General features: G+C 40.7%; 11 protein-coding genes across 12 annotated transcripts; 6 read left to right on the top strand and 5 right to left on the bottom strand.

Moving 5' to 3' along the window:
• Positions 1-6,495: 6,495 nt before the first annotated feature.
• mpx (myeloid-specific peroxidase) lies at positions 6,496-12,625 on the top strand. Its single transcript, XM_073477596.1, has 16 exons — positions 6,496-6,553; positions 6,733-6,798; positions 6,940-7,027; positions 7,186-7,361; positions 7,591-7,723; positions 8,181-8,307; positions 8,405-8,611; positions 8,701-9,064; positions 9,237-9,397; positions 9,500-9,758; positions 9,842-10,012; positions 10,099-10,336; positions 10,601-10,812; positions 10,960-10,991; positions 11,229-11,285; positions 11,716-12,625. Exons 2-16 carry the CDS (start codon positions 6,735-6,737, stop codon positions 11,722-11,724), a joined length of 2,298 nt encoding a protein of 765 aa, XP_073333697.1. The 5' UTR covers positions 6,496-6,553; positions 6,733-6,734; the 3' UTR covers positions 11,725-12,625.
• A 7,358-nt stretch (positions 12,626-19,983) lies between these two features.
• loxa (lysyl oxidase a) lies at positions 19,984-27,516 on the top strand. Its single transcript, XM_073477864.1, has 7 exons — positions 19,984-20,844; positions 22,863-22,971; positions 23,452-23,589; positions 24,699-24,855; positions 26,500-26,595; positions 26,759-26,874; positions 26,971-27,516. Exons 1-7 carry the CDS (start codon positions 20,202-20,204, stop codon positions 26,975-26,977), a joined length of 1,266 nt encoding a protein of 421 aa, XP_073333965.1. The 5' UTR covers positions 19,984-20,201; the 3' UTR covers positions 26,978-27,516.
• A 1,515-nt stretch (positions 27,517-29,031) lies between these two features.
• Positions 29,032-36,487, top strand: snx24 (sorting nexin 24). Its single transcript, XM_073478040.1, has 7 exons — positions 29,032-29,215; positions 31,029-31,112; positions 32,139-32,243; positions 32,514-32,608; positions 32,750-32,779; positions 33,000-33,064; positions 33,710-36,487. The coding sequence occupies exons 1-7, from the start codon at positions 29,147-29,149 to the stop codon at positions 33,778-33,780; spliced, it is 519 nt and encodes a 172-aa protein (XP_073334141.1). The 5' UTR covers positions 29,032-29,146; the 3' UTR covers positions 33,781-36,487.
• A 29-nt stretch (positions 36,488-36,516) lies between these two features.
• Positions 36,517-44,433, bottom strand: ggcx (gamma-glutamyl carboxylase). The gene is made up of 15 exons (XM_073478039.1): positions 44,257-44,433; positions 43,778-43,978; positions 43,529-43,687; positions 41,973-42,138; positions 41,794-41,872; positions 41,600-41,706; positions 41,348-41,511; positions 40,952-41,253; positions 39,012-39,143; positions 38,637-38,788; positions 38,335-38,504; positions 38,108-38,238; positions 37,873-38,020; positions 37,457-37,652; positions 36,517-37,369 (listed from the first exon to the last, which is right to left on the bottom strand). The coding sequence occupies exons 1-15, from the start codon at positions 44,279-44,281 to the stop codon at positions 37,210-37,212; spliced, it is 2,292 nt and encodes a 763-aa protein (XP_073334140.1). The 5' UTR covers positions 44,282-44,433; the 3' UTR covers positions 36,517-37,209.
• Positions 44,434-47,035: 2,602 nt separating this feature from the next.
• Positions 47,036-54,397, top strand: gmcl1 (germ cell-less, spermatogenesis associated). 2 transcript variants are annotated; one of them, XM_073478444.1, is made up of 15 exons: positions 47,036-47,365; positions 48,639-48,816; positions 48,944-49,067; positions 49,197-49,293; positions 49,384-49,481; positions 49,603-49,715; positions 49,832-49,897; positions 50,095-50,179; positions 50,279-50,369; positions 50,467-50,607; positions 51,021-51,090; positions 51,172-51,247; positions 51,347-51,492; positions 52,607-52,694; positions 52,810-54,397. In XM_073478444.1, exons 2-15 carry the CDS (start codon positions 48,641-48,643, stop codon positions 52,948-52,950), a joined length of 1,512 nt encoding a protein of 503 aa, XP_073334545.1. In that variant the 5' UTR covers positions 47,036-47,365; positions 48,639-48,640; the 3' UTR covers positions 52,951-54,397. The 2 variants fall into 2 exon arrangements, with proteins under 2 accessions (XP_073334545.1, XP_073334544.1); XM_073478443.1 differs by having other exon boundaries at positions 47,278-47,365; positions 48,634-48,816; positions 52,810-53,043.
• Positions 54,398-56,385: 1,988 nt separating this feature from the next.
• On the bottom strand, positions 56,386-59,118 carry fam136a (family with sequence similarity 136 member A). Its single transcript, XM_073478066.1, has 3 exons — positions 58,828-59,118; positions 58,591-58,731; positions 56,386-56,666 (listed from the first exon to the last, which is right to left on the bottom strand). The coding sequence occupies exons 1-3, from the start codon at positions 58,912-58,914 to the stop codon at positions 56,478-56,480; spliced, it is 417 nt and encodes a 138-aa protein (XP_073334167.1). The 5' UTR covers positions 58,915-59,118; the 3' UTR covers positions 56,386-56,477.
• Positions 59,119-60,351: 1,233 nt separating this feature from the next.
• Positions 60,352-66,282, top strand: pcyox1 (prenylcysteine oxidase 1). The gene is made up of 7 exons (XM_073477972.1): positions 60,352-60,592; positions 60,828-60,976; positions 62,026-62,232; positions 62,319-62,493; positions 62,632-62,843; positions 62,957-63,109; positions 63,272-66,282. Exons 2-7 carry the CDS (start codon positions 60,856-60,858, stop codon positions 63,940-63,942), a joined length of 1,539 nt encoding a protein of 512 aa, XP_073334073.1. The 5' UTR covers positions 60,352-60,592; positions 60,828-60,855; the 3' UTR covers positions 63,943-66,282.
• A 5,154-nt stretch (positions 66,283-71,436) lies between these two features.
• Positions 71,437-83,866, bottom strand: slc20a1b (solute carrier family 20 member 1b). Its single transcript, XM_073478485.1, has 11 exons — positions 83,583-83,866; positions 81,740-82,448; positions 81,140-81,280; positions 80,237-80,322; positions 79,835-79,931; positions 76,184-76,303; positions 74,750-75,025; positions 73,983-74,613; positions 73,564-73,749; positions 73,335-73,419; positions 71,437-73,133 (listed from the first exon to the last, which is right to left on the bottom strand). Exons 2-11 carry the CDS (start codon positions 82,089-82,091, stop codon positions 72,978-72,980), a joined length of 2,130 nt encoding a protein of 709 aa, XP_073334586.1. The 5' UTR covers positions 82,092-82,448; positions 83,583-83,866; the 3' UTR covers positions 71,437-72,977.
• A 5,319-nt stretch (positions 83,867-89,185) lies between these two features.
• Positions 89,186-94,417, top strand: stard7 (StAR related lipid transfer domain containing 7). Its single transcript, XM_073477854.1, has 8 exons — positions 89,186-90,095; positions 90,338-90,501; positions 90,677-90,726; positions 90,952-91,062; positions 91,283-91,365; positions 91,461-91,560; positions 91,649-91,733; positions 92,048-94,417. Exons 1-8 carry the CDS (start codon positions 89,641-89,643, stop codon positions 92,224-92,226), a joined length of 1,227 nt encoding a protein of 408 aa, XP_073333955.1. The 5' UTR covers positions 89,186-89,640; the 3' UTR covers positions 92,227-94,417.
• A 5,848-nt stretch (positions 94,418-100,265) lies between these two features.
• On the bottom strand, positions 100,266-106,494 carry drg1 (developmentally regulated GTP binding protein 1). Its single transcript, XM_073478647.1, has 9 exons — positions 106,316-106,494; positions 104,245-104,368; positions 103,923-104,098; positions 103,768-103,837; positions 103,446-103,615; positions 102,476-102,606; positions 101,803-101,970; positions 101,537-101,659; positions 100,266-100,624 (listed from the first exon to the last, which is right to left on the bottom strand). The coding sequence occupies exons 1-9, from the start codon at positions 106,352-106,354 to the stop codon at positions 100,525-100,527; spliced, it is 1,101 nt and encodes a 366-aa protein (XP_073334748.1). The 5' UTR covers positions 106,355-106,494; the 3' UTR covers positions 100,266-100,524.
• Positions 106,495-109,841: 3,347 nt separating this feature from the next.
• kcnn2 (potassium calcium-activated channel subfamily N member 2) lies at positions 109,842-135,796 on the bottom strand. Its single transcript, XM_073478294.1, has 8 exons — positions 135,440-135,796; positions 134,991-135,086; positions 121,340-121,758; positions 120,913-121,054; positions 120,624-120,734; positions 120,059-120,186; positions 114,398-114,467; positions 109,842-110,117 (listed from the first exon to the last, which is right to left on the bottom strand). Exons 1-8 carry the CDS (start codon positions 135,794-135,796, stop codon positions 109,842-109,844), a joined length of 1,599 nt encoding a protein of 532 aa, XP_073334395.1.
• Positions 135,797-141,491: the final 5,695 nt, after the last annotated feature.

Raw genomic sequence — 141,491 nt, 5'->3', positions numbered from 1 at the left:
GCACAGCTGATGCAAAGACAGCTGGATCGTTCCCGTTTTCCTCAACAATACAGGACAAAACTCAAGTTTATTCATTAACTAAATGGATCGCCAGATAACCTTCCATTTCCCTTTTCTCCCGGTGACCTCGAGCCTAGTGACAGATAAAATGTGTAGTGATAGCGAGGTGTATCGGGAACCAAGTAAACGCTGATGGTTTCACTATTATAGATCCATTACTTCATGCAATCAGCATCTACTTCATAATGAAACCTTGAAGCAGAAAACTTTTTTTTTCCATTGCCAGTTTAAGATTTTAAATATTGTGCTTGACTGTAGCCCTTGGCTGTGTTACGTGTACACGTACCTAAGATGTCATTCAGATAGATTCCTGTGGTTTCAACTTCCTTTTCAGGCCTGGTGCCTCTGGTAGCTGCGTCTGCCTGGATAAAGTCCAAACCATGACACAAAAATTCTGGCACGACAGTTTGGCGCTCTAGACTTTGTACCTGACTTAAAATCAGTTTTCTTTTATGTGTTTTATGAAACACTTCATTCTTTGTGCCTGAAAAACAACATTTTACAGCCTTTCCTGCTCGTGATGTTTTCTTGTAGCTTCCTTTACTCAAGATCCATAACTTTGCTCCATGTAGTTATTAGTCATTAGCAGAGCTCCACAAACCTGTTTTATGTAACTCTCCTGTAGAAACTGGTCTGTCTGTGTCATAGACCTGTGATGGCCTCAATAGAGAGGAACACAATAATTTCTAAACTTGTGTAATTTGATAACTTCTCCTTTTGTGTTGGGTTTTTATTTTCTATCAGACCAGGCCTTTTAACAGTTTTCTCCAATTATGGTGGAACTAGCCTTTATTTGAAGACACCATTGACGACACATATTGTGGGAATTGTGAAAGCTTTAATGCCTCACACCGGTCTCAGGAAAGACTTGAGGGAATTTCTTCAAATTTGGCACAAACTTGGTCCACTTGGACTCAAGGATCAACCGATTAGACTTTGGTGGTCAAAGATCGCCTAGCAAAACAACTTTTTTGCCATAACTCAAAAATGTAAATGCTAATTACAAATAGATTTCACACAAATGTCTAATAGGCATTTCATATCCAAAAGGTCAAAGGTCAACTTCACTGTGACATCATAATGTTCTGTAAAACAATTTTCAGACCATAGTCATCGCTTAACTCAGGAACAGAAAGGGGGCTTGTGACCATATTTCACTTTTTGTCAGATACTGCCCACCTTGAAAATGTGACACTTTGTATAGACTTTGTATTCTGTGCTGCCCGGTTGAAGCATGTGTGTGAAGCATCTCCTTTTTGAATTTGTAGCTTCTTCTCAGCAACATCCATCTTGAAGCGTTGTCTACTGTCATGGCTACAACTTCGTGCTCTATCTGAATCAGCTTTATTGGCCCAGGATGTGAACACATACAAGGAATATGTACACTGCAAGGTCATTGGTTTGCTGATATTGGGCTTCGGGTGTTTGTCGTTGCACCATGTGCCGGAGCTCTCTATCAGTCCTCTGTGCTCCTCTGTTAAAATAGTCTCTAAATGAATGCACGTAACAAGCATATTACTCACTGGAAATTATTCCCTGGAATCATACAAATACGAATTATTAAATAACTTAAAAGTCTTCACTACATATATTACACGTGTGGAAAGACATGAAGGTAAACTGAAACTTCACTTGTTGGTTTAGGCATACCTACAGCCTTAAGGTGGTAATTCTGGTTGTAACCTGTTACTATGAATGGTGGAAACAGGAAATAGAAAATAGTCTTCCTGCCTAGAAAGGAACTTAAGGACTCATAAGGCACAGAGTGAGGTCTGGTTCTGTGCTTATTAACATAGGGCTGGATAATATATCGATAATATGTATTTATCGTGATATGAGACTATATATATATATATATATATATATATATATATATATATATATATATATATATATATATATATGTATATATATATATATATATATATATATATATATATATATATATATATATATATATATATATATATATAACATGAGACAATATCCAAATGCACTGACTGCAAAACCCTGGGCAGAGTTTTCAGGCTCTGATTGACTGAAGACATGCTACTCGGTCCTCCTGACCAACCACTAAGAATGTGTTCAACTCACGTATTCAAACTATTAGTTGTTGAATAGAACAGTTGCAGTAGAAAATGCCAGTGCCCCAGTGCCCTAGATTAACTGAGTGCATGTTTGTCTGATTGGTGCCTTTTATTACCATTTGTCTTGATTCATAAGACTTCCCAAACATTCCTCTTGGCTTATCTTTATGGCCAGTAGTTTATAGTACTACAAGTGTGTCATTCCAGGAATCGCAAACCGTGCAGCAGGTCTCAGATCAGTAGGCATTTGTAAACTATACAGTAATATAAACCAGCTTGAGGTGAAAAACAAAATAGATTTTTCATTTGCTACTTTGTCCTGTTAAGCGTATAGTGAGGTAAGCGACATATAACACACATTAAGGGGAAGTACAAACAGACACATGAGGTGCTGAGAGACACTAACAATAGGATGTTTTAGCATTGTGTCTGTGCTGCTGATGGATCCAACTTGGCGTCACAATAGTTGTCTTGGAACAACTGTGGGCGGGATTCCATGACAGCATTTTTGTTTTTTGTTTGTTCCTTCCTACTGACTTTCCGTGTTACTGTTCTTTGTATTAGCTAATCTTGTGAAATCCTTTTGGTATTCTGCACATCGCTGCTTCCTCCTGACTCGCTCCAGGTGAATTATGGGCTGTTACTTGCTAAAGTGATTCATCTACAGCAAGGAGATGCTGAGGCCTTTTTGTCTGTAAGGTTTTAGACTGAGATGACGACAGCAATTACTATAAATGTGCAAACAAACTGGAGCTGGAAAGAAATTATGCTTTTGTATCTATCTAATCTAACTCTGCATATGTCTAGACACATAATTAACACAGATTTCCTATATTAAACCAAACTTGTTGGAAATGGAAATAAAATGGATGTTGGAAACGGGTCTGAAAAGGGCCAGAGGTGAAAAGGTAACCTTCAGCCATTAGCAAACACAGTTCAGTTTCAGTTTTTACACATGATGAATAAGATTACTGTAGCAGCTCTTCTGTTACTGAGAGCAATATACTGTTGTGTGAGGGCCATGAAAAATAAAGGAGATATAAATGAAAAAAAACAAGGTGTGATTTCTTCTTCTTTCCTTATTATTGGCTTGAAGTTTAGCAAGACACCACAGTTGTTGACCTCACACTCAGGTCAAATATAATATGAATGGCATGTGGTTTGTTTAGTGGAATTAAAAGGCCTTAATGTTTCTTAATGCTGCGGTAAACATGTCGGGTGTTAAAGCCGCTGAATTTGTCAAGAGCTGTCAAGAACAAATGCGTATAATCTTACAATGAAACTGAAAGACACTTCTCGACTGTTCGTGCCAACCTCGATCATTTTTGCTTCCATTGTAGCGAGACGAAGTCAAACAACTCATCCATTAGTTGAGAAAGTTGCATTGTTCTCTGAGCTTTTTGTTGTCAAGCCTAGAGCACAACCGATAATGGATTTTTGGTGTACCGATATTGGGGAGTAAAAAGAATCCAGTAACAGTAATCTTCACTGGGAATTTAAGTTATTGATATTCTTAGAAAATGTAAGTAAGTTTAAGTAAATTTAATTTATGACATCATTTCTAAATCGCAACAAGCATCTCTTTCTGCATTATGATCTATAAAAAATAAAGTTTCCTCCAGTATCAGTCCTTATCGGACAACATTTGCACCAATACCAATATATACTGATATATCGCTGATAGGCCTATGATATGAATGTTTTGCTTTGTGCAAATTGCATCTACAGTATTGAAGCTCTCACTTAAGTACATGGATGAACTAGTTTCTGCACTTGCTTACTGTTTTTTTTATATGCATTCATAAAATAGGGTTTAATCATAGTGACGGATAAAAGTCTCAACAGTAATGGGAAAAGAAAAGATTTCCTGCATGTTGGAAACATCTTTTAGCGTAATAAGTCTGACGCCTTGACTTTATTGTCTCCAGTACCAGGCACACCTCTTCCTTATTGTGTATGTAGCAAAGGTTAAGTCTGTATTGTACAGCATTGTAAACTATGTTATTGTTATTAGAAATGGCGTAAATGACTCATGCAGAGTCCAAAACAGCTCTGCTTCCTGGACATTGGGGAATTTCACTAATCACAGAGGGAACTGTGAGGCATTGTTGAAGCCGGCAAAACCCTTCAATTTAGGTCTGTTATTACATATGAAGTTCTCGTTCTTATGACTTTGCAGAATCATTGCTTGATTGTTAAAGCAGTTTCCCAACAGCACACTCCTGTCAAATACAACTGACAGTTCACTTACAAACCCAATGGAGAAATATGACTTCTTGCTAAACCCTGAGGTTGAGAAACAATGTTTCAGCCGTTCCTTCAAAGAGGAAACTGGACTAGTGCAACTTTCCTGTTTATGGTGCAAACAGTGATTTTCTGACAGACAGGTATACCCACACTTTAACAAGCAGACCTGTCATTAAAATTGATGACAGAAAAGTGATTCAAAATATAATTTCTTCTGCATGAAGACCATTTGTTCATTTCAGATTTTCGTGACACACAATGTCACTAATGTCCAAGAACTTTGTCAAAAAAATGTTTTTACCTTGATTAAACTAAATTATGTATCCTTTAAAACAAGTACATAATTGTATCTTAATACTGATGCAAGTGTATGATGTGCAACCTATTTCTCATCTTTTCAACAATGTCTACTGTAGTGAATGAAGCCATACTAGTTAACATTTTTCTTTAAAAAAAACTCGGAAAGGGAGTGTATGTGTGCACGTCCTGCCACATTTGGGTCCAGGTACAGGGCATCAACACTAGACGTCTAAAGAGGTTGAAATTTGCATGTTTGCCTGTAGAAGACTTTATAGGTCAAAACGTTCCGACAAAACCAGGAAGCTAGCAAAATAACTTTCTGTCTTTGGATTTAAATAATATTCTGTAAACAATTTTCACACTTCCCTTGGTTGAAAAGATAGAGAATTGATTTTTGTTGTTGATTTAGTCAGTGGGATGGGTGATCAGGGATCTCTCACCTCCTGATTCACAAGAGAAGTAGGAGTCATCATTATTAAATCTAGTGCTATACACTACGCTTTTACACCAAAATTTGCGTGTATATGCAGGTTATATGCAGGCTTTCCTGTGTTTTATCATCATCATGAATGAGACACACAAAAAAAAGAAAAACAGGGAACAGGATAAAGCAGCAGATTCGACTACATCCAGAAGACAGTAAAAGGTGTTTTAAAAAGCAATACATTCATTCCTACAATAATGAAGGAATGAGACATCTTGCATCTTACTCGTCTCTGTTGAGAACTGCACATGTGCAATACTAATCAGATTCTTCAACATATCATTATTTTTTATCAATAACAATCAGTCAGGCCTTTCACAGGCTGATGGCATTTTCTCAAACCTTTGTTTCCTTGTTTTGTTAACGGTGACAATTTTGCGTGACAACTATGACGGCCATTGTGTATGCAGCAGCCACAGGGCTCCCCGCCCAAACACACACGTACACTCTCAAGGTAAACTTATGGTTGACCGTATGTCCGTCTTTCCTTTTCCTCATTGCACAACCATGTCTCACACATACAACCTATTACTTATTTACCTACATTGCGACCAACACCTTTAGTTAATACAACACTGATTTGAACTCGTAACCTCAATCTACCATATTTTTGTGATGTGTAGATCACTTCCTCTTTTCACAGACTTACTTAAGTTAATCAGTTTCTGTGTGGCAACATTGAAGACCATAAGCCGCAACATTGGTAAATAAGTGAAAAAAGGAGATCAAGAACACTGACTCAAATCATTTCATCGCTCTGCTGTCAGTTATCGTTATAAGGATAAAATGCCCAAAACATTCTAACAAAAATTGTAGGTAAAAACAATTTTTCCAGCGAGAAAAGACTGGATTTACTTATGTCAGATACAGTAATGTCAAGAAAAAAGGACATTGTGTATATTTTGACACAGTAATCTTGCTTTCAAGAAGTATGTCAAAAGGTAGACAAAATCATTTTTTTTAAAACATCTACATTAAAATTATGACAATGAATAAGGAAATTGTTTATTCAAATAGCTTGATAATAAAATACTAAAAGAGCCAACTACGAATGCTGATAATGCTACCGTTCATACCATCATCATTACGGTGGCCAGTAGCACTTGTTATGCTACATATTATTAGCCTATGGTTTTGCAAATATGAACATAAATTCACTTGACCAGAAACCATAACTGATAAGAATGAAGGATTTCCTTGAGCACCGATAGAAGGAAGAAGGAACTGTTCTTTTACTGTAGCCTCATCTGGACAACCCCGGGGGCGAGGCCTCAGAAGACTGAATATAAGGAGGGACCCGATGTCTGACACAACATCACTAACTCAAGATCTCCAAGAGCATCTGAAATCTTCACAACTATCTTCACTGACACAGGTAACAGCATTGTTTTTTTTTTTCCTTTTTATCTTAAATGCTTAGATATTTTTTGTTACAGAGTGCTTGAAAATATTTTTTCTGCATGCCTTTTGACAACAATATATATGTATATTAATATATATAACAACAATACAATGAATTTTGTTTTAAAACTGATTTGTGTCTATTTATTTTAGAGATGATTTTCTCTGTCCTTCTTGTGCTGGGTATCAGCTTGGTGCCCGCTCACTCCACACCAGCAGGTAAGCTACAGCCTTCACACTGCGGGCACTATTTTTTTTTTCTAATTCCCTTTTACACCTGAATTTCCCTGTGTTACATCACTGATGAAGTTTAAAATCATTTTGATGAACAATTTGAATGAGTTTGTTGTTTCTTTGCAGGAGAACACTTGGGCAGTCCTCTCCTTCAAACCTGTTTTGAAGAGGCAAAGAAACTTGTGGATGATGCATACAAATACTCCAGAGAAGAGTGAGTTCATCTTTTGAGTTATTTTATAATATGATAATTTATATTTCAAATTCACTGAGCATAATGTTCACGAAAGCCATTCATTATAGTAACCACAGAACCTCCACAAAAAGACGACAATTTGGACTTAATTATTTAACTGTCTTTTTCTCCTCCAGGAGTCTGAGACGAGTCCGCAAGGATGTGGTGAGTCCTCATGATGCTCTCCGTCTATTGAAGCAGCCTCGGGCTGACACACGCTCAGCTGTAAGATCTGCAGACTACATGGCACAAACCCTCCGTCTGCTGCATGAAAGGGTGCATCGCGTGCACAAACGCTCACTCAACGCAACAGGTCAGACATGCAGCACCTAAACAAAGACAACAGATACACACACACAAAGCTCACATTGTTTTTTGTGACAACTCTTCCTGGTCTTGGATGAGGGTCTAAGGTTTACTGTTGCGTAATGTGGGCATAGTGGAGCGCTTCAAAGCTGTAATTAACAACTAGACATATAAAGTTAACAGACATGCACATACATTGTGACTCAGATGTGTCGTGTGTCTTTTACATTTTTCAGATTTGCTCTCTGTAGAGGACCTGAGAAGGCTTTCAAGCATAAGTGGATGTTCAGCTCGAGTCAGTCTCCCACAGTGCCGCACCATACCGAACCTTAACAAATACCGCACCATCACCAGCATCTGCAACAACTTGTAAGAGAAACATTTAAGCTTCATATAAAACTGTTTTAATGTTTTTCCATTTAAGTAGTTTTTATCTGTATTTCACATTTTCTGTCTGTGTAACACCATCTTGGACATAAAAAGATACACTTTTACATTTAATATATTCAAATTGCCTCAAATTATAATGCCTTTCTAAAAGAAAAAACACCTAATTAGCAGGTGCACTTTTTAACAGTTTAAGTGTCTACGTTATCATTATTTGGTTTCCATTTAGACTTCTTGCTTCCAACATGTGAGAGAAAAAGCAATCGTATGGTTTCTTTCCAAAAAAACAATCTGTGTTCATTTAAGGGAAACTGGGTGTGAGAGATTGAGCGGTGCTTATGCTTGTGAAATATACCTAAACACGGCAGAAGATGTGTACACTTCCCTCGTATTTCTCAAGCAGCATTTCCAAACGAGCACGTCTCTTATGTGCTTTTAGAAATAACCCTCGCCTTGGAGCTGCCAACACCCCCTTTGCCCGCTGGCTACCTGCCGAATACGACGACGGCATCTCTGAACCAAAAGGCTTCAGAAACCAGACATTCAACAACTTCTTGCTCCCACTGGTACCTTGGATCTTTAAATCTCAGACACTCATTTCAATTAATCTCCATAAATGCTGATTTAAAATGAGACAATTTCAAAATTCTTTTCCATTTTCAGGTGCGACAGGTATCCAACAACATTCTAAGCACAAGGGACGCAGATGTGGTTAGCGACAGAGAATTCACTCACATGGTAACCTTGTTCGGGCAGTGGAACGACCACGATCTCACTTTCACGCCCTTCTCTCCCAGCATCCGCTCCTTCAGCAACGGGGTGGACTGTGATGAGAGCTGTGAGAACATTGAGCCATGCATCCCCATCCCGGTCAGTGTCAACGCTCAAAACCAAACAAGATAATGTTTCCACTAAAATATTCTCTCCATAACCTCTGGACTCTCTTTTCCTACAAACAGATTCCTCCTGGCGACCCCCGCTTGCCCACAGGCCCAGAAAGCTGCATCCCTGCTTTCAGATCCGCCCCTGTTTGCGGAACAGGATTCTCGGCCTACAATTTCGGCGGAGAAGCCAACAAGAGAGAGCAGATCAATGCCCTGACAGCCTACCTGGATCTCAGCCAGGTGTACGGCTCTGAGGATAAGCTTGCCAAGAATCTTCGCGACCTCACAAATGATGGCGGTCTATTGCGCGTCAATACAGAGTTCAGAGACAACGGACGTGAACTGCTGCCCTTCAGCCCGATGGAGGAGAATATGTGCGCCACCCGCAGAAGAGTCACCAACGACACCAATGCCAGGGAGGTTCCCTGTTTCATTGCAGGTTAGTCATCTTGCAAGTTCATTGTAACTAATGACAAATGATCTTCTTATTAGTCTTACTGCTAATCTATAAAGCATTTCACAAATAATTCATAAACACATTTTTATAACTCATAAACTCCTAACTGAAAGAGAACATCAGCTCTTTTAATGTGTACATTTCTCTCCATTAGGTGATGTCCGCGTGGACGAGAACATGGCTCTGACGTCACTTCACACAATGTTTATGCGTGAGCATAACCGCCTGGCACGTCAACTGAAGAGAATTAACCCACAGTGGGACAGTGAGACCCTTTACCAAGAGGCCCGCAAGATCATGGGTGCATACACACAGGTAACTACACCTGAGAGCCAGTCAGTGTTCATCATTTTATAGTTGCATTTGTCATGCAGTCCACTGTCTTTTACACAAAATAAATCTCTCTGTCTCTCTCAGGTGTTTGTGTTCAGGGACTATCTGCCACACATTGTGGGTGACGATGCGACACGCAGATATCTCCGCCGTTACCCCGGCTACAATCCCAACGTGGACGCCAGCATCTCCAATGTCTTCGCTACAGCAGCTTACCGCTTTGCCCACTTGGCCATCCAGCCAAAATTGGCCCGTCTGGATGCAAACTACAGGGAGCACCCTCAGTTCCCTAGCGTCCCCTTGTTCAAGGCCTTCTTCACTCCCTGGAGAATCATCTTCGAGGGTGAGCAGAACAGAGAGAAGTGTCACAACTTATCAGCCACTCTGTCGTAAACTATCAGCCTAATTTGTATCTTACCTCTCCAGGTGGCATTGACCCTCTGCTGCGCGGTTTGGTTGGACGTCCTGCTAAACTGAACACTCAGGATCACATGATGGTGGATGCTCTGAGGGAAAGGTTGTTCCAATTTGTGGAGCATCTGGCTTTGGACCTGGGCTCCCTTAACATGCAGAGAGGACGTGATCACGGCTTGCCTGGTACTTTTGACTTCTCCCTCTAATGTTTAATCTATTCATTGATGGTCTTCGTCCCCTCTTTGTTCACTTGTTGTTTACTTCTCTAGGCTACAATGCTTGGCGCAAGTTCTGTGGCCTGTCTCAGCCCAGGAACCAGGCAGAGCTCGGTCGGGTCCTGAACAATAACGACCTGGCCCGCAGGCTGCTGGAGCTCTATGGCACACCCGACAACATTGACATCTGGCTGGGAGGCGTGGCAGAGCCGTTGGTCCGGGGCGGTCGTGTGGGGCCTCTGTTTGCCTGCCTCATTGCAACACAGTTCCAGAAGATCCGCCAGGGTGACAGGTCAGTATGTAGTTGGATGTATTTAAAATGTAGCCGTAGGATTCTGGAGACATATGGGTTTTTTTTCTTTTTTTTTTTCTTTTTAAGAGGTGAAGTCTGTGTTGTAGTAGCCAGAAGTTTTGGTAGTATTTTTCTAGCATCAGTTTACACCTTGGGAATGAGATGATTGTGACTGCATTATTTAAAATAATAATTTACCTCAAATGTCAAATAGTCTCTGTTGACTCTAATCTGCTTCCCTTCTTCTCTCTTTGAAATGATCAGGCTGTGGTACCAGAGGCCGGGCGTCTTCACCTCGAGGCAGAGAGTGGCTCTGTCCTCCGCCACCCTGTCCGGGATCATCTGTGACAACACCGGCGTCACGTCAATCCCCACTGACGCTTTCAACGTCATCTCAAACAAGAACCGACTCGTCCGCTGCTCCAGAATCAGAAGCCTGAACCTGTCAGCCTGGAGGGAGAGCCTCTCCTGCTCAGGTGAAACTCTACTAGACCAGACTTTTTGACCTCTGGAGGGGTTGGGGTTGGGGCATTTTTCATTCTGTGTTTAACCTGGTGTGTTTATTTTCTTCTCTAATAACTTGTTTAGAAATGGTACTTCATATGTGGTGTTTGATCTTGCAGGGCCAGACTGTAATCCTGTCAATGGACAAGAGGTCGGTTTTAAGCACTAACAAGTGACAATAACATTTTAATGGCACAAAGAAGCTAAACTTTCTTTAAAAAAAAGTGCATTTTCAAATCATTCAACACCTGTTGGTCTTAACTTTTTGGTGAAGGGAGTCTCCACTCTAAAAGAAACCATTCATGGTCTACTAATTCAAACACATTCAAAATATTCCTAAAACTATCAGGCTAAATTAGTTTAACTTTGACATCTTCTTCACATACAGGATTTGGATGCGAATTTGCTGGACCCCGAGGACCAAGGGGGCCTCGAGGACAACGAGGTACTGTATTGAGATATGATATACACAGTCTGTTCAGCCTTTGTATATTGTTTATAGTGCTAAATTGGGATGGAACATTAAAAAATGTTTGTGCGGATCGGGATAAAAACCACAGTTGATTGTGGTGAATCGAGATAATCGGGAATATATTCACATGAATGATTTGAAAAAGCTGTCGGTCTCACTGACATACAGTACTATATTGGTTTCCTGATTTACTGTTTTTTGGATTGCCTAAGTTTGTCACCAATACTGAGGTGATGGCTACACATTGTATCCCCCACAAAAAAAACAATCGGATGTGTGTTAATATTACAGATTCCAAACTAAGAAACAACTTTATTTGTGCAGGATGACCTGATGATTTATGATGATTTTTAAATTTTTTTTACAGCATTTTGTAGCAATCTATACTTTTGTTTGTCTACAGGTCGAGTAGGACCCCCTGGCCCGAGAGGTCCACCTGGACTGCACGCACTCAGCACCAACTCCTCACATTCACAATCTGCCTTTTCCGTCCGCTTGGGCCCGCAAAACCCATCCTCAGAGAAAATCCTCCGTTTCCATCAGGTCATCTACAACGCACAGAACCATTACAGCACTAAGACAGGCGTGTTTACATGCACCATCCCTGGTGTCTATCAGTTCAGCTACCTGTGCTCGTCCGTCGTCAGTGGAGGAAGTGTGGACCTGTGGCTTAACGGCAAGGCAATGCTACAAAGTTTCAAGATTTATCAGGGAGGTCGCCACATGTCATCAGGAGACATGGTGCTCAGGCTGAAGACGGGGGACAGAGTGTGGCTGCAGGCCTCCAATGGGACCAATGGCATGAGCACCAAGAGCTTCTTCTCAGGACACATGCTGTACGATGTGTGACACAAACACTGCACCGCCACCTCTTATACACCAGCGGTCTATCTGCTTTAGGATCTCTCTGCACTTATCTTCACTTTTTATTAATCAAGTCATATCAAATATCTATTATTGATAATTATTTTTTCTTTTGGGCCTATGGACTAGACTGGGGCACAACATACAACTGTACGTACATTATACATAACCATTTGCATTTATCTGAAATATTTTCAATAGTTTAAACAAGCAGCCTTATGAACATGAAATTGCACCACGTTTATGAACCTCTGTTACAGCATGCACTCTATTGGGGAAATGAATGTAGTAGTTAGTTTTTACGAGTATTATTATGTTTTATGCACTGATGAAATTGAAGCATACCTTGAAAATGCTGCGTGTTGTGCTTGTGTCTGCGAGGCTTGTTTTAACTGTAACTTTCTTGTTTTCTGTTGTATTTTGCATTCAATAAACTGAGCCACAGCAAACATTGTGTTCATGTGTTCTTATTTATCTGAATCACAAAAAGAGAAGAATCCCCAAAATGTGTTTTATTTCAGTTAAATTGGTCTTATTTAGTGTCTGAAGGCAACATGAAAAGCACAGGTGAAAGGTATAGTGAGGAACACCTGCTGATGGGAGTCGCCCCTGAGTTTGGCAATAATCATGCAGGTCAGACACTGTTTAAATTTATCATTTTACCAAATAGAGCAAGCTTGGACACTTAGTCACAGAATACCTTTGTATTTTAATGTACTGAGTGCATCCTGAAGATGGAGCCATTGTTCTTTTTTGTATTAACAAATGATTCATGCAGTGACTGAACCAGCTTAATCTGAAAACAATAATATTCCCATCAAAGTCACAGTTGTCCTCTTTTATCTCTTTTGATTAAAGCTTCCTTTTTCTAAACAAAACAAAGCTAAGAATTTCAAACTACAACCAGAGACAAAGACTTAAAATATAATATAAAATACATGAAGCTACTATAAAGAACTTTACATTTTTGTTGATTCTGGCGGCCCCCTTTGGACAAAAGTTGACAATGGTGAAACAAAGTAAACTTTGTTTTAGAGTTGTACCAACAGACTACAGAGCAGCTGCTTTCCTCAGGCTGTGAAACTCAACTCATCCTCAGCACTCAGTTTTAATCTTATGACTAATTCTACCTTGATAATTCAGAATCTGACCTGCTGACGGGCATTAAGAATAACAATAATAACTATACAGAAATAGCCAATCTTCTTGCTAATGTTCTTGCTTGTGTATGTAGATCATATAGCCAACAGTATTAAATTGAGACTGTTTCATAACCAGTTAAATGTTCCTAAAAAGTATAAAGTTCCTCAAAAGTATATCTTATTCATAAGATATAGGGCAATGGGTTTACTTTCTAACAAATTGTTGCCTTTACCATTTTAACCATATTATAGTTATTAAGTGTGTCTGGAGGCTGGAACAAACCCATCATGAACTGAGTATGGGGGAAGAATGGACAAACTAACACACTAACATTTGCATCTGTGGTTAGCTTAATGTATATTCTCCAGCCCACCTGGGCTGCATGTGTTCATGCTGCGACAGGCATGCAGACGAAACGGTGGTGAAATATACATTTCAGATTCAGGGCAACCTTTTTTGCTGAGAGGTTACAGTATTAACTAGGGACCAATTTGCAATGTGATCATACCAGCCACGACACCAGTCAACATGTTTGTGTTCTTCATGGCCATCTTCGAACTCGCCCTTGATTTTGATCCCAACTACACACCTGTGAAGTTTCATGACTGTATCTTGCACAGAAATATAAATACCATGCAAAGTACTTAGGACTGCCTCTGTGTTAGTTGTGTGCTGTGTTAGGACCATATTTTGTCCTGATGACACACAAACTGAAACATTTCCAGCCAACGCTGCTGATAAGCAGTGAGCTTGTGATTTAAAGGTCGAGCGTGTAGGATTTAGAGGGATATATATTGTCAGAAAGAGAATATAATATTCATAATTATGTTCTCATGTGTATAATCACCTGAAAGTAAGAAGAGTGCTGAGTAAGTAGACATAATGTGTTATTAAGTGAGCATTAGAGGTGCTGGTAGGTGGATTTTTTACTTTCTGACAGAGCCAGGCTAGTTGTTTCCTTAAGGTGGGAGGCTTTGTCCTCTGCTGACTGTGGATACATGTTTAATGGACACATGTGAAGGTGGTTTTTGAGACAATAAGCATATTTCCCAAAATGTGAAACTATTCCTTTAAATGGTGATAATTTCCCAGTGTGTTCACAGCTTGAAATCAGTTACAGCAGGTTTAAATTGGACTGAAAATCACATGGGAGAGTATAATTTTAAGGCTTCCACCAAACAAAACTGACCCTTAGTGTGATTTATGTTATCCCCCCCAGCTTATTCTGTTATTGTCTTGGCAAATAAAGAGACATAAAAATCACTGCTGAAAGAAATTATTACAACATCAAAGATAAATAAATCTCTTTATCACTGAATTAACTGTGATGTCTCCTTGTATCTCTGCGGTTGTGGGATGAGTAGACATCCTGGGAGTGAAAAGGAGAACATCTGCACGACTCATCTCCCAATGTAAAGTTTGCTGGGTTGTGTCTTGATAAAGTGCTCCTCCTCCTGGTTGACTCTATAGTGCATGTGCAGAGTGCCACGTAGTCCACCAGACTGCGTGTGTGTGGTGACTGTGTGTGTGTGTGTGTGTGTCCGTATGTGTGTGCGGTGCAAGCTCTAACTCGGCGCTCCAAGAGTAATGGAAACCCAGTATTTATGAAAGAGGAGAAAATATTTGAATTGTCTGTTTCTGTCGTCGAGCGTTGAGCTGAGCTGAACCTGACCTTATTTGAAGAGGCTGCTGTTTGCAACTGGGTGGAGGGGAAAGCTACGACTAGAAGATTAACAGAAGCAGGGATGTGTTATGGGATAGAAGTTGTGGGGTTTAAGTATAGAGGCATGTGATATAAGAGTTTTGGGAGTAGATTAGAGGAAGTAGGCCTCGCCGTGATTGTTTTGAGAGATGTGTGTGGTCCTGTGATGATGAGATCATAATGAGGATATGAGAGTGAATAATTAAATGCAAATGGGCAAAAAATGAAACCTTTCTAATCTTGTCAACCTATAACTCCCGAAGTTGGATTTTTGGCAGGTTTTTAAGGATTTTTTTGAGAAAACAGAGCCACTAAAGTTGCAGCAACATTCTCATGAAGGCATATTCAATGAAATATCTATCTGCCCTGGCTGCTGTAAACGCTTAAATGTAGGTCTCACGTCTCCAGCAAATTGCCAAGTGTCCATCAGATGTTGATTCAGTGATGGCACTCAATAATTGGTGTTGGTTTTACGGTAAATTTAGCATCATGAAAGGATGGAGACCTTTTTTTTTTCCTCTTTACTCAGTGACGAGTCTCGTGCAGGAATTGTTTTTTGCTCCTTATTCTGCAACTCAGATGCTGATTTATTCAAATTCTTCTAGCTCAATTGAGTGCCCAAAAAAAAATCAGGAACGGGGGTGAATTCCAGCAACGTGGACAAAAGAACTCGGCTAATTCCTTGCAGATGTGTCTGCGATCTGTGTGAGGGGAACACTGTGCTGCCCTCGCTGGAGAGAAAAAGTACTCTGCACCCGGGAGAAAGTTCAATGAATTACGAGCAAAAAAACATCAGTGACCCAGTACAGCTGGTTCTGACTGCCTGTCTGGTTTTCCAGAGAAGAGAGAAGAGGCAATACAGGAACACATAGTTTTCACTCTCTAGAGGAACTGTTGGTATGCAGAATCACAAGAGTGTGTGTTAGTCATCCCCGAAACACAAACGCAATCATCAAGAAGTGCATCAGCTGTTTTATACTGGAAACAAAATCCATTGTGCTACAGGGCATCTCTGAAGACAAAACAGGAAACAAAAGAACAGCCTGATTCAGTGCTGATGCTGTGATTCAGTTTGGAAAAAATTTTGTCTGAGTTGAAAAATCTTTTATTCACTTCTTTTCACTTTATAGTCCTCAAAAACTGATTATTCCCGAAAAATACATCACACATTAGTGAACATCTGGCATCTTCACCCCGTGTCTGTGTCGAGCATTTCCCACTTATCTTTACCTCATGAACAACTCATACAAGTCTGCAGGGAGGCTTCGTTTCCAGGAGCTCATATAACTCCACTTGGCTCTGATTCGCCCTCACGGCTTACACAAGCTGAAATGTAACCTCACGTGACTGCAAGATGATGTGTGCCCTCTCCCATCCAAAAACAATACAACTGGTTTAACTGCAATTTACAGCATGACTTAATCAGTGTGCTCTACCATTAAATACAACCCATTCTCAGACTTTAAAGTATTTTTAGTCTGCTCAGGGTTCTTGATCTCTTTTCTCAGCTACTGTTAGGACCGAAGGGATTTTCACTTGGATCATAAATGTTGGTGTTCATTTATAAATCACCATCACACTGTGGTTTTACCACACTGCAGTCGTTTGTTGGACAGGCTGTCCTCATCAGAATAACAACTATATAGGTCGACTGTGAAAGCAGCTGATTACGATCCATATAGAGAGATGAAGTCCCTCCCCTTTCGGTTTGCCCCATGGGACCTTACTTTGGAAAATAAGTGGAGTCAGTGGAGGGAGACAAATGCGTTCTTAATCTCGCTTGAATTGTGCCATGAATTGCACATACATTAGCTAGCTAATGTAAGGGACCAGCTCTACAAGGTCAACTATGGGTTTTGTTGAGTGACGTCACTTACATCTAACTGTATCAAGTGGTCCACTGGAAGGGGCGTGACTTTGCCGCTCTATTTACATTTGCTGTAGGCAGCGACATTTAGTGGCCACAATAATTATTACAGAAACAAAGGACAAAGTCAGGCGACGTAGTATAAAGAGTGGCAAGTCAGCACAGGGTCAAACAAGCACAGGACCGTTGTCTGGGTCCAGTGTGAAAGTAAAAGTCAGTGGTGAATTTGTTTAACCTATTAATGTAGTTAAGTTACGTTACGTAAGTGAAAAGACGTATGTAACGTTCATAACTGAGGTTACAGAAGTACTGTAGTTACTGAAACCCAAACCAGGATGTTTTCCTGAACGTAAACAAACTACGACTGCACAATATGTAAAGGTTGATTGCAGTGCGTTTCACTTCTAAGCTTGAATAAGTCATATTTCAGTATTGTTTTACACTTTTTCTATCGTATTGTGTAAGACTATCAAACAGCTTTGTTAGCTAGAAAGTGATCGAATGCTACCGTTAGCTGTTGTTTAACGGGTTATCAAATATGTTGTCTTACCTTGAGATATAGCCCAATGTACCTCTGGATTTTCACTAACTGCTGTCTGTTCAGTTAATGATCAATTGGGAAGCGGTGAAATGGTAACGATTTGTCAGATTCCCCATATTTATACGATTTGCAATGTGGGACAAAGCAGTACGACATTAAGCTTCCCACCCTGGGTGTGATGTCAGAGGAAAATGGCCGCTATGTGATATAGTCCATTGATTTACATGAGAGAGGCAGGCTTGTGACCAGACGGTCGCCTGTTGAGTCGTAGACAATGTTGCCAGATCTGGTGAGAGAAACAAGCAACCAGGTCTATGAAAACAAGAAGTGACCTGGCTTTAAAACAAACAAACAAACAAACAAACAAACAAACAAACAGTTGGTTTAACCTAATGTGAGAAAGAGAGAGGCCACTTGATCAGTTTTTAAGAATTAATTTTAAAAAAATACTGGAAATTTTTTTTCTCTTTAACTCTAAGGAACTTGAAGAAAATCAACAGGCCAACAAAAAAATTAATAATAAATTGCACATAATAAACGGACCGCGTGAAGATTGTTAGGGTAACAGTGATATATCACTTTTAACAGTAACAAAGTAATACAACCCAATACTAGGGATTTTAATATTATCATTACACTTCCCTTATCAAGTTGGCTAAAAAACTGGATTGTTGAAGAAGATCTGCACGATGTGTAGTGTCTTTCTCCAAGTCTTTGTTGTATTTATTTCCGTACTTCACCCACTTCGTCCCTGGCATTGTAAGCCAACTAGCTAAAAAACTCCAATAATGGTGTTATTTTTCTTTGAAATGTCACTCGTGTCTGTGTTGTGTATGGGGCAGTGGAGGGATGGTGGGAACGGGGTTGTAGATGCATCAGGACAGGCATTTTCGCTTTATTAGACAGGACGGACAGAAGACATGGGCACGACCCCAAAGAACCACAACCCACAACTGCCAATATTTGTATGCGACTTTACTGAAAAACAAGCCCAAGGTTGCTTATAATAAGCAGACTTGGCAACCCTAGTCGTAGAACTGACAGAGCTGTTAGATTTAATCAGCAAAAAGTAAAAAAACTGAGCTCATTAAAACCATCGGGGTGCCCTTAGCAAGGCCCATTAACCCCATGGCTGGTCAGAATATTGTTATACAGGTGTAGATGTGTGAGTGTAAACAAGACTGACCTGGAAGAGAAACTACTGGTCTGGATAAATAATGGACTGCTTAAAAAAGCACAACACAAATTACTCGTATTACATTCTTTTTTTCATGTTTCTAGTCGATGACACAGCCGCTTGAGGTTCCACCTGCAATTCTAGTGATTGTAGACGCTTGCTCATTCACATGCTGTGCAAAACATCACAATCTGAAGTTTTAAGATAACAACTTAGAGTTTGTAAGGCAAGACCGCCATCCTCCTCTTCCTAAACAACTCCCTCGGGCACTGGTAAGAAAATGGCATGCAGCATTGTCATATAAATTGCAGCCACCTGCCACGTACCATTTAAAGCACATTATTTGTTGCTTGTGGACAACCTTGATACACAAGAGCTCATAATTGCTTGTCCAAATGTGTTGCTTTCAAGCCAATAGCTTTCCTAAAACTTTGTGATTTAGAAACTGTTCTGACCTCTTGCTGTGGTTTCGCAGCAGCTGTCCTGCGGTCAGTTGGGTAGATGCGAGATAGAATTTCCTGCTTTTGCTCCACAGAAAAAAAAATGAAGACCTTACATTACGTTTCCCAAGCTATGCATTATACCTCTGGTGTTAACAGCAGGGCAGTGATTTGACTGAGCTGCAGCAAATGACTTATCAGCAGAGGAGCGTGGGGGTCACCAGTCTGCCACCAGACACGGTAACGCATCTATCAAGTGTCACCACAGCCTCATCGTGTTTATTGCTCAGAATAGACTAATTATGACCTTATAGAAGATTACTGTGCGATGCATGTGATGAAGCATTCACGTTGTCAGCAAAGCTCCAGCACAGACATGCAGGACTGAGGCGCGGCCGGGGCGGATGGGTGTTTGTGGGTTTCCAAGAAAGAGCTGAAAATGTTGCAGGGCCATCAACGAGTCATGTTTAGGTTTCTGAGATCCTCCTATGAGAAAGTGGAGCGCGCAGACATTTGGCAGAGAGTGTTGCAATTTGGTTGGGAGTTCATCCCACAGTCAGGGAAAAAGCTATTTATCATGACAAGTTGTTGATCTGGCAGAGAAGGGAAAAATGGAGATAATATACAGTAGGTTCTGGGAAATGGGTCATATCATTTATATGCTATCATAACTAAGTGGGATGGATTTCACAAGACATTTTACATCTGTTTCTGTGTTTGTGTTATGACTCAAAATACGCATCTGTTTCCCCTCTTAGTGATGAAGAAAGTAACTTTCACTGTTGGTTACTAACACACATGAACTTTCTCCAGAGGGCTAGACAGAGCAGTTATCAAACACACTTGGTTGGACATGATCAGACATCACGTATCCATCCAGTGGTTATATGAGCAGCAGCACCACACTTGTGTAACAGATTCAGAAACTCCAAATGCTGAACTCCTCCTCCTCCTCCTCACCATCATCTCACTGCAGGCTGCAGGAGCAGAGCGATATGAGTTTACACGGATACATTCAAACTTAGCTTTTCTCCTCTGCTCACTGAGTATCCTTCAAACAGAGATGAGGGATTTCTAAATTTAAGACAAGTGGCAACCCCGGCTCATTTGGTATATTCGATTTGTCACATTTAAGCTCCTTTAATTGAGCTCATAATGGCGTTACGCATGTTTGGCACGCCACTTTACGCATATGCGTGCGTCTATTTTTTTGTTTTCATCCTGCAAGTTGCCCAATCTCAAAGGAGCCCGGGAACACAACAGGGAGATAACCAGAGAGCGGCTCTCCGGCAGACGCTACAGTGGTCGCACAACGGCAAGATTTTTAGCATTTTAAGCCAAGGCTCGGAGTATCAGCCGCCGAGGCGCAGGGGCGCACCTCAGGAACAAGTGCAGGCGCGACCTGTCACCATCATCCGTGATGCCAACGCGAGACCTCAGGACACCTCGAGTCAGCAGCAGCAGCCTCCCCGGCCGACGTCCAGGGCGCACAGCCCCGGTGGCCTCCCTCCTCCACTCCAGAGGCTCGTGAGAGGGCGCGAGCACCGCCAGCATCCCCGTGAGCGCCCCGGTGAGCGCACGGAGCCGCAGAGGAGCAGCCGAGCCAATGACACCCAGGAAAAAGTTACTGTCAGTCCGCCTCTGCCCAGGAGACAAGACATGATGGTCGGTGATGATCCCTACAACGACCCGTACAAGTCCAGTGATGGCGATAATCCATATTACAATTATTATGACGTTTACGAGAGACCGAGGCCGAGACCGAGACCCGGGTACGGCACGAGGGATCATCAGTACGGTAAGGCTGTGGAGAGTGCTCTCAAAACAGCATCTGAAGTCATTTATGAGGTAGATATGAACGCTTAGGATGTTAAAATGCTTCCGGTCTATCAAGGAAGAAACCAGTCAATCAATCGGTTATCCAATTACCTCGCAGGACTGGGAGATGTGGCCTTGATGTGGCGATACCGATATATATCTCGATATTTTCAAACCTTCTGGAAAGCACTTCATAAATGCTGAAACGGTGCAGAAAGAAAAAAAACAACACATTTCACAATATTTTTTTTCAGAAATATTGTAATATCCATATTGTAGGGATGACTATTGGTATTACAACATATTAACACAATGACATTTTTGATAAATTATCATCAGTAATGTGGATTTAATGACCAAATGGGTAAAGGCAAGTATTAAAGGTTAAAAGAGTTAAAGGTTATTTTATTCGTCATATGTCAAAGCTGAGTTTAAGTGCCTTCATGCTACATAAGAGAGAAAAAAAAAAGAAGTGGAGTGTGGAGGATGAACTGAGGAGTATCGCAACCCGGTGCTGACTAATGTAGAGGAGGTGTGAGTGCCAATCTGAAATGTCTGGGGTGTACTTGTGAGGAAGTGTTAAGTTTTCCAATCAGCTTCATGGAGGAGATCATATTAATAAATTCTGATGTAGATGTTCTTATTGTCCTGGTGTGTGAAGACTGAGTGGAGGGCAGTAGATATGGCATCCTCTGTGGATCTGTTGGTTCTGAATGGATACTAGTGAGGGTCCAAGTTGGCAGGGTTGTTGTCTCTGAGGCGCTGAACCAGTTTCTCCAAGCGCTTCTGTAGGAGCCACAGAGTTGTCGTCATTTAGACTCGACACAGCAGACTTTGTAGGTGCAGGGATGATGATGGCTGTCTTGAGGCACTCCTGTGAGAGTGAGATGTTAAAGCTAGCTGACTGGCGCTTGTGTCAGTACATGGCCAGGTATATTATCTGGACCAGCAGCCTTATTCAGACTCACTCTCAGCAGGATTCTTCTCACATTCACTGTGGTTACTGACAGTTGTGAGCCCTCTGGAGGTGGAAAAGACTTTACAGCTGTATCTTGGGGCCCCCAAAGAAATTTGGGAAAAGGGGACCCCGATGGCCACTCATATTGACACATTTTGCGATGACAACCATAAACCTCCTATAAAGACGCAAAACCAAAACTCAAAATCAATGTTTTATGTGATGATGACAACATTAAAGTTGTTTAGTTATTAATTTAGTTTACAGTTCTTCTGGTTTTTAATGTTATTTATATTTGGAAATTCTAATAATGTGAACATTGGAAATAAAAACACTGGTTGGAGGGCCCACCCCTATGAATTTTTGCGTTTGGCCACAACAGACTCTCGAATCACCACTGCCAGTCTCTGCTGATGTCTCCTGTTTAATACCAGCTGGCGCTGCTGTTCCATGTTTCCTTGTCACCACATTGAAACGCAGCAAGAACAGAAAGCAGAGTCAGAAGTGGTAAGTTTAGAAAATTACATCACTGTCACTTTAGGTGCAGTGATGTAATTAGATTGTAATTGTGATGTCATTAAATAAAGTGATGTAAAAAGCCTCAGACATGTTCTCCATTAGAAGCAGCTACTGTATATTAGCAAGAGTGGTGTCAAATGCTGCTTAATCAGAACAACAGCTTGTATATCTGCAGAGGTATTTCCTCTCACGCAGGCGCAGAATGTACGAGCTTGTTCAACGTTGGCTGTAGTCTTTGTGGTGTGTTCAAGTGCAGCCTTTTGGTCGAGACACAGGAGGCCTGAGGCGATGCAACAGGTATAAGTGGGATAATGCACTTTGAGAAATGAATGGATGACAACGTATAGTCAGGCTTTATCCTTTACATACTGTCCAGCCCTAACTTACTATCTTGTCTCCATTTGACTATTAATTCCTGCATACGTACATCTATTTGTCATCCGCAAAAGTGTTTATTTATTAACTTACTTACTGTCATTTTTAGCTATTATCAGTCCTGTAATGTTGTTTTGTTGTTTTAGGTCTGCCTGATCTCGTGCCTGACCCATACTACATTCAAGCCGCTGCATATGCCCAGAGAGTCCCAATGTACAACCTGAGATGTGCAGCTGAGGAGAACTGTTTGTCAAGGTAGACCGCTGTCAGAACTTATCCACATGGAGAAAAAAAAAAAAAAAAAAGCAGGGTTTGCAGCCAAGTCTCAGTGTGATTCAGAGAGCTTTGAGCCATAACAACCAGCTAAAAGTGTTTGTGGGTGAGGGCTGCCCAGTGGAACCATGAGGTAAAATTAACCGAATCCTGCCACTGATGGTGGAGAGGGGTGGAGCGGAGGACTTCTGTAAAGTTTAATCACAGTCTGTCCGAGGGGAGAAAGCACGAATGGTAAACACATTATCGAAAACTAACCCAAACAACCACGTGCCTTCAAACTATTTTTCCACCCACCATTTACACACAGGCAGCCTTCACTCAGACACTGAAAGTCTGCTCCGCTCAGAGGAGGGGATGTAGCGGGAAAAACAATCTTAATGACGTAGTTATGTCCATAAATTCCTTGTGTTTTTTTGTTTGTTTTTCTGCAAACTTACTCTCTTCTTTTTGTGCTTGCAGCACAGCCTATAGATCCAATATTAGAGACTATGACACCCGTATGCTGCTGAGGTTCCCTCAAAGAGTCAAGAACCAGGGGACGGCAGACTTCCTCCCCAGCAGGCCACGTTACTCCTGGGAGTGGCACAGCTGTCACCAGTGAGTATAATGTCATGTCAGTGCTGTCCACCTCACCATCTCGGGAGTCTCTGTGACTTGTGGCTGTTCCTGTGACTCATCTGTTCTCACCGGCTGACATACTGGCATCAATTAAAGTCATTTTTGTAACGTTTTCATGCATGAACACGTAAACCAGATGTGGACTATCCTGCTCTGATTATGGAGAACATTTTCTTCACATTTTGTAACTCAGATATGTGTTGTTGTTTTGTTGATCAGTTACAAATATAAGCAACCAATTGTTTCTTTCTATTGTCTTTTCCAGTGTGTAGTTGTGGTATGGCACCCCCTGTTGAACCACAGTTGTGTTACTTTTGGCTGCTTGATCGTTTTTCTTGGCTGTTTTATCACTTTTGTTATGAGGACTGACATCTGAACACAAGTTTTATTTGTATGTTCAGGCTTTCCAAGATTTTTTTACTATTTTTACAGTCCCAGCGTAAAAACTTAAAACCCGCTCTGGGATTACAAAAGATGTGATGTGACTGAACTTCACATGACCTTTAAATTCAGTTAATTTACGACTGCAAAGCCAGACACTGTAAAATAAAGTTGTGTGGGTTAAGGATAATAAGCCAAAAAGGAAAACCGCAGCTATTTTTGTGCCTTTACTGAATTTTGGGAAACAGCCTAGTTTTCCTTGATTGTACAGAAACCACCTCAGTCCATAGTTATGTTGTGAGACAACCAGTCCACTGTGCTAATCCCAAATATGGAGCACATTTGGCTGAGATCCAATCAACTGTTGCTGTAGACTGTATGGATGTTTTTAAAGTTACCTAAATCTATCTCTGGCTTATTAAACAAACGGTCTTTAAGATAACGGAATGAATGCAGATTCAGATTCACTGCAGGTCTACATGTTCATACTGAATAAAATAAACACCTGTGATATTTTCAGCCACAGTGACCTGCTGCCGTCTGAACATTGGGAAATGTCCAACAACATGTACTTAAATGTGAATCAGTGCTCAGGAGCAAAAACAGTCCCTGGCCGGTCTCATCATGACAGACGGCGCCTGGTTGATGTGGAACTCACTCGGTTCAGATTAAAAATGTTGTTGAACACTGTTGCTTCTGATCCACAGGCACTTCCACAGCATGGATGAGTTCAGCCACTACGAGCTGCTGGATGCCAACACCCACCACTCGGTGGCTGAGGGGCACAAGGCCAGCTTCTGCCTGGAGGACACTTCCTGTGACTATGGCTACTACAGGAGATTTGCCTGCACCGCACATACCCAGGTCTCAAAGTTAACTGTTGAAATGTTGTTGTTATTCTCTTTAAAGCTGCTTTCAGGAAAAAAAAAAAAAAAAAAAAAAAGTATATTAACGATAGATCACGTGACTACCTGTATGTGAAAGGGGTCGCTCATGGTGAGCTCCTGATTCTGCAGCTCTCATCAGCTTTGCATTTAGCTTCTTTCAGCTCTTTGTTTTGGTTCAGTCTCACTGCTCTCATCTTCCTCACATAGCAGGCAGCTATTTTCAGCAACAAAACACTCTGAAAAACCCTCTGTATGCTACCTGCTCAGCACCAAACAGCAGACAAATACAGTTAGCAGCTAGTTCCTGAACACAGAGCAGCTTTGTTTGACTTCATAAGGTTATGCTATGTCAGCGTTCTGTTTACAGCTTATTTAGTCTCTACCCAGGGGGCCAAAAAATCAGTTAATGCAGCTTTAAAGGTCCAGTGTGTAGTGTTTAGCAGAAATGGAATATAATGTTCATTATAATGTTTTCAGTAGTGTACAAGAGATCGTTCCTTCCACCATGTTGCACAGCCATGTTCCTACAGTAGCCCCGAACCAACAAACACAACACTGGTTCTACAGAGGGGCTTTTTAGTGGCCACCATAGGGGAGCATGAGACGAGGGGTGTCCAGTTGGTTGTATTCCGCAACCCCACCACTATATGCCTCTAAATCCTACAGTAGACCTGTAAAGCAAATGTTCGACATTTTTGGGAAATAGGCTTATTTGCTTTCTGGCGGAGAGTAGATGAGATGATATCTACCACTCTCATGTCTGTCACTTTAGCTGAGCTCAGCACTAAGACTGGAAACAGTTAGCCTGGCATTCTCCAGTGGTAACACAACATGCCAACCAGCACCTCTCAGGCTCACTACTGAACAAAAACCTCACCAGCAGATTGTTTTTACAGGGTGTTACGTGCTGGATCATTTCAAGCAAGCAGGCTCAGCAGCTGCTACCACATTTAGCCAGTTAGCTCATGTTAGCTTGAGCAGCAACAATGTAAAACTCCCGGTAGTTCTGAATCAAACCATTATGAATGCTTTTCTGTCCCTTCTGTGAACTGTCAAAATGTCATCTGTGAAATATTGTTGTTGCTGAACAAAGGCCAGTTCACCTTGACAGATATAAGTGCACACGCTGCACTGCAATGATTTTGCTTCACAAGTGTTCAGACCAAGATGGACGATACTGACTTTTCTGAACTGCTTTCCACTGAATGTCCTAGTTGAAGGATTTTGGTTCATACACCCCTTAAAAGCAGAAAAACAAGTGCTCTTTTACTGAAGGAGCAGTCCTTCGGAGAACAGCTTCAGTATTTCCTTTTTGCATGAGCCAGTGGTGATGGGGATTAACGATTTTTTCCACTGCTCCTGCGAGATGAACCCACCTGCCCGAAAGTCCGTGATCAGTTGTTTACGACATTAATTCTTTTTCCATACTGTTCTTTTTTTTCTCTCACTACCTCTTTTTGTTATAGTTTCACCACTCAGATACAAACATAAATACGCTAAATCAGTGTTTCTTTTATGATAATACTTTTATTCTTAACATAAGATATTATATTGTTGTAAAAACAAGTCTTGAAGAAGTCTGTTTGTAAAAGGTTTTATATGGATTTTGTCCAATGTGCAGGGCCTGAGCCCAGGATGTTATGATACCTACAACGCAGACATCGACTGCCAGTGGATTGACATAACAGATGTGAAACCTGGATCCTATATCCTCAAGGTTTGTACCAGATGAGACGTTTAAGAGAGTAACATGGAAGTAATCATCGAGTCTTTACTGTTTATTTTCGTGCTGTGTTATTGATTCCTTTTTCTTATATGTATATTTTGTTGTATGTATATTATATTTTTGTATGTATACTATATTTTGTTGCTCTCCACAGGTCAGTGTAAATCCACAATATCAGGTCCCAGAAAGTGACTACAGCAACAACATTGTGCGCTGTGATATCCGCTACGATGGCAACTACGCCCACGTGTCAGGTTGTCACATGTCAACGTAAGTATCATGTTTCATGTAACAAACATTTATTTGATATTCCTTATGTGTCCCATTAATCCTTATCGTGTTTGTGTTTTTTTTCTCTATATTCAGGTATTAAGAGATGACAGTCATTCACAGCCCGTTCTGTTAATGACAGTGAAGAGGACTGCATATTAAAAACATTTAAAACATCATGAAATAAACTTTAAAATGTTAGTGAGGTTTATGTAAAATAATCCCAATTTTTAAAAAAACTAAAAAGAAAGTAGCAATGGTGTCCTGTGCTTGTGTGGGAAAGCAGTTTTTTCTCCTTACTCATAAGTATATCTTTGATTTTTTTTCTTATCTTGTGGGATATTTTTAATTCCCTACTTCTATAACATTGTTCTGTATGCTTGTATTTCATACCACTTGTAAGATGGCAAGACTAAAATCCATAAAACTTAGAAGCTTAGAAAATCTAAATACAAACGTAAACCAGCTTGCTCTCCTTGTTAAGTCAATATCATTTATATCACAAAATTTTAAATGAACCAGTTGTGTAAAGGAAAATGTTTTATTTATAAGCAACGGGAGAAACTCTCTTTACTCCAGAACTTTTGGTGAATCTTAGTTGAATAAAACATTGTGATATTGAATCACATTTTTAGATCAATAGTTTTAAGTGACTTCCCTTCTGTCTTGTCGTTGTTTCTTCTTTTTTCTGTCTTATTGTCGTTGCCACACACACTGAATCACAAACACACGACATGTAAAAAAAAATGACAACTACAAACTAATGGTTATTTTCTTTGCAGATTATGATTATTTTTTTCTGAAAAATGCATCTTTGTTTAGTCAATAAAATGTCCGAAAATACGGTGCTCACGTTCCCAGAGCCCCCCGAGGAAAGGTCTTTATATAAGCCTAAATAAAACATAAAAAGAAGAAAATTCAAAGAGAAAGACGGTCTATCCTTTTCTCTTCACAGGGTTTTGTGTGTTTCTCTGAGGAACAAATTCAGATGCTGCAGAGAAAACTGGTGAAGCCCAATTTACTGCCAGCCAACAGCACAGCCTAGCTAGTTTATTTGGCTAGGTCACTTTCAGCCAGGTAGCTTAAATGGTAAGTCCACCAACTTTAAAGTGTGTGTACAACTGCATATGTGAACAAAAGTAGTATTAAGTGTTTTTCTGCTGCATTGTAGGCAACTGGACGTGTTTCAGTTTCTTGAAGACGTTTCGCCTCTCATCCAAGAGGCTTCTTCAGTTGTAACTAACTGGAGGGGATCGTAGGCTTTTAAACTCTGTGTGGGAGAGTCCTTACAGAGTCGTTAAGGACACGCGTGAGCTCTGAGTTTTGGTGTTGTTAGGGCCACTTGTGGGTCGTTGACCCAACCGGCTGTGCAGTCCTGGCTGCACTGAACAGCATAAAGTACATCACTCTGTTTATGCCTTGGTGTTTTGTCCTTAGGATGGACAAGTTTCTGCCAACGTCTTCAAGAAACTGAAACAAGTTGCCTACGATACAGCACGTAGAATTACCATGACCTGGATGCCTGAGAACCTTCATCGACATATAAAGTGTTTTATGGCTCCAGAGAAAGCTGCATGTAATCTGATAAATTCCCTCCAGTGATGTTTGCAGTTGCATCATAGGTAATGTAGGCGCAAGAGGAATGCATGAAATAAAGAAACTGCCGTCTGTGCTTCTGCTTTGTCAAGTTGCATCATTTGTGTGTAAACTGTCCATGATGAGTTGAGTCCAACTTGGTACCTACATTACCCACAATGCAACAACAACAACAGTGACATCACTGAAGGTAATTTACCAGATTGCAGCTTCTATACTTTTTAAACAAAAACACTAATGAAATAATAAGAAACTCCAACAAAACAATTTAATGATTAAATAAATTATGAATCATATTTTATTCTCATAAATAACGAGTGGAGTTTGAAGATTGTTTTGAATTATTTCAGAAAATATTGGGTTATGTATATATTTCTGAGCAAGTTATTAACATAACCTCATAATTGGTTATTAATTGAGTTATTTAATACTTCTGGGCTCAATAACATGGAGAAGTAAAATCACAGCCGGGTCATGTGCAGTACCCTCCGCTCCACCAGGGGGCAGCACTGAGACCGTGTTGATGTTGTTTGACTCCAGTGATTTTTTTATCAGGCTGCCAGAGGAACAGGAGTAAACCACCAGCAGTGTGTGTGTGAGAGTGTGTGTGTGTGTGTGTGTGTGTACGCCATAGGATTAAATATTACCAGTAAACTGCTCGTTTTTCCGAGTCAAAATGCATCCAGTCCAAGTGTGGATCCCGTCGTTTCGCTCGGAAAACAACTCGATCGAGAAAGGATACACGGTAAGCTGCCCAGTAATCACCTCTGTGTGTCTGTCGTCTGTCTGCTGCTGTCATCAGTTTCTCATTTTTAGCTCAAGAGGTATTTATGTGTCCTCTAAATAAGCAGCAAACTACCTTACGGTTAACATCAAGCAGATCGTTTGGTTTAGCTGTCTGCCTGTTTGTTTTAACTGCGGTTCAGATGCCTCAGATCAGCCTTGAACTCACCTTGTTTTCTTACCCTGCGAACATTTCACTGTTCAAATACATTCAAAAATTCAGATTCAATGAGCGAAAACTTGTGACATGACAGGGACAACTTTGGATTTTGAACTGTGGATTTTAATTTAGCGTCTCGTTTGTGTCTGATTTAAAGCCAGTGGTCGTGTGCACCAACCCACCCAGTCCACTGGGTCAGAGGATCCCCAGCTGTCTCACTAATAAACACTGATTTGTTGATTTGAACGTCATTCATTTGATATGGGACCTCATAGTAAGTGTTAATGAGCCTGTTAAACTATATTCCCCCCATACATTTCAATCCCAAGGGGTACATCAGCTAATTGGTGTTACAATGAGACACAGACTTTTAGTTTTTCAGCCAACCTCCAAAAACATGAGCCTACATTTCCCATAATGCATTCAGTAGCCCCTTGATTAGACCATAATTTTAACTACTTTTATAGCTTTATTTGTTTAGCTTGAGCTATTCGATTAGATGGAATAAACAATAGGAATAGTGCATACCTCGACCAAGTCTGGACAATCCCCTTTAATTCAATCAAGCCTGAACCAGTATGAAATAAAACATTTAAATCCACCAAATCCGAATTTTTATCAGGATTCGTATCAAATTGCACTCACTGATAAATACAAGCCACTTAAATAAGGCAGATTTTTTTTTTTCATAAAGATCCATACATAATAAACAATTAATGTCGGAAAAATACGCTATCTAATGTTAAAGTATGTGAGTCCATCCCTTTATCCACACCAAACGTTAATGGGGTCTATTCTGGGTCGAGACACATCCTCCATCCAAGTTTAGTGGAAATCTGTTCAGTAGTTTTTGTGTAATCCTAGAATAGGAATAGAAATTACTCTATTGATCCCAGACTGGGAAATTATTTTTGTCACAGCAGCAATGGGAAAGAAAAAGAAAAACACTCTGTACATAACATAAATAGAAAGCAAGATATATACAATGTATATACACAGCGCAAACTATACTATAAACAATAACAATCTATACAACTATACAAGGAATAAAAATAAATAAATAAATAAAAAAATGGAAACACTGAATTTATACGATGATATTTACAAAAAATAAGAAATAATACGACTATTTAATGTAGTTTGGTGATGTCAAGGGAGATTAAAACTCCCTGAACTGCTCCAGAATTTGTTAATAATTGGCTTACGTGCTGGCTCTCCGTCATGGGGAGATGTAGTATGTGTTTATGTCGCCTGTCCAGAATTGCATTAACAACACTGTCATCATTAATGAGTGGATTTCCTCTTTTATGAAATGCTGCCAAGGGTGTCAATGTTTATGCAGCATCTGCAACTTTAACGGAAGAACGCAGCCGAGAGAGGGAAGTCTGTTTAGGGATGTTAACTTTAACGTATGAAAAGCTTTCACTTATAGAAGAGCCAGATGTTTCCTGTTGGTAACTGGCTGACATAAAGACTTTAACTGACCGCTCCACTCACTGGGAGGGGACGTGTGTGGCTGATGAGCTGTGCTGATAAATCATGATTCTGTCAACTGACTCTCGACACCAGAATCCACTCTGTTGTTGAGTCATGCTAACTTTGTCCTTTCTTTCAGGTGTTCAAAATTGACGTGTTGATGAACGGCAGACAGCACACGGTTGAGAAACGCTACAGTGAATTTCACACTTTGCATAAAATGGTAAGATTCAGTGCAAGTCCTCAGTTTACAGTCATTTATTTCCTCCTTTCTGACGAGTTCAGAACTAGTGTTCAAAGTCTGTAATCTTTGGTAAATGGAAACAATAATTTACAGACAAATCTCTGTAAATTAATTGACAGCCAGTTAAATAAATCAATGTGAGCTTTCCCTCGGATCGTTATTAACTGGATCCATTTGGGCTTTTAGAGACTAAACAATTGCGTAATCAATCAATCAATCAATCGCACATTTCATACAAAAAGATACCAGCTTGCATCACATGAAAAGGAAACAAATAAATAGTGAATGTGCTCTGTGCTGGTGGGTGGTTGACCACATTCACCGTACTAGTTCCTCTTCCCGTCCTGCTTCAAATTCGTGTATTTGATGTGAACTCCACTTTTTGTACATGTCAAAGCAGGTGTAAATAATAAAATTAATGATGACTGAATTCCATTTATGTGCCTCAGTTTCAGGGTCCTGGTGTCCATCTTCCTGTTTGCTCACTGTCGGGACTTCCTGGGACACTTAATGTCATTATTAACACCTGTACTTTTCCTGCTATGACAGGTCCATTATGAAAAATATCAGTTATGTTTCACACATGCTGGGTTATTATTGCTTTTAGCCATGCTAGCAGCATAGCTCTATGTCAATAAAAGTGGCCAACTGTATTGATAATAGATTAATAATTTCAGGTATTTCCAAGCAAAATTGTCAAACATTTTCTGGTTCCAGCTTCATTTATGACAACACTTGAAGGTTGTTTGGGTTTTGGACTGTTGGTTGGACAAAAGAAGCCATCTGAAGACATCACTTTGTGCTCTGGGAATTTGTGATGAGCATTTATCTCAATCTTTTGACATTTATAGACTAAACGATCAATCAATTTATTGTGAAAATGAACCTTCGCATGCTACCACGCCACAGTAGGATGTGTTAGCATTGAGCTCAAAGCACCAGTGTGCCTAAGTCTTACCTGATCTGCCATGTTTATTATATAATGGTGTATTTTAATCCCTGCAGCTAAAGAAGAGCATAAAGCCACCTGAGATCCCTTCCAAACATGTCCGAAACTGGGTTCCCAAAGTCCTGGAGCAGAGGAGGCACGGTCTGGAGCTCTACCTGCAGGTACTCTGACACACCTTCACTCTTCACTCTCTTCGCTTCAGATAAAGAACTTCAGTATTTATCCATGTATATAAAGTCAGTGTCCTGTCTGCTTTTACCAAATACAAATTGCATCTAACCCAAAGTAAACATACAAACTGCAGTACAGATGTAGGGAGGCTAAACAAATTCAAACCACTCACCAGGGAAAGGTCATGCAGGTCACTTCAGTTGTGTACGACTGCTTCGTGTGCACATTGTAATTTGCTTTTGTTTTGTCTGTTTTGTCAGTCTATAATTATGGAAAATGGAGTCCTTCCAAAGATATTCCTGGATTTCCTGAATATCCGCCATTTTCCTTCAGTGCCAAAAACGGAAAGCTGTGGGTGAGTTCAAACTGAAGGTTTTCTATGAAATAAAAGAGCAAATGTGGCATGTTTTTTTCTTTTTTTTTCAATCTGTGGGCGAGTTTGTTCCCAGGCTGCTGTAAGGCTATGTGGCTTAACTTTTGTTTTTTCTTCTCAAAGGTCGTTCGATACAGAATCAGAGGGATCGAGGTGAGTCATTTTGTTTTTCAAACTACTGGATGAAAGAGATTCTTTGTTGTGCACCATTTTGAACCAAGTTAAAACTGTGTCACTGTTTGCTCTGCACTTGAACTTCACCCCACATGTCAATGACACCACCTACCATCATCATTTCTCCATCCTGTTAATTTAAATGCAGCCTGTAGCCGCCCACAAACAGTCTCACTTCTCCCTTTTGGACTCTCTTCAGTAAACTTTCACACCAGCCGGTCCTGCTGTTTCTGAGAGACCCGTACCTGCTGCCTTCTGCGAGCGGTGAGTTCAGGATACTTCTGCGTAATGTCACAATATCAAAATTCAACCCAACTAAATTGTTCTTGTAGCATAGTTGAAAAGATTTGTCATTAATGTTAACTATAAAAAAAAATTTAATTAGTATTCTTTTCTGTTAAACTTCTGTGTTATGCTGGTCGTTTATGTTCACGGACTTCATTTCTAAACTAACGTTAGCTACCGTTGCTCTCTGTTAGCGGAGAACATCCAGAGTCACATCGTTTGGACTGTTGCGGGAAAAACGACCTTAGTCCTTCACAAAGAAATAGGTCTAAAACAGTCCAGCAGCAACTTAAACAAATTGTCCACAGGATTGTTTAGGCAACTGAGAGAGACTCAGAAGGTCTCATTTTTCACGTTCCGTTACAATCCGCTCACATATGGTCAATAAAAAAGTGATTAATACATGTGAATTGCTACAAATTTTTACATAGTCCCTTTAAGCCAGACACTGCAGGTGGAAAGGCTAAAACGAATACATTATTTTTACACACCTAAATGTGTATTTTGGATGTTTTCTTTCCGCTGGTCTAAAAGAAGACGTGCAAAATAGCCAAAATCTCAAAATTGGCCGGCGCATGAAAAAAAAATTCCCCTCAGAAACTTTCTTTTCTTCTTCACTTTCAGATACATTTTCAAATGTTGTGATCGAAGGGGTGATACATGGAGTTTTCTACCCAGACCTTCAACCGAGGTAGAGCTGCAGAGCTGACTACGAACGGATGCTCCATATTTTATTTTTTTGCACCATTTTAGGTGTGCATCGAGAAGAACATAACATTGTTACACTGAGCCTCATTTACATTTTCCAAAGCATAAAACAAACACAAAAAGGAGGAAAAAAAGGGATTCCTAATAAAGCAACCATTAGTATTACACCCAGTAACCTCTGCACCAGCTGTGCTTAAAATAAACAATACTGACCCACATTTCAGTGGATTTGAATCCAACTCGTGAGCAATAAAGTTTAACAACGTGTGATAGAGTTTGGCAGGCAACAACTGATGTTTCCAGGCATCGGATTCAAAATAATTAAGTAAAGAATGAGATGATTATTATCTTCAGAAATTAAATCATCGTAATAAATTAACTTATATTATCCTTCTTTCTTAAGGAAGTAACAAGTGAAGTAAACAAACAGGATCAACTGGAAATATAAATAAGAGACATATGAACGTAGGGGAGACCTGAAGTGAGAGTTTTTAGTTAGCAGAAGTTTGTGAATGGCACTATATAATGACAGGCCTGCATGTACAGAGCAGGCTGGAGTGTGGTGCTGGAACACGACCTGCCAACAGGGAGGTGCCACTCCCTTTGTAGCACCAGCACTGTGGTTTTTGATTGAGCCATGTGAGGGAGAGCCGCGTGGGGCACGTTCAAGGCTGCATTCTGGTGGAGTTGACAGATATGTGCCACATGTTGGGGTGGAAATTATTTGAACTGTTGGCATTAGGATGTGGCAGTGAGGTGGATTTTTTTTTTAAAATTGAGCATCAGATGTGTGTGAAGGGGTAGTGCGGTGTTTAAAGTGGTGCAAGTGGAGAGCTACTGGACGAGGTTTTGGGCACAAAGCTATTATGAAATGTTATCTGTCAGACAGAAATATGCGGCACAACCTGTGAAGGAAGGAAAGACACGTTAAGAGTTGTAGAAAACAGGTGTTGATCAATTGTTAAAGGTTAACTCAATCTGGACCCTATTTTCGCACGTGTTTTGGTCTAAGTGAATATTCTGGACGTACATGGTGTCCCCTCATCCCCCCCCCCCCCCCCCCCCCGCTGCTTCTCTGATCTCTTGCTCCTCTCCCAATATTTTCCCATCCGACACGGTGAGTTAAGGCTTTCCGATGGGTTCGAATGAAGTGGTTTTATGATGATAAAATTACTGTTTCTGCAAATGGAGTCTGGTGGATTTCACAAGAGGAATAGCCGCTTCTTCTGGTTAATGAGAGGTCTGTCTCTGCAGGAATCCTTTCCATAATGTTGTCAGACACTTAAAATAACAATCTGAGTCAGTGGCAAAAACAAGCACTTTAAGTGGATGCACTTTGATGGTGAGCAATTGCCCGAAGGGATTACATTGCAGCCCGTTTCACAGGTGCCGGCTGCCACGCTCTCACTCAACACTGGACCAATTTCAAAAATTGTTTTCCACGTTATTCACTTAGACGCAGCTGCTTCCTTAAACCTGCCGCCTACACTACCCACAATGCAATTTGGCCATCAACAGTTTGGTCATGCATTCAGCCTCATGCTGAGATGTGGAGCAGCCTACAGATAAGTGGTGACCTCACTTCTGTCGAACTCCTGATTTTTTTATTTTCAAAGTCGAAGTCTTCAGCCCCACCTGACGCTGACTCGAGTGCCATAACTTGAGGAAAGTTATCAGACCTCGCACAGCTCCCTCTGGAGCCACAAAGAGCTTTATACAACTTCTTTTTACATGTGCAGAAAAACCTGTAAACAGACTTTGAAGTGTGAAATTGGTGGAGTCCCCTTTCAAGAGGATTAGGGAGAACTTGAGAATGGGCCTTTTTGAGCAAATCACAAGGTTTAAACCCACACAACATCCTGAGAGGACAAAGAAAAAGTACCACATTTGAAAATAGCTCCAGTTATTATTAAAATAATGGTGACTCTAATTATTTTATCATCATTAAATCAAAGCAGAAATCCATCTCACTACATCATGTAATTAATCGTTTGATTTGCGTACACTAGCCAGAAAAAAAGGCTTCTGACAACACTTCTTAAAAGCCAGTATCTAACACTAATACCAGTCATGCTACATTTAATGTTGAATTTACACTTGATATAGAAGGTCAGTTTTTCACTTGTGGTGATTAGAGGCGTAGTCGCCCGTCATGTAAAGGGATGCAACGTGTGTTTTGTTTTGCAGAGCATTTGTAAAAACAGAGATTGTGACTTGAGAGATTTAGAAACCAGTAGAGCACTGTGCAATATGACGCAAAATACAAATTGTCTTTCTGTTGTTCCCTGTGACATACAAACCATCACTTGAAATGACTCATAGCTTTTGTGAAATGTTACTCGTCACTTCTTGGGCAGTAACTGATGACGCAACACTCCATATGTGACTGGACCTTCACTACAGCACAGTGACGACATATTTATACTGAATTAAATGAATCCTGAGCGATTAACCTCAACTTAAGTGATCATGATTTTGTTTTAACAAAGTAAATCATTTCATAGAGATCCATCTTGTAGATTTGTATGTATTTATATTGTGTAACATTGTACTGTTTGTTTGTGCCCTGTGTGAAAAGTCTCATTTATGTGCCATAATGTCAAACTACAGTGAACACTGGAATTCAACTGTAGCACTTTAAGATGGATGCTATTGTAAAATACTGACACCAATAAAATTCATTATTTCCACAAACCTTGAGTTGATTTTTAATTCATATCAGATTTGTTGAAACCATCAGCTCTTTATTAGAAAAGTGACGACAAAAGGCCGTCGACTGAACAAGCGAAAAATAATTTTGTACTTCCGTCGGTTCTTCTCACATTACAGGGTTAGCATAAAAGTTCAGAGAAGTGTATTCCTTAAAACGGGGTCATCTTCACATGTCCTACAGTATATTCGTAAATGTGCTTCATTCAAATTAGAGCAAATCCACCAACAGGAGGACGAGTTATCGACCATCCTTCTGATTCTGTTCATGTCAGCATGTTCAACGAAATCTGTCCCTTTAAAACCATTCAGTAACTTGCTGATTGGCTGCACATTTTTATATTTAGAATATGATCTTCCAGCAGTCTTTTTGGTCATGTCACTCAGCCATTACTGCAATTATAAAAATCTTAAGCACAATTGAAAATGTAATCTCGCACAGCAAAGCAGCGTGAATCTGTTAACATACAGTTTTCTGGTTTTGCTGCAGTTTTAACAGAAACATGAATTTGGATTCGTAAACAAAAGCTATCAAAAAGATAATGACTTTTGGAATAAATCCGAAATGCCCAGAAGCGTAAAAAATTAAAAAATTTGTGGGCAGGGATGTCCCAGTAACAGTCCAGTAGTAAAAACACGGCCGTCTGGAATGTTTGATCCAGCACCCGCAGGCAATTTAACAGAGTATTTTGGTCCTGACAGAAGCTTTATAGTTCTCCATGACCGACTTCATCTTTCAGCCGTTCTTCCTGGCTGCCATCTGCTGGAGGTGCTTTCATGTTGGCAAAGGCAACTTCTCTTGTCAGCTGTTCGAGAGGGGGGAGACCCACTGCCAGGTTTCTCAAAGCTATGGCTGTCATCAAGAATCTAAAAGAAGGAAAGTTAATGAGATGCAGGGCATTCACTTTCAAGATTTCAGTGCATGTGACTGTGCTGTCAGAGGTCAACACTCACCCCCTGCGTATCGTATAGTACTTTTTCACTGCAAAGCGCTCAAAGCGCTCCAGCACGCCGGCCTCCCTGCGTTTCTTCACCTCCTTCATGCGGCGCTGCCTCTTCAGGAACAGCTGCACGATCGGGTCGGTGGCGTTGACCTCTTCACCTTCGGCAGCGATAAGAGGCTGCAGCTCAGGAGGAAGCGGCTCGGTTTCTGTGGGATGAGAAGGTCCGGTCAGCATCTGATGAATTTTCAGCTTCTCACAGGTTTAGTTAGAGCTGCTTAACAATGTGATACTTAAGGTTATTTTGATGTAGTTTACACTCGAAAATGCTGATTTTACTCATCGTTTTTACTGAAATACAAGCCTTGGCATAAGCAGCCACTGTTACAATACATTTGTTCCTGTATTAGATGCCCTTCATGGTTTCACCTGTCCCATTGCGAGCACGCTCTTGGATCTCAAGCAGCTTGGTGAAGTTCTCCTGCAGCGCCGCCTCTGTGGTGTTGACGTAGACATACATGTAGCACGAAGGGTCCTCAGACACGGTGTACACCTTATGGTAAGCCCCAGCAGGCACCTAAACACATACACTTAAAGGTAAATGCCCGAGTGTGTCCAGGTTAACCAGTATACTGATAACGGTGGTGATGGTGTGCTGCTGTACCTTTATCTGCTCACCAGGCTGAACAGTGTAGTTCTTCTTCTCCTCCACTACCTCAACATTCAATTTGCCCTGCAGCACATGGATGCTGGTGTTGCCCAGATCTTCACTTACAAAGTTTTCTAAGTGGAGACCTAAAAGGTAACACACAGTCAGTCAACGGTAAACAAAACAAGCATCAAAGATAACTTTTCCATCTAAATGAGATAAGATAAGGAGATTTTTGTAACCTGGGAAATCAGCTATGAAGACGATCTCAGTCTGATTGTCCAAACTGCCCTCGATCTCCTGGAACTTGGTCCTCCAGGGTGAGAGGTCCACCAGCAGAGGCATCAACCATGTGTTTGGTTTGAAAGGCGACCAATCAGCTTTCACAATGTCCACGCGGGGATCAAAGATCCTTCAAGAAAAGTCAAGAGCAAATTTTAAAAAACTATTCTACTCTCACTATTAGTTTTTCATAATATTATCAATCTGGTACACCTTAATTAATAAAATTGCATTTTTTTTCTCAAGTAAGAGGCTCTCATACCTTTGCTGGAAGCGTTCATTGATGGACACCCAGATGTCAAAGTAGATTTCAGGTTCGGAGATATTATAGCGGGGCAGGAGCTGATTGAGGCACGTGGCGTACTGCTTCAGCATGTCTCCGTGGTCTTTCCAGCGACGGCTTTGTGTGAACACCTTCAATACACACAGTGTAATTAAGTTTATAAAAGTGGAGAGAGTATGACAATCTCAAAGGTCATTTCAGGAAGTGGCATGAGTAATAATCACAGTGATAAGTAAAGGGCTAAACTGCAATAGTCAGCAGTCATTTAAAAGAAAATGTGATGTGTGTACCATTACTAGAGTTGATGTAATGCTCACATACTGTGTGTCTGACAGTGTTTTCCTTGTAACTCACCCCTGGGTTCAGATATCCAATTTCTCCACTTTCTCCATCTTTGTAGGTGATCTTAACATGCTGATGGCTGCGGGAGTGAACCATCATGTCCCACGAGTAGCCGTACAAGCCATTGGTCCAGTTGTTGTAACCCTGCATAAAAACAGAATATTAGCATAATTCCATCCAAATAAAAATCACAATCACTTTTGGAGGAACTTGTTGTTTTTCCACCGCAGGGACCAGGGACTAAATTAAGTTCTGGGGACATCTGAGTCCCTGCTCCGGGTTTGTGTTTTCAGAAATAACAGAGACTTCGTGGGGGAGGTTGCAGCGCTCAACATTTCTGATTGGTCGAGTATGTGGAGAATTTTATTTCAGCCACCATTTCCAAAAATGTGCAGCCACAAACCAGTTTGACTTTTGCTCATTGTGCTTTCACACATCAACATGAAGTAGATATGACATGCAGAGGAAAGATTACAACAATTACAGATACCAACAGTTTATCCAGGCCATCATTGTTGAGTACTCATGAGCAAAAATTACATGTCACTTTTTTTTAATACTGTACGTTAGCGGACTTATTTGCCTAACCTTCGTGGGTCTTTACGCTGCAGTTGAATCGCAGACAACAGCAGACTTTTAGTTCCTTGAAAAATAGTTTCTGGGACTGAACGTTTTGTGTACTTTGATTAGAAATTCAGCTACTGTAAATGATGACTAACACTTTCCCCAGTTTCTATTTAACCAAGACTTCACAGAGAAAAGTTCATAAGGAAGAAGAGTAAAACACAAAGTGTCCCTATCAGAGACTGCATGATGAGTATCTACTTCTTTCAACACAAATCTGAGCTGTTGTTTGCTGTGGACCGACGACTGTTGACTCTGATTGAGCAACACTCAGTGTGCTGACTCAGAGAGGGTTTAAAAGGCTTAAAGGTGCGGTGTGTAGGATTTAGGGGGATTTAGGGGCAGAAATGGAATGTAATATTCATAATTATGTTTTCATCATACCACTTTAACACCGAAATAAGTGTATATGCAGGTTTTTTAAACATGGGTAAGCCCGCTAAAAATAGGTGTTTGAGATGAGTTTGCATTTCAGCTTTTTTTTTCTTTGTGTGTCACGTTCGTCATCACGAATACGCCGGAAAAGCAAAAAAAAAACAGTAGAGAGCAGCAGATCGTTAACCTCATCAGACTACACATCCAGAAAACGTTAAACTTGTTTTTAATAAGTCTTAAACAATAATATTGCGAATTAGACACATTGTTTTGTTGAGGAATGAGACATCTCGGTTGAGAGTTGCTCTTGCGCAGTACCGATCAGGCGGCTAACAGGGCTCAGTCACGGAAACCACTAACAACTATTTTAGTCTCTCTTTCAAAATGAGCGCAGACTGAACGATGTTCAAGTTGCTTGACAGAGACGGATGGAAAGATATGAACAAACTAGCAGCCTTGACTTCAACACACGTCATATCATCGCACCTGAAAAGGGGCTAAAAATATCGTGTCCACCCTGGTGTCATGTTTTCATCATCAGTCAATCAGTCAATTGGCGCTGGACTAAATGCCGATCATAAACATTCACATTGAAGACATAAGCCGGATGTTAGCTGGTATGAGTGTGTTTTTTGTCCAGTGTGAAAGGGGTAACTAGTGTATAATCACCTGAAACAAAGAACTGCCGTGTTTTGGTACCTTGAAATTAACTTTTTATATTTACAGAGGGAGCAGGCCTACTTATGCATGTCTCGCATTTCTTCTGTGAGGGGTATTCAGTTGGTTGCAATCTGAGATCCCAGCACTAGATGCCACCTTTACATACAATCTTAAAAAAACAGAATTTCTCTCTGTCGAATAATGTGACATTATGCAACAGTTTACAAAAATAGCTTCTTTTGAACGAGTCTTTTAGGATCTTTAAAGTTGAAACACATGATAGGCAGATGTACCTTTGTGATGAAGTGGGAGTATGGCATGAAGAACTGCTCAATTATGTAGAGAATAGTAAAAATGGCTGCCAGCTTGTGCTTAAATCTCAGTTTTGGAGCTTTGGGGGCAGGTGGGGTCTCCTGGCGTTCAGTACTGGTGCTGCTGATCTCAGGGTAAACACAGGACGCACTGGGCTGTTGGTCCGGTGAGGTGAGGGGCAGGACCGCCCTGAGGAATGCTGGGAAATGGGCGAAGAATCTTCTGGGCCAGTCAGTGTAGCAGAACAGAGCGCTGGTGGCCAGCATTGTGTAGGAAAACATCCCTGTGGAGGATAAATAACATTCTCTGTAAGATGAAGGTAAAATGATAAAGGCAGGATTAAAAAAGAAAGTGATCAAGCAAGACAAGAGACTCACCAATGCTGAAGAGCTGAGAGTTCATACAGTGGAAGTAGGTGACAAAGAAAATTCCATATGGTCGGGTGGCATCAAAAAACAGCAGGTAACCGGCGCTCAGATCCAGAATGAGCCCGCCTCCATGCACCACCAGCAGGTTTATTAACTCCACAGGAAGGATCACTCTGGAAAATAATGTGTGGTACAGCACGATCATCAGTCTGTGAATAAAGGCTGAAATATATTTAGACTGAGCTGCTAAACAACACCTACTTGAAAGGATCAAACAGCCAATGGTGCGCCAAGTAAGACATCGAGTAACCCTCAACCCAATCAGCATCCAGCTTTTTGACTCCAGCAATGAAGTACACGATAAATATCTTGAAGACACAAAAAACACTGACATCATTAGATCATGTTAAAAAAATAAACAGTATTAGCTACTAAAAAGTCAATGATACACACACCTGTGTCCTCAACAGAGTGTAATTCCACAGAGGCACATGAGCGCTTCTTATAGAAGGCCTCCGCAGTCCATCGATCGACCTACAAACATACACAGGCTTAAAGATCGTTCTCTGTTGAGCTCACACATACAGTATACACAGGGCAGAAATGCACAGACAGACCGATATCATCATCTCACCAGTATCTGTTGCCATCCATGAGTGTGAGCTGAAATCCAATGAGGCCGTAGAGGTACGAGTGATTGTTCCAGGCCGTTTTGTCCAGAAAGAAGATGTACCAGTACGTCGAGATGAACATGAGGCAGGAGAGACGGTAGAAACAGCCCAGCATGATGCCCACGGCACCTTCACGGAGAAACACAGGACTTCAGTTAATAACAACAAACAGCTGTTGTTACAATTAATAAGTCGGTTTTAATACATATTAACTATGGAGGACCACAAGTGTCATCTAAACAGTAATAAAGCATGTCATTAATAACAGCTTATTGTACAATATAGGCATCAATATTATTCAATCATATATCAATTTATTAATCTATGAATAAATAGTCTGAAATATAAAGTAATTAACTATTCTATATTTTAATGGACAATAAAAAGGAGAATTATAGAATTTGCTGAACACATATTAATCTGTCAATAAATAGTTAATTGATTATAATCAAAAAGGGATTAACATGGCACTTGTGGCTCTCTAACCAATCACAGATCTTGTTACAGCCCATGTCTAATTCACTAGCTCAAGGCCCAGTGTCACGGAAAATAAAAAATAATTGAGAGACTAAAAGAAGAAGCTGTTTACAATGCAAATCAAATATGTTAGAAGAGAGAGAAAAGCAGCAGGAAATTATAAATGTAAATTAATTCATTAATGTACTTATTGACTGTTTTATGTCTTTCCTAACCCCTCTTTTTATTGCCATTTAAAGTGATGAATTAATAAATTCATTTGTAAGCCAATGCATTAATTCCTATTTTATTGTACATTAGTTATTAATTTATGAAATACCTAATTCTGTCTACTTCTGTGACACTTGTGGTCCTCCATCATTAACTCGTCAATGAGAAAATAACCCTGATGATGTCACAGTGATGTCATCAGGGTCATCTGTTCTAGACAGTGACGGTCTAACAAAGGACGCTTCACTGTAGTGTTGCATTATGGGAAATACAGGAGTTTGACCCATACTAGGGACTAGTCAGGATATTGCCAACCGTTCTGTCTCTTGAAAAGTCCTTCAACTTTGGGAATATGAAGGCAAAATGACAACAAATTATTAATTATTATTAACTTAACTAATAATAAGTCACACAAGTTAAATCCTAAAACATCTACAAATTGAGTGCAGGACCTGTACCGGGACAGCATCAGTATCAGTATCAGTATTGATTTACTTGTCACTGTTTTCTGTTCTGTTTTCTGTTTGCATTCTTGCACAAGCTACACTGAGTGAATGTGACATTTGCAAACAAAATCTTGCACGAGTTTGTCGGCTTAAGGGGAAAGATAAACGTGGAAAATTGCACGTCTGGTGTATGTGTTCACATCTTCAGGGTTCCTAGACAGCACCCCACAGGGACAGTCGCCTATAAAGTGACTGCATCCGCTTCCAGAAGAAGGGAGGGGGGGATTTTCTTACCGAGCCTCAGTAAACACAGAGTGTGAGCTTTTTAAACCCGTCTCCCCTTTTGGAAGTGAGCTTCTAACATAACAAAAAGGAGTGTGACCCACCGAGGAACATCACCACATACACCAGATACATCCAGTCAAGTGGCAGCGGTTGCAAGAAGTTGAAGAGGGGGAAGCGGCACACAGGGGCCCCATCCAGGTACTTAAAGTCCAGGTGACTGAGGCCACGTTCTTGAGTGACGTCGATGGCCATCAGTAAACCTGTACAGAAGACACATGATGACGTTTCACACAGATTTGTAGCATAAGAGATCACCTAGAATTTATAAGCAAACATGGATCTCAACTTACCGAACAAGCAGCGGAAGATGCCCAGAGATGCAGGATCAGAGGGGCGGTTCAGGAGGGCCACCAGGCTGCTCCAGGAGGTCAGGTCCTCCTTCTTGAACCCAAAGATCCTCTCCATCTTACTCTTGGTGTCTGGTTTCTCTTTTGTAGCAGCTGCATCCTTCTTTGCAGTTTGTTCCTCTCCATCACTGCCCACAAGAGCGCCTAGAGGTTGAACAAACGAAATACAATGCATTGTAATTTATGAGAAAGAGCAAGATACTATGTACTAACACGATGTGAACTAACTTATTGTGTTTTATTGTGAAAACAGGAAAATCCCTGCATTGTTTACAAAGCATTCAGCTCTTATTCACACACCAAACACGGCTACTGGGTTAGATAACAGCTTAATCAGAGTTACATGCTGCCCTAAGTGCTCATTGTTTGGCCAAACAACAACACATCGACACCCTGACCGTCAGTGCTAACAACAAGCTCACCTGCAGTCACGTCTCTCGCCTCCATGCTGGGAAAACGTAGAGAATTAACCAGATTTTGGTGGGGGACAGGGGGTCAGAAAAGTCCTCTCTCTGCTCTCCCTGCCCCAGGTGGAGGTGTCCTGCCTGGTCACGTCAACGAAGCGGACAGAGTTACGTGTCACTGCCCCACACACACTTGCTAGTCCGGGCAGGGAGAGGGAGAGGAGGCGGGCCTGCTGGGAGGATTGGAATGTTGTGAAAGAGGTGCTCGTCGCTGATTGGCTCAATCCTCAAATGACTACGCCCACTAAGGGAAAACCTACTACGTCATATCCTGCCGGCGGTAGATTCCAACCATGTTTTGATGTGATTCCTATTCTGTCTCGTGCTTTTTATTTTTTAGGCATATATTATTATATATATAAATTATTTGTGCCACTTTGTTCCTTTCTTTCTTTTTTAATTAATCTTGTTTCCCATTAAAAAGAAAAGTAGAAAAAAAACACAAAAAAGAAAACATGCATATTGAAACTGTTGTCACTGTGACTGTTGTCAGTATTTGTGTGATTTACAAGATATTAAAGAAGTGGTGAGTAACTTTTTGCAAATGATAAAGTCATTTCAGAATATTGCTTACATTTGATTTATTTTTCTTTTCTTTAAAAAGTGCAATCTCATTAAAAATGCATGTATATATGTTCTTTTTAAAAAGAACCCCAAATATTAACATTGCCGTATGAATGTGATGCATTTAATTATTTATCTGATTTAATCGACCCCTACATTTTCCTATTCTATGCTTAGCTACCTGACAGCACATCTAGAAGAAGGCTGGAGGTGTTTGGTACTCTAGAGGTGGGCAAACCCTGGTCAGCAAGTCACAATTCCAGACCAGATCCTAACATGAGAAAAGCCTTCATATATGAGTATAAAACAGAATCTATCACAGTAAAGTACAGTCAATGTCACACTGAGATCTCAATGAATAAGTGTGAATAAAATAATTAGCTGAATAAGAATTTGTACTAAGTAAGTCAGTGATAAAATGTGTTTCAGGGCAGAAAGAAAACACAAGATGCACTGTAGAGAAAAGCTTGTATAATTGAACATAAGCAGAGTACCTCACTGTACCACTAGAGGGCAGTCAGGTATCATACATTCATATCCATTTGCCACTTTTTTTGATGATTAGCAGAGATTTTGGAGTACAGATAATGTTGTGAGGGATTTGCTCTCAGGATTTTAGGAAGCGGGCAATGACCTTATTAAAAACAGGTGGCAATGTCAGAGTCTTTGGTTTTAAATCCTATTCACTCTGCAGCTACAAGAGAGGGGACTTAAGGTCAACCCTCTCTTTATTAAATAGAGTTGTTGGAGCCTGATTAATAAAGCAGAATCCTCTTCAGGTTTGACTATCTCCTCTTTCATAGCAGCAGGAGGTGTAAAATTATTCCTTTAAAGGTTTAAAAAGTGACCACTTCTGTCTAATCTAAACTGTCTGTGGAAACTGCCAGTATGTTTTGGCCATAAGCAGATAGTTGGAGATTAAACACATTTAACTTAGCCTCCATCCAGTGTGGTTTTGCTCTTCCTCAGTGGGTTATTCACATGTGACTGGGAAGGGGTGTGAGAGATTTTGAAGTGGTCTGAATCAGCGAAACAACAAAGACAAAGACCTCACAGGGGCAGCCACAGTGTACATAATAAAGCTTTTCATCATCACAAGGGAGTCTGTTGTTTTTAGCTACATCAATGTTTTTCTTAGTAGACTTTAAAGACTATTCAATTTGGTATGGGAAAAAATAGAGACAAAGCACCGTGCTTAGTTAGGATTTAATTAGTTCACAAGCAATTTTCTTGGAAGAACTGAATTTAAACACACATAAATAATCATACATTATCAAAACGTTGTTGGAAACTTTATCTATAATTTGCCGGTAGATGAATTTCCCAATTCTGCATGATCTGCTGTGTATCGACAAGATGACTACATGAGCATCCAATTTGAATTAATGATCAAACATGTACCAACTGAACACTTTGTTTTTGGATCTCAGTGACACTGTGTGACAAAGGGCTATTCTTACTTTTTACCTATAATTAAATATGACAAAATGCGTAATTCTTTCCAAGAATCCTCCTTGAAATCTACTATATTAATAAAAGGCTTTTTGTGTAATGTATAATCAAATGAAATCTGTTTTTTGTTGTTCATACCTTCTGAATTTAGTCAGCATAAAGCAAAGGTTGAGAGGCGGTGGCTGCTGTTTATTTAAACATATTTTAAAATTAGGTAATCAAGTCAGTCTAAAAAATTCAGAAAATAACCCTTTCAATACCCTAAATAAACACTTTTGGGGATGTTACTTATATATTCAGTTATCATTTTCCACTCTAGAAATTTCAGTGCAGTCTTGCTTAAAGTTTACATCAGGCAAAGACCAAACACTGTTGATTTGGCAGTGCCCTTTGGACTCAAAAGGAACCAGACAGGCGAGTCAGTCGAGTTGAGCTGGGGCCTAACGTGTAGGATTGGTCATCCGGTTTTTATGTTTTTTATCATATGGGGTGCTGAGCATATGTTATAAAGGCTCACGGTGAACCTGAGGTATGTAAGGGTTAAAGGAATTATGTAATTATACAAAATGAGGCATATAAAGCAAAGAAACAAAATTACATCTGATATATTTGACAGACTTGTGTAATTCCTCCGTCTGACAGCAGGGGGCGCCGTTGAGCAGAGCAGCCACCTGTGACGTAGAAACGCTGCCATTTACCACCGCCAGAAGAAGAACAACAAAAGCAGCCACAGATTTTCAGGGCAGTTACACATCACCTCCTACCTCTGGGCTCACAATTGATTTAATTTAGAAAAATGTAACTGGAACCAATCAGAGTTATGAGGTCTGGAGGCTTGTGAGGACGAGCAGGTAGTCAGAAACAGCGCTGATATTGTTTTCAGGCTTGTGTTTGTTGAATTCGGCAGCTAAGCTAGCTTGTAGGTTAGCTCTTCTTCAACTGGCTCGTCCACGTCTGACAGACTGTCTGACCTGAGATAACCAGCCGGTGTTTACCGTCCAATTAACCCGACACCTCTGCCCCAGCTTTCCCGGTGCTATCTAATCGTCAGGTAAGTTAGCTCAGACGTTCCTTGTGTTCGTCAGACTATGTGTGGTTTGCATATGCTGCAGGATGGAGCACTCGTATCAGACTCTGTTATGGAAAGTGCAGCTAGCTAATGAAGTCTGTTGTCTGTTTTTGTGTTGTTGTGACTAATAAATAATGTCCGTGCAAATATCTAGGCCTCTCGGGTCAAATGTGTACCTTTCTTCAAGTGAGATATGCACATTATAACAGTCCCACGTCTGCTGTACACTGTGTGTGATGTGCTTGGAAATTTGGAGATGATTTGTGATGCTATCAAACTACCACAACACATTTTTGAGAAAGTATGAAAATGTGATGCTCAAACAACAGAAACAACAACAAATATTTGCTGGTTCCACCTTCACAATGTATAAATGTACTTCATTTTTCTGTCTATATTTTTGTAAATGGCACATCCTTAGATTTCACAAAGAATCTAAAAAAAGAAGGAAGGGTCAGTAAGTCTCTGAATCTTGCTTTGGTGCCAGACTGTGGTGACAGCTGTATTGAAGTCTATAGGAGATGCATGGAGAAACACACTAAAAACCAACATATCTACATTGCATGACTTCTGAATAATGAAATGCCCCCAGAAAATTAAAGAACATTTGTCAGAGAGAAGGTTAATGGCTGATTTTTTTCTACAAATGATTGACCAGGCTAATAATATTGTGACCAATTACCCTGCAAACAGGAGCCTTTCCCAAAAGAAATTGAAGGATGAACAATGTGATGATTTAAAAAAAATAACAGGTGTTAACCTTCTCTCTGAAGTGTGTTATTTCATTTTCTGGAGGCATTTCTTCATCAGAAGTCGTACAATGTAGATATGTTTGGTTTGAGTGTGTTTTTCAATGGACTTCAATACAGCTGTCACCACAATCTGGCACCAAGCAAGATTCAGTGACGTAATGACCCCTCCTTCTTTTATAGGTTCCTTGGGATTGATGGCTGGACAAAGCAATGTCTCCTTGGGTGTGAGAAATTTTGATCAGCATATTTCATTATTGTTTGACACTACATAATCAGTTAGTTGAAAAATTAATCAACAGATAAACCAGGGGTTAATTTGATTGTTAGTTGAAGTCCTAAAGAAAGACTTCATCACAATACTGCAAAAGCCAAAGTCCCCAACTGTCTCTGTTCTCATGATTCTGATAATAAATTGATCTTTGCAGCTCTGTTGCAATGCAGTCCAGCTGACCTGTTATTTTTGATGATAGCTTTGTGTGTGTTATGTATCTTGGAAAGTGTAGAGATGGGAAGTCTGGGCAGCAGGTTCCAGTCCCCCTCTCAGGGACCAGAGGAGGCCGTAGAGGGCACAACTACCAGCCGCAAGCATGGATGTGAGTGTAAGAAGAGGAAACGAAATGCCCAGTGTGACTGTGAAAGTGAACAAGAGGATGATGATGCCATACTAGATACACCTCGCAGGCAAGTCCAGTGTAAAAGAAAAAAAAAAAAAGAAAGAAACCAGTCCAATGTTAAATATCTTTAAGTCATTCATATTATTTTGTCTTACATTTTTTTTGTCTTTCCTTTGTTTTTCAAACATGAACAGGAAGAAATTGAAAAGCACATCACGTTACATTTATCAGACTTTGTTCCTGAATGGGGAAAATAGTGACATTCGCATCTGTGCTCTGGGACAAGAGTGGAACCTCCACAAAGTCTACCTGTGTCAGGTAAAACGAAAATACAAAAACACAAGAAAGACAGTCAGTGATACATTCTATCATGGGGCTTCCATCTATTATTTACTACTCTTCCTTATTCTCATTGACTTTTTGCTCTCTGTGTCTTGAATATTTTAGTCAGGGTATTTCTCCAGCATGTTCAGCGGCTCCTGGAAGGAGTCCAACATGATGGAAATCAACTTGGAGATCCCAGACCAGAACATTGACACTGAAGGTGAGAGGACTTCAGTCACAGAAAGCAGCAGTCGACTGTGTTTGTTTGTGTTTTACTGACAAAACTTTACTGTTTTCTGTGTGTGAGTAGCTCTACAAGTGGTATTTGGATCACTGTACCGGGACGATGTTCTGATCAAGCCCAGCAGAGTCGTCAGTATTCTTGCTGCTGCTTGTATGCTACAGCTGGTGAGTACACTGAAAGAAGTCAGCCATTGTCTCAAATAGAAAAAATTACCATGTTGAATCTTATCGATGCAGTCATATAATACCAACCTAATCAAGCCTCATGGTCTGTTGTTTTTTACAGGATGGCTTGATCCAGCAGTGTGGAGAGACTATGAAGGAAAACATCAGCGCCAAGACTGTGTGCGGCTACTATGCTTGTGCCAGTATCTATGGCTTGGATTCAGTCATGAAAAAGTCAGATTTAAATTCATTATACTTATTAAAAAAACAGTAATTCATGGCTAAATCTTATTTTTATGCCGTATACTTGCATCACACCATGTGTGTTTTTTTTAAATGTCTTTCTGCAGGTGTCTGGAGTGGCTTCTGAACAACCTGATGACCCACCAAAATGTGGACCTGATGAAAGAACTTGGGTATGTGTGCTCAACTCACAGCTCTTTAGTGTTTACATCACCTTCTAGCGTATATCCTTCCTTGAGGTAACTTCTGATAATAAAGGCATCAAGTCTAATTTTATATTAGCATGAAGGACAATCTAATGTCTTGTGTTGAGTAGTTATGTAAACCTAGGTCTAAAAATATTCTCCGTGATCAATCTCACCATTTACAGGTCAGAGGTGATGGAGCAGCTCATCCAGTCCTCAGACCTGTTTGTCATGCAGGTGGAGATGGATGTTTACACTGCTCTGAAAAAGGTACACGGAAAAATGATATATTTCATAACTCCCAGATACACCCAGTGTACCATCCGACTTGTTTCTAAGAGCTCTCTTTGTAACTTTCTCTCTCTGCAGTGGATGTTTCTGCAGCTCAATCTCTCGTGGGATGGCCCCATCAAGCAGCTCCTGGCTGACGCTGACGCCTGGCTTTGCAAACGCAGGACAGGTACAGTAAGCCACACCTTGTGTAACACTGACTTACATATGCAGTCTTTTTTGTTGTTGGTTGTTTGACTCTGTCTCTAACTGGCTTTGCTCTACAGACCTGTGTGAGAAAGAGCCCTTCTTGAACACAGAAGAGGGCACTCCTTTTCGTTCAGTCTTCAAATATGTTCGTCTGCAGTATATCATCAACGATCTGGCATCTGCACGCATTCTGGAGAGAGACAATATTTTGCCCCCTGGTAAGATGTGGCTCTGTTTGACATAATTTAAACATGAATGTGATTATTCTGCTTTGGAAAAGAAAGATCTTTTATTTCATTATCTAGTATTAAAGCCGTAAAGCAAATAATTTATTTAAATTCTGTTTTTGTGGGCTCTCTCATTACTTGATACATTATTCTAGGAAAAATAAATCCAATAATGTAGTTAAATGATCTTTGTGTTCAGTTTGGTTGCTTTAGTTGTCTTATCTAATTTTAAGTGGTATAAAGACAGATTAGACAGACTTGCTTAAATTTTACTTTAATTAAACAAAAAATTGAAGACAAATTGTAAAACAGCTTTAACATCGTTCATCGTGGTGTTAACATCTCGAGTGATCTTTTCCATGTGTTTATGCACGCTTAATATTTACTATTCAAACTTATTCCAGATTGGTTAACGTCTGTGTACAAAAACCAGTGGTTCGCTATGCTTCGGACAGAATTTGACAATGATAACGGGTAAGAACCTGAGACTTAACAATTGTAATGTCAAAAACCGTAAGTTTAGAATGTGATTTTAATCCACCTGTCTGTCATTAGTCCCCATGAAGCTAACAAAGATGAGTTCGAGCTGAGCAGTATGAGATGTGGCAGGAAACTGACTAAAGATGGAGACGTGAGTCAGATAATTTCGTTGCTACAGTAACCTTTGCTCTTGTTTAATGTATTTTTTTAAATTTCTACATTAAAAACACTAATATTCTCCTCTCCTCAGTACTGCTGGCGGTGGACAGGCTTTAACTTTGGTTTTGACCTGCTGGTCACCTACACGAACCGTTTCATCGTCTTCAAAAGAAATACTCTGAGTCAGCCATGTGGGGGCGCTGTGAGCCTTCAACCTCGAAGGCATCTGGCATACAGGTCTGTAGTGCAGTCAACTCTGGACATTTGTTTTTTTAAAATTGTAACAGTTGTCACTATATCATGGACGAAGATGACAATTTATAAACTAGACAATAAAGATTATAATCTGCAAAAAAAGGAAGTCATCTGCAAGAAGAGTCTCAAACAAAACAAATATTTAGTGATAATAGCTTTTGTTACAGTTGATTCTTTTTCCACATACGCTCTAGAAAGTATTCTATTATAGTCTTCTAATCTTATTTACTTATTTACTAAAGTTACAACACAATACAATAATCAGTTAGTTGTCAACTACTAAATTAATCGTCAACTATTTCTGATGATCGATCTGATGAATATCTTTAGGTTGTGGACAAAACAAGACATTTGATGATGTCATCTTGGGCTTTGGAAACACTAATTGACATTTTTCATAGTTTTCTGACACATTATGGACCAAACAACCAATCAATTAATCAATAAAATAAAAGTTATTACTACTTATTTGCTTGTTGTAAATGATAAACTAGGAGTTTTATGTTTGTTTAAAGGAATAGTCTTACATTTCAGGAAATACATTAATTTCTTCCTCAGAGCCAGGCTAGCTGTTTCCCCCTTTTCCAGTCTTTATGCTGAACTACATCAGCCAGCTAGTGGTGGCAGCGTCATATTAACTTATAAACATGAGAGTGGTATCCATCTTCTCATGTGACACTCAGCAAAAGACAGCAAATTAGTGAATTTCCCAAAATGTCAAATTATTCCATTAAAAACTAGATAACACTCAGTAGTGCTCATTCCTCCACCAAGGCCCAAAAGCCATTAGATCTGGAGTTTTATCTGGATCTGCATGAAATTGTACTCTCATAGATACCAGCCACCAAAATACACCAGACATTTTTCATCAAGATCCGTACATTATTCCCTGAGAAATTAACGCTCATGTTGAAAAACAGCCAAATAGTAAAAGTTGAATAAAGTAAAGAAACTGTCCTGGATCCATCCCTTTATGAGGATCTGCACCAAAAGTTAATGGAGCCAATTCTGGGTCGAGACCCATCCTCCATCCTAATGTGCGTCTTTAATCCTCAGAAGTATTTAACTTACCTTTTTACAATTTTTATTTGTTCAGGTTACGTCTCGCCTCCTTTGATAGCCGTGGAAAACTGGTCTGCAGCCGCTCCACGGGTTACCAGCTTCTCACCCTTGAAAAAGACCAGGTCAGTGAGCACTGTTAACCTGTAGAAGAAGATGAAGCAGTTATTGAATTATTACCTTGTATAATATGTTGTTCTTGACTTGTTTAATATTTCTCTTTTCTCTTCAATGACTCAGGAGTATGTGGTGATGAACCTGGACAGCCGGTTGTTATCATTCCCCCTCTATGTGTGCTGTAACTTCCTGTATACGTCGCCAAATTCGGACCACCGTCCAGACTCCTCAGAACAGGAGAGCACTGCTCCCAGCGTGTCTTGATGCCCTGCTCAACAGCCATTAGCTGTTACAGTTCCTCTGGTAATGCTGGGACACTGACACAAGCTTGTATGTACAATCCACCAACACATTAAACATCACGTTGACATTGGCCATATCATCTGCATGCTGTGTAACTCAGTGAGGTGTTTTGGGAAAATGTTTTGTAATTATGTATTGAGTGTTCAGGCACATTCAGAGTTGGCGACATAAATATTACAGTGGCCAGGAGGGAATAGGCCACACTTTGCCTTCAGAGCAGCTCCACACTTTGCACCTCTGCCATGAACTGTCTGCACTGTGATGTCGGACCATTTCTTAAAGCGGAAAACCTTGAAGTCTTTGGGGAGAACACGGAAGAGTTGCTCTTAATATCTGTTTGTGTGGGAGCGTCCTCATCCTGGATTATGGGAACCTCATGAGGGAACATATACCAGCTTGTATGGTATGTTTTATGTCTGCTACTCGTTCTGACCTCATGTACATGGACATTGAGGTGATGGTCAATAGTGTGGCCCTTCGTGGACGTGTTTTCCACTCGAAGTGTAAATGGCACACAAAACAGCGACTGTTATTTGTACTGACTTGAATCGGCGGCTCCATGTAGGAAGGAAAACATCAACAGTGTTATAAACAGTCTTGACTTTTAAACACATATTTAACATGACTCGTTGTGGCTGAATCCAAAAAGGAAAAAGGCACTGTACAATCTCTGCCAAAGGCTGTTAAAAGACTCATTTATAGTCTCAAACAGCATTTGTACCAACTGCTGTTGTTTGAATATCAGCTGATAGAGATTCAACGTCATACCTGCTACCACCTGTACTCCGTTTAAATCGCTTTCTGTTCTACTACGGAGCAGCTTCTGTTACAGCATAGCCCCTCACAGATTATGCTCTGTATCAATTCTGGACTTTGTAAAATAACATTATCTGCAAAATTACATTTATAAAACCTCAAAAAAATGCTTCACTTGATACAAGTAAACTAGTGAAGCCCGGATAACCATGCTGAGTCGTTGTGCGTTAGCCTCGTTCACATAGTTTACAGTTCGATCATTGACACCAGCTCTCTGATGTTGAAACTCACAGAAATGTTGTTACACTTCAGATCTTGGGACTATCTGCAGTATTTACCAGCTACACTGTCAAATATCTTTCTACTGGTGTGTAAGAGCATATTTTGGAAGTCTGTTGTTACCTCATGCTGCAATAAATGTGTTGGTTTTCAGCGGACTGACGACTAGAACTCATTCTAGTCAGTATCGCTTGCCTGTAAAGCTGCAACTGTAACTGTCATTAAGTTCAAAGTTAAAAGGTGTTTTTTTTTGTTTGGCATGTATTTATTTTTTACTTCATTTGTATTTGTACGGATTTATTTTTGCAAAAGAAAATGTGTATATGATTCTCGACAGCCAATAAACTGCCCATTCACATGGGCTGTGGTGCTATCACGTGATCTCTTTTTCCAACGTAGCGGTTTACTTCAGCTGGTTATTCATGTATTTATGCTTCTGTAGATATTATCAAAGTTACTCTTGATAAATATGGATTGTATCTACTGCTAAAATCTGTATTTTTACTCCAGGATATCGTGTCCTTTGGTGCTCATTATCTCAATACCTCTATGCTGAAGCTACATCACTGAACACTGACAGTAACATATAGTAGTTTAATTCATGGTCTGTGTAATCCCACATAAAACAACTCTCAGTCTACTCTCACCGCTCATAATGATCACTTTGTTGTGATGACTAATCCTGTATTTATTGTTTTGTTGATGTATCATTTTCATTCATCAGATATTCACTGAAAAACCTCAACAACCCCACACAACAAATTCTCTGCAAAAATTGTCCCAATTCAGGAAAAAACAGCTGATCTTTATCAGGCGTTGAAAAGGTTCAATGAAAACTAGCGATTATCCCCAGACAGGCTGTCTGACAAACTGCTGAATACCCAGAAGTATAAACGGAGTGCATGCACAGAAAAGCACATTGATAAATCTCGGTTTCACGATTGTCAACCAACATGCTGTTTTCATTTTGCTCCTCTGTAGATTCTGTTCTGTTTGAATAAGATTCAGCAGTTTTTTCTTTGCTAAATGTTGGTTTGGGTTTGAGGTAGGGCTGGGTAGTGTATACAATACATTTCGTTATTGTGTGACTATATATCATCTCCGATTTTGGATACCGTTATATTATGATATGACATGAGTGTGTTGTCTTTTACTTGTTTTAAAGGCAGCATTATAGTAACGTGCCCTAGTTCGAGGCTGCTTTTATCTTGACTCTCACAACCGTCACTGTCTGTCACTTGTTATTCTACATTTGCAGTAAATGATGTCAAGGACCTAACACAAGAATTTAGTCGTTGGAGTTCTGTCAGATTATCACAAATCCCAGTTAATCCTATAGACGCAACTATTCTTTTTAATTCTCCGACTTGCTTTTCTATATTCATGACATCTCTTTCTGTATATAAATCATCGTGATGGTACAGTGTCTTGTAATCACTCCGCCCCCCTATCACTTGTTACTGCACTATGTAACTTCAGTGAGAGGGTAGGATCACAGCGTTACATACATGTTTACTTCAAGATACATCCATAACATTGTTATGACGTAATGAAGATTGTTTGTATTTACCACCTACATTGCGTCTGACAAATTGTCACAGACCTGGGATTTATATTTACAACAGTGGTGTTGCACTCAGAAACTGTGGGGGGGGCACTGTATCTTTTGTCCACTCCTGTACAATATTCTCCTGCAGATGGCTACCTGACAGTGTTGCCTTTCTTGTACCATTTTTTTTTTTTGAGAATATTCTTTTGTGGTCATTAAAATCTGCAACAGAAGCATCACTGGCATCTGTCTTTGCCTTGTCTCAACACTTGGGAGCAGAGGGAAGCAATGCAGTCCAGAAACAGATACAACTACAGTACTTTTAATTCAGATATATAAACACGTGTCATCATGTCAGACAATCACAGAACAACTCACAGTAAAATGACAAAAAAATAGAACGAGGGATGAGAGGGCTCATACTGGAGAAACCTAAATGAAATATGGCTGAGAGGAGCTGAATTTTATGCACATGTGAATCAGGATGTACTCAGATCTGCACTGAGAGAGTATTTTTTAAAATGTACACTCAACACACCTCTTTAAAGCATTTTTGAGCTGGCATCTTGTTCACACACTGATGCTTCGCTGGATTTCTTTCTCGTAGCAGTTAAGCAGGCTCTTACAAGCCAAAACCTCTGAGCTCCCGTTCTCCAGGGAGGTCACTGTTTGTAGATTACATGCAGTACAATAACAAATCTCACAGCGAGCAGTTTTAAATCTCCACAACACCAAGATTCAGAGTCATAGCCTTTTAAAACTTGTCAAAACGAATGATCCATTGTAATCTTTTCATGGTGTTCCAGTCCTCTATTCTTCAGTTGTTACTGGTCACACTGGCTGAGTTGACTAACCCTGCGCTGTTGTATGCGTGTGGACGGACTACAGCCGCCCATCCCTCTCCTCACTGCGGTATAGAGTCTAGATTCTCTTTGAGTCGTCGGGTCATGCTGGGGATCAGGTTAACGTGGTCGTCCACGCAGCTGCCCACGCAGCGCTCCATCAGGGATCGAACGGCTGGCTCCTTGGCGCCAGAGTCAAACAGATCCTTCGCCTTGTCGTTGCAGTGCATCGTGCATCTGGTGAGGCGGTCCTGAGGGGCAGAGAGGAGAGAAAACATGTTTTAGAGTTAGTAAAAACAGAGAGAGAAGTTCTAGTTGGCAGGTTGAGGGATTTGCAGGTGAAAAGGTGATTTAGCATTTAGGAATATGGGGTAAATAAACAAAGAATGTCCTTAAAGACTTAGAGAAATGAAAATGTTTTATCCAAAAGGTATAAAAGTGCCTATGAGATGGTTCATGTACAGGTAAAATCAAAGTTGCAAAGAAAATGACCACCAGTAGATTATATAGACCCAGTTTAAAAGATTCTGTTCCCTGCTGGTACTGCAGACATTTATCATAGACAGTGAGGTTTTGTCTGTAAATCATTGAGGCCAGATGATGACTGGATGACAAATCCTTCTCAGGAACTAGAAGACGCCTCCTTTTCAAGGCAGGGTGACGGATTTAGGAGAAGTTGTTGCACATTAAAGAACTATAAAAATAAAATGATGAGTTTGATTTCCTCATTGAATTGTTTTGTTTCTAAGAAACTGGGAGGGTTCTGTGTTTCACAAATGGCTTTTTTTTCTTCAGAATTACAGCTCTTATGTTGTATTTTAAAATAGAAATTGCAAGTCGGAAGAACAGAAGTATAGTACTATAGTAGTAGTAGTACAGGAAAACTTGAGTGTTAAGTTAAAAAGGAAAAGATGGATAGATGGATGTTAAATACTGGATTACTTTCCAGAGGAGATTAGAATATAAGACAGACTACACAAAGCAGAGCTCCATTGTTCTTCTCTTGTTCAATAACAGTTAACATAGAATGGCCGACAACATTTGAACTTTAGACGTGATATCAGAGGTGTGTTATGTTACAAATGCTGTTGTATCCAACTTGATATGCAGTTTATTGCTTTGATTCCGTCGCTGCAAACCTAAAGGTACTCACTCCTTAGAGATAGTGAAGCTTGGGTTGAAATGAAAAGAACTTAACTTAATTATCACAACTAAAATCAACTCAAAGCAACATTATGTATCTGTTTACCTTAAAGTAACAGCTACAGAATCATGTTGATGGTACAGTGTCTTGTAATAGGGTGAATGGTGTGTCTCTTAGCCACTCCACCCCTCTATCACTTGTTTCTGCACTATGTAACTTCAGTGAGAGGGTAGGATCACAGCGTTACATACACGTTTACTTCAACATAAGTTTTCAATACATAACATTGTTGTGACGTAATGAGTTTTGTTCGTAGTTAGCACCTACATTACATCTGACAAATTGTTACAGACCTTTGGTTTGTATATAACGACAGTGGTGTTGAACCAAATCGCACAAAATGCCAATTTCTACATACTGTTGCTTTAAACACTGACTTTAAATTAAATTACTCAGATAAGAGGCAAAACTGTTTCATTAACAGAAATACATTTTCTTTATTCATCTTCGTAACAAGTTGTAGTTTCAAAAGCACTTCAGTTATTTCCACCTGTTGCAGGACTGGGGGGGGAGTTGCCCACTTGGCCTCGTTCATCTTCCCCATGGCCCCACACAGTCAGAGGGCCTTGAAAGCCCTAAGTTCAATGTGTGTATGTTTTCTGTTTCTTTTTTCATTGATTACTTGTGGGTTTTGTAAATATGCGCAATTAAATTCCTATATAAACTTGTCATAGAAATGACAAGGGGCTTTAAACAGATACAGGATTATTACCTTATCTTGGGCCCTGCCTTGAGACCAGTGTCAAAAAGTAGGCTTAATATCTCCATTATTTCATCTTCAACTGTCCCTAGATTTGGCATAATGAGGGTTCAACTGACCATGGTCTTTGACAAATTTGATTAAGGTGATTATACCACGTCTATTATAAATTTACCACTGACATGCTGGAGCAGCTGTTACATGTGACCTGACAACCTGAAGACACGCAGGGAGTTTCCACAGTGGTGACAGTGGATATCATGTCCCTCACCTGAAATTTCTCCAGCTCTGAAGTGACCAGTCCCTGTGCTTGGGCCAGAGGAGTGTGACACCTCTCGATGCAATGATGCACCTGAGACATGGAGTCTGAGGGGCGATCACAGCACTCTGCACTGCAGCTGAACATGCGACCCTGCAGGGAAACACACAGATTATCAGACATGTGATACTGCAGAGATCAGACTGGTGGAAACAAAGCACTACATGCACGCTTCATGTCTACACCTACCTGCATTTTACGGATGTGGTCCCTCTCCAGGCTTTGGACCATTGCTTCCACCTCATTCTGCATGCGTGCCTGGTGAGCCTCTGCCATCTCTGTTCGTCCCGTTAAGTTTTCACCAATGTTCAAGACGAGTTTATCAAATAACCCGGACCGGACTGGCTCTACCTGCGGTGTCCACGGCCAAACTATCGTCAAGCTGCTTAACTATGTAATTTGATAATAACTAAGGTCACCTCCATTCAAGCATGGTCCAACAAGAGAAGAGGATTACACCACTTCCGGTTTATTTCCGCAATCGGGTTTATGAAAAACCCCTCTTCCGCTTTGTGTGAGCAGACTTCAAAATAAACCCCCACAAGGGTGGAAACAAACATGATTGATGTAATAAACTGTCACAGCCACACTGGTATTTTTAATCACAATTGTAAATCGAGTACTCCCAATATTTATTTATGTTTTCGTGACAGCAGAGCGATGAAAACTTTCGTTCAGCAACTTCCTTAGATAGCCACGGATCTTTCAAAATAAAAGATTATTTAAGGAAAAAAACTGAATAACTGAGCGGAGAAACACAACAAACAGAGCCCTGTAATGTCATGGTACTACAAGCCCCTGTCATGCTGTGGGGGGCATTTTGCTGGCGTGGTTTGGCTCCACACACACAAATCAACACAAAGTTTCTCTGTCTCAATGGGAGTGGTCTCTTCCTCATTGACAATACCTCCATCCATAGGGCACAAGGGGTCACTGAATGGCTAGACGGCTATGAAAATATTGTAATTTATCAATCCAGTGACTTGTAGAATCAATGCCAGGTCTCAGTGAAGCTTAGGACACTTCAATGATTTTTCCTGTGATCTGTCACCCATCTGGACATCTTTTTATGTTGATGACACAATCTTATTAAGCTCTTCTCTATCCCAAGCCTTGTCTAAAAAACAAATTAAAGAGAGACTAGACCAGATCTCAGTACAGGCAAATACCCACAGGCAAATACTGAGCTGAATAAAATATTGCTGCCTGCATTTGCACCATAAAACTTTAATAATTATTTCTATGCGGAGGGAGTAGAGATGTCATTTTAATTGAATTAAGGAACAACAAGGTAACTTTTTTTGTGGAGAAGCAATATTAGACCAGGCCATTACTAATAGCAGTGTAAATATGTATTAAAACATGTCTGAAGAGGATCTTTAACTTTGGACATATTTAGAGATGTTCTTTTTGTGTGAATGTTGCACTCTTACTATTAAGCCTAGCCAGAATAAACTCAGGTGAGATCTTGATTTCGAAGATGTTACCTGAATCAGTAAAAGTTATAATGACTGCAAGACAATGCAAGTATATTTTATAAGACGTCAACATGGACCAGAATTTCTTGGCTATTTGTCACTCTTACATACAAAATGAATCAGTAAATTCATGTAATTTTCCATCAGTAAATGGGGATTTGAGAGATTCACTGAGGCGTGTACATTTTAATGCTTTTATTGTGAAAGTCGAGCGTATGCGTGCCCGGAAGTGTGTCTCGATATTTAGAGACGTTCACGGTCCTCCGACGGGATTCAGCCGTTAAACTAGTTCAGCCGGTTAGTTATTGTCGCTTCTAGTCTGTTTTAGCTTTTGTTAACAGTTTAGTTTTATGTTTACATAGACAAGAGGAAGTTTTGCCGAACTTTAAAGTTATCTTAAAGTATAACAGCGAGGTTAACAGTGTGAAGGCTACCTCTGGACCAACAGCAGCCCTCCTGTAGAGACTTTTGAAATAGTGAGTCCACACCGGTCTCTGTACCACTTTATTTTCATGAACTTATGAATATTAGACGGACATGAAAGCGTTTGCTTCGTCTATATATTAAGTTGTGTTACTATTTCCTTTGTTTTTATTTACGTGAGCGTGAAGTCCTGTGAGTGTAACCTTTGACCAGGACTCATAGAGACTGTTGACCTCAGTTATTAGCTAGCTGAAGTGATAATGGCTCTTGTTTATTCCTCCTGTACAGATGCTTCTTAGTGCAGAGGACTAACTAGATGCCCATCATGAATCCACACACCCTGTCACTGAGAGCGCTGCTGTTCCTGGGGCTGTGGCACTCTGGAAGAAGAGGTCTAGCCTCAGCCCCAGGGCTGCAGGAACAGCCCAAAAAGATAGGTAAGAAATCCCAGGAATGCATGTGAAAACAAAAACACCTTGCAAGACCCTCTTCTATTTGTTCTGACGCCTCCATACTCTAAAGTAGGGATCGACCGATGTAGCTTATTCACAGCCAATACCAGTTATTAGAAATCAAAAATCGATTTTTGGGACCGATATCCATTTGCAGTAAAAAGAAATTCTTTGTGTTAAAATTTCGAACAACCAGTGATGAAATAAACTTAAGTACAATTTACTCAAGTACTGTTCTTAAGTATGATTTTGAGTATTTCCTTTGTCTGCTACTTTATATTTCCTCTCTACTACATTTATTTGATAACTTAGGTTACTAGTTACTGTGCAGATTCAGATTATTCACGGTTTATTTGCTATTTATTGTGATGTGTTACTAATCAGATATTGTTTTGGGTAGAATATTGTGTGAGAGGATGTTGCATCAGAGCCAAAGTAGCACATTTTTGAATTAGTTTATTTTATCAGCAATCTGACAGAAAATCAATTACCGATTATCGGAAAATGCTGAATATCGGCCCAGATAATCGACCAGGGCCGATGATCGCTCTACCCTTACTCTGAAGTCTGCCTGACTGGCAGATAGACAAGTATCATACTCTTAGAGAGGGACAGTTAGTTTCATAATATATGTGTGTGGAGGAGACCTCACCGTGACCTCACCCAGAATACAATTGCACTGATGAAAATGCTCTGAACTGGTTATTAGTCGTCCTTGCGACCCTGCAGTGCCTCCCAGAGGGAAGATGGTCAAATTCATCATCAGTTAAGCAATCTGAAAGATCAGTGACATGATGGGATGTTTCTATTGGTTTTACTGTAAGATATTAGACAGTAGTCTGGTGTTTTTAGCTTTGATTTAAGTGAAGAAGGATCTCATACTTATAAAGGTCACTTCTAAGATGATCTTGCCAACTTAAATGGATCTGTCCCTTTTTCTGGATCCGCATTAACAAAAGTTAATGGTGTCTAAAGCAATTCCAGCTGAACCTGTTGCAAAGTTGCTTTACCCTGTTGTGATTGCTCCTTTACAGCTGTGGTCGGAGCAGGCATTGGTGGCACGGCTGCAGCGTTTTACCTGAGGCAGGAGTTTGGAGCCGGCGTGAAGATCGATGTGTATGAACCTGGCGATGTTGGCGGGAGACTAGCAACAGTGAAAATCGGAGACCATGAGTACGAGATGGGAGGCGCAGTCATCCATCCTCTGAACCTACACATGAAGCACTTCATTGAAAAATTAGGTAAAATAATAATTTCTTCAATTAAATAGACTAAAAATCCATGAATAATTGAAACCATAGTAGTAACAGTGGTAACTTTTTTTCAGGTATTCCTCCAAGGAAAGATGTCCCCTCTAAAATGGCAATATTTGACGGAAAAGAGCTCACGTATGAAGAGAGCGACTGGTTTATAATAAATGTCTTGCGCTTGCTCTGGCGATACGGCTTCAACTTCCTCCGAATGCAGATGTGGGTGGAGAGTGTTTTGGACAAGTTTATGAGGTGAGGAGGAGAGAGGCAGATGTCATCAACCTCTCAATCTTATTTTTTAGCACGAGACCCATTAATATCAACACAGAATCACTGTTCTTTGTTTTGTTGGGTGTCTTAACGATCATGTGAATCCTCTTTTCTTCCCAGGATCTACCAGTATCAGCAGTATGGTTACTCATTCTCCAACGTGGAGAGGCTCCTGCATGCCATGGGCGGCGATAATTTTCTCACCCTGATGAATCAGACTCTGGAGGAAACGATGATGGGGGAAGGATTCTCGCAGGTCTTCCTCAACGATATTGTTGCACCCATCACTCGTGTCAACTATGGCCAAAGTGTTCGCATCAATGGCTTTGTGGGTATGTTTTACAATGTAAGAGTTTGTATTGCTTCATCACATATCTAATAATACAAGTCTATTGTTGGAAAAGCTGTATAATAGAGGTTATTTCCTGTATGTGTCGTCTTCCAGGGGCTGTGTCATTAGCAGGAGCAGACTCAGGCCTGTGGGCAGTGGATGGAGGTAATAAGAGAGTGTGCTCAGGACTGTTGTACAACAGCAAAAGTGAGCTCATCCCTGCCAGAGTGACCTCCATTTCAGTCAAGGTTCGACCATCCAAATCAGGTACCCTTTACATTCCTTCATTTTCACTCATTAATGGATTTCTCACATGTATGCTCACACTTCTTAATGCCTAATTCCAATTCAGCATCTACATCCTCTCCCTACCCTCTCTTGAAAATGTCAAACATCTCATCTTTACTTCCTTCTGTCGCCTGTTTTTAGGATCCACAACCAGTTTCTATGAGGTCAATTCGGTTGGAGAATCGGGTGCAGCACATGCTTTGTATGACATCGTGGTAATAGCAACGCCGCTGCACCAGGGAAAGTCTGACATCACCTTCTCAGGCTTCTCCCCTCCAATCCCGTCTCACTACCCGGGGCGTTACCACCAGACTGTCTCCACCCTGGTCCACGGCATGGTCAACATGTCCTACCTCGGGACCACAGAGCCAGCCTCGGAGTTCGCCGTGTCCGACATCCTCACCACAGACTCAAAGGGCTGCATCATCAACAGCCTGAGCTCTCTTGACCCCGTGCACATCCCTCAGGGCTACAAGCGGCCCCCTGCCAGCCAGAGCAAAGTCTGGAAGGTGTTCTCCCATCAGCCGCTGTCCCAGGAGCAGCTGCGGGACATGTTCCTCTCCTGGGATTCGGTGTCTGAGACTCGGTGGCTGGCTTATCCAGCCTACCGCCCACCGCACCGCAAGACCCCTCCCTTCATCCTGCACAACCGGCTGTACTACCTCAACGCTGTGGAGTGGGCTGCCAGCGCCATGGAGATGAGCGCCATCTCTGCCAGGAACGTGGCCCTGCTGGCACACCACCGCTGGCACCAACAGGTCGGCAAGATCGACCAGGAGGACCTGCACACACGACTAAGAGGGGAACTCTAGAAGCAATAAAATATTGTCAATCAAGTACAGTATAATCACACCCCTGCTGCACTGTAATAACACTCCTGTTAGGGCAAATCCCAACTCTCCTTCAGGTATCTGGGCTGCTCTGACCTCTTTAAACTTAAATGTTTTTTAAAACTTGGATCTTGAGTTTTTCCCATCAGATTGATCTTTTACTGAAAAATGTAGCTGCTGATGATCTGGCAACATGGCTGTATCACTACAATGACTACGTTTACATGCATGAAATATTCCCGTTTTGTCCTTATTCCAAGTCTTTCATAATGTCTAAATTAAGTTTACATTCAGAACAAGGCGTAATTCGGAGTATACAAACAAAATATGCCGTTTATAAGAAGATCAAAATAATAGTGGAATATAGTGAACATGTAAACGTAGTTAATGAACTCTGACAGGGCAACAAACATGTCAGCAGTTGAACCAGATTATTTACACCACATTATTTGGAGGTGTATATAATCCCTCATTGCGCAGAAAAAACGCTTGTGCCCACACATCTACTTCAAATATGACAATTTAAAGTTGAACCAGGAAGTCTCTACTGTACATCTTCGTTTTCTCTCTAAAATAAGAGGCTAATCTGGACGGTTTGTTTAAAACCTCCTCTGATTGTTTGACTGCGCAGGTTTCTCACCCTGTCTCACTTCTTCTTCTTCTTTTTTTCCCAGCGCTTTCTCTTTCGTTTTCCCCAGATCTTAGCAGTTAACCTGGTAAGCACAATAAGGGGTGGGCGATGTTATATTATCACGATTGCGATCTATTTAATCCCAATCACAATCCACAATCTAAATTGCGATCCTCTTTCTCAGTTTTGTCATGCCCTGTAGACTATAACCAGACAGGAAATAGCCTTTAAACTGCTGAATTTCCACCACTAACACACAATATTGCATTAAAGAGTTCCTTTTTGGCACAAGCTCCTCATCTGCCATGCTGTTAGCTATAACTCACGTTTGAATATTTACAATTTGTCACCCAAGGAAGAGCATAGCCATCTAGTTGGCTACATCACTCTGTTGGTCTGTTCACCTAACATGGATCTGCTAATCAGTGAGGTTATGTGAAGTCTGGAAACAGAAATAAGAGGACATCAAATATGGCTATCTCTATGACTCTCCTGAAAAGTAGGTCGATCATCTGGTCGCCCGCCCCTAGAACAATGTTATTACCAATATTATGGTTGAAACTAAGAATAAAAGACCAACCGGTATGACCCTTTAATCACCCTAACAGGAGCCATCATGCACCAGCAACAGCAGCACAAATGACAGGTGGCTCAACATTATACTGTGCTGAATTCTCTAATCACTGTGAAACAAGCTGCACTGCAGGGTAAACACACACTCTTTAAGTGTCCCCCTGTCTAAATGAGTGTCTTGAACAGATGTATTTTTTTATGTGCGTTCCTGCTGTTTTAAAGACGGTACAGCTAACATCCAGGAAATCATCTTGGTGGTGTCACATAAACAAAGTGATGGCACATATAAAGATGTCCTTTTTTTTTATTAATGGATTTATGTGTCTTCCGATGATTTCTCAGCTGTCTACCTCCTCAGCAGACTACTGTATATGTTGCGAGTGGGTACAGGCAACTTTCAGTAAGAGAGTTGTGTCCCTCAGACGTTTTCTTTGTCAATCAGATGTACAAGATAAACAAGTCCCGTGTTATTTCTTAGTATTTAATTTAATATTTAATTAATAAGACTATAATTGGACAGTCTAACCGCACTGACGAGGTAACAGATTTATGAATTCAACTTTTTAATGATGATTTAATGATTGTGCCTTAAAGATGTCAGAGTAATTGGCTTTATTAAAAGATGAGTGTCCTTATAATTATAGAAATCATTTGTCCTTCAGGTGTTCCTGTGTCATCTATGATGATGTGAGAACTGCCATCAGAGTCAGATGTATTTCTGTTTTGTTGTAACATACGAAGGAAAAACTGTTTTAAACTATTCTGCATTCTTCAGCCACTTTGGGATAAAAATCGTAGTTGCGAATTGTTTCTTATGCACTTTTAGAGGTGTATTTTTCTAGATTTTTGAAAGAGTTTTTCTGCTTGTGAGTATATGTTAAGACATACTGTAGCAAAAATAACAATAGTGTAATTTAATTGACAGTAAAGTTTCAGTTTTACACTTAAGTCCTGAAAACAACCAAGTCGAGTATCAAGACTGGCTTCTTCTGCACAAATAAAATGACATTAAACTTTTGATTTCAGATTTAAATTGATTTCAAACGATACTGAAACCTCCCTGATCAAACTGTACGTTTTGCAAGTGTTTACAATCACAATAAAGTCATGAGACCTTGTCTGCTTTGTACTCTTATTAACCTTTTACTCGAAAGCCTGCAGCTAAAAAGTAAGAGCCTGATGAAATTATGTTTAAATCTCTGCTCTCATATAGATCTCACTTTCTAGAAAGCAAGTGTGTGATGATGATATTGACCATTTTAGTCGTCTTTATATTACAATTTCTCAACCAATTTGTGCTGATGTTTCCATTTCTTTCGATCTCGTTGCAGTTTTAAAACCCACTCTTATCATTACCTAAAATTCAGATTTTTCTAATTCCTTTAAAGGGTTAAAATGTTCTCCACTAGCTCCATATAGCTTCAGCTGTTTGCGCATTCTCTTTAATCTGCATGATTAAACGATGAATTGTCTCACTGAGCGACATTGTGACCCATCATTCATAAGCCAAAGATGCGTGGTGAAATCACCATTTCCATTCCTAAAAGGAAATGAACATTGTTTTCAGCTCTGCTAGCAAAGGACTCCCATTTTTTTTTTGTTCAAACAGTCACAGTAACATCCCCAAATAAAGGCCCGTGTGACTGAAGAGCCAACAATGGGTGGCATTGACGGCCTGAATAAGGATACGTCTGTGTGGTGATGTGACACCCAGCTGTCCTCTCAGGTAGGGAGGGACAATGGTACCAGAGCTGCCTGTCCATGAGAGGCATGTGATGTGACTGAAGGTATATAAGACGCTGGAAACTGACAACAACACAACACACAGTTTGGAAGGACGTCTAAAATCTTCAATCCACAACCAGACCAGTAGTCAAGATGAGGTTTCTAGTGCCACTGTTTGTTTTCCTTGCTGTGGCAGCATTTCACTCCGGTAAGAGGAATAAATGACTATGTTTGATTTTCAAGGAAATAAGAACATGACTTTAATTTAAAATGTGGTGTTTCTATTTGATGGACTGACTTTTGTTCATATTCTGTCTATATCTGCTTGAAAATATGCCTCGACAGAAAACATGCTAATTTACGAGTAATATTAGATGTTCAGTTTTGTATCTATTTGACTGAAGCACTTGTGACGACTTCTAGCTCTCTCAGCATCTCTGGAGTCTGCAGAGAAAGAGGAAGTGGTTGCTAAGCACGGTGAGGACTTATTGTCAATAATAGATATCAAAATATAATTATTATGATGTAAAAGGTGATGATACTTGCATGTAGGGCTGCAACTAAAGATTATTGTCATTGTCGATTAATCTGTTGACCATTTTCTCAATTAACTGATTTGTTTGCTTGTCTATGAAATGTCAGAAAATGGTGAAAAATGTCCAAAGCCCAAGATGACGTCCTCAAGTGTCTAGTTTTGTCCACAACTCAAAGATATTCAGTTTACCAACATGAAAGAATAAAGAAACTGGAAAATATTCACATTTAAGAAGCCGGAATCAGAGAATTTGGACTTATTTTTCTTTTAAAAATGATCAAAACAGTTGGTGATGAATATAAATGTTGACAATGAATCGATTGATGTGTGCAGCTCTACTTTGTATGCTTTGAAATAGATGCAATTTAAATGCAAATGTCTTGTTTTTCATGCAGATGGACTCAGTGAACTGCAGAAAATAGGTATTTGTCCAACTGAGACCTTCAGTTATTTAATAATAATACAGAGACTGATACTTGTTTTTGTTCATTATTTTGTTTCTTACACTATATGTCTTCACTTTCATTTTTCACACAGACAGCAAGTTTTCTTGTTTGGCTTTTGTTTTGCATCCTTCTCTCCCTCTGTCTCCTCAGATCAGATGGAGTTCGAGGCCGCTCAAAAGAGTGAGGCTGCGCAGATGAATGGTAAGTTTGACCAAAGTCCAGGGCAGTGACCTTATGCAAATGTACTTTTCTTCTATTGTGTTAAAGGGTAAGTTCACCCAAAAAATGAAAATTCTGTCCTCATTTTCTCAGCCTCATGCTGATGGGAAGTCAGGTGAAGATTGGTAGTCCGCAAAACATTTCTGGAGCTTCACAGAACAACAGCGTTGCAGCATTTTCATAAACAACTGAAGTAGATGGGGCTTTTTTTTCGGTTGTTTTTTTACATTTTAAAATGACATAAAATGAGTCTTCATTTACTTTAGGAGAATGTTATTTAGTTATTTAGGAGAATGCTGCAACACTGTTTTGTTGACTACGAAACTTCCCCCGACTTTCCAACAATTTTCATTGTTGGTTGAACTTATCCTTTAATAAAAGTTTGAATCTTTTTTTAAAAGAAAAAAAAGTAACCTTTTCCTGTGAAGTTACAGAGGAACAGAATGAGGACGGCCGCTACCTTGGTAAGAGGAACTCTATGAATCTTTGACTTCATTCTAAATTAAAAATGGCTGATTCATGTGCAGCTGGTGATGCAATCAAATCTTCTTTAACAGAGGCTGTTCAAGATGGATCTGGTAAGTTAGTCACATGATGAGTACATATATTGCTGGTGTGTTAAAACTCAGAGTCACCTGTCACAATGTTTCCAACAGTGGAGGAGCGTGTTGAAGCTGAGGGTGACAGCAAAGGTGAGTAATGAAAGATGGTTACATGTGATGTGTCTGCCTGAGAGAGCCTTACATAACTGTGAAATCCTCCCCCAGCTCCAGCAGAGGGAGGCGGCAGCTCTGACGTCGCAGCTCAGAAAGGTAACAGAGGTTTTAACTGTTCAGTATTAGCCTGTAGATGGCAATGAAGTACAGTTTAGAAGAGATCTGAAAGGGAACAGGATCCAAAAGTACACTGACATGTAAAATATCACAGTCATGTGGCTGATTCCTCTCCTCTGTTTGACACAGAATCAGAGTCTGAGTCCTCTGAGGAAGCAGATGGTGAGTTTTTCAGCACAGTTGAGCTGCAATATCAGCTTCTGTCATTCTATCAATGACAGATTCTGTGTTTGTTATTTTTGACAGGGAGACAGAGGACGGGTAAGTGCTGTTCATCGACACTAAAACACAGAGGAGAAGAATACCCTATGATTGGGGTTCTTTCTTTTTAAACAAGTTAGCCTCATAGTTATGAATTCAAATGATATGTTCAGGTTTAAGATCTCTTTAAAGGTGCAATATGCAAGAATTTTAGTTGAGAAAAAGTTAGCATGCTAACCAGCTAACGCCATCCCATGCGGGTTCGAAGTTCCTTGACTTGCTTTGTCAAGCAAGGACGTTACATTAAAATCTGGATACAGCTTTGGAGGCAGAGCCCTGCTCATGCCTATGAAAGCTGTTCAGTGGCGCATGAAGCCAAAAAAGCTCGACTTCCAAGGCATAAAATTACCCCGATCTTCTGTGATGTGGGGCCCATAGAGTGTGTGCTCTATAGACTTCTGCTGACCGAGCTGGCTAACTTCTAGTTTAGCACCAGGCTAGCTCAAATAGCGATACAATTATTTAATCATGCAGCTCTTCTAGACTTTCCAAATTTTATTGGATCGCTAGCTGCACGGCCAAAAGAGCTAAGAAGCTAATGTCAGCTACAGTTACTCTGGTGATATGCTGCCCCCTGTTTGTATTAAGCGTGAATTCAACAGGTGGCCAATTCTTACAAATTGCACCTTTAAAACTATTTTTAAATAATATTACAGTCAAATACAGATAGAAAGAAGTAATTTACCCATAATCTTTATTTTTTAACACAAAACTCATTTAAATGTCTTTCCAGAGCACCATGAGGCAAAGGCAGAGACTGTGAGCAGCAGCGTGGGTAAGATCAAGTAGAATGGCCTCTGAAAACTCACTATAGTCACTCACTAAGTTAGTTTCTATATAAAGTTAAAAAAATCTTTATATATACCAATGATCTCACACTATAACTACTTTGTAATTCCCATCTCTCCTCTGCAGATGAAGTCACTCAGGATTCAACCAAGGAGCAAGGTGAACAAATGCTACACAAACACCATAAAGATCCACATCTAAGGCTGATTGTAGCCTTATCTGTTTACTGTCATTATCCCTGGAGCTAATGATTGCAGAGATTAACATTTTTTGAGGCAGACTCACCAGTACCTGCTGAGGCAAGATGTGGTGAACTGTTTTGAACAACACAGTGAGAGTGAAATTGTAGGTTATGCAATGAACTGGATGGTTTTAAAAAAACAGAGCAAGTCAGAGCCAGTCCCAGCTGGATTTAAACAGTGTTAAACAAACTCTTTATAGGTCGGGTTCAGAATGAAGTAAACAATAAAATGTCTCAAGCAATTACACATTCACACTTTGGACACATTAAACTGGGGAAAAAACAGTTTTAGAGCTTTCATAAGCTGCCAAACAGTCGAAAACAGATTCCAGACGAGGGAGATATTCGAGTCACCACAGATATGCCAAAATCTGTTTACTGCCTGACCTCAAAAATAAGATGCTTGGATTGTTTATTCAAACAGTCCTCCTGTATGTGAGTAAATCTAGGACAAGAATCCAGGGCACTCTGAGACGTCTGTCCCAAGGTGCTTATTGTGCTTGATTTATACTGTATCATCTGCTCCTGGTTATTTTAGGACCAAGGATGCACCGTCCCTGCCCTAAAAGATGCTGAAAGGATTGTTTTAAAACTGATCCGAGGATTATTGATGCAGTGATAGAGGTCACCTTTATGATTTTTCTGTGGTAAGAGGGGATCATGCACTGGTATAAAAAAGAAAATCAACCTGAAGCAGTAAATCCTAATCCTCTGGGCCTTGCTTTGTGCTTTACAGCAGAAAAAAGAAAAGAAAAAAAAAAAAAAAATCACACTGCATGGTGCAGTCATCATTTATCAGTACCTGCGCAGGAGGAGTGAGTCATATCAGAAAAGCCTAGGAGAATTGTTACTCATATACATGCGTTGAAAGCTCTGGAAAAGTACTGAATTGTGGTGTGTTTGCAATGTAAAGCTAGCGTAAAGGAATCCTCTCTGTCTGTCCCTGCGTCACAGATGTACTGGAGTGAGAAAGCACAGAGGCACGCGGATCCCGATGCGCATTCATCACCCGGTGCCTGAGCTGCACTGAGCTTACTGTCAATAAAAAGGGAACTATTCCACCTATCTGTACGGGCTGTCTTCTTTTGTTTCATGTCACATGCTATATCAAAACATTTATGTTGTATGGTATGGCAGAGCTGCTTTTCGCTCCGCTACTTTCTGATATTTGTGTATTTAAGAACAGCTTTCCTTTAAAATGAGAAACGAATACAAGTTCAACATCAGTTTTCCCATTTTTATTTATTTTTTTGCTTTTCATCCACAAGTGTGGATGTTGTATGTTGATGTGCATTTAAAAAACAAACAAACAAAAAAAATAACTCTTTTCTTTGGTTCCTAAGGGAAAATAAAACAATTAAGGCAACTATAGCATCTATAGGTCTAAAAATGCATTTAGTACTGCAGCCAAATGACCACACGTTGGTGGCATGCAACGTTATGTCCGCCCTCACTCAAACAAGAGATCAGATCAGCTCAACTCCAAATCACCACCTTAGATATAACTTCTAGGTTTAGGTTCCTGTTCCTCCCTGATTTACAACCTCAATCAGCTTCTAAGGCCCAAGAGAGGAAAGCTAGAGCAACCCAAAATGTCTAGGTAGGTGCAAACTCCAGAGAAAAACAATACTGGGAAGTAGCCGATACACGGTGAACTAGAAAAACGAGGCTGAGCAGTTCTAAAGCATTTAACCTGCAAAGATGATGTAATCAAGTTTAAACAGGAGACTTAAGGTCTTGTTTGAGAGCGCTGACATTCTGCCGTTATATATTTCACAAATTCAAGTAACCTAGTTATTTCAGGCAGTTGTTTCTGCGCTGATAGTGAATGTAGAGCATCGGGAGATTCTGATCAAAGATCATCGATTTTAACAATTAGGGCTTTGTCATTTCCTGCCAGAAGTATGCCATCTTCTTATGCTAATGATACAGTATTTCACATACCATTCTGCAGGGGATCATCCAGTGTGTACAATTAGTGCTTGTACCATAGTAAACTATTCAGATAATAGTGTGTCATTGTGCTGTGAATGTGGTCACATAATTTAGGTAGAAAACACTGTCACCAACCTCTATTCACTTACAGTTTTAAGTCAATATTGTTCTATAACAAAAAACAGGAAATACAAGTGTCCCAGTTTAGGGAATACTAAGAGGCCAGATGCACAATATCAATTCATCAGTAACAAATACTTGGAATTGGAGGGGACACACGCACATACACTCCAGTAAACTTGTTTTTCCACCTAAAAATACTCCATTTTGCATCTACGTTACTTTCAGCATGTGTTATGACTGGAGAGTTACATCTGCAAAAGGCTAATATTGCATTTTAATTGTTCATTTCTTTCTAACATGTAAAACGAAATTAAAACAGCATGGTTGTATATACATAATTGCAACGTAAAAAAATGGAAGAATGAGTATTAGAAGAAGAAAAAAAATCAGTTGATGCTTTTTGATTAACTCTTTACAGAATGATGAGATATGAAAAAAAGCAAGTCAGAACAAAAGATATGCAAGTTTCCCACAGGAAGTAATGTGGCCCAACTGGAACAAACAGCAAATTCTAGGTTGAAAATGATGCAGCCAAGAACCACAGGCCCATATCACAAGTCCTTGCAAACATTTTTTTTCCTTTTTCTTCCAAAGTTGTTGGCTTGAGGTAAGCGATATAATTTGGCCTTACAACTTTACTCCTTTTCTCTTGGTGCGCACTGGAGCGGTTTCTTTCTCCTCCCCTGCTCGGGGTGCAGCCTTATGCTCACAGGATGCCGTAGATGAAGATGGCCATGATGGCAGCGCTGATCAGGCCAGAGATGGGCACAGTCACAAACCACGCCATGAAGATGTTTCTGAACAGGCGCCAGTCTACGGCCTTCCTTGAGCGCAGCCATCCTACTGCAACCACAGAGCCCACCTGGAAATACAGCAGTCATCAGATAAATCCCATCATCTTCCTTGAATTTATCCGTCTGTACCTAAAATGTTCATTTTTTTACTGTGGAGGAGGTTGCTCCACATTGACCAGGCTGGCTTCCTGTTTGCTTCCCTCTCACTGAATAGTTTCTTCCCCCGTGTCTCAGTCTAGTTCCCAGACCACAGTGTTTGCCCAGCTTACCTTGCAGTGGGTGGTAGAGACAGGCAGGCCAATGTTAGAGGCTACCACGACAGTCAGGGCTGAGGCCAGTTCAATGCTGAAACCACTGCAGGGGAATAAACAGAAAACACTCATGTCTCTCAGGTGGATGGGTCTGAACATGCTCACTAAATTCAAAGGCTGGTAATGTCTGGGCAGGATGTGGTTTTATGACAGAGGAAACAGGTTCTGCACTGTCTGGAGTCTGTACCTTGAGGGGGTAATAGGAGTAAGGTCTTTGCCCATAGTTTGGATCACTCTGCGACCCCACACCCAGAGTCCAGCGCAGATGCCCACACCACCGTACAGCAGCAGCCAAATGGGTGTGGGTTCATTTGAATACACACTGCTGGATTGGTAAACCAGCCACAGGGCTACCAATGGTCCAATGGCATTACTGAAGAGGAAATAATGAGATTATTTCAAACAGTGGACAAAGATTCTGACTTAAATAGGTTGAAATGCCAACAACATGCCAGAGAAACAAAAAGGGTCATCCATCAGTCATCAGGAAGGTGACAAGTTATTATCAGTCATCAGGCGAACACCATGTGCCCTGTCTGTTATTAACATGTGAACAACGGCCTGATGGCTGATAATAACATGACCTTCGCGAAGGACTCTGCATACCTCACATCGTTTCCTCCATGGGCGAAGGATCCGAAGCAGGCAGTGAGAATCTGGAGGAACTGGAAGAGAGTTGAGACTTCTGGCTTGTCTGCCTCAAGCCCATCTTCATCCAGAGAGCTTTGGCTGCTACCCGCGTCCTCCTTCGCCATTTCTAGTGTCACATCACCCTCTCCCAGGCCTTCAGGAGTCGTGTGCTCTGCCACAGCATTGCAGTAACTAGTGTAACTGTCCATACGCACACGCTTCCTTTCCTGACCAGTCGTGCACTTGTCGCCATCCTCGCTGGCACGGAAGTCTGCGTCTTTATGCTTGAAGTCTCCATGCATGCCGATGATGGCCATGGTGTAGGAGGTGTAGCTGTTGTTGCGCCGGATAGGTCGGTCACCTCCCTCACCCATGCAGTCGCCAACCTTGGCCAGGTGGAGCTTGTGCAGTAGGTCCTTATACAGGCCAGAGTCCTTGTGGACTGTGTGGTACTGGCTGTAACCGTTACTTGGTAACTGTGCTGGCCTGTTGTTGAACTGAACCTGGTTGTTGAACTGGACCTGATTGGCAGTATTTGTGGAGCCATTGCTTTGCTGGACTTGCTGGTTGTTGGCCTGGACCTGATTGTTTGACTGCTGTTTGGGGGCTGCAGAAAGGGGTAAATTTTTTACTTTCCTAAATCTTAAAGTTCCATCAACTTCATGTGTCATTTCATGATATACATACGAAGCAGACAAGTAACATACCATTCAAGCTACATTAAAGCTTGTTGGCATACTTACCACCATTTGAAATGCTGTCGTCTGTGTCATCAGAATCTCCGATGTCAAACGCCACCTTGCGTTCCTTGTTATTGTCAAGATCATCAGAATCTCCAATGTCAAACGCCACCCTGCGCTCCTCAGGGGCAGCCTGGGGTTGAGCAGAGGGGGTTTGATTGACACCTGGGGTGGTAGGCGTCTCCTTAGCAGTCGGTTTCAGGATTGGACAGTGGGCTTCTCTCAGCTCCCTCTTCTCCATCAGGGGGCTCTCAGAAGGACTGGAAGACTTGATATCTCCTAGAGGGGGGGTGGGGAAGAGATGTTTGAGATATTGCTGGGATCATGTCCAAACATATACAGTACAGCACAGCACATGGGTTTCCTTTCAGCCTGAACTGTAGGGAGGCATCAGAATTGCATAACCAGAGTCAAAAAAAACCTTTGTCCTATTAATGCAACGTTACCTGTGTTCAAAAGCGAGCCGCTGTGTTCACAGGATCAGATAAATGGATTATGACCTTACAAGGAACATATTTACTCTACCACTGACAGTTCAACTCATGAAAGACGGTAAAACTCAACACAGCCTGTGGCTCACATGACATTTGTTTGTGGTTTTAGAATGAATCAGATCTTTCGTGCCAACATTTTCTATGTGATAATCCCAGGAGTATTCTGACTAGTTGGCCCCATTGCGTCATCCAAACTGGTCAGAGCCAGAGCTAGAGCAGGCAGTCAGCCTCAGCCTTCTCCCCACACATGCACTGCAAAAGCCATGTCAAACACCTTAAGTCAACCCGGGCTTATTTTAGTCAAGGAGGTTAGACCAATTAGTGGATCACTATGACCCAATTAGGCTGCTTGTCTACTGGATGGTGGCTGATGTAGGCCGATCGTGCTTGGTCAGATAAACCTGCTGTCTGTCTTTCAATATGAAAGAAAACACTTGACAGGTTGATCATATCACAATCAAAAAATATCTTAAGATTTCTCTCTGATGAGCAGGTTTGTAGAGGAAAAAGTAGGATTTATATTGTTTGTTCTACTGAAAACTAGTTGCAAACTACCTTTGTAGTACAAGTACTAGGGATGTGCAAAACATTCAAAAAGGTTCAAACAAATGGCTTTTCCTCTAAACACCAAAGCCACACTATTGGTGTGTAAATGCGGATGGTTCCTGGATTTTTACTTTAATCCAGGATTACAGAACAAACACTCTTGACAATATTTTTGGATGAGTTTCATTAGAGCAACTCCATTATGGCAAAATATCCCTGAGCTCCATTTGCTGGATTAATATGAGCCCTCGGGGTGAATAGGTTGAGGTTACAGGTGCAAAGCTAAATCCCTCGCTTTTGGGGTAACTATCCTTTTCAGTGGTCAGCAGAAACTGGTGACAGATTAGAAAATTGAGTCATCAGGTAGCCAAAAATCAAAAAAGTAAGTGTGACTTACGTTCGATCTTCTTCTTGAGGTGAGGGCAGACGAAGAACCAGACCCCAATGGCGGTCAGCACAGACACGCCCAATGAGATGAGCAGGATGCCCCACCAAGGGATCTTGTCAAATCCCAGCACTGAAGGACCGCCAGGTGCCAAGGCCACAATCAGACAAAGGCAAATAGAGAAAGGCAGTTTTAAAAAACAAGGCAGCTAGTGCTACCTCTAAATGACAACACAGAAAGTTGACTGAAATACAGAAAATACTGAAAGCAGTTTTATAAGACTATGTCAAATGTAAGACAAGCTAGTATTACTAAGCCAACAGGAGGAGGAACTTGTTTTTTATTTCAAACATTTATGGCACCTATAAATGAAATTTAACTACAGGGAAATGACAATAACTTAATTGATATTTGACAATACCAGTCATCTCTTGGCTCTAGTTGTTAACATTACAAGCATGACTGCATTGCCTCATTGTGCCACATCCTAGTTAAATATGGAAAGCATGTGTTCCCCCAAGATGTGATGCAACACGTAAAAAGGTGAATGAGCAACATTGTCACCATGACCCCAAAATGTCCTGCTAAAACTGCACGAGTTCCTTAAAAGGCAACATAAGTTATGAAGAAAAGGGAAAAGAGAGGAGGTGGAGGGTCATTCACTGGAGCCGTTTGCTGTAGCAATAAGGACACCATCTTGCCAAGACTGCAGCAAAGCCGGTGCAGCAGAGGTAGATACAATGCAGCACATGCTGGGAGAAAGCAACCATTTACATATCCCAGGGGAACCAGTCATCTTTATCATACAGAGAATGCAAGTCAGCAGTGTGGTTAGGAGAAAACAAAAACAAGAGCTGCTGAAACACCACCACCACTGGTGAGGTGACCTTAGCCGTGCATAATTAAAAAAACAAACGCTTCCACTAGCTCGGGACGGTTTGGGAAGTTTTAGGATAAACAAAAAGGAAATGAGGGCCAAGGCTAAGAGATAAGTGTCTTGGTCGCCGTGTTCATTGAAGGGCAGAGTCCACACAGTGCACTCTCTCCACTGAGTCACGCTGCAGCATGAGACTGCAGAGCACCTAACTGATGTTTATTTAGTTACGCAATGGAAGCTCACTCCCTTCAGGACTGGACGGGCATAAGAGGAAAAACCGGAAGACAGCTCTGTAACAGCTGAGGCTCCTGCCCCTAACTGGAGTATGTCGGCTCATATACATGAGACATTCAGGGACAGGTGTGATTCAGCTTGGCAGTAAACACTCCAGGGAATTTAAATTAAAAAATTTTAAAAAAGGGGCCAAAAAAAACAGAAGGATAATGAAAAAGGGGGCCTGACAGCATTCATGTAAATACTATTCTGTCAGTGACTTGTTTGTAGTCAACTTCTTACCAAATATAAAAAAGAGGGTTTAAAAACTAGCCTGAGTATAGCAGTCTCATAAACACTCCCTCACAAAGGGGTGAGTTTATACCACAGCCATGCAGTGGGATGAATAGGACTGCACAGGAAATGGAACTTAACCACGGCTGCGTTCCAAACCCCTCCCTGAAACCTCTGGATCCCCTGGCCTACATTACACAATAACATGGTCTGTTGGTTTTTTTCCACTACTATATATGTGCATATCACCACAAACCTCGTTTATAGGAACAGTTGAATGGCAGTTTATGACTCACTTTGGTTATTTGTCCTCACTTTTGTCTAGGACCCACTGTAGCACTTACCAAGAGTATCAGGATTAAGTGACAGCTGCATTAAGTACCAGCACTGAAGGGATCTGTAAGCCCAGCATTCACTCCTTACAATAAGTATCTATCCATGATAATGGCAGCCTCTGAAGACGCTAAAGATTTTGTTTCAGGACTATGGCTCAGGGTAAAATAAGTCATGTATACAGAGATGAGAGGATCAGTTTTATGTTTGCCGATTGTTTGGTGTCCCCAGAGCAACCAACGCCGCTGGGTGTTTGTTTTCCACAGGGTAACCCAGGCAGAAAATTTGTATCCAGCTAAACGCATTGAAGTTTGTCAATTGAGGCTGGTAGGGGGGTCAAAATGTACTGTCACTATGACACTCAGCACTTTGAATCATACACTGGTACACAAATAAACCTTTACACCTGCAAATCAAAACAGGCTGTGAAATTTCTCTGAAGGCTTTGACCGAATTCAGGGTCAGTTAGGCAGATGTAGGGAGGAGTTCCTACTATCATCTCCAAGATGCTTAGTTAAAATATATATGGAACATTTTAAGAGGGTAGGAATTATGACATAATTCTGTTGGGAAGAATTTCATTTTACACTGAATGGGGCTGTAGTACAGTGACAGCAGAGTGATTTATAAGGTGAGAAGAACCTAAGTCACACCAAGTCTCATCTGTTCAGGATCGACAGCTGACCCTCAAATTCTTTTAGCCCAAATTGCATGCACATGCTGACCTGAGGTCTCTGGCACTGGTGTATATATTGAGTACAGGAATGTGCTGTGGGATGCCTGGTGTCCAATCGCACCACTACGATAGGCTCTAGATCAGGGGAACGCCAAGTCCTATCACAGGAAACCTAACATACTGTACTCAGCTGGCTGCAGATACCACTGTGGTATTAGAGTGCAAATATCAGCAATAATGAGCTGCTGTTGTCCTGTGTGTCAGGGTGGTAGACTAGCAAAGCTGAGTATTTTCTGTTGCCAAGCGATGGATACTGAATAAGCTGTGATTCATGCTGTGTCTTATGGGAAACTAATCATGCAGGAATCGATGATTATCCCAAAATTAAATGTCCTTTGCCTGTGTGTGTCAATTTGCCATCACCTACATTATATATGGATACTATGATGTCCACGTGAATATAAAAAGGTGAAATCCCAACTTAAATCTACACCCAACTTCATAGAAGATGCAGTGAGTGAGTCAGGGTGTCTCAAATGCAATTTCGCACCTTTCATATGTGAGGTACCCACGTACAGGTCCTCATGTACAGTGTGTTGAGGTGTGAGGGACTTCACACAACTGTACAGAATGTGCCTGATTTAGCAGGGTTATGGGCTATGCTGGAACCGCAAGTGATCTCCTTTCTGTGAGTGTGCTGCTGATGTGCATGCACACATCAGCGCACCATATCTGGTCAAACTCTGGCCTGTAGCAGCCATTTAATGGCCCAGGCCAGCTAACATCTTGAACTTTTAGGCCCTGTAGAGAGAAAAGAACAAAGGAGCAAAAGTTGCTCGTTTAATGATGGGATTCGGAAGACGAAAAAGCCAACAAGTATTCAGAGCATTACTCAACAAATTCTGAGCAGCAATACAACTACAGGCAGCAGACAGCTATGACGATTTCCAACATCCAATTTACTTCTCTTTTCCTGCTTCATGTCTGAAGGGCACAGACAGTGACGTCAAGAGTTAAGTGAAATCTTATTTCCATCTCCCTGTTGTTCTCCGCTCTAAAACTTCATTCCAGCTATGACCCACATAGAACCACAAGCAAGAGAGCCTCCAAAAACATGTTAAAATAAACACAGCTTCTGTGAAAATGGTAAACACAGTCTGGTTCAGTCTGGAATACGTGTGGGCATCCGCCTGTCTGAGGGAGCCCTTTATTTTAAGCTGTGGCTGTGGGCAGGCATGCAGAGCAAAATGAATCAAACAATGATACTCACTCGGAGCTCCAGTGAACATGATGGAGAACACGTTGATTCCCATCGTAATGGCATAGAAGACAGGCAGAGCCTTCAATCCATTAGGCACAGGGTCTTTCTACAGGGATGAGACAAAGCACCAAGTCAGAAATACAAATTCCACAGTATGAACAGAAATGCCGCATTTTACAGTCAGGTTACAGCTGATGACAAAACAAGGGCATGGTGGTAATTTGAACCTGGCTGATGCGAATGAGGAACTGCTTCAGAGAACAGTTGCTTTATTCTCACCATGTAGCAAAACATTTCCTCAATTACATTTTGAGTCTGGACTTTTACAGTGTTGAAACTGGCCTAATAGCATCACTCCAGAAGGTTCTCATCTCACTCACAGAATCCATCATTTGATAACAGCCAGCTTACCTTGTGTAAGATGAACATGCGCACAAAGTAGAAAACAATGGCTGACATCATTCCAGACAAAAGGGGACTCAGGAACCAGGAACCAACTGCAAATTAATGAAATATGAGCAATGCCATTTAGTGGAAATGTAATATCCCGCACAAAAAAACATTTAATCGTCCTACCCTTCCTTGAATATAAGAAGATTACATATCTACACTTACATTTTCTTCAAGGAATTGCGGATAATAATTGAACAGTGGACATTCTTTGGCTATTTTGGCAGCACGGCTACCTGTCCCATGGTCAGGCAGGTGGATCATTTTACACTTCATTCAGCCATTAAAATCAACAAGGCTTCTTACTGTGACATCAAAAAAATTTCAGTTCCTTGCCCTAACTGAATAACTTACATTTTATTATTTTTTTTTCAAAAACAGGTTTGGGCTTTCTATAGAGGAACATGGATCTGAAATCTACCATCTAATGCAACAATTGTGAGAAATAAATTGTGAAACTAGTACTGCTTTATATTCCTGTAAAGCTGCAAGTAAAATTGACTCATTCCCTCTGACATGCCTTGAATGCTTATCAAATGTCTCATCTTCCTCCATCTGAACAGCCAACTCCAATCTTCCAACACATTAGTGACTACTGGAATCAAAGATTTATGAATCTTATACATTTCAGATTGTTTATGTTGTGGATTTAGCTCTGAACCTAAAAGGAGGTCATTCATAATTGTCTAACACTGGATTGTTGACCTGGATATTGATATCCTCAACACAGACAAAAACACTAATGTATTATGATAACACTGCATTACCAGTCACGCCCTGCCATTACTTTAATATAGCCCGTGATGCAATTCAACCAAACACTGAGGATATTTCTAGGTCAGCTGATAAGAGTGTCTGACTTACCGATACGGAGGAGTTCAAGCCACTTGACTCCCTGCTGGCCTCTGGCAACCAATGAGAAGCCGATTGTAGCACCAACAATGCAGTGTGTTCCAGAGATAGGGAGCTTAAGGAAGGAGGCGGCCAGCTGCCACACAGCAGAGCCTAATGGGAATAAATAAATTGATCACATTATAATAGACATGTTGACCTCATCTCAGTTTTTACACATACCTGTTCAGACCACTCTTGAAAAAAGTCTTAGGGTCTCCTCTGCTGTGACAAAACACAGCAGAAACTGCTAAATGTTAAAACTTTTTGCAGCCTTTTCATAAGTTTTAATAAGTTTAATTTCATAAGTCTTTTTCACAGTTTAAATCAGAAATTTCCTAGTAATGCAATTTGAGAAATGTTTCAGTTAAGTGATAAAAATAAGAACATGCAAACATGATTGAGTAATTTACATCAATAAATTACAGCCCTATACTCATGTGTTGGCTTGAAGTTTACATTTTATAGTTGCAAGAACCAAACAGTGCCAGGCCCTTTGTGCCAACAAGCTCTGCTCACAGGGTTCACTGACCGCAGGTCTAATTACTTGCAAGATAAGCTGCAGATACTCACCGAACATGGAACTGATGGATCCAGCCATCAACACGTGCTCAGAGCCGTTGTACATGCCCACGTCAATGATACCCTTACGGATGGTCTCGCTCACTTTGGCCCCAAGGAGCACAGAGCCCACAGTCTCAAACACTGTGGCCAGAATGCATGCCTGTCGCAAGGTGACCACTCCAGAGCCCACGGCTGTGCCAAATGAGTTGGCGACATCATTGGCACCCACAGAAAAGGCTAAGACGAAGGCGATGATGAAGCCGACAATCAGCAGCCACATGTACTCCGTCAGAGCAGTTGTCTGGGTCACCAGCCCTACTGTGCTGGCCAGTATTATTGCAGTTGCAGTTGTAGAAACCATGATTGTAGACTATAGAGGAATTGCTTCACAATCTTAAAGGGAATGAATACCTGTCAAAATAGGTATTTATGTAATGCTAGCAGCTGATAAAATAAAGAGGTAAACGGTAAAATAAATAAATTTTATTTAGGCCCACCTGTTTTAACACAGGATGTCTGAGATTTAGCAGTGCAAACTTGTAATGCGTTTATCTGGCAATGACCAGAAAACAAGTAAGGTAAACAGAGGTATGGTGTGGGCTTATTGCTATCCTGTAATTATACTTGATCTTTTGTTGATGCTTTGGTGCTGAGCTATCAAGCAGAGTGTACTAACAGCCATTGTGCAACAGTAACTGTAGATGACCAGGGGTACATCCTGAAAAGACAAAAGACAGAAAAGTCCTGCTTTAACAACAGTCTCCCCTCATGACATCATGTAAAAAAAAAGGGACAGTAAATAAAGTGACAGCACAAAGTAAATGCGCCGAAGCCAGGAAGGGTTTCATACTGGGGAATCGGGTTCTTTAAAAGACTATATAAGATGAAACCACGAAGGGAGCGTGGAAAAAAACCAGTAGTAAACGCTTGAACCGGAAGGAGGAGTTCTAATAGCCGCCTATCCTAAACACACGATCGGAAGCCATTTTCGGTAAATGTCGCAGGAAGGAATCGTAACGTTATAACACACCAGCGGTCTCTAATTTCAATCACACACTTTAGTTACTTTACAGTATATTGCCGCTTTTGTTTAGTATTATTCACGGTAATTGCCGTTACGCGATAAGGAGTGCCTTCTCTGTACGACACATTATAATTATTTCCTGCGTGCGCACGTGTCGTCATCCATTCATAGAGCACAGCCCTGATCACGAGCCGTGTCCGTTCATACCGCCTCACGCAGATAGTACAGAAACGGCTCAACCGGTCTAAACTTGACATTAAGTCTGTAACGTGTCCTTAATACCGTTATAGTATACTACTGTCCCCAGTATAATCAGTTTCAATATCGTTTGACGTAGTTTATCGTAAGAGGGGGCGAAACCGGATGTAGATATACAAGCGATCCTCCGGCTTGGACCGGTGGGCAGGCACCGTCGTGTCTCCAGCCTGTTTCAATGACCTGCCAAGTGTGTGCTGGACAGATGGTCAACACTGCTAACCATAGTTTACCATCAACATAAAGGACGGGTTACACTGCGCCATTAACCTTAGTTCGAGCCAGGCATGAAAGAAACCTAACATTAATGTTAAACGTCATCTCACAGTCAATGACCTGACAACCAAGTTGTCAAACAAAACGTTTTTAACGCTGCTTGTTACAGCCGACGAACACACAGATGAGCTAACTCGTAGGACTGCGTACGTAACACAATGGTTTATAACTCCGGCTAACAATAGCATTGGACTTACGTTAACATCGAGTGGTGATGTTAATCGTAGTCACGATGTTCAGTGAATAAACCACAATGAGCCCTTTATTCTGTTAACAAGTGTTAGTTGTTAAACTTACCAATCGTTGCGAATATCAGTCCCGTGAAGAATAGTGCCTGCTAGCCTGTAAGCTAATTAGCGCGCGCGCACAGACGTTACGATAGCGCGCGCGGGATAATGAAAAAAAAATACACAGACTACGAAATATCTCCCGAAAAAAGCTGCCTTACGTTAAAAATAAAGTGACTACGTCAAAAAAGCTGTGTACGACTATGTAAAATAAGTCCGTCTTTTCAGGTCCAGAAACGTCTCAGTTTGAATGAGAGCCTCGCTGCCTCATGTGTGGAAGTTGCTCGTGCCGGTGTGAAGGGAACAAGGGGTTCCTATTTTATTGGATACACCCTCCAGCCAAGCACCGCCCACTGAGCTGTCACCGAGGCCCTCATGCGCTCAGGGAGGGGCTCAGCTTTCGCAAGAGGAGCCCTCCTCACAGCGACGCTGTCTCACAAACAATATTACATTTATCTTCTCTATTTACCCTCACTCTGTTAGCCACAAACACCAAAAATAAAACTCTTCCACACTCGTCTATTAGTGAGGCTACTATCGAGTTATGTAGTATTAGTACACTTCCAAGTGCTTGTGACGTTATATTCAACACTGAACATGCTCCAGGCATTACTGCATATTACATAACTGTGTAACTGTACATGTTAACATGTAGTGGCGGAATGTCTGAACGATGTGTACATTCACTCTAGGAGGATTTTTTTTTTTTTTTTTTACAGTACTGTGTTTCCATCATGCGACTTCATACTTGTATTCCACCTACATTTAACAGGGAAATATGAATTGTGTATAATTATGTACTAAACCTATTGTAGGCTTCTAAAATACATTGTACTCCCATAGGTTAGTATACCCAACAGTAGGTTATAAGTCCTAGTTAACCATAACTAGTTAATACATTTACATTAATACATAATTAATGCTAATCAAGAAATAAAAGTACTTTTTTTCTTCTTCTTTTTTTTTTTTTTTTTTTTTACTTTTTTCTGGATAATAAGTACTCAGTTACAGTTTACTGCTAACACTTAGGCTTACATTCAGGCCTACGTAACATTATGAATACATGGCCTATTAGAATCCAGGATCTATCTATCTCATAAGACTAATATGCTTTTATTCTTACTTTAGATTAGATTAACTGTATTGTCCACCTCAGTGGAAATTTTCCTTTGGATTCTCCCAAAGTACAACAAAAGTACATAAAGATACATTAACTACACACAGCACAATGCCATTAAAATACATACAAATATACAACATACAGTAATGCAAATGAGCCAATAGCAGCAAACTACCTTAATAGTACCTAAATGGTCATGTAACCACTGCTTTTCGAACAAGGGGAAACAAATGTCACACAATGTCACATTGTCAGACAATGTCAAATGTCAATATCAATGTCAAATGTCAATAACAATGTCAAACCCTGTCACGTCAAAACAGCGAGAGAACAAAATACCCAGATGTGGTGATGTTAACTGCATCCCAGACGACCTATCTTCATTCAAGTGCATCCATCCGGTAAAGATAACAACATTCGCCCTCTAACAAAAGTCATTGTCTTTGGTGACTGTTGTTTTCTTATGTCCAAGCGAGACGTGATGTGCTGAATGGAGAAAGTGCTCAATGAGCATAGCAAATTATGTTTGGCTGATTTATTATAAACGTGTTCAGTCTCTGCACATTAACAGGGAATAAACCAGTGGGAATAACCAGGACACACCACAGTTTGGTATTTATTTTCATGGGATAGTGCTGTAATAACAGCCCATATAATTATTATTTTATCACTCCCTCCTTTGTCTCTCCACTGTCACTGTTGACGTCAGTTCTTTCGAGGATCATGGAAAATTTGCACAAAATGCACAATCTATTGGGCAATGTTTAGGGTCGGCCATCACATATAATTACGAATCTTGTCTGAGACCCTGAAGGCAGCATTTCACAAAGGAGTGGTGACTGCGTCTGTTTCAAAACCACTCAATCAGGGAGTTACCCTTGCAATTTCCAGAAGTCAAATGACATAATGTGTCTTTTTAACTCTTTTACACAGCAGTTACTGACACAAATAGTAAGCCTCCTTGTTTGTTCCTTGTCTGGAAATCAGAGTCCCGTCAAAGAAAAGTGACCTTGACCTGTTGAAAGATCAGATAGATAAGATGGGACTGTCAACATCAGATAAGAACTCAGAATTCATGTTTACATGTTTACGCAATGTTTGTTTTTCTACCTTCCACACCAGTAGTCCTAAATAGGCTATAAGATAGACCAAATTCAAACGTGCTTGAAATTACAGTGTAAGTCCGCATCATTTTTAACTTTTTGTTCAATGGTTAAATGTCAGATTCAAAGAGAGGACACCTAATTGGACATAACCATTTTCTTTAAAACAATATAGCCTCTGTCCTGTCCTGTATGCAAATCAAGGAATCAAGGTCATTCATTTGTCACTGTAAGGCACAGGGTTAGACAGTGTGTAAGTTGGAAGCCCCTTCATGCTACACACACATAGAACATATATAATCATTTTTCATTTAGAATAGAATACAATAAAATCAAACAGTATATACACTAGTTATTTAGTAGAGTTATTTATATGCATATACATTCACAAGTTTGGGGTCGACCAAAAATGAGTTGCCAAATTAATAGGAAATATGGTTAAGACATAGACAAGGTTAGAAATAATGATTATTACGAATGTTGTCTGACAATAATGTTGTCTAATTACTAATACTAATAATAATTACAAATAGCAGTGTTGTCCTTCAAACACTGTCCGTTAACTCGATGTTAACGTAAGTCCAATGCTATTGTTAGCCAGAGTTATAAACCATTGTGCTACGTATGCAGCCCTACGAGTTAGCTTATCCATCTGTTCGTTGGCTATTACAAGCAGCGTTAATATATACTAAACATGTTGTTGGACCTAGGGTAGATTGTTAACTTGGTTATCAGGTGACCTGATAACCAAGTTAACAATCTACCTGATTCAGGTCATTGATTGTGAGATGCCGTATAACATTAACGTTAGGTTTCTTTCATGCCTGGCTCGAACCAAGGTTGCAATGTAACCTGTCCTTTATGTTAATGGTAAACTATGGTTAGCAGTGTTGACCATCTGTCCAGCACACACTTGGCAGGTCATGGAAACTGGTTTCATCTTACCATATGGTCAAGCTGTTCCCATAACAGCTCAATAGGGTTGAGATATGGTGATAGCGCTGACCACTCCATTATAGACAGAATACTACCTGACGTCTTCTTTCCTTCCCTAGTTTGGAGCTGTGCTTTGCTTTGTAGGATGAGGTTAGCTCCAATCAAGCGCCATCCACAGGTAATGGCATGGTGTTGCAAAATGGAGTAATAGCCATACTTATTTACAATCCCTCACTCTGACCCTGTACATATCTCCCACTTTACCAGCACCGAAGCACCCCAAGACCATTGCATTTCTTCCACCGTGCTTGACAGATGGTGTCAAGCACTCCTCCAGCATCTTTTCATTTTCTTCTGCATCTCGCTAGTGTTTCATTGTGATTCAGACACAACACTTTTTTCCAGTCTTCCCCTCTCCAATTTCTGTGTTCTTCTCCCAAGCTTAATCTTTTCCTTTTATTGGCCAGTATCAGATAAGGCTTTTTCTTTGCTACTCTGCCTAGAAGGCCAGCGTCCTGGAGTCACCTCTGCACTGTTGACGTTGGGACTAGTGTTTGGTAGGTACCATTTAACAAAGCTGCCAGTTGACGACCTGTGAGGCATCTGTTTCTCAGATTAGAGACTTTTATGTTCTTTCTTCTGTCCTTTTGCTCACTTGTGCACCAGGGCCTCTGATTTCTCTTTCTTTCATGGTTAGAGCCAGTTTGTGCTGTTCTTTGAAGGAAGTAGTACACACAGTTGTATGAAATCTTTGGTTTCTTGGAAATTTCACTCATAGAATAGCCTTCATTTAATCTCAGAAGAAGAATAGACCGACAAGTTTCCCAAGGAAGTTATTTTCTGTAATTATAATTGAACCCACAAATGCAGATGCTACGGATACTCAACTAGCATTAGGAAGGCCAATTGTATTGCATCTTTAGTCAGCACAACAGCTTTCAGCTGTGCTGACATGATTGCACAACAGTTTTCTAATGAACAATTAGCCTTTATCACAATAAACTTGGATAAGCTAACACAATGTGCAATTGGACCACATAGGTGACGGTTGCTGAAAATAGTCCTATATACACTTCTGTAGATAACCCATTAAAAATCAGCCATTTCCAGCTGAAATAGTCATTTACCACATTAGTTGTGTCTAGATTGTTATCTGATCAATTTAATGTTATTTTAATTGTATGAAATTATGCTTTTGTTTAAAAAATAAGGATGTTATAATGTCTAAGTAAACCCATACATATATTTTAATTTTATATTATTTATACTGTAAATATATAAATATTCTAACTCCAACTCCCCAGAACAGAAAACTAATGATTGTGTGGGTTTGTTTTCTTTACAGATATGTAAACTGAGATAGAGGTGCATCATGTGTGCTTTCAAAACATCTTGCGTCATGGTCTTGTGATACTGAAGTCACCTTCACTGCTTTCATGAGCAAGACACACATGACTGAAAAAAAACAGTGATCACTAACCTAAGGGCCTGGACGGTTAAATTTATTACTCCCCTAGTTGAATGACAGAGTGGACAAGGGGAAATACAATGTTGATTCCTTGGGAGCATAATGATACCATAGAGCCTTTTCGATGTTAGATGTAGTGCATACAGTGCAGCTGTTGGTAAAATCAATTGATCACAGTTCTCAGATAAATCTACTTAAAAGATTTATTTGTTATTCTTAACTATGAACAAACAAAACTCTGCTTGTCAGATTCAGTTGCAGGATTTCAGACTGCTCTATGGCAGCACCTCCTGTTCCCTGCATGATTAAACTGCGCCATCTGGCGTATATTACTCTAATTACAAGGCTATGAGGTAACAACTCTTCTTTTCCCAGCAGAGTAAGAGAACCAAAGCATTTGTGAAAAACTATTTCTCTCTAGTTTTATTACAGCAGTCGAACTGTTGAAAGTTCAAATAACATATTAGTAATTAATGAAAATATTGTTTTTAGCCAATAGCACACATATAACCAATGCCAGTCAATAAAATTGGCCCATTTAGCCCTAAAAGTGTACCTTCTGTCTTGAGAAAGTATGCATGTTTTAACAAGTCTTTTCAACTAAGCTAAAGGCTACAATACACGTGGTGAGAGTCGTTGCCTAACACTTGTGACTTTGGCTCTGAACAGTACCGTTGGGGGGCGCCTTTGACTTCCTGTATTGGTTCAGCGTTTCGTAGAAACTGATCCTGGTCGAGGTTTGAAACGCCTCCTACTAAACAACACCAGCTAACCTGAGAAGCTTGGACCCAAAATCTGATCCCAGTTCGTCGAAGAAAACTACAGCTTTTGAGGCTTAAATTTGGACAATCGCACTTGCTGGTGCCCGAGCAGCTACAGTTAAGACAGGCTCCCGCTAGGACCAATCAAATTTGTCCTAGAATGACAAACATCCAATCAACGTGTGCTTTACGATTTGTAAGGCGGGACTTCCGGGTGGGTGTGTGAGAGACGGTAGCAGGAGGAGGTCAAATGCACTGCAGGAGTTCGAAAACGCGAGGCTGTCTCCAGGAAAGATACACAGGTAGACAGTTATGTTAGCGCTACAGTAAACAATATAGTTTACAGGGCGATTATTAGAGTTTGGATCAATAACTAAGTGGGTGGTGTCGAGGTGTAGTTGGTCCGTGTCGCAGTAGTAGGCAGTTAACAGAGATAACGTAAGCTAGCTAAGGTTAATGCTAACACATGTCGCGTGCGCCTACACAGCTCGTTAACTAGCTATACACACAGTAAAATGCTGACTTTTGCTCGCCTCAAGTCAGTATTATCATCTGTTTAACGGTAATGCTTGGTGCATTTCCTCAGATCAATATCTTTAGCTGCGAAATTCGTTAGCTAGCTAGTGAACTTTACTGGCATTTGTTTTGTCTTTGGGGAACTTGTCACGGTCATAGCTGTCATGTTTCACTCTGTCCCTCGGCGTCCGATTTGCGAGATCGGTGTAACTGCAGTGAGGCTCCAGAGCAGCCGAGTATTCAGGCGGACTGTCGAGGAGGGCAAAGAAAGGCTTGAGAAAGTACCATGGCTGGGCAGGAGCATGGGCCTGATGCTGGCCTGGCTCCAGAGGGCAAGTGTCGGTGTCAGTGAGACCGCAGGTTCTGGTCAAAAGAGGAAGGGTCTACTCTCCATCTTTGCGGACCACTGCAGCTTTGTGACCGGACAGAGGCTCCGGCGTGCCTGCCAGATCGGCGAGCTTTACTCCAACCTGTACTCCGAGCGGACCAGGTGGACCCTGGTTGGGAACATATGGCGCAGATTTCAGAGCAAGCATGCCCCTACTGGAAAACTCTTTGCGGCCATTGCTGGCATCTTCATATGGGACAACGAGAAGATTCAAGATGAGGAAATTCGCAGGTTTGAAATCTTTCTTTAAATGGATAGACATATGATTGGATGACAGATTACCGGAAATACCTTAGTGGAAATGCATAACAAACATAGATGAGGGCTCAACACCTTATTGAAACACTTTGTCCTCTAATTTGTCACCCATCTGTGTAGAATGTAACACTTAATATTGATGTAACCATGATCTACAATGTCTGCTGTGCAGCATGCTGAATAGCCTGTCCTGTTATTTGTATCCCCTTCTGAAGGTGTGGACTTGAGCTACAGGCCCTGGAGTCTGTGAAAGGTCTAAACAAAGATTCAGGCAAAGTGGTTGGACAACTGGAAGCTGGTTGGGAAGTTGTGATGGAGAAGAAGGACTTCAAAGTGTGGAAGCGTCCTATACCCAACAGTCACCTTTATGAATACAGAGGTTAGCCAACTCACAATCTCACATGTGTAACCAGGTCTCTGAAATGCAGATAAAGCACAACCTCAGCTCTCTCGGAGTTGATTTTGTGCTTTAGGTTTTTTCCTGGTACATTTGTTGTGATGATATTGGTATGATTCGTCTGAAAACTCAGCATCCTTTTATGTTTTACTTGTAGTGTTGGGCTCCTACAACGATGTCACCCCACGTCAGTTCTTCAATGTACAGGTACGGAAAAATCTCCCAAATGTTTATATTACTGGAATAGAATAACAATTATGCAAGTGGATCAAACTTGTATTGTCTTTTTGGTATGTTTCCATTACCCAACTACTCTTGCACAACCCACGTGTTTGTGCTGTATGTGTACAGCAAGAGAGCAACTGTAAAACTCACTCTATGTGCTATATTAAGCACCTTACCCTTGACTTTGTGCTTTCCCCTTTCCCCTAGTTGGATACAGAGTACAGGAAGAAGTGGGATTCTCTGGTTATCAAGCTTGAAGTGGTGGACAGAGATGCCAGTACAGGCTCTGAAGTTGTGCACTGGGCCACACATTTTCCTGTGAGTTTCTGTTGTTTGTTTTATTGGCCTAATGGGAGGAGGATATTTGTTTTACATAATCTGTGTACATGGGACACTTTGTCCTTTTTTTGTATGAGCAAATTATGACCTTTGCTGATCATTTGGTTTAGAGCACCTACTAGTCAGGTTAAAGTATATTAATCAGTTTTTATTTAAGACTGCCAGCTGTTATTTGATCTTGTTTAAACTCTGTTCACAGTATCCAATGTATTCGAGGGACTATGTGTACGTGCGCCGCTATGATGTTGACGTAGACAACAATCTGATGGTCCTGGTATCCAAGTAAGACTTTAAATTTTTTTTTTTCTTCAGTCATGCCTTGATTTTTGATGCATTACTACTAAATGAGTAACACGTCTGTGTCTTTATCATTGCAGAGCCGTGCAGCATCCAAAAGTCCCAGAGAGTCAGGAATTTGTTAGAGTCCATTCATACCAGTCAAAGATGGTCATCCGCCCTCACAAGTCATTTGATGAGGTTTGTGATGACACAAATTATTTTAATCTGCGCCAAGTCCTGTGTTTTGTAGTCCCTGAGTTTGACTTTGCCATGTTTTCTTTTACAGAATGGATTCGATTACCTGCTAACCTACAGTGACAACCCTCAGACTGTCTTTCCCCGGTACTGTGTGAGCTGGATGGTGTCAAGTGGTGAGCTCTTTTCACTGGTTTAAAGTGCTTAGGGCTGCATATAAAAATAATTATATTGCATTATCGATCATTGCTTTTTTCCAAGCAATAGTCTTTAAACTGAAAGAAATTGAATTAACAGTGACGTTAAGCACCAAATCCTTACATTTGAGAAGGTGGAACTAACAAACGTTGCATTTTTGCTTGCTGTTACCTTCAGATTTATGTCTATTTTTGTACTCTGAATGTATTTTTCCTCACATACATTTCGTGTTTCCCCACTAAGTGTGCATATTCTTCCCTGATGATAATAACACTTTCTTTGCTCCTGGCAGGTATGCCTGATTTCCTGGAGAAGCTGCATAATGCTGCCTTGAGGGCCAAGAACTTAGAAGTGGGGATCCATGACTACACAGGAGTCATTAAATCCAGCGATGGCAACCGCCAGCAGAGCCAGGAGCGCCACAGTGGAGAAAACCCACACACAGGTGGTCCTGGACAGATCTACGCTTGACATGGATATTTTATAGACCAGGGGTGGTGATGATGTGTTGTCACTTGCACTTGAACCCCAATTGAACCCTCCAGCCAACGTTTTCGGTACATTGTGCGAACTGCAAATGGAAGTTGCAACCTAATTTAAAGACAGATATACATTATGTCCATCCATAGACATGGTTATATTGGTTGTAGATGAGATCTAACAAGACAATAGACTGTGTTGGTGACAGCATTACTGTCCTTTGGAGAAAATGTTGCCATGGAAATAGTCATCCAGACTGCTGCTGGCATGGGCACTGCCTTTGTGAATGCTACGTGACGTTTTTCGCCTCCTTTGGTGATGATGTATGACTTAGAACCATTGGTAAGATCGAGCCAAAATTCCTAATTGTAGAGATGCTTTTGCCAAAGCACTGTTTGTCCCATTTTAACGTTCTGTCTTGTCTTCCATTCTTCGACAAAGCTTGATTTCAGAGGCTGTTCAGACCGTTGGCAGCCATGTCACTGCATTAGTGTCTGGTGTGATCTCAGCGAGATGTTGCAGAAACGGTTGTAAAGTATTTCGCATAGAACGGGAACTATGGCGGGATTCTGGTCAACATAATCACTGAGAAAACTACGGCCAAGATGTCTGCACAGACAGATGAAGAATTGAGGCCTCTGTGGGAAACACTTTCGAACATGTTTCTTCATTTCATGAATTTAAATCAACTGGTTTAATATTCGCTTGCAGCATGAGTGGTTGATCTTCAAATGACTGGACAAGGTGGATTTAATAAAATTAAAGTGTTTCCAATTTTGGAAAAGAAGTCCACAGAATTGAAATTGAAAAATTGAGGGCTTCTTCGTGTTTTCAGGATGGCATTGTTTTCTGTCAGCACAGTAGAGGGTTCACGCTTTCCATCTCACCGTGTTTGTTTCGAAACTGCCAGCGTTGACAAAACAGCCTTCTGGAGATAAACCAGTCCTTCAGCACTAGGGGCATAGTGTCTTACAACAACCACAACATAAATCCTCAGATACAATGATACTGATGTGCTTCAGTGTAGTTTGACTAGCAATGCAAAGCTACATAGATAATAAACCTATGCCCTTTTCAGAGGAACATAGAGCACTTGTGCCGCATCACATTCATTTACATTTCATAAGAATTGTTGTTCCATTTCAGCTCAAATTTTTTTTTTATCCTGGTGTTCACAACCGTTGTAGCAGACATCACTAAAGTTTGCACTATTGGGAGTTAGGGATGTTAATGTTTTCTATATGTTACTGTAGATCTTGTACATTCATAAAGTCATTGCCTGAGTACTGGAAATCCCTGTTCTAATGACTACAACAAGTTCTGAAACATGTTTGTTCTCCTTTGTGATTCTTCAGTTTTTCTTATTAATGTGGTCCTACTGAAACACCATAGAAATTCATCCTTCCAAATCATCCTTGTTGCTTTTCTAGCTAACCGTTTGCAGAGGGTGTTATGAATGTACAAAGAGCACCACCTGCTGTGGAATAAAACATCGCCTAATAAAGTACACTGTTTACAGCCTGACAATCTGGCAAAAATATCTTGAAATCCACTTTTAATTAAAAACATCTCATCCTGTACCATTATTTAATGTCATATTTGTTATCCGTGATACATCGAAGTAAATCAGCTGCAGTAACTGTCTCAAGATAAAGCAGTACAGTGGGATCCACTTTTGTTACGGTGTTCCCAAGTGTATTAATACTTCCCCATTGTGTCAAAAATGTGTATAATTCTGTAGTGAAGTTTTTCCTGCTATTTAATCTGACAAAAATGCCAATGTGAGATAAAAATTACATATGTAGAGTGTGAGAGAGGAACTAAAATGCTTGTTTTTGATATTTTCTTGTGTGAGAACAGGGTTTGATGAGATCACGATAACCCAATTAAACATTATGCAATGTTTGCAAATGTTGAGTTTGTGAATGTAACCTGTTAATGCTCTGTCGTTTGAAGACACCTGCGTGCCACCTGCAGTAGTCTAAAAGAGTCGTCACATACTGTTTTTGTGTTTTCTTTCTGCTGGCGGTATAACTAATTTGTTGTGATTAGCTACCACATGTGAATTACTTTAGGAACAAGAAATAATTGTGTGGAAATGAGCTGATGCACCCTGTGATTTCAAGATTTATTGAAATGAAAGAATGACTAATCAGATCAAATAAACAGATCTTCATGTGTATCTGACTGTGTGGGGCTGCTGATTATAGAGCGTTCTTGGTTTTGATCTTGTCTTGGTTGAGAAAAGGCCGATTAGCGTCGTTTATGTGCAAAACCACAAGACTGGACAGCGCAGTCCAGTCTAATGGGATAATCTGTAAACCCTGCTTTCCCTGTCTGGGTATAAGGTCAGAGACAGACTGCTCAGAGAGGCTTCACACTTTACTGATAACACGGTCTGCTCAGCTGATCAACTTGGAATAAGACCAACTCCACTGTAGCTGTAGCCCAAAACAAGACTACTACACTATTTACTACATAGTGAGTAAATGCGTATGCGACAATATAAATATATTCCCATTATACAAAAAGGAAATGATACATGTGTGATGTCGGCTTTATGTTTATCTGCTTCACCTACATAAATACAAAACCCAAAATATATATAAAGGATGAGTGACGGTGTTGGCTTATATGGAAACCACACCCAAAAGGCATATGAATGGTAAAAATTCTAAGTCTCTCTATATACAGACAATGACACAGAAGAATACAGTAAATGAACATTTTCATTCCGTAAGATAACTCTTATTCGATATTTGACAGAAAACTGACCATGGGATGTTTGATATAAAGGAAGATGAAGACACCAAGCTCAAACTTTAGAAAGATGCTCCCAGTTACTTATTAATTCATTTTATTTTTTGTCTTCTCAAAGGTTTTTTTTGGGGGGGAGCGGTTTCACCACCACCCACAATTTATTGAAAACGTTTTCAGCTTGTTTGCAGCTCCAATTTAGCTGTGCATTGCATTGTGGGAGAATAGTATCCATCAAAAGCACATTAAAAAATCAGCCGCACACATTTCATGCTCAAAACCAGTCTTGTATCAGTATATAGTAGATTTGGGACATGATGTGTGTTGTTAACTAAATTGTTGTTAGAATGCAGGCTTTTACTTAAACTGTGTTTGCATTGGAACAACACATTATATTTGAATGATATGTTGAGTATAGAATAATTTCCCCAAGTAAACGTCCACTCTGATCGGTGTATACACTGAGTTTGCTAGGCAGAAATTGTTCAATGAAGACCAAACTCAGGGTCCTGGTATCGTATGTGCTGGCTCACTGTCACACTGTCATGGTTTACTGCAACACTTGTATAGAACAGAGTGTAAATGTTATGGGCTTTTCCTACTATGACAAGTTAAAATGTCTGCTGTTAAGAGAGCCATTAATATTGTTTAATCAAATGAATTTGATAAAGTGGATTTTAAATAAAAAATATAATAACTGCATTCAAGATGGCAGCTACGGCCAATTTCGTCACCTCATCCGTGATACAATCCCCATAAAATAAAGGTACAACCCACAATCCAACGGTGACAATGTTCATCATTTTAACTGGCACACACTATATCCTGCTAATATTAAAATTCCCAAACAAAGGAGGGTGCATTTTGTTGTGTACGCCAAATGCATTCATAAATATTTCTCCAGGATGGAGGGCATTTACTCACTACAACAAGACAAGGTTCTTGGTGTACTTCATCGCTGTAATGGTCATTCTGACAGTGATTTAAACCCAAAAGTCTTACATCAGTGTTTTCTAGAGTACATTATCATCTAATGCCTGCAACACGAGGCGTGTTTGAAAAAATTAATCAATTGAAAGAAGAGTCATAAAGAAAGAAGGAGTCTGGTTTGATCATTTAAAATTTATTGGTTAAATGCATTAGTTGTGATTTGACTTATGGGATAACATTGACTGGAATGTAAGTGGGAACTGTATAGAAACTGAACTCATATAATTTTATCATCATTAAGAGCATATACTCTGAACACATGGACTTGAATGTCTCAGGGTTTGATTTATGTATCAGTGAAGCGTCTGCAGTCTTTAAGGTATGACCTCCACTTGCTGAAATTATTAGCCATAGTTAAAAGCCCCTGAGCACTTATAGTAATTGATCGTTTCCACAAATCTGCCAAACTGACACCAACCAGGTTGTAGAAAATGACTGTTTTATGCAATAAAACCCTTTGAGCCCCACTCTTCATTAAATATAAAGAAACGTTGCCAGTAAAACACACAGGATGTTTAGATGGTATTTATTGGTCAAAGTCTTTGAGTACATCATGACATAAAATGACATGAATACGAATATGCACAACAAACCTTATCGTTCATTTTGTACATACCGAAGAGTCTCAGTTTCCTCCAAAGATTTCAGTTTTATTGCCCTATTGTAGTTTTATTTAGATTTCTACATTTCAAAGATGCACAAGTACATTACTGACTTCAAAATGGAAATCAGAGTTTTTGAATTTCTTGGGATTCCACGACTGAAGGAAGATTGAGCTCACAAGCCTCCAAGGTGCTTGGCACAACCATGGACAGAAGACGCTGCATGGTTAGATCAAGCACAATGGGGTCCTGGGCAAAGACAAGTCACCCAATGCAGATGACAGGAGATCCAGATTGACATTAGGTGCCCGAGTGACTTTGTCGCTTCTTAAAGTAAACGTAAGTAAAGAGAGAAAACCAGTAAAACAGAAATACACTTTTTGCTTTCGTATCATCCTTGGTGAGCAATGTGAAGTATCAACAGTCCTACCAGATATACCTTATCGTCAAAGTATTTTCTACAAGTTGAAGGACAATCCCAAGGCTTGATTCCTATCTGCAGTCCAAGAATCGAAAAAGTCCAAAGGTGTGAGGGAGGGGATCCAGGAATGAAACAAAACCCCAACACATCGCAACACTGCTTTACATCACGATTAGAAAAGAATAGTTGCAGTTAAGAACATCTGCAGGATTAAAAAAAAAGATTAATCATAGGTCACACCCACTGCGGAAAAAAGGGCTGCGCACGAACTGCGTCAAACCCCACCCTCCCGTCCTTCGCACCCGACTCTGCCAGACACGACTAAAAAAAATTATACAAATTTGATCACTATTTCACACAAAGATTCAAATATGAAACATTTTCTTGGAAAGATTTACAGCAGGCCTGAGGAATGGCGGCTTAATCAAATTAGTTCTCCATCACTCTATTGGGTGTTCTTCAACTGATCAATCTAAACAGAGTTTGGGTGATTCATCAGTGAGCTTGTTAGGTTTCGCAGCTTCTTATAGAGTCCACTCTCTGAAATTTTACAAGTAATTGACCAAAAAAAAAAAAAAAAAAACAAGTCTTGGAGGCCTAGGATACCAATGGACTCAAGAATGATACTTATCGTTGAGGACATTTACCATCCTCCTTACCCTTCCTGACGTTTTAGTCCTAACTACGTTAACGGTCACTGAGTGCAATGTCAAGAGTCATGATACCATCAAGCTAAGAGAGCTGTTTCTCCAAAAAGCTTTGACAATCTAGTTACCTTGTGTGTCTTTCAGCTCCCCTGGGACATCTTTGCTTAAAATGAGAAGGCATTGGTGCGATAATCAAGTTAGAGCTCTGGCAACTGAACCACTTTGTGTGATGAAATTACACCACAATACATATTAATGCACCAAAGAGAAACCCTGCATTTGTTGCGACCAAATGGCACGAAAATGGGAGTACTTTGGGTGAAAATGGTGGGCGGTGGCGGTGAAACAGACCTCTGTGTTTCAGAACAATGAGGATGTTTCAAAGGGATGCAGTGTGGCTGATGGGATGGTTTGATGGTTTTTTTTTTATGCATGGATGATTGTGATACATGATTATGCGTCCTTACCTTCTTCCTCCAAAAAGGATCACCGCACTCAGGAGTTGCAGTCGAACTCATGCGTCTCAGAATTCTAAATTTGACTAAAAAATGTAAGTCATTTACCATCAAAAGTTTCTGATTTAAAGCAAAAAAGTACTTAAAATAGTCTTCAGACTCAGGGTCACAGTGACCAACCCAACAAACTACCAGAGCAACTCTACAAATGTAAGACTTAATCAGAACTTACTCTGTATTTTACTGACAACCTCCAGCTGCCGTCCCTGGAAAGTCTTTCCAAGCAACCCACCTTTCCGTCCTCTGGTCCCACAGTCGATGTTCGGTGCCGCTGGTAGACTGAGGCGAGTGGGTGCTCTCTGAGCTGTGTCTTGGAGTCTTCTAGCTTGCTCTACTGGAGGCAGACTGTCCTGACTGCGTCCTCAGCACCCTTCAAGTCCCTATCTCCTGCCCCTCCTTCAATCAAGGAGGGGTTGGTGATGTTCTCTTGGGATAGGTGCACTGGCAAGGAGGACTTGATCAGGCTGGGATTGGACGTGGGTTGGGGAGTCTGGGGGGGCCGCTGGTTCCGCATTTCATAAATATTAATACAGAGTCCTCCCTCTCCAAATGGGTAGATTCTTTAATTTTGTTAGAGGGGGAAGTGCTTTATTCACTTAATGGCTTTTATTAGTGCCCGGTCTTCAACTCTTTCATTAGCTAAAGTGCTGCTATAATTTACAGGGTAAAAGGGGGTGGGGAAGGGGTGGTGTCTGAGGAGGGTTGATCCTGCTGCTGTGGGACAGCCAGGCAAGGCACTACCCTCAACCACTGCAGCTTTTTCCTAAAAAGTGGCTTTTCTCTCAGAAAGAACCAAAGTCTAAAACATCAGATGTACTCGATAGCATCCTCATTGACTGTTATAGTGTTGTCCTATATGTTGTCTCTCCTGCACATCTACTTTTTACAGATATATTAACTTAATCCTGTTGCATGTCTGAATCCTTGTTCAACATCCAGGACTAACATTGTTCAGAATACAGTGTAACCAATGATTAATAGGTTACATTGATGGCACTTCTGACAATTAAATGGCTTCTTATATATGAGCAGAAACAGTTTGTTTCTGTGGTCTTCCAGAGCAGTTTTTTTCTTTACCGCAGAGAGGATTGAGTTCACTGGGGAACAAATATTGAGATGTTGTATGATTTTATATTCTTGATGGTAAATGCTGATAGGCAAGATTGTTTAAGTTGCTGCTTTGTATAATGGTATATTGTATATATTGTATGTATATCTTAGATGGCTACATTTTACTGTTTCATATATATATGTATATATATATATATATATACACACACATATATACATATATATACACACACACATATATTTATGTATATATATATGTATATATATATAGTTAGATAAACGTAAGAGTCAGAACCAAAGCACCGCATCTTTGCAGCATACTCAGTATGCTATGAAACAAGCCCATATAGCTACCGGAACATTGTATGTAGCTTTATTGTTTGATTCGATGAAGTCTGGAGTCTTTATTCTTCAAATGTCCAGTCTGACTCTATCATACCATAGTCTATATACTAGTATATGCACTGGCGCCATCCAGTGCAATCACTGCCCAGTACCAGGTGCTCAGACACAAAATGGCCGCCCCACACTTCATGCAGGTTGCAACAGAACATTAGATAATGCAAGCTTCCAGAAGTGCCCCCAGCTCTGATGAAATGCTCTTTATTTTGCTCTGTGGAGTCTTGTTAGTTGTGAACAGCTGGCGTATGATGTCCCCAGACTGCGTCTGAGTGAATGAACTGATTAACCTGAGTGGCCGTCCCTAGCAGAGAGAGGGGGCGGGCCACCAGCCTGAATAACTGCCTTCATCATCAATGTCACATAAATCACTTAGCTGGACAAGGCTTTCAAATGAGACTTTGCTTTTTTCCTCTGAGCCAGACTGGAGTGGTCGCGATAAATGCTGTTGCTAAGTGCGGCTGTGTTTCTGAAGGAGACCATGTAACTGTGAACGAGCGAAGGACTCAGTGATGCAACATTTCTGTGATGCTTTAGTGGCAGACCACCACGTTATATCATCTTGTTACCTTTGATACATCCATGCTAACATTCATGTGGAAGTGTGCACAAAAAGACAAAAGCAAGATTCCTTAATGTTTTTTATTGTACAGATTTTTTTTAGATTTTATTGCAAGCCTTAACCAATATTCAATATGAACTATTCATGGTGTTAAGTACTGTAGGTTCTTTTAAACGTGACACTTACATTCATGTCATTTTGTTTTTAAATTAGAGCAGAAAACTGGGAACCACATGACACAGATGCTCTTATGGATATGTTTGATGATTTACTGAGCAACTGTACAGAACACTTTGTGATACAGAGGCCATGCAGTGAGCTCCTTTTACTTTTTCACTAGCTGGATAACATCTTCATCATCCATCACATGGTCCTTGCCCACCTTCTGAGGATTGTGTTTCACAGACGCTCCCCACACGAGTGCGCTGAAAGAGGAACAGTTATAAAATCATTAATATTTCTGTACACAAATGATACCTAGGAGGTAAAGAGGATGCATGTTTCATTTTACATCATCCTATCTAAAACACAAAAAGGATGAAGGAGCTCAACATGTGATAACTGACACCAGAAAATAATTTATACAGACATTATTCTTCTTCTTTCTGCACTATAAAATAACCTACAGGGTCCAATGACGCCCTTTAGTCACAAAAGCTTTCTAATCACATGTGTCACCGTTTGACCCGTTCATTCCCTGGAGGATGGGTAATGCTCAGCAGCATTAACATATCGACTGATTGATGATCTTGGCTCTCCCATTTAGAGATGGTGGTGCAACACATCTCAGATCCTAATCCAGACTCTCACGTTAATGCTTATCTGGCGTACCTCGCCATGAAGGAGGAAATGGCGGTGACTGTAGCGACCGTGTTGTTTTAAACCATTTGATGACCACTTATCATTCGGGTGTATGGGAACTCGATTAATGCCTTTTTGTGAGAAACCTAACTGGTAATAAATTAAATTGAATGTGAAGTAAAGCTGACATCATTATTAGATGTAAATGATCCTCATATGCCATGTGAGCGAAAAAATTTTTTTGCACCACTGGCTGAAGAAGAAGCATTTGAAGACAAATCTATTTCCAATATTCTATCTATATGAACCACAAATGAGACTACAGTTAAACACAAATTCAAACATGTTTATATAACAAGCCTTATTAGACACATTAACCATTCCTGCCATTAAAGGGTTAAGATTTGATTTCCTGGACAGTAAGTGTAAGGATTTAGGATAAGGAAAAAGAAAAACACACGATCAAATCTGTGTGTGAAGAGACAGAAATCCCTTGAAAAAAAGTCAAAGATTTTAACCAATTCTGCAGTACTTACTACTTCAATTCTTTGATGAGATTTTTGTGAATCTTTAAGCAGAAATCCTCGACTGAAGTCCGTCCGTCAGGGAGGACAACAGGAGATGTGTAATCAGGAAGCTGGCCTTTGGGTTTAGTGTAGCTGCAAATGAGCACATGATATCAGTCAAATTCTGCAGTCTGAAGCAACAAACATTTGAATTTCACACAGACTCCTTGTTCTGCACCATTTAAATTCCCAACTGTCTTTCGCCCCCTTGTGGTGACTGTATAAACAACTCTTACATGCGCACAAGCTGTAGATAGTCCCACATCTTCTCCAGCAGGTCGTCGAAGTTCCAGCGGTGGTGGGCTGAGATGGGGACACAGTGGGGCACCTTGTAGATGATGTCGAGTTCCTCGATGGAGATCTGGTCGATTTTGTTGAGCACGTAAATGCAGGGGATGTAGACCCTATGGTGACAAGACACTGTGAGTGGCTGTTGTTCATAAAAAAATGTATGCATGTATAAAAACTGATGCATAATCAACAACCTAGGTGTGGGCTACATAGCGATATTCTATCATTGTCGTGATACGAGACCATAAATTGTTGTAAATTTTGGATAATGTTATATTAGGGAGGTTTTGCTGTTGCCATGTGTGTTGCCTGGCAATGAAACAGTCCTAGGAGGTGAGTTTTTTATATTTAATTACATTCATGAATGGCAATCCCACAGGTTTTCAGTAATAGATGACATTGCTTAACTCAAGATTACACTATGCCTTACACACATATATGAAAAAAAGGTAATTGGTCTGAAAATGCAAGGTTGGAAACCTCCTGTGACATATGAACAGCCTTTTCAAACATATCTGCATTGGTATAGTGGGAATTGAAATGGGATTGAAGATTTCAACAGGCCACACCCACTGGGAATGACTAAGGAGGGCCCATTCTGGCACTTCAGCAGCTTACCGATTTCCCTCCACCACATCAATGAGGTCATCAGCTGTGGAGTCACTGCGCAGAGTGATGTCGGCATTGTGGATCTTGTACTCTGCCAGGATACTCTTCACAGTCTCAGCATCCAGCTCAGTTTGTGCACACTTAATAGAAAGAGACAGGCTTGATGTCAATCAGCACAAGAACGTGACACAATGCAAACGGAGATACTTTACACATATTAAACAGTGGCAAAAATGGATGATTTTCACATTGTACAGCTTAGATGAGGATTCAAATACAGAATAATGAGAATCTGGATGGAGTATAGGAGAATAAATATGCAGGAGCAACTTCAGTAAGTGTAGTCTTATGCATGTCCACCAGAGGGCAGCATACAAAAGTGTTTCATTGACACCAAAATGATCACACATACACGAGTGACAAATTAAAGGAAAAAGGATAACAATTACAGGTACAGGACCTTCTCTCACTCTCACTTGAAAAAAACTAATCATAAAGTGCTCAGTCACACTTTATCTGACGTTATGTAAGCATTTACACAAACATTTACAAAAATGGAAGGAATCTGTCTAACTCGCTGCCACTAAATAATACTGCTCTGGTTTAGCATGCATTTGATTCTGTAGATCAGTTCAAACCTTTAAATAACTTCTTTATACACACACACACAAGTTATTAAAAGGCTTTTACATGTTTGTTTAAGCTAATGAGATGCCAGAAAAATCCCCATCGTTAAAATGACATCCTTGACAACTCAAATCCTTCACGACGGGATAATGGCAGTATTAAGGGATTTCCTGTAATAGTGTGGTGGTTCTCGCATGATGAATGACAAGTAGACAACCAGTATTATAACACACACATGACGCCACTAAAACCAAGTGAATACTCTTATCAGAATTACATTATTCCTTTCAGTGACTCATTCAGAAGTTTCCTTTTCTGATTTTTAATAGCTGTCATTCAGCGTGAGACGTACTGTAGCTGTGAAGTTGATGCCTCCTTTGTCCTTCTTCTTGAAGCCGATGTTGGGTGGTTGCTTGTTAAGTCGGATGCCAAAGCCCTCCAGCTCATGTTCTATCAGCTTCTTGTGGCCAAGAGGCTTCAACACATCGAGCACTATCAGGATTAAGTTGCAAGTTCGAGCCACTGAAACAAAGGGGAGGAGGGTGACACAGACAGTGGTTGGAGCAGGAAGCGATCAAAAGGGAATGACTCAATTTAACTGGTCTGATTTTTTGGTTTAAAATTCTATTTTGTCAATGAAAACCTGTTTCAGTCTCACTGATAACATCTTTTACCTGCAATGACCTGTCTGCCTCTGCCCTTGCCATCCTTGGCACCCTCAATGATTCCTGGGAGATCCAGGAGCTGAGAAGGAAGGGGCAAGAAAGAAAAATAAGTAACCCACTGAGAACACTTTTGAAAAAACTGAACAAATAAGAAAAACGTGTACCTGAATTTTGGCACCTTTGTAGCGAATGACTCCAGGAACAGTCGTAAGGGTGGTGAACTCATAGGCAGCAACCTCTGAGTACACACCTGCAAGGTTACTGAGCAGTGTAGACTTTCCCACTGAAGGGAAACCAACAAAACCAATACGAGCATCGCCGGTTTTCGCAACATCGAAACCTAAAAGACGAACAAGATTTGGAAACTTAGATCAACCAAATATCCACTCTGATGCTTTAGATAACAGAAAAAGACTATATAGCCTGTGTAATGAAACCTACATCAGAGTAGAAAGTGTACAAAGTTCCTAAAAATAATAATCTTACCTTCTCCTGCTGCACCACCGCTGCCTCCTTTTGGTGTGATGAGCTCCCTCCTCAGTTTGGCAAGACGTGCTTTGAGCAGACCCAAGTGGTGAGCTGTGGCCTTGTTCCTCTGCGTCCTGGCCATCTACAAACAGTAACAACACCAGCGTGAGGTCTTATACTAGCTCTAGTTTTAAGAGGTATAACTAAAGATTACACAGCTGAAGAAGAACAACATCTTGTGGAGCACATGTTGCAACATACTGACAGCTTGTCTGGGGTGCTTCCCTGCATTTTATCCATTGTATGCTGGGATAGGCTTGGGGCTATAAAGTATGGAAGCATAGATTATTATATCTTCAGTAAAATGTTCTTATTGTGAATTTCTTGCAAAAAAAATGCACCATAAAGCCCTCAAATTCAGCTCGAGTGTTAACAATAGGGGGTTTTATACGTAGAAGATTAAAAGTTTCCTACTTGAACTAATTAACTCAGACTACTGAAGCTTCACATAAGCTAATGATAAACTTTGGAATACATTTTTGCGGACAGAGAAGACTGAAGATCATCATGTACATTATGTACACTTCATCATGAAGAGCTCCTTTATGGCCAATATCAACAGTTTCAGTGTTTACATGGGCAAATGACTTGTCTTGTTTTGAGACAGGGAACGTATCCCTTAGTTGTCAACTATTAAATAAATCCTCAACTTTTTTTGATAATTGAAAGTGCAAAATTCTCTGATTCCAGCTTTTTAAATACTAGTTCTTTTTCTGGTTTCTTTACTCCTCTATGAGAATAAACTGATAAACTATCTTTTGGTCGTGGACCAAAAAAAAAAAAGGACATTTGAGGATTTCATTTTAGGATTAACTAATCATTAAATCAAGAAAATAATCGTTTGTTGTAGCCCTACTATCATTTTAAGTAACTAGAAGGTGGGATTTAATGCAATGACGACTACGGATAATCAGAATCAGGAATACTTTATCTATCCACGAGGGGGAATTACTACGGTACTGTAGCTCCTTCTAAAACAGAAATATCACACTATAGAGAGATTTGAACAAAATAGACATATGTTTGCATTAAACTATGTTTTGACAACAATATATTTACATTTATAAATAGAATTGCTACTAGAAAGAGAGATGTGACTCGACATCACTGTAAATGAGGGCAACCTCAATGATTCTTTGAGTGTAAATAAAGGTTTGAATTTAATTGATTTGAAAGATATGTGCATTGTACCACACTATTATTGTAATTTAGATAAAACTGGCTTATACTGCAGTATGTAAGAGTTGACAGTAGTAACCAGAATAAATAAATGCTACAAATAATAGAAGAATATTACACAGAAAAATGTGGTTTTGAAGGGTGTGGTACCATCTACCAACTTGTGGGGAGTTAACTGAGGGTCAGTGTTAAGGGGTCACAGTAGGTGCATGTTTCTTCTTTGAGGTACTAAATAATCCAAATTATAACAGCAAGCTTCTTAACAAAAGTTCTTCTTCGGGACTAATTTAAATTACCTAAATAACCAACGCTGCAACACATTTTTGATCCCTTGGCAGTCTGTCACACACACTTTGTGGCCCAGTGTATTGGGAAGTAACACACTGACACGTCGAAAAAAGCCGGTTGCTAAATAAAAAGTTGACTTTCACAATACGTTACTTGAGGATGAAAACTAGATGTGTTTAAGGGCTATTGGAAACAGATGACTGTGGGTGCGAGATTAAACACAACATCAAACCTGTATACGGTTGATGATTTGATTGGCAGCCAATCAAACTGAATCTGGAGTCAGCAGTAGCCGTATCTGTGCTACCGACCTAGCTAGGGGATAGCAACAACCTCTAACTTTTAATTTTACATCTATAACACATTAACAAGCCGAATGCACATATATGGCAGCTTTCCATCTAACCATTTCAACACATATTGTACTCTGTCAAGAAATATTAAAGTGTACAACGAGGCCCAGCTGTTTGAGCTAGGCTAATATTTGCTAGCGGTAACAGCTAGCGGTTAGCTACAACGTGACTGATTCCATGAGTTAGCCAGCTGACTGCTTACACCTTACCTCACTTTCAATTTCTGCTATTTTGGCGAGTATACTCATGGTGACGGGTATTCCTGTGTCCAACCGACGTTAACGAAAGAAGTTGGAGAGATTTCACATGGAAGTTGGCAAAGTTAGATGTTATTTAGCATGCACACTAGCCTATACCACGCAAGTGCCGCTAAGCGCTTCTTCGCGGGAAATCTCGCGAGGATATCGTTGGGGAGGAGCATTATGCCCAGTGCGTTGACTAACAGGACAAATGTTATAAAAAGGGAGAAATGCACACAGGACATTATCTGCCCGAACAACCATAATCAGAGTTGGTAGTGCATGCTTTCTCTAGGAAAAAGTGACATTTGGTTTTAACTGAGATGGTTAAATGATATTGCTCATCTGCCAAATGCATAAATGTATATATTTAAACCACCTATACTTACATACATACTACATACTGCACTTAATTACATTTTTGAGGTACTTTATACTCTACTTGAATAATTCCCATTTATGCATTATACTTCTGCACTGCATTTCACTGGGTTAGGGTTAAAGGCGGACAAATATTTTAGCTACTTTTAACTCCACTAATTTATATTACAGCTAAAATCCATTACTTTTCAATGACAAGCTTATTGTTACAGATTAAACCAGTGGGTCCCAACCTTTTTGGCTTGTGTCCCTTTCAAATGTCTTTGAGTTGTTAGCAGTTGCACCAAGCAGACATATCCCCTTTAAATGATGTTTTTTTAAATTAATTAACAGTTTGAGGCCCAAGAAATACATGTTTTTTGCTTTCATACCCCATGTGTCATCTCAGCCCCGAGATTTATCTTGTCGACCCATGACTGGCCCGACCCCTAGTCTGGGTATCACAGAACTAATCAATGTACCAATATGCATGCCTATGTAAACAAGCTGCAATAGTAAAATTCTGCTGTTTACACATTAACACATCAGTAACAATCTAATAATGCCATATGAAATAATATGTCAGGCCTAGGGGCCATTTTTTTGCATAGTGAGTACATCTACTTTTCAAATACTTGAAGTGTTTTTTGCTTTAATACTTATGTACCTTTACTTATGTATGATATAGGACTTTTACATTGTGATATTGATACTTTTACTAGAAGCAACATTATATAGAAATTGGCATTTTGAGCAATTTGGCTCCCCCCACAGTGTCTGAGTGCAACACCACTGCTGTAAAAACAAACCACGGGTCTGTGCCAATTTGTCAGACGTAATGTAGGTGCTAACTAAGCAATTATTAATTATCGTTAATCATTATGTCATAACAATGGTATATGCTGAAAACTTGTATGTTGAAGTAAACATGTATGTAACGCTGTGATCCTACCCTCTCACTGAAGTTACATAGTGCAGAAACAAGTGATGGGGGCAGACTGGCTGAGACAGAGACACCATTCACCCTGTTACAAGACACTGTACCATCAACATGATTTTGAAGCTGTTAATTTAAGTTAAAAAAGTCACACAGTGTTGCTTTAAGTTAAGGATTCGAGCGTACAGCATACATAAAAATGCCTACAAGTTACTATTCAGGGCATAATATACCCTGGTGCACTTTTACATACACCCTTCCTTAATTTGTCTTGATCAGTGAAAAATCAAGACAGGTCACCACACAATGAAAATACATTTAGAAATGATTTGGACCAACACTTTTACTTACCTGTGGGGAACACACGTATCATCTAAGACACATTCTCACACAGTAAAAAAGGACTCAGGTCAAATAGTATATTTTTATAGTCTGTTTATTGTTTGAGTCGCATACAGTATAATCTCTCATTGGTTTCTATGTTGCTGAAGTTTGTGGACTGAACATCTGTCATTGTGATGACCATCTGATTGAACTTATTGGTTAGTGGGTGGGCTGGTCAAGATCAGTGGTGCTGATTCTCCTCTGACCCATGCTATTCTCTATGAACCTTGAAACCTTGCATTAACAACTATTTTCATACTGTGAATATTAATGTCTAGAGGGTATATAGGCCACATCCTGGCATTTCACGCAGCTGATATGGAGATAGACTGCATGAAAGGCCAGAGAGGAATATTTCAATCAAATTTAAATATATCAATTTGACTTTTGACATTAAAACATAAACTAAAAACCTAATAAATACCAATCACTGTAGGTTGATTTACCAGTTCTGCTCATGAATATTGCTCTTCCAGCTCAGCCAACAGTGTCATCTGAATCAAATGCTGTAAAAATAAATACAATCAGAAGAATAATGCAATTTTTATATTGTCTATAATTAAGTTCAGAAAAGAACCTAAAAGACGACTTTATGTATGTACCTTAACTCCAGTCCAAGATTAATGAAACCATATGCTAGATATGCTGAGTCTGTCACTTCATCCATCCCCTTTGTTGTTTGTTTAGTTGTAGGAGGTGTGCTTGTCCTCATGAAAGTATATAAAAATAGGCATTTTCTTTTTAAAAGGTAGATATGGTTTCAGCGAGTTGTTGTTCAGCGTCTGTTGTTGCCCAGCTGGGGTGACAGCAAGCATAAATAGCACAGGAAGGAAGGACGGGAGGTGAGACACAGCAAGACAGGGGATAATTACTGAGTTTGTGATCACTCAAGACATTTCTGTCGACCTCTGCAGGTCTGAGTTAATGCTTGTTTTTGAAAAACAGAAAAAGGGCTTTGACTTGATTCATCAACACTAGCCACAACTTGAGAATTGACAATAATAAACCCATGCCCAAACATCTCAAATGTTCTTCTTTTAATGAGCAACGCATCTTTATATCATACGTCAGTCAGCATTGAAGTGCATTGATTAAAAAGTAAGTGCAAGTACAGATTTTGATGCATTCATTTTGACTAGAGGATTAAATTATTTGCAACGTCGCCCCAAAAATAGTCATTCTACAGGGGCACTCTGCAAAAGAAAAACTGCTATAGTTGATGCTGTTTCTAACCTAAAAGATATATGTTTTTTTTCCTCATTTCAAGCTTTTTAAGTTATCTCTGAGTGACAGTGTGTGGGAGCGATTTTCATCTGCCTTCCGGTGTCAGTTCACTCGAGTCCGTCAAACACAGCACTTTTCCTCAAAATCACTGTCATGCTCCCTGACTAATTTCTCAGTTTGCTTTGAGGAACACGGCAACTGAATCAAGCCAGCAGAAGCACAAAGTCTGTGAGAAGCACTATTTTAGTGCAATAGTTTCACACATGATAACCTTGCCACCTAAAACTGGCTATCTCTGCATAGAGATGGAGTAGAGCTCTTATCGTACCCCCGTCGATAGGCCTTTTAGTTTTTACTGAGGGAAGCGCCATTATTTGTGGTCATGTCACCAGAGCAAGGATAACAACATCTTTTGAGGTAATAAAAAACAAATAACAGCATGAAGTTATCCATTAAAATGCATTGTCCCCAGTATCTTGGATTCTGTCATCAGAATTTGGATAATACTTATTGAAACCATAAGGCTTTACGATAAATGCAACTTGGCCATATGATGGCAAAAGTCTTCAGTGGAGGCATTCCCCTTGGACTCTAGCTGCTCTCGGAGGAGGTGGGCGGTGCTGTGGAGGACGACCTCCGTCGGGACACTGACTGCGAGCGCTCAGGGCTGTGTTTGTCATAAGGCTGGAGCTGCACCTCCAGGAAGTCCCTGTGCTGCTGGGTGATGACCTGGCTGATGAGTCCCGGCAGAGCCTGCAAGTTACTCAGTAGAGTCTCCAGCTTTGTCTCCAGCAGGGCAATCCTCTTCTCCATGTCCTCGCCTCTCTCGTTCAAGTCCGATATCATGTCATACATGATGTTCTGAGTCTGGAACAGGGGAGAGGAAACACACTCAGCATGATTGTTTTCCAACTTGGCGTTGTTTATGATGGACAATACTGCATGTGTCCATTATAAACACACTGGATTACAGATAGAAACACAGCATTCTTCAATACTGTCATAGATATACAGTTGAAACTGCTCTCCTGAGTTCATTCTGAAAAGTAAAGGTAATAGAAGAGATTAACTTTCTCATCACATCCTGCAGACCGACTTTAAATAGAAAAAACCCCCACATGATTAGACCAGTGATTAGCAACTGTTAATTGTCTGGCACAAAAGCAATTAAAGGATAGGCTCACATTTTTTAAAGTCTGTCTGAAAACAATACTCACATGCTCCAGCCCAGTCACCAGAATAAAGTGTAAGTCTTGTACGTTTCTGTAAACCACATATACGTTAAATTTATGTTACTATGTGTCATATCAACATTTCTGCAATACGTGTCCGATCAAATTCGCATTTCATGTAGGCTATAGGAACTGACTTTAACGCCAGGAGGAGGAGAGTATGGTGGTTTTGTGAAGAGGAGAGACGGCAGTCAAGCAAGAGACCACTGTTCAAGACTGCGTTTCAACATTAAGTGCGAAACAACTGGATATTTTAACGAGATGTCGGGACATTTTCTAGCAGTGATAGTGGCAACAAAACCTGATATTTTTAACAAGGGTCAAGGTATTTTCCAGAAATGTAAGTGGCAACAAGAATGGATATATTTAATGAAACGTTTGGGCAAAGAGGTGTTAGTGGCAAAAAAAGAAAAGAAAAAGCATTTTTTTTCGAGACACCTGGAAGCAACGTTAGTGGCAACAAAGATGGATATTTTTAACGACACGTCATAACAATTTCAATCTGTGTCGCCTTTTCCTCACCCCAACCAAGTAGGTTTTGGGCTTAAACCCAATCTGACCATAAGCACAGTGTTGTAACACATACAATTTAAAACTGAGTATAAAAGAACCGTAAAGTTTCAACATAATTGCTGCTTGCAGAAACGTACATTTCCAACATTTATTCGGTCCACTGGGTTACATGCCCATAGCAATGAGATCTTTAATTGTTGCAGTAGTTCCTTTTCTCTGTACTGGCAGCAAAGAGACCTCTTTCTAACACCATTTCAATGTAGGTGATAAGGACAAAGTCCTCATATTGTTTAAAATGCATTTTAAAGTTCGGTTGAAGCCACTGCAGCTTCAGCGATAATAGACAAAACAAGTGGGTATCTTCCATAGATAGTCTTTAAGTTCCCTTGTTGTGCCTCAGTGTACAGCATGTCTGCTTGCTGATTTATTGTGGGGGGACAGTAACACAAAGAGGGAATTCAGTACTAAAAAACACAGGAGAAACAATTGCAGCAAACAAAAACTCTTTCAATGTACCTATGAGCTTTTGGGCAGAGTGTTGAAGGAATGAGTCCTCAAACCTGAAGATAAGTTAGCATCTGTGCATTTCTAGTTCTCCTGTCTCAAAGACAATGGGTTTTTTAATGGGTTTTCGGTTAGATGCCTAAAATAAAGTCTGTGGTGTGGTTCTACGATGCAAATTATGTCAGGAAATACCCCACCAGCTTTTACGTGTCTTAAACAAGGAGTTGTTTAGCAGAGTGGTTGCTAACAAGTAGCTTAATGCGACTACAGAGCACCGATAGACTCAGCAAACGCTGTGAAGGTCCCCTTTTGGGTGACCCTATGGTAGATGAAACATGAAAAACTACAGTCAAGGGTGCCCTTCCAGTGCCCTTGTCATTTTTTTTCGGCCCTGCCCCTCAAACATCCTCAGTCCACCACTGCTACAGAGGTTGTCAGGGACATTAAGCGCCATCACAACTATTCTAACTTTAACTCTCCAACTGGTTTAGTAGAAAGTTTGGTGGTGGTGACGTTGAAGTCATGTGACTTAGGTATAGTTTGTTTATAGCTTAAAATTAGCTTTTTGACACTGGTGATCTCATTTATGGTTTGAAAAATCAAAAAGTGATGTTCATTTGGTAGATCAAAAGATACAAAATGTATAATTGTCACAAACGTTTGTTTGCCACAGAGCTTATTTTCTGCAATAATCCAAAATCACCTTGACTTTTTGACTACTTGTGATGCTAACTTCTGGGTGGGCCTACAAAAATATATCATTGTTTTCAGACATTGTTGAAAAAACGTGAACCTATGCTGTAATCTCAGCATCTAACCCAAAAGAAAATATCAGTTATCAACATGAGAACAGTCAAATTGACAAATCAAATTTTACAAGTCAAAGTAAATTATGATAATGTTGTGGATTGTGACTGTGACATTGTCCTCCAGTGTTTGGGAAGCAGAAAAGTACATTTCACATACAAAAAAAAAAAAAAAAAAGGTCAGGGAGGACATCAGGTTATTTAAATGCTTAACAGCTCCAACCTTGAGAAGCAGCAGTTTCCTGTTAAAGACTGTCAGAGAAGGGCAGATTTTATTTGACTAGTTTACAAGAGTTCATGTTTCCGTGCAGACGTGAGTACATTAGCCTGTGACCTTGAGGAGACAGGAATGGTGCCTGCTGACGACGCTTCCTGCTCCTTTGATGCATCAATCATCTGTTCACAGACCTTTAAAAACATCTGTGGCTGCAGCATTTTAAACTCCCGAGGTTCGGATCTTCGAAAATAGTCAACAACACACTGAGAAATCCATGTCACATTCGCGATGGGGTGTGGGAGTGATGCTGCTGGAGGGCGGTTTCTGAGGTATTATTCAGCGGAGGATTAATAATCCCTGGCAGCCTAGAGGCGATGCCATCCATCACTTACCTTGTCCTCTTCAGATTTGGGGCGGGAATAATGGGATAGGTTGTTTATGTGAATCAGCGAAGACTAAAGTAGCACTGACACCGCTCAACCTGACAGCTAGTGGAGACAAGGGCTTCTCTGTTTAGTATAAACACAATCCAATCCTTGATTTCTTGTCAGATTTTTCAGCAGATCGAATTGTAACTCCACGTTTGAATAGTTCATGAAATGGCTCATGAATCCATGGGTGTATTGTCTTATACACGTTATTCTTCTTCAGATTTGTCCTGAACTGACCTCATCTCATCTGTAAATCATGAAATCCAATAAGAACACATTAAAAAGTGATGGCAGAAAGAGTCCTGGAAAACCACAGGGGAACAAATATCATAAAAAGAGGATGAAACTGATGCAGCAAAAAAAAAACCTATACAGTTATTATAGATCCACTTCAACGACAAATTGACACCATCAACCTATTTCTGTACGAGAGAATGAGAGGATTAGGAGAGAGAAGAGTGGCAGCAATTTTGCAATTTGGACGACGTGTAATTCAGCGAAGAAAATGCTGCAACATTCATCCACACAGTGCATCACTTAAGTCACATTAAATGCAATAAACACATCTTGTATTAGAGAGATAATGAGTTAAGGGGATACATTGTGATCTGAGGAATTTCTCATTGCACTGCAGTGGCGATGCAGCTGCCAATGATATGTTCAGCTCTATTTAGCTCCATCTTTCCACTGGGAGAGTGAGGGGACTGAAGTTACACTGCCCTCCTATGGCAACAGGCTCTTATAACAGGATCCAGCTGAGTGCCACCGGCTATAAGGCACCTTATCCAATGTCACATCCCAACTCTTCCCGCTGCTGTTTTACAGCACGAGGTGATTGGGCAATATTAACTAATACCGTTCATGACACGCTGGCCCCGATCCAGTTTGACTGTGGCGCACTTTTGAATGTCAAAGCCCTCTGCCTCTCTCTCCTCCCTTTCTGCCTTTACTTCTGGCTGAATCATCAGATCACAGTGTGTCTCCCTTCCCAGGTTACTGTTTCTGCTGTGTCAGGCTGGCGCGCTGCCTGGTCTTTCCCTAAGGTTTGTCAACTTCTGTTTAGTGCATCTGGAGACAAACATCAGAGAATACATAACGTGAAAAGCGGCGCAGACACAAAAGGGGGGTTTTCTTCTCACTCTCATTCAGTAATTTTCAGGCAGACATGTCCTGGGGATAGTGGTTTACACTGTGAAATCAAGATGTTGTTATTTCAAAAACCTAGAAGATGAGAATCTCAGGTGAGCGCAGACAACCAGAATCATCACACAGATTTATTTTTAATCACCTCGTGAACAGCCTGTCTGTTTATTTGACACCTGTAGACTTTGATTATATTAGAAAAAACACAGCTAATTCAATCACACAAGGGAGAGAAACTTAATCAGGATATAGTTGTCTATGCTCATGTAGAATGCAGCAGTAGACTGTTAGTCTAGCTTACCTTAGCAAGGTCCACTAGTGAGTTTGCTTGGTCATTCAGCTTGCGTTGCTCCATTTTAACACTTCTCAATCTGAACACAAGAGCCATTCACAACCCAATATATTAACGCTATTAGAGGTTTATCAGTAAATTTGTGCACACACAAAGGCATACACACGGAGAGCACTCCTAGGACATGCACAGGATGTGTGTAGAAAAATGCAGGGGTCAGTCTGTTTGGTTGAGCTGCATGCAAGTGGAAAGAGACCACGGGGAGGAGGGGGGAAGGAGAATGAGACCACCTTCACGTCCTACTCAACCAATAACTACAACCATTCCACAGGAATGAGGAGGACTCAGGATCAGAGCAGCTATGAAGCATAATCATCACTGATCAAGCTCACAGTTGTTATCTTTCTGGTTAAAGGGACAGTTTACCCTAAAATCAAAAACACATATTTTAGATCTTACCTGTAGTGCTATTTATCCATCTAGTGAGCTGTTGATTTTTGGAGATATTGGCCGCAGAGATGTTTGCCTTCTCTCAAACATAAAGGAACCACATGGCGCTCGGCTTGTGGTGCTCAAAAAAATACATTTGAAAAACTCAACAGTAATGTCTCTACAGAACTCATGACCTACTTCATGTTTACCTCATGTATGAACTATTTTCTTTCTACCAGAACTACACCTGCCAACAGTATCACTACACAGAAGGAAGTGTGCATCTATACATAGACAAGAGGCTAGCTAACTAAGCCACCTAATGTTACAGCTTAGCCTGGAAGAGTGCCATTAACGTTTACATCCTGACTTCCTCCTTTGCTGAGCTGCATCGTTGGCTATCTTAGTTGGCTAATCTCACTTCCTTCTGCGCAGTGATACAGTGCAGTTTGGTAGAAGGGAAACAGTTCCCTCATGAAACTGCTCACAACAAGGTCTGGATTATCTTGAGTAACCGGGTCATGATTTATGGAAAGAGACCTGCTGTTGAGTTTTTCTTTTTTTCTTTTCTTTTTTGCCATCTAGTTCCATTATATTTGCAGAAAGGCAGACATTGAAATGGCTGACATCTCCAAAAGTCAGCAGCTCACCAAAACAATCTAGATGGATAAATAGCACTAGAGCGAAGAGGAAAAATATGTATTTTTGAGGTGAACTGTAAAGTTTATGAATTATTTAGTCACTCAAAGCCACAGATATCAAACATTGTTTTAAGTAAACACAGAGGCTAATGTTAAACCTTTGGATAGCAGCTATCTGCACGTTTTGCTTTTTGAAACTTTCCAATTCAAACACTGAAAAAAGAAACGGTGACATAAGAATTGAGAAATGCTCAAAGGTCTTCAGACCGCTTAAAGGAATCCTGTTAAGCTTGCATCATGAATAGAAAATGCTACATTACTTGGACACTTTTTTCATCAACGGAAAATCCTATATTGTAAACTCAGCAAAATTAACTCACCTACTCCATACAACATGCTTAAATAATTCACATCTCCTGTTTAATTAGGCTTCTAAAGCCTGTTTTCACTCATCCTCTCAGGGGGCTCAAAAACAGCAACTGTGCAGTCTTGTAGTGTGTCGACCACACGTGGTTTCAAGATATTAAAGACTTTTTTTCCCCCTGAATCACCCACGCATGCTAAATTAAACTGGGCACAGTACACAGGCTAACATCATGAGGGTAAGTTTGCCAGAGAAAATAAAATATAATAAAATATATAACTAACTGAGATATGAATGCAGTGCGAGGTGATCATTAGGGTGTTTGTGAATCGAAGGCAAAGAGTAATGAAGATCGAGGAGGGATTTAAGGGGCCCTCGGGGAGTCTGATAATTAGCCGAGATATGCCCATTCTCATGCAATGCAGGATCATTTCTCTGTTTTTCCTGCAGACAGGCAGATGTGGAGCGAAGATGACAGGTCAGACCAACAGAGGGTGCCACAGGCGTCACTAAAGGAAACTACAGGCGAGGGAAGATGTCCTGACAGCTGAGGACCGAAATGCTTCACACAGAGCAGACTCTAAAGACAGGAATACTATTGCAACATTTTATTGTTCAAGTCATTCAATGAAAGAAATTTAAAAAAAAAGAGAAGGAATCTAGAATGATGAAAGATAACAGATATTCAATGTTACATGACTTTGCAGTTGATGTAAGACCTGTTAAAATTAGACATTTCACAGTTGGATGACCAATAGCTGTTAGATGGGGCCGAAGCAGCTCGAGGTCAGGACGAGGAAGCCTACTTGCCCTGTCTTTTATATTCGATGTCTCTTTCCCCCAGTCAATCACTCGTCATGGGCAGTTCTCCTCTTGAATGAGCACTCTAAACCTGCTTGCTATTCATCAGGGAGAAACGGCTATGCTAAGCTTTTCAATACCCCACTAAATCAAAGGCAATCTCAGTTAGTGCTGCACCATATTTTTTTTCCCCCCTCCTGACTTGCTTTCTTTGTCATGACCTCCGTTTACCTCATTGTGGAAAGAAATGCTAATTTTTCTTCAACTTAATGGTCGGGGTGAACCCTCTGCAGCCTGTCGTGCTTTCTTTTTCACCCCCCTCTCTCCGTCCCTGCTGACAGCTTCATGCTGTCGGTCACAGTCGCAGCCTCTCGGGCTCAAACGGGATCGCTCGGAGGCTTTACTCGTGACCTTCCTCGCAGGTCACTTTGCTGTTTCTCCGATCCACTGATCTCTGAGCTAACAAGCACTCACTGTCCTGCTTCTTGCTATGATTCCCACTTCAACCTTGTGGATGGAAAGGGACAGCATTCCCAGAGGGGATCTGACTGTGCTGCTGAGACACTCGACTTAACAGATGTAATGGCCTGGAACTGTAACTGTAAGACACCATGCCTGTGGTGGGTAAAATGCACCACCAGAATGACCTCAGGAGTGTTTAAACCGTGTCGAATGCAAACTCTGCTAATTCTTCTTAGTGCAGAGATGCATGACAGCTGTACGTCCGTGTTATTATGCTGCTTAGCAGCCATGATAACACCAGATCAGCGTCTTTGCTACTGTGTCATCCAACAGAGAAATGAAGGAAATGTGGCTGCAAATGTAGCAACAGGCGTAACAATGGTTCCACACGCCGAAAGATGACCCTGAGCCCTGATCTGTGCGAGCGTGACCGCTGAGTTGTATAACATGACTTGAGGGATGTTATAAATTATACACTTGTGCTGTCTCCTGTAGAGCTCTAGTCGTCATCCTTCGGTACGTGAAAGCACAGTTGATTGGAGTTTAATCAGTGGCTTTCTGATTAAAGATCAAAATCTTATCACATCCATGCAGAAATGGAAAGAAAAACACCCTCCATCACTGATAATTGAAATTCACTTTTGATGCATCTGTGGGAGTGTTTACAGTGTGCAGCATGTGTCGATAAGGAGATTTTAAAGGTGTTTGTGCTGGTTGTTTAAAGCTGTTTGCATCCTAAACTGTTGAAGATTGAGTGTAAAATGTGAGACTAGTGTGTGTTTTATCAAATTGCCATGCCACTCAGTTGGACAGACATCTAATAAAATCCTTAAATGAAATAATGTGTGGACAGTACGATTGTGTCGTGTTTCTGTGACATGAATTTCACTTATCAAATGAGGGAGTGTAATTTTTTAGTCACACTATCGGGTTCAAGGACAAGCTCTCGTTAGCATGCACACAACAGGTCTGTATCTACATGTGAGGCGAAGACTTACTTTCGAGCTCTATTGCATTGTGTCGACACAAACAGGAAAAAAAGGAAACATGAAGTAGACAAATGAATTATTACAACATCATAAACATGTCAAAATCTGTTTGCTCAGGTCTGGCTGCTGGAACCCTCATCTCTACTCTGTCCCCTCAGCACTTATTTCTTCCTGCAACTTGCATGTTATCTCTGTGTTTCTGCACTTCAGCTTCTCTAAGTCTAATCCCCTTTTTTCTCCACACTAGTCCTGGTTATCAAGAATACAGTGAATCGAAACAACCTCCCTGTTAACTTTAGTAAACATTGGTCAATGCAGACAGTGCCTCAAAGCGTCTATGGCTCCATTTAACAACTGTTTACACCTTACATCCTTTACAGTGACTGATGAGGACCACTGACACACTGCCTTGCAGCTCTGACCGGATGAAAAGGGCCCAATGATATCTGATTTGATGTTTACCATCGCCTCATGACAGGTCAAGGATGGCTGTAGGCCTTTTCCAGCCCTCCACTCGACTGATCTGCCCGCTCTCAGGCTGCTTCCTGTCCTACATTCATCTCAATCCACAGTCTTGCATCACATCCTGCAACTAGACTACAGGCAATGCTTAACACTCTCCAAGATAAGGCCTGTGAACACACTATTTCCTGAACAAAACAGAATCTTTACAAGATAAAGGTGTGACGGGAGGATGTTTGCACCATGCTGAGCAGTTGTCCTTGCAAACAAAGCTGTACGTGACTTTTTCCCAGCGAATCTGGTTCTGTATAGATTTAGCTTAAGCTCCCGGGGATTTCCATTATTAGGCTGTCCTAAAGAACAGGAGGTGGACATGAGACGCTGTCGTCACCGCTGCAAAATCGCCTGAATACGGCAGCGAGGACATAATGACTAGACAAAGCAGCCATGACAAGAAGCTATTAAACGGCCCAAATCTGGATGCGGGTTGCAGCAGCAGCAGACAGCTGTGTGTGTGTATTTCTCAACCATGTGATTAAACATCCTGATGTCTTTAAAACATAAATGTGTGTCAAAAGATTCATGAGCAAATCAAAGCTGCACACAGGAGACTACAAAGACCTATATACGTACATAAAACCACAGAAAGCACACAAACATACAAAAAAGGGACATTTCACTTAAGCATAAATCACCGCACATCTAGTTATTGTAATAAAGCACTGGGTTGAATGCCAGTTATTTAAAGACAAAGCCACAGACTGGATGTGCTTGTAAGCACTGTAGGTTGAAGAAAAACAAGAGCGAGGTGAGGCTAAAATCGATACTGTTTTGGAGTTAGGTAGCACTTCGGGGAGTCCTCGGGGAGCCACTAAAAGACTAGCTGACAGGTAAGTGTCTGACCAGCCGCTAGGAAAGTAGAAACCCAGATGTGTCAGCCCCTGAGGTCAGCATGCAAACTGACATACAGCGAGAAAGACACACAAGAGTCAGTCTGACAGCAGAAGGTGAGAGAGAGGGAGAGAGATCAATATCATACCGCTGTGAATTCTGTAACTCAAGAACATTTCATGGTCATTTTTTTTTTTTCAGGAATACTTCTGTAAAACTGACTGACTTCCTCCACAATCTTCTGGCAAGTTTTTCCATTCTCATTCAGAGAAAATGCCATTTTTACACGGATAAAATATGCAACTTTCATCCTGACACTTCTAATACAAATAGATTACAAAAACCTCTATTTAGCGTATCAGCCAATACTATTTACATACATTGAGTTCCGTTGCACATTTTACCACACGTTCTGATGCGGAATCAACAGGCCGACTCATTATCACGTCTGCAAATTTTAAAGTTAGTCGAGCCGGGTGAACCGTGGTCACGATGCTTCAACAATAAGAGCACATATATTTGCTACAGGTGTCAAACAATTCAGATTTCAGGTTCGGTGAATCAAGCGAATGCACTGCTGGATAAAAAGGCATCAGACACAAGATGACTGGCGTGGCGTGGTACCTACTGGTGAATGGCTTGAAGAAATTTTCTCTGGTGCTTCCTGACTCTGGCGTGGTCCATCTTCCTCACCAGTTTGGTGTTCTTATAGATGAGCCACGTCTCCCTGAGAACATTCGCAGCTGTGTTTTTCACCTAAAGTGCAAAAAAAGGGAAACATTTAGGCGACTGTGAGACATATTATGCTCATTTTAAGATTCATCATTTTATTTTGGGTTACTACTAGAATTAATTTACCAATCTGTTTTAGCTCCTGTCTCCTTAAGGCCCCCCCTTCTGAATACCCAGTCTGCTCTGATTGGTCCGCTCGCACATGGCTGAGCCAGCACCGCTAACAACAACAGAGCAGCTGTGCTAAATCAATTCTCACGTGCCAACTAGCTGCTAGGCATTAATTATGCAAATGTGTGAGTCCAAGATGTAGCAATCAAGAGTCTTGGTTGTTGCCAGTTTGTGGAAAAATTTAGTTCTACTGTTAGCTAGCTAGTGTTGGCAATGTTAATGTTATCTATCCTTGGTTTTAACTTTCAAGATGTTTTACTCCTTTAACCCGATGCAGAGCTTTCACTTACTCTTTTTGTTAGCTGGGTGTCCATCATAAAATTGTGGACATGTTTTTCAGCTTTGGTTAATTCCAGTTTCTTTGCCACCACAGCCACCACCAAGGCAGTGCAGCCAGCACCCTGTGAAATAACAAGAATGGACAAACACAAATATAAAGGTTGGATTTTTACATATTTCATTTGCAATATTCCAGTCATGAAATATTAGTAGCGTATTTGTTACACTCTATGGGTCTTTCAACACTTTCAGAATCCCCAAAAGTTGAAGCTCTTAATCCGTTTTTCTCCATTTTCTCACCATAATGCCAGTCAGGAGGCAGACTCCTTTCCCACAGTATGTGTTTGGGACCATATCCCCATATCCAATGGTAAGAAACGTGATTGAGATCAACCACATGGCTCCTAGAAAGTTGCTGGTTATGTCCTGGTTGTCATGGTACCTGCAATAAATAATAAATGCAATAGGTTGACCAACATTAGTGCACCTGAGAAAGCAGATGAACTCCGACTTTCTCATTTTAAGAAAGAATTTAAAAAATCCAATACAGTATCGAACATGAGATTAAATACTTTGACAGAAGGGTTATAATCTTTTCTCGCAAATCTTTCTATCTCGATGCTCAGACACAGAGCGAGCTATGAAGTGTGTACATTATCTATTTTTATGCCTTATCTATGTTTCATGCCGAGCAGTGCAGCATAGCGTGAGAAACTGATCCAGGCACCTCTCGCAAGCTCTCACAGTCCATGCAGCGATGATCCACAGCGAGATGGTGAAGACCAGCAGCACAGTGCCTGGACAGATGGTCATGAGGGTCTTCATCACAAAGCGCGTGTTGAAGTTAATCTTGTTGAGTGCACCGATGCTGCGGGACGAGGCGTCCGTGAAGAGCTTGCTGTGCAGCAGCATGACACGAGCAATGAGGTACAGCCGCAGGAACATGGGGATGGACAGGATGATGTCCACATCTGCATCCGTCTTGGATGGCACATAGGAGTAGGCCAGGCGTGCTGTCCAGGTGAAGGTGTAGTTCCCTGGGATGGGGTGGATGGCGCACACCAGGATCTCCAGGCAGATGAAGAAGATGCGCTCATATGTCATGGCTATCCTCCAGTCATCGGCCGCGTTGTCCACCATAAATAACTGCAAGGAAAGGGCACGGTGAGGCCGACGGAGGGTAAAAAGCATCCAACATTTTCATCATGGTGACACAGAATGCTGCAGGAAATCATTAAAGCCCATTACACAATAAGTCACAAATATCCTTGAGTCTTTAAATCACATTTTTTGAGTCACATTTTTTAAAGACATCAGCAGTTTTTTTTTCATGTCGTTGCCCATTTAAAACAAATGATATCTATACGTAACATAAATTCAAGAGAACAAAATTGATCCATAACAACAGTTGGAAGACGTGCAGCAAAAACATAACAATACACAAATGTTGTGATAATGTGAGGACGCTACACTCTTTCAAGGCCAAACATGACACAAAGATATGTCCAAGGGTATCTGATGAAGGCTGCAACACTGAAACACCATGCCTTTGTTTATATGAATACATTATCTAAAGAACAGCATGGTGTATTAGCTGCTTTTATGTGTTTTGTCCGGCCTCGTAGGTCGGCCATTTGTTTCTATCACTGCAGTTAACTCAAGCTTCAAGCGTTCTCGAGTTTGATTTTCATATTAAAGTGAAATAGATGGAACAGAGCAGCTGCCTCGAAGGTAGAAAGCGACTCAAAATTAGAGCTCGGTCAATTAATACATTTGTTGATTTGCAGAAAAATACCTGTTTTCATAATCGATTCATTGTTTTTTAAGCAAAAACTGGTTGTTTTAATTTTGGGGAACAAACTTTAATCAGAAGAGAAAGATCTTCATTGGCTGATTTTTTTATGCCTAAATAAACAAACTCTCTTTTGTTTTCATGGGTGAATAAACAAACTGACCTGAAAGGACAACACAATTTCATACTGTTTTACTTTGTTTATATGTGGCGGGCCCTGCCACCTTTCTAGCTTCAAACAGTGTTCTGGGGACCTTATTTTCCTCTGAGAACAGCTTGTTTATCCAGTTATGGACAGATTAATCTACAAAGAAAATAATTTTTAGTTGCAGTCTCCTGGATTCTGCCACAAACGTCTCCTCTGTTTTTTCTCTCCTTCACAAAAAATAAAAAAACAAGTGTTACATTAGCAGCATGCAGTAAGCATTTTTAACTTCAAAGCGTTATACTGATGAGAACATCTGCCGCCTCCACATTAGCATTAGGTTCTGGTCGCCTGGCCACCCCGACCAGAAGGTAGGCCGTTCCACTGGGGACTTCAGTGTGGGTGGATTTCAGCACCCCTCATCACTCTTCTCCACCCAGTCCTCTGTCATCTACAGCAGCTTCCTCACATGGTCACCTCTGCTGCTCCCTCCTCTTGTTCATCCCTTCTCTTCATCACATTCAATCCAATCTACACCTATCTCAGGCCCAGAAGATTCACTGCCCAGTGTATTCACCCTGAACTAACGACGGAGCCCGTGACCGCCATCACCCGCTCATTCACAGTGATCCCTGATCATGCTTATAGCCAGAGATACGCTATCGCAATCTCACTCCTCTCCCTAGATTTTACATTTGCTGGTGCAGGTTGAGGATTGAATACTATCAAACTGTATTAGCTTCTCTTACATTTGTCAAACAATTCCTCTTGTTGACGTGACACACTGATATTCCTCCACAGCGGCTCCTGCCCTATCCACTCAATCACCTCAAGGTCCTGCGCCTGTGTACAGGCCGTCACAACTGGCAGTAGATATTTCACAAAATGTTGCCGTCAGCAAAACACAAGCGAGGTTTCCTGGCGGCTGTTTTTGCCATGAGAGCAGAAGCCGCTCTAAAGGAGAGAAAAGAGAAACTGCAGGATTACATTTTCTCGGGAAACTCCTCACTGTGCTCAGTAATGAATTATAACATGTCCAGCCACTTCTCAGGATTTAAAACGAGAATATGCACATACAGTTGAATGTTTTTGCCTACAGCTTAGCATCTTTTGAGAGCAGGATTGCGCACAGGTCAGTTCAGTGTGCAAGCTTGCAGCTTGGATTTTCAGTCCACAAATATCTGCTGGCATTACCCATGAAAAGATAACTTATTTATATTCATATTTATATTTATAATATAAATGTTATGGATGGGGTTTTTAGTTCAGTTATCTCCTGTTTTAGTTTTGTCGGTTCACTCCTCATGTGTCATGTTTTTTGCTGTGCGTTTAATGTCTTTGTCCTTTTCCTGTCCATTTGTTAATTAGTCTTTCTGTACTTAAGCATGTGTTTTCCCTTACTCTTTGTCGGTTCATCTGCGTTTCCTGTGTCTGTTCTTAGTTTTTTCTTCTTCACTGGCCCTTCTTTTGCCCACATTTTGTTTATTTTGTTTCCAGCCTTTTGTTTTTTTAACCTGCCTGACTCTGTGTGTACGTTTTGGTCCTCACCTTTTTGCAAACCATGACAGTATATTTTGAAGTTTAGGGACAAGACTAAACAGAGTCTTTATTTCTTTCATGTCCCAGATTCTTATTTAGACTCATTCTTTTCTTGCTGGATTTACTGAACAAACATTGAATGGATACATGGATGCCACTTGTGTGTGCTAACAATCACGTCTTATTATCAGGGCTTTATTTTATAGCACCTATTGGTTCAATATGTCAGTTTTCAGAAACACTAGATGTATAAAATCTTAATAGTTATTATAATCTCTCTAAAAGAACACAACTCCAACCTGTTTTCATATAGGTGAAGTAAAATTATGGCAGTGCTGAGGCCCCCCGCTGTTGGTTTTACAGCAACAGTAATAATAACTGTTCATTTTTGAGTGCTGCTGAAATACTTCATTAAAAAAATGCTCCATTTGCTATGGTTATCGCATTTTTGGCAATTGCTAATTCCACTGCTAATGTGCATTTCTGTACAAATGATTGTCCCATTATCATATTAAGCCTGAAATCAGAGTTGAGTTGAGAAATAAGGAGGTGAGTGCTGTGGTTTTCTCTATGTCAAACCCTGGGGAGGAAAAAATAAAAATAGAGTTCAGCCTTTCGTCCCATACCAATAATTTCTGTACGTTAATAATAATTCTACTGTCCCGTAGCTGTTTAGTGCAGTTATAAAGGGACAGTTCAACCCCAAAATCAAAAATACATGTAGGAACTATTTTCTTTCCGTATCACTGCAGAAGAAAGTGTGCATCCACTCGTGGATGAGAGGCATACTAACTAGGCTAACTAAGCTAGCTAACGTTGCAGTTCAGCCAAGGAGGACGGCATTAATGTCTAAATCTTTGTCACGAACATGAGCCTCTCATCCATGAGCAGATCCACGCTTCCTTCTGTGCAGGGATACACTTTATGTGTGTGGTTTGGTAGAAAGAAAATAGTTCCCACATGAAAGTGCTCACAACAAGGTCTGCGGGTTATCTTGAGTAACTGGGTCATGATGTTGAGTTTTTCAAATGTATTTCTTGGCGCTCTGAGCACCTCAAGCAGAGTGCCATCTAGTTCAATTATATCCGAGGGATGGCAGACATCTCTATGGGCGACTTCTCCTAAGAGGGAAAATAAGTACTTTTGATTTTTAGGTGAACTGTCTTTAAACCAACTTTTCTCTGTTTAGGTTTATGAATCATTTAATCACTCAAAAGCCACAGATATCAAACATTGTTTTAAGTAAACACAAAGGTTAATGTTTCACCATTTAATAGCAGGTATCTGCACATTTTCCTTTTGAAACTTTCCAAGATAAATGTTAAAAAATATTATTTAATGTATGTATGTATGTATTTTTGATTTTGGGGTGAACTTCCCCTTTAATTCTATGTGAGATAAAACATCATAATATTCACTGGTGGCACGCTTCACTACTCGGCATCTTGCCAACTCGTCTCCATTTACTTTCATTTGGAATTTCTCATTATAGAAGTAAAAAGTGTCCCACTCCTGGAGGCTAATGGGATCAGTGACCTAGATTGTAAATTTAGCAGTGATATGTTACATAAAAATTGAATTGCTGAAACAGTCATATTTCTCACCATTCAACAGTCCAACATGTTCAAGGACAAAAAGAGCGCACAGAACCGATCAATAACACTGCCACTTTTCTCACAGACATACATGAGTGCTCCACATGCTACAGCTCGACAGCTTCAAAGGCGCCCTGACACTACAGCCGACACACAAACTGCACTGAACCACAGCGCACGCTCATTACAGCGTCTGAGCCAATTATATGTCCAACAGCCTCTGTGGAAGAAATATCAACTGTCAACACGCTGGCACATTACAACCAAAACAGAAGCTGCTTACAACTCACACATGCCCCCAGCACGCATGCTACAAACCATCCCACAAAGCCTCATTTATATTAATTCAAAAGCTACAATCAAAGTTGCCCCCAAACACACAAAAACAGATGAATTAAAATTTCAGAGGCAGTTGTTCATATCAAATGAGCGACACTGAGCTCCTTTAACAAACTGACATCTGTCAGAGAAGTGTGTAACTCTAACCACAGCTCGTCTTGTTCGCCTTTCCAAGAGAGTGTAATGTAGACACGGAAACACAAGCTGTGACTCCACTCCGCTACGGTTTCTTACTTACAGAATTAGGCCTCTGAAAGCAGCTAAATCCATTGTTTGCACACAGGACAAGCAGCGTTTTATTTTACGTTTCAAACGACAAACCGGACCCCGTCAAAAGCAGTTACAAACTTTGTTGCCTCAAAACAATGTAATTAAACATTTAAACGCAGGTTGCATAAGGAAAGCCTACTTGGTGGGTAAAAGCAATTATGGTAATGGATGACCTGAAATACAATACTCAAGGGCCCTTTACCTCCGAGCATCAAATATTCCATGCCGGCAGCAGAAGCAGCAGTTATGACATAGAGGTGGAGGGAGCTACATCTGCAGTGGAAAAACCTTCAACTGTGTGTTTTAAATCACATCAAATATATGATACAGAGGAGGACGCTCCGATTTAGGCATAAAAACACACAGGTGATGAGATGGGACACTTTTAAATGAGTTACGTATCAGTGGATGACATATCATTCAAACACAGCGAGTAAAAAATAAATTAATCACAATTAAAATAATGCCGACAGAGGCTGAAAGACTCATGCAGTCTGGTAATCAGCACTGTGACGTGTGAGTTTTTAAAGCAACATAAAACAACTAATGGAGGTTCAAAGACGACAAATGATCTCTAACCAGATGAGCTCTGAGCTCCACAAGCAGAGTGCCAACTAGTTCAATTTTATCCGAGAGATGGCAGACATCTCTATGGCCGACTTCTCCAACAATCAATGGATAAATAGCACTACAGGTAAGAGGAAAAATACGTACTTTGGATTTTGGGGTGATCTTCCCCTTTAATTCTATGAGAGCTAAGACGTCATAATATTCACTGCCATCACAACTCGGCATCTTGCCAACTCGTCCTCATTTACTTTCATTTGGAATATCTCATTAATCTGTGATGTGATGAGTTTTTAAAGCAACATAAAACAACTGGTAGAGGTTCAAAGACGCCAAATGATCTCTAACCAAATGATATGCGTGTTGGTCAAATCATTTTATGGTGAGTAGTTTTATTGTATTTTCATAGATAAACAGCCATTGTGCGTAAAGATAAATTTGAGTGGCATCCTGGTAAACACATAGTTTTGGTTTAATTTGCCCATGTTTTGAGATAGCTCTTTCTGTGAATTTTGCCTTTAACCCAGTACAGTGAAGGTGAATTTAATTTTGCTTGTGGCGCTTACTGAATTAAAGGAGCAGTGTGTAGGTTTTAGTGGCGTCAAGCAGATTGTAACCTACAGAATACTCTCCCCTTCCCAGCGTGTAGAAGAACCTACGGTGGTTCCTAAAAAATGCAAAAAACTTTATAGGCCCTCTCCAGAGTAAATGTTTGGCCTGTGCATTCTTGGCTACCGTAGAAATATAGCAGTGCAACATGGCGACCTCTGTGGAAGAGGACCTGCGACCTCTGTCAGATATAAAAGGCTCATTCTAAGGTAACGTAAACACGATTCCTAGTTTCAGGTGATTATACACTAATGAAAACTTAACAATGAATATTATATTCCATTTCTGCCAATAGATCCTCCTAAATCACACATGGGCAAAATACAGCCCATGTGGGAACTGGGTTGCGGACAATCTCAATCTGACCTGCAATGTCCCCAGAGAATAAATAAAAAGATCTCCAAGAAATCAATAAAAGGCAGCGTTATGTTAATGAATCTCGAGGCAAATGGCTCCATTGAGTCTGTATTCCTATTTAACTCATGTTGGCTGAACTCAAGCGACAAGTTACGTTAATGGTTGTGAAGAGAGAGAGAGTGTGTCACTTCAAATGCAGTATGTTTGATATGCCAAGAGGGTATTGCAGTGTTTATGGGCTTTAACATCGAGACATTTTCGCCAAGCAGGCTAACTATGCCACAAACTTGTCATTGTGGGAAAGAGATGAAAGAGCCCTGAAAACTGCCTTTAGCTTATTTGCCAGGCAGAATATTCACAAAGCAGTCAACCATCCAAGGGTCGGCAACGAAAGTTGGCGACACGCCTCATACAAACTCACAAAACAGAGCAAGCCTTTCTCTGATCTTATATAACTTTTATTTTATTATATGGACACACACACATCTCTGTACATGTGAGCGTGTCTGTACCCCAGCTGTAATATAAACCAAATATCCAATACTGGTCAAAATGTCCTCACTTTCCAAAAACTGTACAGGAACACACACATTAAGCTCTGCATGATACAAACAGTCAACACTGTACACAAATCCAGCTGCCGCTGGCTTCTCTCAGACATCAGCTTGTTTTTTGATGGACAGCCTCATCACTAAGAGTGCACGCTCCTCATTCATCATGACGAAGTTTCATTCATGTCAGGTCGCGACACGTCACAGCAGAAGATGTCCTGAGCTGGTTCCCTACCTGTCCTGCGTCTACACACTGCGGTCTCAGAGGGGCTCACCTGGGTTGGTTACTGGTTTCACTACGCTCAATATAACTAATGGAGTCCAGCTCAATATTTAATCTGTGTAATGTGGAGATGGGAACATATATCTTGTCACCGAGAATGAAATCGCTCAATCTCATTAGTGAATTAGTTCGAGAGGTTCAACCCAATTAGACATTAATGCAATACTTTATTTATGATATCAAAGTGAGCCACTAACAGACCACTTTGCTGAGTAAATCTGAAGCTGTTGCTGTTTCACTTTGCTTTTGTTTCTGAAATTAACTCTCACATTTGCATATACATTCCTCTATTCAAGCAAAGTAAAGCCTCTCTGAGCCAAAGTAAAAAGCTCGTATAAATCTTTCTTTCTTTAAATTGTCGCTGCTGCTGCGGCCAAGCTGCTCGCATTAATAATCTAAAAAAACCATCGGCATGTTTACAGTCACATGCGGAGCACAATTTGGTAAATGCCGTCATTAATAATCTTTAGCTCTCGGGGAGGCTGGGTGTCTCTGGCCTTGGAAGCCTGAGTGTTCAGTGAAAACATTGAGGTCACCAGCCAGTGGCGGTTATCTGACTCCCGTCTGGAGTCTCAGGTGGAGGACAGATTTCACTGTGAGAAATGCAGAGCGTCTCCTGCAGTTACACCATATCTCTGACACATACACACCACCCAGGGGCGGTGTGACGAGCACGGCCAAGTCCGACTCTGGCAGGATTCGCTGGCATCGTTTGGGTGTTATTTTATCTTTTCTGCAGATTGTAGAGTGTAATACCGTGTGACTGTGAAACATCAGCGCTGACTTTTATCACTAACGTACACATCAAAGACAGAACAGCCCCCAAAGCTTTTTGCATTAGTTTAAGAAAACTCAGCAGAACTGTCATCACAAGGTACAACGACATAGCAATGGCCTTAACACAAATGCCCCACGGCGAAGAGCCTTTGATGCGAGAAGAAGTGAAAACTCTCAAGATGTCAGCTTCTGTCTGTTTGGGAATAAGGTGAACTCATCAACCATCTGAACAGCAGCGAGAGCTGGAAGATGCTCGCAGCTCATATCAGACTTTGACAATGACAAATCAAAGTCATGAAGCAGCTACAGACTCTAACCTCTCCATTTCCACTTGCGCTGTACAGTAAGTCGCTGCCTGCCAACACAGCAAACTCAACTCAACTAAAAAGTCTAAAAATTCCTCGGGCGGATCGCCAGCTGTCAACAAAAGGCATCACGGGGACCGAATCAGGCCGATAACGTTTCAAGGAGAAGTATAAAAAGATGCTGAGCAACATCAGTATGTACAAAGGAGGATTAGACATTAATATTATTCCTCCTAATTGTAGGCGCTGGGACAAATCTGAGGACATTTAGCAGGACACGGACACACTGTTTCTCTCCGTTAATGCACTTGGCTCAGTAGGTCAGCCATCACTGCCATTGCAGCGCGGCAGATGTATCCCTAAACAATTCAAATGACAGCTGGTGTCCAACATCTATCCTGTCTGACCTGACCTTTAGAGTTTTCAGTCACTCGGAGCAGAAAAAAAACTTCCTGTTGTTACACCCTATAAAGGATGGGAGGGCACGGTCTTTACCGAGTCTGACAAGTAAATCAGTTTTAAGGGCCTAGAAGTGGGGCGGAAATATTTCATCATCCTGACTTATGCTTCCACATCTGACAGGCATCTGTGAGTACACATGGATGTGCATGCATAATCTATTTCACTGCAGGAGCAATATTTCCCACATAGAAAAGTGCTCTTTAGAAACAGCACTCTACTGGTATCGCAAACACTTGAGGCTCCTGTAGAGCATTAACATACAGACCACAAACCACAGACATTACATTAAACTGAATAACACAACAGCAGAGCGTTCAAAGTATATTTGATGCGATGCTTCCCCAAGGTGATAGGGCTACATATAGAAGGTTTGTGATCTGTTAGGTGGAACTCTGTGTTAGAAAGCTGTGGTGGACACATCAGTGATTTGTCAAAGTCAAAGTCAAATTTCCTAAATCATTCGCAGTAACAGCACAGTTTATGGAGATTGTTGTATAATGTCTGTGACTCTGGAGAAGCTTTGAAAGATCTGAAAAAATGACTCATGTGACTGCAGATAGATCTGCAAAACTGCAGATTTATTAAAACGGAAACCAATTTTCAGTGGAGTGTTACTACATTAAAGGTGTAACTCCTTTTGTGTGTAAAATTCCTCAGTGTGCAGCATGCACCAGTCGTGATTGCATCACTACTGTTCACACAGGACAAAGATCCTCCATAATTTGGCTGAGTGAACCAGACTAAGAGGTCGAGATCAAGACTATGACTTATCATCCGTGTCTTGTCAAATCTGATAAATTGCCTCATGTGATGTTGAGTTGGTTGAATCTGAAGACTACAAGTTTGACAATAAAGAAAATTTGTTGATGTGAAGTAAGAAATACGTGAGATAAACAGACCTTTGTCGCCCTTTTCCTTATTTCTGCTTGAGGCTAGTGGCTCGAGGCTACATTAATTAAATGTATTTAAAAAAGCTGATATCTCTGCATCTTCTGATTTAGACTTTTCTATAAACTCCAAGTCCAACTGCAACGATAAATAAAAGGAGGATTCTTTAACAGAAGGTGCCTGCTACAAACTAAAATCACGGAGTTTGACAGATACGGCTTTTACAAGGCAGGTGAGGTCTAATAAAAAACAGAGCTGAGACGATGAATCTGTCTTTTAAACACTGAAACACAAATGAAGTCAAATCGTGATTTTATCAGATGCAAATGAAAGAAACACAGAAAATGAAAAGGAAACACACACACACACACACACACACACACACCCGGTGCTGTTGTGTGTGCATGTGTGTACCATTAGCATGATAGATTTAGAATTAATTTGTCTGTGAGCGTATGTGTGTGTGTGTGTGTGTGTGTGTGTGTGTGTGTGTGTGTGTGTGTGTGTGTGTGTGTGTGTGTGTGCACATATGTCAGTCTGCGGGAACCAAGTAATGACAGAGTAGCGACAACAGGCACAAAAGCCCCTCAGGCAGGGACGCAAAGGAGCAGCTGGTGTGGTGGAAGTTGAAGTATGAACACTGTGAAGTGGATTTAAATAGTAAGACAGAGTCAGTTTTCAGGAACTGGCTGATAGTTTGTTTCAAAGGGGTCCTGATGAATTAGAAAACAGACCTTACAATCAACGTCTACTTTTAGAGAGACGCAGAAGGAAGTGAGTAAGACTGCAGGGACGTTCTGATGTTTTTCTAACTCAGTTAAGTGTTCAGGCGTCTGCGTCTGAATTAACTGTATATGAATCACTGTGCAGAGGGGATATGTGGTGAAAAGTGCTTTGAGGTAATCAACTCTGACGCAAACAATTGCCTTTATAAAGTTTTCTAGGTCAGCAAAAGAGGAAGTGTCGTTATCAATGAGAGAGAGATAACCAGGGTGAAGAATGTTTTGGATATTGACGGGACTGTCAGAGGATTCGGGATCAAAGAGGTTAGAAACAGACTTCCTGTGGGGTAGATGTGCTGCTGCTGACAATTAAAAAAATGGAGAGAAAAGCTTGTTCTAGAGCGAAAATGAAAATTTCAGCTCGCCTGTAGTGAAGGAAAGAATAATGCTTCACAGCCATTTTTAATGTGTTAAACAGAGCGTTTAAGCTTCATAAAACCGCCACTGTCGCCATATTTACGGATACAGACGTGTTGCTGTATCATGAAAGTAAGAATATATGAACATGTTTCAAATGCTTCAGAGCCAAACTGGAGGCACTGACTTTTTAGAACTTAAAGGTATAATATGTAACATTTCTGCATTAAAACGTGTAAAAACGTGAAGACCTTTGTTTGATGTTGTTTTCTTTTGATTGAGAGACCCCTTAGTGGAAGAAATTACATACTTTGCGTTTTAAACATAGATTTTTAGTGGAGTATTCCTTTAAAGCAAGTATTTTCCCTAACATATAAACTGACACTGTCATTCAGAACATGTTCAAGAAGGTCAGTATTATTCTTTCAACTGGCAATAGACGACTTCTTTGCTTTAAAGCTGCAATACCTGATACATTTTTTATTAAAATAAGTATTTAATAGCTCTATATTACAACAGTAATCACTGTTATGGAGTGTTTCGTCACAACCCATGTCTCTCCTCCTGTTGCTCATACAGTATTGGAAATTTTCTGGTATCCCGTCCCACTTTATCCAATCAGGACAGAGAACCCCATAAAGAGGTGGTCCGGTCTGATCCCCCTGTTTGCTGCTATGTCTGGTGATTACCGCTGCACGTTTACGCTGTGAGAAGAGGGATTGCTAACTGCAAAACACACAGGAAGTTAGCTAAAGCGATGACAACACTTACAGCAGCTTTCATCCTGAAGTAAATACTGATCGCACAGAGCAACGGCTGTAACACATAACACCATCCACACATAGACTGGCTCCCTACCTGGCTGGATTTTTCACGCATTTCGGCACACAGGAAGAACGTCTGACATTGCACAACCAAAACAGGAAAAGACATTGTTTTCTCTGGTCACTAACACCAGGTAACGTTGGAACAACTGGAATACCTGTAGAAACTCTACATGGAGAAAGAAAAAGAACCCGCTGATGGAGGAGGCAACGAAAACAAAGACAGAGTGATAGAAACTGAGGTTAAACAAGAATGAAGGGATCAGCATTAACTTGATGGAGAGCGCCAGTGTTGTGTCAAAGTCTGTTCCCCAGCTGATATGTGTCCCCCCTTACCACTTGGACCTATCTTACCTACTTATTCATACAACCAGGTGTTTAATCGGGATTCTTACGGTTGTGTTTTGCTTAGCGGTAGCCACATTGCTAACGCTGTGTTTGCCACAGTGAAACACGATAAGGGGGGAATTTGTTCTCTGTTTCCGCTTTGAGGAGGAAATACATTTGTCAATCTCGTGAGAAACAGCCCTGAAATAACAATTCAGTGCTTCAGCATTTAACTGGTTTATTGTGAACAGGGACCATAAACATACAGCTGCTGCACAACCACCAATTTAATACAATCTGTTACAGAAATCCCTAAATGGGAACCTGCTGTGACGAGGAACACACCTCAGCAACGTGTTAGTCACATTATTCAGCATCAAGGAAAGTTTGCACAAGCAGGAGTTGAAAAAAGGTCTGTTTGTGAATTAAATAATTTACGCAGGATTAAAGTTAAGAGGTGGTGAGGCCGAGGGGAGGGAAGAATGATCCTCTCATGCAAACGTGCAGTATGCTTTCTAATTTATAAACAGCTACTGGGAACTGTCTGCAGGGGAAATGAAAACACTTCTGTTATGCATTGAAATATGGTAATGATGTCTGTGCGTTTCTATCATCCCTCATAAAGAAAGGTTTACAATGAGACATCTGAAGGGGGCGACACATTTTACTGTTGGGCTATTTCAATGACTGATACTCCCATGGGACTTGTAAGTGCTAAATATACCAACAAGGCTGATGAATTTACTGAAGCTAAAATACAAGAGCCAAACGTAACATGTTTTACTAAAAGCTCATCTACATTTTGAGTAAGAGCTCATGCAATTTAGCTGAAGGCATTCTTTAAAAAAAAGCACCATCTTGTTTAAAAGTAAGAAAATCCATTAACATGATTAAACATGGTGTCGTCCGAGGTTCGAGAAAATGCTTGAGCTGTGTTTCTTTTCAAGCGAAGTTTTCCTTTTAAGTTGATTTAATTAAAAAAAAAGAGAGAGACAGAAGAAAAGAAAGTATCTAATGCATGAAAGCTTTCTGGCAACATGCATCCAGCCTGCAGGAAGTGGCCCCATTAATTCAACAAAGACACAAGTGCTGAAGCGCAGGAAGAAACTGTAAGTATAATGCAACAATGCTCCGAGGCAAGGTCATAAAACTGTCCAAGTGTTGGAGCATCATCTCAGGGGAGGCTGCCAATCTATATCCATCCACTGAGCCCTGCGAGGAGTTCCTAAATCTTATCAAAATGTATAATGAAGCGTTAAAAGATGATGGCCAGTCATGGAATTAGAGGGCTGTATGGATTTTCACTTTAAAATCAAGAATATAAGGTTCATGTTGGGAATATAATTTAATTGAGTAATTACAGCGTCCCACGCTGCAGAGAAATTGAAATGTAACACTTCATTTGCTTTCACAAGAAGTTATTTGCTTTCCTGGACTTCAAGTCAATAAAAAGCATCTTTTCGAACCTGCAAACCACTCGGGGCAATTTTCTGCAAAAACTCAAAAACCTATTTGTGACATCCTGTAAAGTACAGCTGTGTGGAAACATTCAATGTGATGAGACATTCACTGTTAGAGCAGAGTAAGAAAAAGAGGGTTTCAACGTTACCTGTATCTCTCTCGCATGGTATATGATAATCAGCCCCAGGAGAATGATTGTAGAAAGGCTTATCAGGCATTTTAGAGCTAATGAATACAGGGACTCCTGGAAAAGAGCAACAACACTAAAGCCAAACAACACACGACAGCATGACATAAAAAATCACATTTTTAACCAGCTTGGAAAAAAAACATGCATGTGAGTAATAACTCAGCTTGTTAGGATGCAACAGAATCTGACATGTGATATGTTTTGGGGGTTCCCCTTCATGCTTGGACAGCAGTGGGCCTTTTGGCCTGCTGTGTGACAGACAGTGTGACTACATGGGACACTTTGCAGTGAGCCCACACTTCTGCTGCCTGTTATTCAAAGTGGCTGCTCTGCTATCACACTTTTGCCATAACTTAGTCAGTCGCTAAATTAACTCTGAAGAGCACGGGCTCGGAGAAAATACGCACCTTTCCATAGGCTCCCCATGAGAGTTCAGTCTCTATAACCATAACAACGATCCCAAACATCCCAAAGATTAAAGCATAGTCGCTGAGCCGCTTCCTCTTCTCAAACAAGGCCCTCCTGTGCCCGAGCTTCTCCCCAATGTTCTGGTTCTTCTTTTTACCCGATTTGCCGCCGCTGTGGCTGCAGCCTCCCCCTCCGTCTCCCGATGCGTAAGGCATCAGGGTGGTGGAATTATTCTCCGGCTTGGATACTAAAGTGTCCGACGCATCTGCGGCTGAGATGGGCTGCAAAGGCTGGGACTCGGAATCAAACTCGTGTATGTTTCTGCGGGACGAGCTCAAGTTGCTCAGCGGCCGCATTACGCCGCCGTTGTATCTGCAGCTGCTCATGGCTATTTCATTGTAGGAGTTACTGTCTTTGTGGCTGCTGCCCAGGCTGCCCCGCTGCCGATCGCGGCAATGCTGCTGCTGATGGTGAGGATGATGATGCCTGGATGAACTACCATGACTAGAGGGTGTGAACTCGCAGACGCTGTACTGGCAACCTTGCCTCGCCGAAGACGTTTCCGAAGGTGTCCTTAAAGTTCCCACAGTGGTCGGCGACGTCCCGCGAAAGACGAGGCTTTTTCTCGCCTCACAGGTGCAGTTATTGCAGGTGCAGCATTGCTCGTGCTGCTTGCCGAGCCGATCCTCCCGCCCGCAGTAGTGCTGGTACTTACAGTGCTGGAACTGCTGCTCTGGAAAGAAATCGTTCTGCAGCTGCAATGGGGTTTCCATGTCAGTGCTGCCGTTTAAAGCAGCAGTCGGGTACCACAGAGCACCCGACGAAGGGCGTTATGGTACTTACGGGAGGACGGAGCGGCTGCATGGATAGACCCATTTCGGCTCCGGTAGAATGAGACCGGAGCTTCCGATTGGGCAGAGGGGACCAAAACAACTGGTCCGACGTCATGAACAGGTTGCAAACCATGAGATGTGAAGCCCACCCTTAATCTCATCAGGATCAACAGAAAGCCTTGCAGACAATCTGGTTTTGCATCATTTTTGGAGATCTACCTGTAGTTTGACACCTGTACACAGCTGCTGATCAAAGACACTTAAAGGCCAAGTTCACCCAAAAATGAAAATTCACTCATTATCCTCTCAGCCTCATGCTGATGGAAGGTCAGGTAAAGTTTCGCAGTCCACAAAACATTTCTGGAGCTTCGCAGCAAAAACAGCGTTGCAGACGTAGCAGAAGTAGATGGGGACTTGTTTTAAAATGTGAAAAAACAAAACAAAAACAAACATTAAAATAGCTCCATACATCTCGTCCAGCGTAAACCAAGTCTCCAGAGGCCAAAGTTTATTTTAAAAGATGTTATTTACAGCCAAAATCTTCTTCTTAGACGCGAAAAGTCACTTAAAAGTGAAAGTGTTAACGCTGATCTGAAGTGGATGTTCAAGCTTGACTAGACGTCGAGGGTGTAAATAACGTCTTTTCAGATCATTTTGGATCTCAGGGCTTTGGGAGACTTGTGTTAAGCTGGACGAGTTATATTTACCCATTTCATGTTTTGTTTTGGTTGTTTATTTACACCCTCGACACACGGTCAAGCTCGAGCATCCATTTCAGCCGGGGTGCACGTTAAAGTTTTTAGCCCAGCAGCCACATTAAAGTTTTTGGATTTAAAAGTTGTGTTAATATCTATTTAAATCAATTTGGCTTCTGGAGACGTGGATTATGCCGGAGGACTTGTATTTACTCCTTTTATATTTTGTTGTTTTCTCTTACAACAGCAGCGCATTGTAATGTTTTTAGCTTAACAGCTGCAGTGACCGTTTTATTATTATTTTTTTATTTAAAAAGGGTGCAAATAACATGTTTTTCCATCAGTTTGGGATCATTTTGGCTTCTGGAGACTTGGATTATGTGGACGAGCTGAATGGAGTCATTTTATGTTTTGTTTCGGTCATTTTTGTGAATGTTTTAAAACAAGTCCCCATGTACTTCAGCTGTTCAGGAGACTGCTGCGACGCTGTTTTGCTGTTTTGCTGTGAAAAAAATGTTTTGTGGACTAAGAAACTTCACACAATTTTCAATCCGCACGGGGGTGAGCAGATGATGACTGAATTATAATTTTTGGGTGAACTTCTCCTTTAAATTCTTTCTGAAACTGCAGCCAGAAAGAGAATAAAAAGTGCAAATTAAAACACATAAAATGATAATTTTCTCCTTTTTACTGCTTTGTGACAGCCATTAGCCAGGCCTATTCATAAATACCTGACTGATTTTCCCCATTTATTGACTTCATAGGAAACACACACGCCTTCACGGCTGATTTACAAGGCGCTGCTTCCATTCAGCTCATTGGCCGCGCTGACCACGTGTTTGTCCGGGCCCTGTAGCACCTACACGGGGCCGGGGGATCGTGTCTGCAGCCACAGATTGATGTGACCGCTGGTGGCTGCGTTATTAATGGAGTAGAAGAGTTATATCACCCCGAGGAAATACAGCCAACTGCCCGAGATTGAGCAGCTGTGGAGGCATAAACCAAAGGCTGAAACCCAATCATCCACACGTCCTGGCGTTGCAGCAGCAGCAGCAGCAGCAACAAATTCACTCTTAAGGCTGTTAGGCTATATTGGAGTTATGTTTTTGTATTAGGGGATTTTAGTCAAGGCTGCACGGTTTGCTCACATGGCGTTGTTTATGTACATCATCTGATCCGTGAAGGCAGCATAAGAATCTCAAAACATGCGTAAAGTTGAAAAGGGGGGAGTTAAAATCTAAAATAAAACACATGAAACCTCACAGGAGGTCTAAATGCTCTAAATGTGTTGCTTCACATGAAGGTCCTGAGCTGCCCGTGGTGCTGAAAGTCAGTCCGTCATGAAGTAACTTTGAGCACGGTGGACAGCTCCACTCGCTCATTGATCACTACCAACCCTTTAATAAAACAATCCTTCTGCACAGCATCGCAATGCGCACTTACTCCTGATTGGCTGCAGATATGCACCACGTGACACCTCCCACCTTCTCGAGGCGGAAGGTTTTTTTTTTTCTTCTTCTTCTTCTGTGTGTGTGTGTGTGGAAACCAGTGAATGAAGACAGTGTGCATAAATTCAAGCCACGGGGATGGACACAGTTTCCTATCCGAGCGGCGTTATTATTCAGTGAGGAAAGAGGAGGTGTTCATTCAGGCTGAATTGTGATTATTACCTGTGAACACACATCCCCCACTTGTGTCATTATTTTCCAGTTATCTTGGTGAATTTCCACTGAAAGTATACTCTGTGTTTCCCCCTCATTTATCTAATGAGTTTTTCCTCTGTCCATTTTGCCAGCAATTTAATCAGAAACTCCCCAATCACTACCTCAGCAGTTTCACCGCCATCTCGGCTTTCTAGCAGTTATGAAAATTCAGTTTTATGAATCTGAAAGTTAACAGAACTTTTCCCACATCTATCTATCTATCTATCCATCTATCTATCTATCTATCTATCTATCTATCTATCTATCTATCTATCTATCTATCTATCTATCTATCTATCTATCTTATGTCTTACATAAAATAAATTTATATCTGTGAGGAGGATCTGTGATGAGTCCCACGAGAGTCCTAACGGCCAATGATTCATTCAGTTGGAGATTTATGATCAAGGCACTATAATTAGCTGAGGTGCATCCGTATTAGTCATATACATATTATTCATTCATGCCCTGTGTTATTGCCTGTGGAACTGGTTAAAACGCCCCCTAGTGGTGGAAACGACAGTGGAGGCCAGTGTGCTTGAAGAGAGAAGTGATCTGGTGAGGTGCTCGTTCACACATGAGAACCTTTTATTAATTCATCTACAAGCTGACATTCAATTCTTTGTGGCTATTTTCAAGATAAAACCAGGTTTCACCCAGATGACATGTGGGAGAAGAGGTGTTCAGATCCCTTAGTTCAGTAAAAGTGCTGATATCCCACTGTGAGAATACTCCACTGTAAGTAAAAGTCCTGCATTCAACACTTTATTTAAGTAAAAGCAAAATCAGCTAAATTTACTTCAAATATGAAAAATAGAAGCACTCATTGTGCAGTAACATGTTCCCTGTCACTTTACTATTATACCTGATGTTTTGGGGTTTATACAGTATTAAAGTGTATTTTGCATTTTGCTGCTGTGGATGTTTAATGTCATAATTTGTAGCAATTTATATGTATTAATCACTTTTATGTGAGCAGATTGTAAAGTCACCTGAAAAATGAGACCTTCCCCGTCTCTCTCGTTGTCTATACAAGCCTGTGGACAACTTGTTGAACTTGTTTTATGCTGCTGGACTGTGGGTTTCTTTGTGAAGGACTCCGGTCGGATTTTTCCACCACTGTCCAAAGGATGTGACTGTGTGCACGTTCTCCAGTGCCTCTCTCTGCTCAGCTTACAGAGAGCAACAGTAGCTAACGTTAGCTGCCAGCACAACACAGAATATCCACAGAGCCCCTTTAAATGTACCGAAGTATCAAGTATTCAAGCATTCTTATCCAATAGCCAATAAAATAAATAAACGTAAAAATATGCTATATTGGGTCTCATGAAGCATGTAATCAGCAAAATAACTAGTAACTAAAGTTACTGAATAAATGTAGTGAGTAAAAAGTACAATATTGGCCTTGAGAATGTGGTCGAGTGGAAGTATAACGTGGCAGAAAATTAAAGTAAAGTACAAGAATGTCAAAATTGTACTTAAATACAGTACTTGAGTAGATGTATTTAGTTACATTCCATCACTGCTGAGATGTAACTAATTACTAAAGCTGTGAGACAAATGTAGTGGTCTAAAAAGTACAATATTTGCCTCTGAGATGTATCTGATATTAAATTATAAAAACATTTTGATACACATTTCTTGATTCTGACTCTGCTGGCTGACTCAGATCAAGCGTGGTTGTTATCCTGCAGCAGGCCGAGTGTACAGAAACGTCTCTTGTTGGGTTTACAGTAAAGACTCAAAGTTTTCATCAGACTTGTTAGTGTACGCTGCTCTCCAGCTCTGTGCAGCGTCTCCACTCTCCGTCTGATCTACCTTGAAAGAGGAAACAACACGATGCCGCTTCACACAATCACAGAGTCAGCACCACTTTACTCCTCGACTCCATGTGTTTACTTACTGGACTGTGTTTTGATCATCCTGACAAGCTGGGAGGAAAATGCAGACTGAGGCGTGTAGAGAAGTCAGCAGCCTGCTTAGCTTGACAGAAACAGCTGCTCAGCTGCTCGGCAGTCCTTTCCCAGTTTCCTACTGATCCATTAAGACCAACCACATCAAGAACACCACTGACCTTCTTTCTGAGAGTTGTGGCCAACCTTTTAACAGAAAGTCTGCTCTATAAAAATCAGTTTTCAGACAGGTTGTTACTTCAGAGACACCAGCACAATAGTGTTAATACCAAGTGTATTTTCCCACAGCTTGTGCAATGCATGTATACTGGGAGCACACACATCACATGTAACACAACATAAAAATAGGTCATCTAAATAGGCAATCTAAACTTCGTAACATCTTGTCTGCTGCAAATTTCTCAGCCACAATCACTCACTAACCTGCAAAGCTGTTTGTAAACTGGACATAATGTTGCATGATTGTACTCAAAAGAATGTGAATCTGAAGCAATCTTGCACCTGTGCCTCAGAGAGAGTTATCAATAAGTCTCGCACCAATGTCACCGTGACAAATTCCTGTATATTTATTATTAGAAGAAACGTTGGTTGTTCAAAGCCCATTGATCGCTTTTAAATTCCCACGATGATAAGGTGATGAATTGCTTTTGTTATGCGCAAAGGTTTTGTTTTGCTCCAGGACTTTTTTAATAACTTCAAGGCCTCCGAAGACTCCGACAGACCAAAGCAATGATCGAGATCAAGAGCCTAAATGATGCTGAGTGGTTAATGATACTACATTGTGTTAGACAAGCCTTGTAAATTAAGGGTTTTCATGTTTTTCAAGTTACACCGGATGATCATTGCACCCTTAAATCATCACCAGGACAAAACGTTGGAACAACAGGAGACAAAATGAACTCCTGCA

Source organism: Pagrus major, chromosome 12 (assembly GCF_040436345.1).
Source record: "Pagrus major chromosome 12, Pma_NU_1.0".
In the NCBI taxonomy this organism is placed as follows: domain Eukaryota; kingdom Metazoa; phylum Chordata; class Actinopteri; order Spariformes; family Sparidae; genus Pagrus; species Pagrus major.
This window is presented reverse-complemented; position numbering and strand designations above follow the sequence as displayed.

Bases quoted from the DNA above. Each gene is read 5' to 3' on its own strand.
- mpx (XM_073477596.1), top strand. From the start codon at position 6,735: ATGATTTTCTCTGTCCTTCTTGTGCTGGGTATCAGCTTGGTGCCCGCT. The intron at 7,362-7,590 runs GTCAGACATGCA...TACATTTTTCAG, and splicing joins ACGCTCACTCAACGCAACAG to ATTTGCTCTCTGTAGAGGAC. The intron at 9,065-9,236 runs GTTAGTCATCTT...TCTCTCCATTAG, and splicing joins GGTTCCCTGTTTCATTGCAG to GTGATGTCCGCGTGGACGAG.
- drg1 (XM_073478647.1), bottom strand. From the start codon at position 106,354: ATGAGTATACTCGCCAAAATAGCAGAAATTGAAAGTGAG. The intron at 103,616-103,767 runs GTAAAAGATGTT...CCTTTGTTTCAG, and splicing joins AGGCAGACAGGTCATTGCAG to TGGCTCGAACTTGCAACTTA. The intron at 102,607-103,445 runs GTACGTCTCACG...CTTTCTATTAAG, and splicing joins GCATCAACTTCACAGCTACA to TGTGCACAAACTGAGCTGGA.
- loxa (XM_073477864.1), top strand. From the start codon at position 20,202: ATGGCGTTACGCATGTTTGGCACGCCACTTTACGCATATGCGTGCGTC. The intron at 22,972-23,451 runs GTAGACCGCTGT...TTGTGCTTGCAG, and splicing joins GAGGAGAACTGTTTGTCAAG to CACAGCCTATAGATCCAATA. The intron at 24,856-26,499 runs GTCTCAAAGTTA...TCCAATGTGCAG, and splicing joins CCTGCACCGCACATACCCAG to GGCCTGAGCCCAGGATGTTA.
- ggcx (XM_073478039.1), bottom strand. From the start codon at position 44,281: ATGGAGGCGAGAGACGTGACTGCAG. The intron at 39,144-40,951 runs GTACATCTGCCT...GTTTTTATGCAG, and splicing joins ACTCCCACTTCATCACAAAG to GGTTACAACAACTGGACCAA. The intron at 38,021-38,107 runs GTACAGCAGCAC...GTATGTGTTTAG, and splicing joins AGCCTGGTGAGCAGATAAAG to GTGCCTGCTGGGGCTTACCA.
- pcyox1 (XM_073477972.1), top strand. From the start codon at position 60,856: ATGCCCATCATGAATCCACACACCCTGTCACTGAGAGCGCTGCTGTTC. The intron at 60,977-62,025 runs GTAAGAAATCCC...GCTCCTTTACAG, and splicing joins GGAACAGCCCAAAAAGATAG to CTGTGGTCGGAGCAGGCATT. The intron at 63,110-63,271 runs GTACCCTTTACA...GCCTGTTTTTAG, and splicing joins GGTTCGACCATCCAAATCAG to GATCCACAACCAGTTTCTAT.
- gmcl1 (XM_073478444.1), top strand. From the start codon at position 48,641: ATGGGAAGTCTGGGCAGCAGGTTCCAGTCCCCCTCTCAGGGACCAGAG. The intron at 49,068-49,196 runs GTAAAACGAAAA...TGAATATTTTAG, and splicing joins ACAAAGTCTACCTGTGTCAG to TCAGGGTATTTCTCCAGCAT. The intron at 49,294-49,383 runs GTGAGAGGACTT...GTGTGTGAGTAG, and splicing joins CCAGAACATTGACACTGAAG to CTCTACAAGTGGTATTTGGA.
- snx24 (XM_073478040.1), top strand. From the start codon at position 29,147: ATGCATCCAGTCCAAGTGTGGATCCCGTCGTTTCGCTCGGAAAACAAC. The intron at 31,113-32,138 runs GTAAGATTCAGT...TAATCCCTGCAG, and splicing joins TTCACACTTTGCATAAAATG to CTAAAGAAGAGCATAAAGCC. The intron at 33,065-33,709 runs GTGAGTTCAGGA...CTTCACTTTCAG, and splicing joins CCTGCTGCCTTCTGCGAGCG to ATACATTTTCAAATGTTGTG.
- stard7 (XM_073477854.1), top strand. From the start codon at position 89,641: ATGTTTCACTCTGTCCCTCGGCGTCCGATTTGCGAGATCGGTGTAACT. The intron at 90,727-90,951 runs GTACGGAAAAAT...CCTTTCCCCTAG, and splicing joins GTCAGTTCTTCAATGTACAG to TTGGATACAGAGTACAGGAA. The intron at 91,734-92,047 runs GTGAGCTCTTTT...TGCTCCTGGCAG, and splicing joins GAGCTGGATGGTGTCAAGTG to GTATGCCTGATTTCCTGGAG.
- slc20a1b (XM_073478485.1), bottom strand. From the start codon at position 82,091: ATGGTTTCTACAACTGCAACTGCAATAATACTGGCCAGCACAGTAGGG. The intron at 73,750-73,982 runs GTATGCAGAGTC...TTTCCTCTTCAG, and splicing joins CATGGAGGAAACGATGTGAG to TAATGCCATTGGACCATTGG. The intron at 73,420-73,563 runs GTACAGACTCCA...ATTCCCCTGCAG, and splicing joins ACTCCTATTACCCCCTCAAG to TGGTTTCAGCATTGAACTGG.
- fam136a (XM_073478066.1), bottom strand. From the start codon at position 58,914: ATGGCAGAGGCTCACCAGGCACGCATGCAGAATGAGGTGGAAGCAATG. The intron at 58,732-58,827 runs GTAGGTGTAGAC...GTTTCCCTGCAG, and splicing joins ACCACATCCGTAAAATGCAG to GGTCGCATGTTCAGCTGCAG. The intron at 56,667-58,590 runs GTGAGGGACATG...TCTGCCCCTCAG, and splicing joins CAGAGCTGGAGAAATTTCAG to GACCGCCTCACCAGATGCAC.
- kcnn2 (XM_073478294.1), bottom strand. From the start codon at position 135,796: ATGCGGCCGCTGAGCAACTTGAGCTCGTCCCGCAGAAACATACACGAG. The intron at 120,735-120,912 runs GTGAGAAAATGG...GTTATTTCACAG, and splicing joins GCCTCCTGACTGGCATTATG to GGTGCTGGCTGCACTGCCTT. The intron at 114,468-120,058 runs GTAGGTACCACG...TCTTGTGTTCAG, and splicing joins TTTCTTCAAGCCATTCACCA to ATTGAGAAGTGTTAAAATGG.